At 31.4% G+C, this 141,975-nt stretch overlaps 18 protein-coding genes and 1 long non-coding RNA gene across 28 annotated transcripts; 11 read left to right on the top strand and 8 right to left on the bottom strand.

The window, feature by feature from the left end:
* The first annotated feature begins 13,563 nt into the window (after positions 1-13,563).
* Positions 13,564-19,808, top strand: PEPC4 (phosphoenolpyruvate carboxylase). Its single transcript, NM_001250465.2, has 10 exons — positions 13,564-14,026; positions 14,529-14,923; positions 15,131-15,215; positions 15,791-16,013; positions 16,208-16,311; positions 16,400-16,487; positions 16,589-16,743; positions 17,255-18,253; positions 18,626-19,012; positions 19,339-19,808. The coding sequence occupies exons 1-10, from the start codon at positions 13,859-13,861 to the stop codon at positions 19,633-19,635; spliced, it is 2,901 nt and encodes a 966-aa protein (NP_001237394.1). The 5' UTR covers positions 13,564-13,858; the 3' UTR covers positions 19,636-19,808.
* A 1,293-nt stretch (positions 19,809-21,101) lies between these two features.
* Positions 21,102-22,317, top strand: LOC100802418 (heavy metal-associated isoprenylated plant protein 28). The gene is made up of 3 exons (XM_003540353.5): positions 21,102-21,204; positions 21,391-21,466; positions 21,660-22,317. Exons 1-3 carry the CDS (start codon positions 21,199-21,201, stop codon positions 22,004-22,006), a joined length of 429 nt encoding a protein of 142 aa, XP_003540401.1. The 5' UTR covers positions 21,102-21,198; the 3' UTR covers positions 22,007-22,317.
* A 3,089-nt stretch (positions 22,318-25,406) lies between these two features.
* Positions 25,407-28,883, top strand: SGF14O (14-3-3 protein SGF14o). 2 transcript variants are annotated; one of them, XM_006591823.4, is made up of 7 exons: positions 25,407-25,690; positions 26,176-26,482; positions 26,590-26,677; positions 27,413-27,522; positions 27,610-27,758; positions 28,300-28,352; positions 28,446-28,772. In XM_006591823.4, exons 1-7 carry the CDS (start codon positions 25,618-25,620, stop codon positions 28,446-28,448), a joined length of 783 nt encoding a protein of 260 aa, XP_006591886.1. In that variant the 5' UTR covers positions 25,407-25,617; the 3' UTR covers positions 28,449-28,772. The 2 variants fall into 2 exon arrangements, with proteins under 2 accessions (XP_006591886.1, NP_001242151.2); NM_001255222.3 differs by having other exon boundaries at positions 25,473-25,690; positions 28,297-28,352; positions 28,446-28,883.
* Positions 28,884-30,926: 2,043 nt separating this feature from the next.
* Positions 30,927-36,125, top strand: LOC100801888 (bifunctional riboflavin kinase/FMN phosphatase). Of its 3 annotated transcripts, none has more exons than XM_006592804.4 (11): positions 30,927-31,123; positions 31,221-31,510; positions 31,616-31,805; positions 32,342-32,472; positions 33,088-33,157; positions 33,496-33,561; positions 34,289-34,440; positions 34,532-34,609; positions 35,019-35,152; positions 35,498-35,590; positions 35,823-36,125. In XM_006592804.4, exons 2-11 carry the CDS (start codon positions 31,420-31,422, stop codon positions 35,913-35,915), a joined length of 1,098 nt encoding a protein of 365 aa, XP_006592867.1. In that variant the 5' UTR covers positions 30,927-31,123; positions 31,221-31,419; the 3' UTR covers positions 35,916-36,125. The 3 variants fall into 3 exon arrangements, with proteins under 3 accessions (XP_006592867.1, XP_014620554.1, XP_006592868.1); XM_006592805.4 differs by having other exon boundaries at positions 30,930-31,062; XM_014765068.3 differs by having other exon boundaries at positions 30,927-31,510.
* Positions 36,126-37,207: 1,082 nt separating this feature from the next.
* Positions 37,208-37,618, top strand: LOC100784386 (uncharacterized). The gene has a single exon (XM_003539504.1). It carries the CDS (start codon positions 37,208-37,210, stop codon positions 37,616-37,618), a length of 411 nt encoding a protein of 136 aa, XP_003539552.1.
* Positions 37,619-39,707: 2,089 nt separating this feature from the next.
* Positions 39,708-43,286, bottom strand: LOC100783860 (inactive TPR repeat-containing thioredoxin TTL3). The gene is made up of 7 exons (XM_003539503.5): positions 42,496-43,286; positions 42,037-42,232; positions 41,284-41,468; positions 40,870-41,203; positions 40,564-40,765; positions 40,379-40,485; positions 39,708-40,295 (listed from the first exon to the last, which is right to left on the bottom strand). The coding sequence occupies exons 1-7, from the start codon at positions 43,074-43,076 to the stop codon at positions 40,140-40,142; spliced, it is 1,761 nt and encodes a 586-aa protein (XP_003539551.1). The 5' UTR covers positions 43,077-43,286; the 3' UTR covers positions 39,708-40,139.
* Positions 43,287-52,942: 9,656 nt separating this feature from the next.
* Positions 52,943-56,697, bottom strand: LOC100799921 (ketol-acid reductoisomerase, chloroplastic). Its single transcript, XM_003540348.5, has 10 exons — positions 56,344-56,697; positions 56,141-56,233; positions 55,912-55,977; positions 55,650-55,790; positions 54,685-54,912; positions 54,463-54,580; positions 54,248-54,387; positions 53,941-54,108; positions 53,708-53,863; positions 52,943-53,512 (listed from the first exon to the last, which is right to left on the bottom strand). Exons 1-10 carry the CDS (start codon positions 56,626-56,628, stop codon positions 53,147-53,149), a joined length of 1,761 nt encoding a protein of 586 aa, XP_003540396.1. The 5' UTR covers positions 56,629-56,697; the 3' UTR covers positions 52,943-53,146.
* Positions 56,698-66,411: 9,714 nt separating this feature from the next.
* LOC100783322 (transcription factor bHLH30) lies at positions 66,412-69,140 on the top strand. Its single transcript, XM_003539502.5, has 2 exons — positions 66,412-67,119; positions 68,212-69,140. Exons 1-2 carry the CDS (start codon positions 66,844-66,846, stop codon positions 68,683-68,685), a joined length of 750 nt encoding a protein of 249 aa, XP_003539550.2. The 5' UTR covers positions 66,412-66,843; the 3' UTR covers positions 68,686-69,140.
* Positions 69,141-70,330: 1,190 nt separating this feature from the next.
* Positions 70,331-74,121, top strand: LOC100799391 (adaptin ear-binding coat-associated protein 2). Its single transcript, XM_026124734.2, has 8 exons — positions 70,331-70,928; positions 71,199-71,230; positions 71,518-71,618; positions 71,704-71,776; positions 71,870-71,901; positions 72,934-73,024; positions 73,199-73,313; positions 73,402-74,121. Exons 1-8 carry the CDS (start codon positions 70,818-70,820, stop codon positions 73,711-73,713), a joined length of 867 nt encoding a protein of 288 aa, XP_025980519.1. The 5' UTR covers positions 70,331-70,817; the 3' UTR covers positions 73,714-74,121.
* Positions 74,122-74,950: 829 nt separating this feature from the next.
* On the top strand, positions 74,951-78,854 carry LOC100798869 (uncharacterized). 7 transcript variants are annotated; one of them, XM_041007608.1, is made up of 6 exons: positions 74,951-75,122; positions 75,758-75,948; positions 76,545-77,085; positions 77,203-77,271; positions 77,963-78,129; positions 78,216-78,854. In XM_041007608.1, the coding sequence occupies exons 2-6, from the start codon at positions 75,856-75,858 to the stop codon at positions 78,408-78,410; spliced, it is 1,065 nt and encodes a 354-aa protein (XP_040863542.1). In that variant the 5' UTR covers positions 74,951-75,122; positions 75,758-75,855; the 3' UTR covers positions 78,411-78,854. The 7 variants fall into 7 exon arrangements, with proteins under 7 accessions (XP_040863542.1, XP_003540394.1, XP_014620551.1 ...); XM_003540346.5 differs by having other exon boundaries at positions 74,953-75,122; positions 76,386-77,085; positions 77,954-78,129; XM_014765065.3 differs by having other exon boundaries at positions 74,953-75,122; positions 76,374-77,085.
* Positions 78,855-93,076: 14,222 nt separating this feature from the next.
* On the top strand, positions 93,077-98,001 carry LOC100797993 (protein trichome birefringence-like 39). The gene is made up of 5 exons (XM_003540344.5): positions 93,077-93,588; positions 93,694-93,865; positions 96,502-96,677; positions 96,778-96,936; positions 97,485-98,001. The coding sequence occupies exons 1-5, from the start codon at positions 93,257-93,259 to the stop codon at positions 97,771-97,773; spliced, it is 1,128 nt and encodes a 375-aa protein (XP_003540392.1). The 5' UTR covers positions 93,077-93,256; the 3' UTR covers positions 97,774-98,001.
* Positions 98,002-99,508: 1,507 nt separating this feature from the next.
* Positions 99,509-102,664, top strand: LOC100782788 (seed biotin-containing protein SBP65). Its single transcript, XM_006592800.4, has 2 exons — positions 99,509-100,835; positions 101,927-102,664. Exons 1-2 carry the CDS (start codon positions 99,714-99,716, stop codon positions 102,425-102,427), a joined length of 1,623 nt encoding a protein of 540 aa, XP_006592863.1. The 5' UTR covers positions 99,509-99,713; the 3' UTR covers positions 102,428-102,664.
* A 478-nt stretch (positions 102,665-103,142) lies between these two features.
* Positions 103,143-105,044, bottom strand: LOC100782255 (adenylate-forming reductase 03009). Its single transcript, XM_006592799.4, has one exon. It carries the CDS (start codon positions 104,903-104,905, stop codon positions 103,259-103,261), a length of 1,647 nt encoding a protein of 548 aa, XP_006592862.1. The 5' UTR covers positions 104,906-105,044; the 3' UTR covers positions 103,143-103,258.
* Positions 105,045-109,662: 4,618 nt separating this feature from the next.
* LOC100797451 (signaling peptide TAXIMIN 1) lies at positions 109,663-110,639 on the bottom strand. Its single transcript, XM_003540343.5, has 2 exons — positions 110,346-110,639; positions 109,663-110,145 (listed from the first exon to the last, which is right to left on the bottom strand). The coding sequence occupies exons 1-2, from the start codon at positions 110,453-110,455 to the stop codon at positions 110,022-110,024; spliced, it is 234 nt and encodes a 77-aa protein (XP_003540391.1). The 5' UTR covers positions 110,456-110,639; the 3' UTR covers positions 109,663-110,021.
* A 1,868-nt stretch (positions 110,640-112,507) lies between these two features.
* On the bottom strand, positions 112,508-116,154 carry LOC100796919 (uncharacterized protein HI_0077). The gene is made up of 7 exons (XM_003540342.5): positions 115,622-116,154; positions 114,722-114,963; positions 114,546-114,642; positions 113,748-113,931; positions 113,561-113,642; positions 113,340-113,412; positions 112,508-112,989 (listed from the first exon to the last, which is right to left on the bottom strand). The coding sequence occupies exons 1-7, from the start codon at positions 116,039-116,041 to the stop codon at positions 112,918-112,920; spliced, it is 1,170 nt and encodes a 389-aa protein (XP_003540390.1). The 5' UTR covers positions 116,042-116,154; the 3' UTR covers positions 112,508-112,917.
* Positions 116,155-117,027: 873 nt separating this feature from the next.
* LOC100781720 (transcription factor GTE4) lies at positions 117,028-121,670 on the bottom strand. The gene is made up of 5 exons (XM_006592798.4): positions 119,541-121,670; positions 119,406-119,451; positions 119,214-119,327; positions 119,019-119,091; positions 117,028-117,468 (listed from the first exon to the last, which is right to left on the bottom strand). Exons 1-4 carry the CDS (start codon positions 121,260-121,262, stop codon positions 119,033-119,035), a joined length of 1,941 nt encoding a protein of 646 aa, XP_006592861.1. The 5' UTR covers positions 121,263-121,670; the 3' UTR covers positions 117,028-117,468; positions 119,019-119,032.
* An 843-nt stretch (positions 121,671-122,513) lies between these two features.
* LOC112998579 (CLAVATA3/ESR (CLE)-related protein 13) lies at positions 122,514-123,289 on the bottom strand. Its single transcript, XM_026124733.2, has one exon. It carries the CDS (start codon positions 123,214-123,216, stop codon positions 122,926-122,928), a length of 291 nt encoding a protein of 96 aa, XP_025980518.1. The 5' UTR covers positions 123,217-123,289; the 3' UTR covers positions 122,514-122,925.
* A 10,313-nt stretch (positions 123,290-133,602) lies between these two features.
* Positions 133,603-134,447, bottom strand: NIC1 (CLAVATA3/ESR (CLE)-related protein NIC1). Its single transcript, NM_001353079.1, has one exon. It carries the CDS (start codon positions 134,433-134,435, stop codon positions 134,193-134,195), a length of 243 nt encoding a protein of 80 aa, NP_001340008.1. The 5' UTR covers positions 134,436-134,447; the 3' UTR covers positions 133,603-134,192.
* A 2,957-nt stretch (positions 134,448-137,404) lies between these two features.
* On the top strand, positions 137,405-139,947 carry LOC121173216 (uncharacterized). The gene is made up of 3 exons (XR_005887633.1): positions 137,405-138,062; positions 138,819-138,985; positions 139,674-139,947. It is a non-coding gene; the product is annotated as an uncharacterized lncRNA (long non-coding RNA).
* Positions 139,948-141,975: the final 2,028 nt, after the last annotated feature.

Genomic DNA, 141,975 nt, shown 5'->3' with positions numbered 1-141,975 from the left:
TTATAAGTCGTCTTCAATTTTCTTCATTACCTTCTTCCATTGGCACTATAATAGGTTCTGTTGGAGAATAATTTATTTAGGCTCCAAGCTCATAAGATGGTCTAATATACTCGTCCCCACAAATCCCTTCTCCCTTTTTGATGACGTTGAAGGCAGTAATAGTATCCCCCACATTCCACATAAGGACATAGACCCTTTGATATTTTTTATGTATCATAATTGGACCAAATTTTGGGCTTGTGATGCCATGTCACTGTTTATCTCTCTGATACGTAATAACGATGATGAGAACATTAATGCATATATATTGATATGGCCCTCCCTCTCCTTTTTCTTCTTTGCCCGCCACATTCCACTCAATCTTTATAGCTTTTGCACTAGGGACAACTAATGTGTGTATCATAGTTAATTTCTTTGGGAAAAAAAAATACCATGATGATGAGACTTCTTGTCTCTAAACATAACGTTAGGGTCCCAACTATGAAGTTGAATTATTGAATGGATTCATAAAGAATTAAAAGTCATCCAGTGCCATGCCGCATCCCAAAAGCGATTGTACTAATAAAGGTGTTGCCGTATTAATTACTCTTCCCTAAATGATTCCCCTTCTATCCCATAATAATAATAATTATGTAAGAAAAAAAAAATTGTCTCAAAAATATCTGTAATCTTCGTTTTTTTAATGTAATATTAATTATATTTTCTTACTTATAATTATATCATTTATAATATTAATAATATAAAAAATAAATTAATGATAATAAGATTAATTTTGTATAATTGATATTCTTTTTTATTTACTTATTAGATTTTATTGGTATGTGTGAAATAACTAACACGAGAATTATAATCGAATGAATATGTAATATATTTTCTGTCAGAATTTTTTTTTCACAACAATGTATTAAATTCAATTTATACATCAAGAGGTCTAGTTTAAGATAATTATTTAACAAAACACAATATTTAGTACACCCCAATTATATCATGGGTTTGACAATCCATATTATAACTTATATTACATATTGTTCAATCCATAATGCAATTAGGATACACCAAAGTAAATATAGTGATACATTAAGTAATTATTGTAGTTTAATTGGTTGAACAATATTTGTAAGTTGGTGTAAACCTGCTTGTAGTCAAGTTCGATTCTTTTGAATTAAAAAAAAATCAATGTGTACGTATAAAAAATATAATCATAATATTAGTTTCTAATCTAAAAAGGATTTATGTGTAATATATATATATATATATATATATATATATATATATATATATATATATATATATATATTCTCGTAGGTTTAGACCATAAGAGTATTTTTAATTAAATTTTTGGTTAAACAAATATAATTTTCTATTTAAATTTCTCTTTTTTTCTAAATAGGTCTTTAAAAAACATTTTCTTAATTAAATAATATTTGCAGTAAAAATATTAACTAATATTTATTAAATGGTCCTTTTGTAGATTTTATATATTTTAGGCTTTAATGTAATTTTGGTCTCTCATTTTATTTAATCAATAATTTCGATTCCTCTATTTGAAAATAAAAATATTTGGTCCACTTATTTTAGAAATTTCATAATTTTAGTCCTCCTATTTTAAAACAGAGACATTGGTCATTTGGTCCCCATATTTTAAAAAAAATTATAATTTTGATCCTTATATTTATAAAAATCACAATTTTGGTCCAGCCTTTAATTTTTTATGTTTTATTTTTTTCTATGTAATTAATTAAATCATTTTTATGTTACCTTAAATAAATATGTTAATTTTAGGGTTCAATTGAACCAAGATAAAAGAAATAAAATATAGATAAAGTTGAAAATTAAACTAAAATAGAAAATTTTCTAAAATAGGAGAACTAAATTTCTATTTAAATATAAGGACTATAATTATAATTTTTTAAAATAGAAAGACCAAATGTCTCTATTTTAAAATAAAGGGATTAAAATTATAGATTAAGCTAAATAAGGGGACCAAAATTACATTTAAGTCTATATTTTATTTTGGTCTCTCAAAATATTATGATTTTTTTTCTTTTGATGTCTCAATCACAAGTTTCATATTTAATCCTCCCAAATATCATAAATTTTCCATTTCGTCTCCCATGTAAAGAAACCTTTTGATATTTAAAGAAACCAAATGAAAGAACATAAAAACATAAATGAAAGGGATCATTTAATAGAAAAATGTATTTTATGAAGGCGAACTTTAAAAAAGTAAAAATGAGGAACTAAACAAAAAAATTATGAATTTTTAGGCAATCAAAAACATAATATGAGTTTTAATTTTAATTTTTCTAAAAGAAAATATGTGCCCTATTCAATAACAAAATTCTTATGAACTTTTAATGTATTAACTATTTTGTAACGGAAAAATCTTGCCCTAACTGAAAAGGAACAACTATAGTCTATAAGCCTCGAGACAAATTGATGGATGCATGACGGCAATGTATGATATCGATATACTACAGTAAGGTTACAATATTATAATGAAGAAATGGGATAAAATAATTTGTCAAAAAAAGTAGGATAAAATATTAAATGAGGAAAACGATAAAAAGCTTCAGAATTTTGTCAAATACATGCACAAAATTCCACTATTTATTGCAGTTGTCCCGATGTCAAGAAATGTTTTCCTTTCTCTTTCGTCTTCATTCTGATTTTGATGTCTCTTGGCAGAGGATAAAAACCCAAATTTATTGGATTAAATTAATAACAAATTTTAGTTTACTTATTGGAAAAGAAAAAAAAAAAAAAAAAATTATTAGTCTAGCTACTAGCTATTTGGTTTAATTAATTAGTAAATAGGCTAGGCTGTTTACACGTAAACTTTTTTTTCTTTCCTTGTCCGGTATGTGATTACTAATCTAATTTACGGCTTCGCACTCATCATGTCTTGAAAAACTTGTTCAATCTCTTAATTTAAGTTTACTTGTCACTTTAGTTGCAACTTATTGATTCTTTATACGTAATTTGCGGATTTAATTTCTCAAAAGACAAAGTAGGAAATATTAATCGTTCATAAGAAAATTAATAATTAATATTTTAATATATACATGATTTGTTATAAGTGTATTTGTAATTTGGGTAATTGATATCTAATTAACAATTATTATTATACAAAAACTGTTGTCGTTGGATTTACCGGTCAAATGCTATATATGAAGTTGTTATTGGACCACTCAAAAAGATGTTTAGTCTTACAAATGTTTAGTCTTATAAATTTGATGTTCAGGCCTTGATGTGAACGGTGCATTGAAAATCACACATTCACTATATGGATGATAATTATACCCAAATCTTATGATTATCCATAAAAATATTCACAAATAGGTAAGATTTTACCTGCTCATTGAGGATGGGCTTAGTCTGAATATTTACCTGTAAATTTTAATAGCTTGGGGCCTGGCACATGTACAGCAATAAGAAAGATGGATTCTTAACATAATATTATATTCATATTAATATCACTTATCTTAAAATATAAATTACAAAATATATCTTAGTTGTGTACTTCTTTAATTCTAATATTAATTATACATAATATTAAAATTTGTATATTTTGCGGATAAGTCAAGTTAACCCAATTATATCTTAAATATTATCAAGTCTTAATCCAATTGAATTGGAGTTGATAAATTGATCAGCTTTACAAGATTTTAGATTGAGTAGGAATATAAATAAATTCGTCTATTTTGATTATTGTTGTTAAGTGTGTCTTAATTTCTTAAATTAAAACCATCACAAATTAGAAATTAGCGGTATAAAATTACCAAAAAAAATATGATGATTTTAGTAATAAAGGTAAGACACACTTAATAATAAGGACAAAAATAAAATTAAAAATGAATGTATATGTACTAAAACATATAGTTTCTACGTATAGGAACAAACTACAAAAATAATTCAATCCAAAAGACTCCTTTATCTTGTATGCTAAGAAATTTTTTTGCATAGTCATAGACATGCTACAAGGACTCTTTCTAGATATTTTATTTTCTTGTTTCCTTTTTTTCTGCCACCCAATCATTTTGTTTTTGAGGAGGTAAAAATAATGGTAAATATACAGGCAAGTTGGGATGTGTAGGATTCGACCCATCTCACTAATTTTGGCTTGGTTTGAGGTTAATTTTAATATATTCAAATTTTAGAAACTTGTTTTAAGGACGAGTTTAAGTTATACTTTGAATTTATCATATATTTTTTAAAAGAAATATAATCTTTTTAAACAATTATGTATTAATAAAAAAATATTTAATGGATAATAACTTATATAATAAGATGTTATAATTATATTGATATTATTTATTTTGAATTACATATTATAAAATATACTTGAATCTAAATCTTGTACTTCTTTTTTTTTACAACTTAATTATATATAATACTAGTAAACATACATTATATTGATAATTAGGTATTATTCAAGTTTGATTTATGATGAAAATAATTATTAGGTTTTACTTATCTTTTTGTCAAAACTCTAAATTAGTTGTGATTTTTTTTTCTACTTAAGACAAAAAAAATATTATATTAATAAATCCAGTCGACCAATTTTATCTCATATTTTATCATGTCTTGATAGGTTTGAATTCAAATTCAAATAAATAATAGCTTCATCAAATCTTCGACTTAGATAGAAATAAAGATAAATCCATTTTAATTCATTCCACGCTCATCCTTAAACAGTTAGAGGCAGGGTTCTCAAGCTGGTGTTCTATTTTATATTTTTTTGTTGTTGAATTGTTAGGGCTAGTGTTCTAGTTTAACTATTGTTAAGAAAAAGAATAGTTGATCCATGGATTAACCCGAAATGCACAAATCAAATCCATTCACTTCTGAATGGGTGTAAGTGTAATTTTAAGGCTCAAGCTTACATAAAAGGCAGCCTTTAAGGGCTAGCCCGCGGGCCCGAACCCTAAGTGGATGCACAAAACAACTTTTAGATTACTTTTTTGTTGTTTGGTTAAGTTAAGGAGATGGAACAAGGAGCACAGGTGTGTCATATGAGAAATTCAATCATTCTTCATTCTTACAATGTAATGTCCCCAGTTTCAGATGCTCTTTTTTTCTGGGTGGGCTGCCTCTATCTATCAGCAAAAGCCCATCAAAGATCCTAATCGAAATTCAATTATGATATGTGCAAATTGGGTTGGGCCTATTGAAGTCTGTACCTTCTAAAACATATTCTTCAGAAGAAATTATGCAATAAAATTTTTGTAAATAAAAAAGGGGAAATAACCCTAACTGTGCAATAAAATGAACTAATGAAGTTCCCAAATTCCTCTTTGCTACATTAACGTATATGTTAACTGTGAAATATCCCACCCGAGGAATACTACACATGAACGAATCTAGTAATATATTAATTTAATCAGCAACACATTCCATAATAAACTGGTTCTCAGTTGTTAAGGGTTTTACTCAGTTGATTCAACAAGAGCGTGAGTTGGTATAAAGTTTCTAAAAATGTTTTCAATTTCTACCCATAAAAAAAATATTGATTCTCAGTTTAGATTTTGGAGTCATAGTAAAAATAAGGTTCCGGTTTTATAAGTAGCTAGGCACTTCATCCACGTAAATACTATTGATTTAATATTTTCCCCAAAGCAGCTAACATGTTCTTAGCGAGGTTTTTTTTTGTGTGAAGTCTTAGTGAGGTTATTGAGACAACAGTAGTGCTAATTAAAAAGTATTTTACGTATTATGCAATTTTTTAAATATAATAAAAAAATTTAAATATTTAAAATTAAAAGAACACCACACTTAATTAATATAAAATATTAAATATATTGAAGTTTAAAAAAAACGAAATTAATTTAAATTTAAAATAAAAATTAAAAATTATGTGTCATTTATTTATAAAGAGAGTGAGCCTTTTTAAAAACAACATGCATTAGTTTCATTTGTAAAAATAAATTTAAAAGATATCAATTTTAGAATGAATAACAATCGAGACTTGAAGAGAATAAGAAAACTTAACGTAAATATATAATTAGAATTAATTAATTTAAGACTATAAATAACTAGTGTTATAAGAGAAGTTAAAATAAAAACGGAATTAGTTAATTTAAAGTTAAATTATCATTAGAGTATTTTTAATAATAAAACCACGTATTAAAAAATAAGACATTACAAAAAATTATCTTACTCTAAAAAATTTATTTATTTTTTTAGATAAAAAAAAATTATTTGGTTCTTGTCACTGAAATTTTTTATTGTTACACACTAAAAAAAAATTTCAAGATTACCTTATTTTTTTTATTTAAAAAAATGTTAGGATGTGATAGTGATACGATAGACTTAGCTGGTAAGTGACAAATTCTTTGTCGTTTTTTTCCTTTCTTTTTTCTTCGTAGAGAAGATGCCACGATTGTTTCCAAAATGAAAGCCGTACAGCCATAATGGGGGGGGGGGGGGTAATTTTATTCTTGTTTTTACAGGAAATATAATTTTTAAAAAAATTTAGTCTTACAAAATAATTTCTTTGGTTTTAGTTTCTGATTATGTAGTTTGACTTCCCAAAATTAAATTGGAATGTTAAATACTCACGTCAGTCCAAATAAGTCCCCTCAATAATTAGATGATGATTTAGTTTAGTTAGTTGAGTAAAATTATGTGAGTTGTTATAAATCTTTAATATTATATTAATATATTTAAAAAAAATGATAATTTAACAATTGAACTAAAATTATACATTTAAAAATTATCAACTAATTAAAAATATAAAAATCAAAATCATTTAATGTTTAATATTAAGGGATAAAAAGCACAATTAAGTTTATAACTAATGTGTATTGATTTTAATAATTAATTACTTCATGATTCTTTTGTTAATGTAATAAAAATATGTATTAATTTTCATTTGAGAATGTTATTAAAAAAAGTTATTTACTTTTTATAAAAAAAAACTCCAATTTTCCTTTTGAAGAAAATTTCTTATGTGAATCTCATCCTCTAAAATTGTTTATTTTTATTTTTACATAAATAGTAAAATTTTAGTACTTTTATCTTATTTTGTTGGTTTTATTTATTTGTTTTCTCCTTCATTTTGACGTAGAAAGTTTTGTGTGGAATTATGGTGAAAAGGAGATGTGAATGAAAAAGAAAAGGAAGACAGAGAGGAGAATGTGATTGGTCCACCGCCACCATAGGTATCAATGTGTCATAATCAAATCAAGACCACTAGTTTTGAATTTTGATGTTACGCTTCAATGTGACCAAAGACCTATTTCAGATTTTTCTACCTACACTTCACTTCCTTTATTCCCTCCTTCTGTGGAAGACATAAGTGGAAACTATATATTGGGATAAAATGATATATTAACACTTTACTACCATTTAAGAAATAAAAATATATAAATTTCATGGTGAGTTTTATATATAAAATTTCTCTCTTACAGTAGGAGAAAACATGCATTGAATAAATAAAGTAGGCTATCCAAATTTGAGAATCGAGACAAATTTAAATTTTATAAAATCTAACATATTAGTAAAACATGTTTTTTTAATGTTGTAATTCATTAATTTCATTTAACATATTCAACGACTCAATCTACCACAGTACTCGTCTTTATAGTTTAGTAAGAAAATGATTTAATTTGGTAGAATTAATTTTAAATTACTGAATACAATTAAAATGTGTGTCTAAATTTATTTAAAATGTAAAAATAGTAATATTTTGACTTAAAATAAACTGAACTTATTAGTTCAATTGTTTTTTTTAAGTAATCATATTCAAAATTCGGTCGAATACTAAAAGTAGATATATCTCCTAATATAATATCTAACCTTATATTAATTCACTATACAGTGAAATATTAGTATTCTTTTTTACTAGATCCAATAGTCCAATATTATTCTGTAAAAAAGAATAGTCTACTACTACATATAGTAGTTGTGACTGATTCAAGTATTTAATTAGTTGTTAAGGGATCTAGTTTAGCTTAGTTATTTAAGAGGATGAGAGAGTTATCATAAATTTTAATACTGTCTTTAAATTTTATGAATAAAAAAAATAAGTAGTTATCGAAAAAGAAAAGTGCTTAAATTAAACATGCACATTACAATCTCATCAGTAGAGAATTCCTTGGTGGCACCATAAATAGATTTGATTCCTGAAATTCGAAGGAGTGGCATCTGACTCATACTCATACAGGCATATCGTGAGGGCATTTTCTAAATCCATTTAGGAGTCTATAAGTAGTCATATATACTATATTCACAGTGTAAATTATTTTGTACTTAAAAGCATATTTTTCAAGAATTGGTTAAAAGCATTCAAAACTTTATGTATACATCAAAATGCGTATCATATAGGTTAGTGGACAGAGCTTTTAAGTTATAAGAACTTTCCTTAATTCCTTACATCCCCTCTTACACGGAAAAGTGTTTCATTACATAGACCTGTGGCTTACGTTTGTTTAACTGAGAGATTTAATTATTCTTTGCAACATTTTTCTTATCAAGAACAACTTAAATTATGTTGAATGTCAATCACTATCTAGGAAAGACAGAATAAAAAGTTCGAAGGCTCCTCAAGTCAAATTTCCTGTTCATGAGAACCAGAAATTTGCAACCGAATTACAGCCTATAAATACGTACACAGCACAAGAAAACCTAGAAAAAAAAAAAAGAAACAAGAATAATACAACTTATAAATTAAGAAAAACGATTGTCATTATAAGAGTAATCCGAAAATCTTTTCTTAATGATGAAATTTTTTTACTATCTTCCTCTTCTCTATAAATGTTTGGCAAGTAGAAATCAGCTGATACAAACATGACTCCTTTTCTAGCAGCCATAATCCTTTTCTATATTTGTCAATAACAATAAATCAACCCAATTAATTTTTATTTTTGAAATTTTATTATACTCTTGACTCACAATACAATAAATCCGATTATTTTTGTACATAATTGAACTTCATCTTAATTTTTCTCCCAAAATGACTTTAAGTCAAATATTTTTTTTATGTATATAAAATCATATGTTGTTAGCTTTTCCACACAAAAAAGTATATTTTTTGCTTTTAATTACTTGGAAACGAAATAATAAATAAGTACATTAGTCTACCAAAAAACAAAGAAGGAAATATTAATTAATTAAAGTGCATAAATAAGATTATTCAGGCATCAAGCAATATCGCATATGAAGAAAATTGCAAAATTAAGCTTCTCATTTTATGAACCTAAATGAGTCAATGTTTCTTGTTTGTATTGATCACTTGACAACACCAAATGCTACGGCCATGTACCCTGTTCATATAATTTGCCTCTTCGAAAATTTAAAAGCTGGCTAATAATACATATAGTAAAAGGGAACAAACTCGTCAACACAACTTGACCTTTGAACTATTCTAAGGGCATTAATTCAGTGACACATATTTTTGGTCCCAGGAAAACGTTAATTTTCTTTGACAGAAAAATAAGAACACATACATATTTTTGTCTCCTTCTCAAGCTTCCCCTCTTCCCCTGGAGATGTACATACCATTCTAGAACAGAGAAGGAAAATTTTGATGTAGGTTCTAAGTGGCTGGATAGTTTTGATTGGGTATATGCATGTGGAAGATGAAGACCCAATTGCGTGAAAAGTGGGAAATTGTATATGATGTTTAAGTCCTGGGTAATGAGAGAAAATAAAATTGTTTTGGATTTGACAAAGTTACAAGTTCGTTGACATTTGACAACTATTTTGTGTTTTGTAGTCAACGTGGCCAAATCTAGTCAAGTTTATCGAGTTTAATGTGGCATAGAAATGTTCATTTTTTTTTCTCAAAATTAAAAAGAAAAAAAAGGAAGAATGGTGTAGAGGAAATATCTAAATCCTTTCGTTAAAATTGATTCTTGCATGTAGCCGACATAAAATGAAAAAATTGATTGGTGTAGCAAAGAGACACGTTTTTATGTGGCAGTGTTGGTGGCATGTGCGTTTTACTTGTAGACCACCCTTGGTTACTTTATATTTATATGTCATATTAATATTTGGTAATCTTGGAAGGTGATTGGGTTTTTTTGGGACATGTCCAGGAATTTCTGAATATAGGTTTGGATACCCTTTGTATCCTACACATATTAATAAAATTATCTTTGCTGTTAAAAAAATGGAAAAAAAAAATTGATACAGATGGGAGCAATTTTTATTTTTTTTCACAAGTATTTTCTTGTGAAACAATTCTAGTTGAGATATTATTGAATACTGAATATGGATACTAGCTAGCTTCTCCTAATAGATTTATTATGTTGTAAGAAATCAACCCTAATCAGTATTAATAAGAGTTAATCTAGCGTGCAGGATTTATATATTCCTCCTATATGCATAAAAAAAACTCCCATCATGCAAATAAACTCCTCCCAAGTTACCAACTTGTATTAATTTTTTAAAGTTAATTTTTAACTAATATAATTCTTTGCATAAGTACACATTCATTTATTTGCAACTAAATTAGAGCAGAACCAATACAAAAACGCTATTTGATCAAAATGCAGGCATTAGTTTTTAGAGGGATGCTATTTAGTACGACAAATTACTGTACGAATTGTACGAAATGAAACATCAACAGCTGAACTTTTGTTCAAAATAAATACTTAATTGAAAAATAATAAAATAAAAACTGAAAATTGACTGAATACACTTTTCGTTAGTTTTTAACGAAAACTGTTTTGTACCTTTAAGCATTTTCCTAGTTTTTATTCCTCATATTTTAAGGGAGGTTTAGTTTAACTGTTTTTTTGTTTTTTATTTTCATTTTCATTGAAAATAAAAATTAATGATGAAAATATATTTAATTGGATTTTTGAAAATATTTTTAGTGAAAATATTTTTTCAAACGAATCAAAAATTAAAATTCGTTAAAATTAGGAATTTCATTTTAAATAAAATAAAAATATAATGACAATGAGTTAAAAATATATTTCCTTTTGAAACAAAAGCAAAAAACAAAAACTCAAACCAAATATGTTTTTAGAATTCTAATCTTTTAAATGAAAACTATTTTCAAAAAATAAAAATATAAACTAAACATATCCTAAATTTTTCTTTCTTACCCCGCTTTCACGAATTTTGGTTTGTTAATTCTGCGTGTCCTATATTTTTTTTTTCTCTTAATAATTTTCACCAAAATTGGAGAAATTAAACTCTCATTTTCAGGCCTTTAGCCATCCCAAATTAATTTGGTTGCACGGAATTTCCGGTGATGCGTATATACATATTAATGCTCTATACATATGGTACATTTAAATTTATCATTATTGATGTTTAACTTGTTCTATACATAACAACATCTTAATTTGAATTGTTTTCGTAGAACAAGTAGCATTGATGGTGGTTTGACGGCAAAAGAAACAGAAACAATAAGTAATTATATAAGTATGCTTAACTTCTTTTCAAAATAATATAAGTGTCTATTTATTTGACTACTTTCACAAAATATTTCAGTTAATCTTTACTTTTTTTTATTAGTTAATAAATTTATTTCATCGTTCGCTAAACAAATTTTTTTAATAAATTCTTAATGTTTTTTAAAATATAATTATTATATAAATAGGTGTATTTTGAGACAAATTATGCACACGTGTCTATCTTTCCCAACATAAATTATATTATTGGGCTGTTTTGGGTAAAATTAAAAAGAAATAAAAGTAACTTATGTTGCTTTATGTTATTGAAGTGTAAAGTAAAGTGTACCAATAAAAACTGACATTACATATCCAAAAATTTTAGATTCAATTTCCTTTAGCAAATCAACTAAACAGTGGTAGATGATTCAGACAATCTAACTCAGTTCATTAAATAAAATATGTAAATATTCTAAATTTATTAATTACATGATATCTCATAAAAAAAAGTACATTTTAGTCCTGTTATTAGTTTTGAGATCTAATTCATTTTAAAAAAAATTCACCAATTTTTTTTATGAAATATCTCAACTTCGGAAAACTATTAAACAATTTAATACTTTTATTTTTTGTTCAAAATTACTATAAAAGAATTATCTTTCTATATTTTTGTTTATCAAAATGTTCAATTCAGTGACACTGATAGATGATCATAAGGCGCAATCAAGGGAAAGGAAATCCACAATTTGGGAAAAGTAGAGAAGAGCACCAAATATTATGAATCTTTGCCCAAAAATAAGAAGGTACTTTTATTCCTTCAAAAAAAAAATCCGATTTCTGAGTACCAATTTGGCAACATTGTTCCAATTTGGCTTCTGCTTGAGGTTTCAGGTCTCTAATTTTGTTTTTCTTCTTTTTATGGTTAATATTTTGTTTTTCCTTTGAGCTAGTGTTCGTTTTATTTATTTTGGTACAATTCCTCCTTGAACTATAGATGTGGACGTGAGGTAATCTGAGTTGCACAGAGATACTGACAATTTGACATCGACTGAATATGTATATACAAATATTTGAAATAAAAAAGTAGATACTAATAATATCGTAACCTATTTTTAAAAATGTTTTCATATAATTTCTAATAAAATTGTATTGTTTAACTTCTTAATCAATAAAGCATTAAAAAAGAAAATAAAACAACCTACATGCCACGTGCCAATGAACACAAATTAGAATAGATGCTTTTACATTGACATTGCTCTTTTTGACTCAGATCGCGATATTGTAAAAGCTTTAATTTGATTAATTTTATCAGCCAAAATAGATATATTAGATTGGAACTTTAATTTTGATTATTTTTATTTTTAACATATGTTAATTTTAAAGAAATACTAAATTTAAATAAAGAACCCCTTTCATATTGTTACATTATTAAGTTATGAATTTTAATACAATATATTGATGGTATAAAGATATTTCATATTATCTAAGATTTATTTTATATTATCGCATAATTCTTAGAGTTTAATATATTGTTAGCGTATATTTTACATTAACAACTAATTTGAAATTATTTTTTATAACTTTTAAAATAATTATTATCAAAATTAATAAATTTATTATACTTAATAATTTATAATTAAATAACGAGTTAACTTTATACTATTAATGCATATACTTTGTCATTGTGATATTTTTACCTGTCCTGGGGTTTTGCCTAAAAAATATAATTTAAAAACATTATAGAAACGATTTAATATAACAAAAATAAAATTAAATACTTCTGATATTTATAAGTATTTTATTTATATTTATAAATAAATTAATCTACCAGCATTAAAGTTTTTGTTGAATAATTCAAAATTTAACTTTTAAATTAAATAAATTTTAAATAAACTCCAACTTTTTAATAAATATATCGAAATCAATTCAAACTATGCGAGTCACATCATAAAATTGCAAACAGATCATTCACTATATTCTCATATCTCTTATCAAGATAGATTTATTTAGAACCCCAGATGATAATAAGTCCTATCAAATCATAACAACCTAAAAAGTCCAGTTAAATTTAACTTACACTTATTAGATTAAATATACCAAGTAATTTTTATCTTATCTTATATCAATTATCAAGTTATCAACCTCTTTTTTTTTTTTTTTGTACACACTGTGCCTTACTCTCTATAAATTGAACTCTGAGAAGTCCTTTTTGCTTCACATGACATTTCTCCGTGATCTCAGGCGCTAGCTTGTTATCAGTTATTGTTTGTGGTTGAAGGTTGTTGTTCACTTTCCCGTGCAGAGATCATAAGGACCCTATTACCTTCCTACCTTCAAAATCTTTCATCTCTGTTCTCACGGGATTTTCCTCTCACCCTCTTATTTGTTTCCAACATTTCTTGCTTCATAATTCAAGTGAGGTCATAACACAACACAAAGTGTTGCCAACTTCGTGGTTCATATTGGTTGGTTCAGTTAAGAGTGTGGAGAACAAAGAAGATACTTAGATTATGGCTGCTCGTAACATCGAGAAGATGGCCTCAATTGATGCTCAACTGAGGTTGCTGGCGCCACGCAAGGTGTCTGATGATGACAAACTCGTTGAGTATGATGCCTTGTTGTTGGATCGTTTCCTTGACATTCTTCAGGATTTGCATGGTGAAGATATCAGACAAACGGTACTGTCAAAAATCTCTTCCTACTTCTGTCTTCTGCTTGTGAAAAATATGAGTTTTTTAGCCAACATCAATGGATTTATGGAACCCCACTTCAATTTTTGTGAGAAGGAACTTTTTTTGTCTAGGAAACTGGAGTGCATATTGCAAATTTATTGTTTAACAAAATTACCTGATATTACCATAATTTTCATATGGGTGTCTATTCTCATGTTGATTCTCTGGTGTAGAAGTTCTATTTTTGGTGATATATAATATAACCTCATTCTTAAGTTGATTATATAATTATATCTATTCCAATTCCACTATCATATCGGCTTTCTCGTACACAGTTTACCAAATTACAATTCATCAAAGTTGAAGTTAATATAATTTTCATAATCCTTATTTTAGTACGTTATTTCACATGGGTAATGGGCCCTGAATGTCTGTTCTGTTCTCTTTTCATGATTCTCTGTGTGTGTGAACTTGTGGCTAAGAGTTTTAGTGGTTTGATGCTTGATAGGTCCAAGATTGTTACGAGCTGTCAGCTGAGTACGAAGGAGAGCATAAGCCTGAAAAGTTGGAGGAACTTGGGAATATGCTGACGGGTCTTGATGCTGGGGATTCAATTGTTATTGCCAAGTCATTTTCTCACATGCTCAATTTGGCCAACTTGGCAGAAGAAGTTCAAATTGCGTATCGAAGAAGGATCAAGTTACTGAAGAAGGGTGATTTTGCTGATGAGAACTCTGCCATTACTGAGTCAGACATTGAAGAGACCTTCAAGAAGCTTGTGGCTCAACTGAAGAAGACACCCCAGGAAATCTTTGATGCTTTGAAGAACCAAACTGTGGATTTGGTTCTAACTGCTCATCCTACTCAGTCTGTTCGCAGATCTTTGCTGCAAAAGCATGGAAGGTATATCTGTTACATTAACTGATACTTAGTTGTTTTAACTAAGGTGTTATGGTAGTTCATTCATTGTTGCATTTATATTTTGATACACTGGAAAATGGAAATCATTGATCTGTAATGACAGGACATGGTATATAGTATACTATTTCTAGCATTGTGGCAATTTCTGCATTGAGGCTAATTATTTCTGTTGGTGATCATTCTCTTCAGGATAAGGAATTGTTTGACACAATTATATGCTAAGGACATAACACCAGATGATAAGCAGGAACTTGATGAGGCTTTACAAAGAGAGGTGCATTCTTGATTCCATATACAATATATAATTCTGTCAGTCACAGATTTCACATCCTGATAATTCTGAGTTGATTGATACTTACCTATAGTTTCTAGTTATTAATTAATAAACATTGTGATTGAGAATGATATTTCCTGTAGACATTCACAATATCATGGAATTTAGACATGATGGCCAAATGATTTATTTGATAATAGATAACATTATTTCTTTTCCGGGGCTAAAATAATCTGAATCATATATGGTGTATGCCTATGCATATAGTTGGCATTGAATAATTTCTGTGTAATAGCATGCTCTTTTAACATAAATAGTATGGCAGGTAGAATTTATATTTTAACCTTAGAAGTTTTCTATGTCATCGTTGTTATCGGTTAGGTGTTAAACTCAAGTTGTATTAATTTGGATGCTCCATTTGATTTTCCTTTCTCTCTTATTTTCAGTTAAATAAAACTTTTGATGCCAACTTGCCATTATTCCTTAAGTTTTGAATGGATTTTATGGTTGCAAATATTCTTTTAGAATTATATATGACAAAGTTTCAGCACTAATGATTTTTGTCTTAAGTGCAGATTCAAGCTGCATTTCGCACAGATGAAATTCGAAGGACTCCTCCTACCCCACAAGATGAGATGAGGGCAGGAATGAGCTACTTTCATGAGACAATTTGGAAAGGTGTACCACAGTTTCTGCGTCGGGTAGATACAGCTCTGAAGAACATTGGAATTAATGAACGTGTCCCATATAATGCTCCTGTTATTCAGTTCTCTTCTTGGATGGGAGGAGACCGTGATGGTATCTTTCTTTTCCCTAAGAAATTAATGAAACAAGCATTTTTATTAACCTCTTTGTTACAATTCCTTACTTTTTGTCCCCAAATGTTCATATGTATATCTTTTTCAACTTCAGTTTGGGACACTGCCTCAGAGATGTGGCTTGTAATATACTTATTGGTTTCTATCTTACAAAATGTCTAATTTGCATTGTAGGTAATCCTAGAGTAACCCCTGAAGTTACAAGGGATGTGTGTTTGCTGGCTAGAATGATGGCTGCTAATATGTACTTCTCTCAGATAGAGGATCTCATGTTTGAGGTATCCAATATGCTGGTCATTGTCTTGATAATTTATTTCTACCTTTTGGACATGACTCTTGACTTATTGGTTTTTTTTGCTTTTGCAGTTGTCTATGTGGCGTTGCACTGACGAGCTACGTGTTCGTGCTCATGAACTCCATAGGTCCTCAAAGAGAGATGCAAAACATTATATTGGTATGTCACAGATACATTTGAAATCTTTATTGGTAATGAATTTGGTGAGTAAATTTCAATTGATCTTGAATGTCCGTGTAATGAATTCTTAATTGCTGCAGAGTTTTGGAAACAGATTCCTCCAAATGAGCCATATCGTGTTATTCTTGGTGATGTCAGAGACAAACTATATAACATTCGGGAACGTGCTCGCCATTTATTAGCCAATGGGACATCTGATATCCCTGAGGAGACAACCTTCACTAACGTTGAGCAGGTATTATCTTCACCACAGTTCTACAAACTGTTTAAAGATAAGGTTAATAGAAACTTAACTCTTAAAAGGAAATTGCCTTGTAGTGACATGATTAGTTACTTTCTTATTTATAGTATGTTCTAATTTTTTGGTTTAATCAATGACCGACCAATATCATATTCTTGAGGTTTATCCAATGGGAATGTAGAAGCACTAAAACTTGTGACAATTTACATTACTAGCAGTGCTGGATGTTCCCATCCCTAAAGACTGTTTTGGTTCTTGATTATGGGAAGGTTCAGTTGTTTGAATATGGTTATTAATGGATTTTTTTCAACAAAAATATGAGAAGAGCATGGTTATCAAACTGCTTAGACAGTTGCACATTGCTAATCATTATTATGAATATTGAATAGTTCAAGTTGCAACTTGCAAACAGTTCTTTCAACCAAATATGAGTATGTTCTCATGCAAATTTTAATCAGATACATAACACACTAAAACTTTACAACCTTCAATTTTTCTCTTGCAGTTTCTGGAGCCCCTTGAACTATGCTACAGGTCACTCTGTGCATGTGGTGACAGACCAATAGCAGATGGAAGCCTCCTTGATTTCCTGCGGCAAGTTTCCACATTTGGACTCTCACTAGTGAGACTTGACATCCGTCAAGAGTCAGATAGGCACACTGATGTTATGGATGCAATCACAAAACACTTAGACATTGGATCATACCGAGAGTGGCCCGAGGAAAAGAGGCAGGAGTGGCTCTTGTCTGAACTCAGTGGAAAGCGCCCTCTCTTTGGCCATGACCTTCCCAAAACAGAAGAAATCACCGATGTTTTGGAAACATTCCGTGTCATTTCAGAGCTTCCCTCAGACAACTTCGGTGCCTACATCATATCAATGGCAACATCCCCATCTGATGTGCTTGCTGTTGAGCTTTTACAACGTGAATGCCATGTGAAGCAGCCACTAAGGGTGGTGCCACTGTTTGAAAAGCTTGCTGATCTTGAGGCCGCTCCGGCTGCGGTGGCACGTCTTTTCTCTATAGATTGGTACAGAAACCGCATTGATGGGAAGCAAGAAGTTATGATAGGGTACTCAGACTCAGGAAAAGATGCAGGCCGTCTTTCTGCGGCTTGGGCGCTTTACAAGGCTCAAGAAGAACTTGTGAAGGTTGCTAAGGAGTATGGTGTTAAACTTACAATGTTTCATGGGAGAGGAGGGACTGTTGGAAGAGGAGGAGGTCCAACTCATCTTGCTATATTGTCTCAGCCACCAGACACCATTCATGGCTCACTTCGGGTAACGGTTCAGGGTGAAGTCATTGAGCAGTCTTTTGGAGAGGAACACTTGTGCTTTAGAACACTTCAGCGCTTCACTGCAGCTACACTTGAGCATGGCATGCATCCTCCTGTGTCACCGAAACCCGAATGGCGTGCCCTCATGGATGAAATGGCTGTCATTGCAACAAAGGAGTATCGCTCTGTTGTTTTCAAAGAACCTCGTTTTGTTGAATATTTCAGATGTGTAAGTGCTGCTTATACTCAGTCTTCAGTTGTTAACCTTTGCTTAGAAGATACCCTTCGAAAAATCTAGTAGCTTAAATGGTTGGTAATTTGAAACAAAAATGATAACTTGGTTAAGGTAGTCATAATTTGACTTTTAAAGCAGTTATTATAAAAATCAATAAACTTACTAAGTTACTATCCACGACAATGTCATTGAGTGACTGTGCGCATTCTAATTAAACTCTTGACAATTTTCATTTCAATACTCTATAAAATTCATGGTGTATGCTCTTTTTCCCTCCTTTGGAGTCATTTAACTAATGAAAATACTTATGACACTGTAATTTCTTTCCTTTGATTCTGTTTCATTTATGAATATTGTGCACTGCAGGCAACTCCTGAGTTGGAGTATGGAAGAATGAACATTGGCAGTCGTCCATCAAAGCGAAAGCCAAGTGGAGGAATTGAATCACTACGTGCTATTCCTTGGATTTTTGCATGGACACAAACGAGGTTTCATTTGCCAGTGTGGCTTGGTTTTGGGTCAGCATTTAAGCATGTAGTTGAGAAAGATCCGAAGAATCTCCAAATGCTTCAGGACATGTACAATCAATGGCCTTTCTTCAGGGTCACCCTGGACTTGGTTGAGATGGTGTTTGCTAAGGGAGACCCGGGGATTGCAGCCCTATTTGACAAACTCCTAGTATCAGAAGAGCTGCGTCCATTTGGAGAAAATTTAAGAGCTAAATACGAAGAAACCAAGAGCTTTCTCCTCCAGGTAATTTTAATTAGCATTTACTAATTGTCAATTTGTCATAATATCTTGATGACTACATGTGGAAACCCAAGTCTATGCTGAATAAAAATAGTGTCTGATTAGAGCTTATAGAGTTTAGTCTTTAGACACCCCTCAGGCAAGACAATTTTTAGGGATGAATTAGGTTAAAATCTAAGATGATATCAAAGTCTATCCGGAGCGAACATTTTAAATTGTGTCCATAAAGATGAGGGGCAAATTAGAAGCATGCTATATTGCTATGGCCTTTTGAATCATGTCATAATTCTCTGCCTAGTTCAGGCCTAATAAATCTTGTTTATTTATAGGTTGCTGGGCACAAGGATATTCTTGAAGGAGACCCCTACTTGAAGCAAAGACTTCGTCTTCGTGACTCATACATCACAACCCTCAATGTGTTGCAAGCTTACACATTGAAGCGAATTCGTGATCCTGACTACCATGTGAAGTTGAGGCCACACTTGTCAAAGGACTACATGGAATCAAGCAAGCCAGCAGCAGAGCTTGTTAAACTTAACCCCAAAAGCGAGTATGCTCCTGGTCTTGAGGACACCCTTATTTTGACAATGAAGGGTATTGCTGCTGGAATGCAAAATACCGGTTAAGTTGCCATAGAAGTGGTGTTTTTCTTGTTATATGATGTGTGTTGTGATTGTTTCATGGATATATAAGCATTATAACCTATTATGTCTACGACAGATTTCCACCAATATCAAATAATTGTTCCTCTGTTGTTATCAATATAGTATCATCATACAATAAAACAAGGTTTTGGTCAAAGTCTTTACGTGGACTCTCCTCTTGACCTCTTACCATTCTCGTATGATAGTGAGAAATGCTAGAATAGCACTCCTCTATTATATTACTTCTCCATTTTCTTTGACATGGTTTTGGAGTTTGGTTAGTACACAGAATTGTAAGTAGGGTTTATTTGAAACTGTCCCCTGCTTTTATGATTTTAGAACAATTTTATAACAGTTTAATTTTGATATAATTTTAATGTAAAGTTTTTCCAATTCTCTCTTAACCAAGCTCTGTGTTTTTTTAAGGAGATTAGTTTTGATACTTTTGAAAATATTTTTACACATTAACCAGAAATTCTCTTTTACACTATTAACTAATTAAAAATGATTTTAGATATAATTTTTAAAATAATTATTATAAAATTAATTACTTTATCACATATAACAATTTATTATTATAGAAGTTTTTGATAGTTATTTATTTAATCAGGGATGATGGAAGTATACTTTGGATAGAAATTATGGTGGAATACTGTCTTATTTTTTAAGTATCAATTAGTATTCTTTTTTTTATTATATATAAATATAAATGTTCTTTTGAGTATTTCTAAAAATATGCGCTTAGGTTGGTGATATTCACTATCTAACACTCAGTATCACTTAAAATTGACTGAGAATCACAAATTTTAGCAAGTTGTACATGTAAATCAAGAGAAAAACTTATAAAAAAAAAAAAACTCATTAAACAAAAACTATGGTTCTCATATTTAAAAATTGATGTTTGAATACTTACCATATCCAAGAAATTATTAAACTTGCTTGTCTGGAAAAAGAAAAACTGAAAAACTGCATCACTACGAAATTGTCTTCTTGTTAATAAGGGAAATGGAGATAGGCTATCTATACAAAGTACAAACACAAAGTCAAACACCCATATTGAATTGGACTTGGATCTATATACATGCATAATTAATTCCAGCGGCATTATAATGCATGTGATATTGAGGTTGCTGCTCCATCAATCAAGCAACATGCATTTGCCCTTAGCTACAACTTCTAATCTCAATTCTCCAAATTAACAATAACAAGTAAAGGTCGGTGCAACAAGGCTTGCACAAAAATTATATTTTATCTAATCTAATGCACCAAAAAAAAAAAATGAACCCATATCCCAGGACGAGTTTAGATGAGGCACCATGTCATCGAATTAGCACCTCTCTCTCTCTCTCTCTCTCTCTCTCTCTCTCTCTCTCTCTCTCTCTATATATATATATATATATATATATATATATATATATATATATATATATATATATTTGCTGGCTAGAGGCAATTCAAACTCAATAGTATTGGATTGCATTTCCTAAAAGCTCACAAAAAGATACATCAATATCATCCAAGAGATTCTACTTCATCAAGAGCAACATGACGGTAAGCAATATCACTTTCTTTATCCTTCCTTGGATGTACAAGGATTATATATACACAAGGATTCAAATCAATGTTTTTTTTTCTCGATTTCTTTTGAATAATATTGTTCATAGTTTCACACAATATTTTTTTGTCCGTCTCTTTTTTATCCCATATTTGATTATCTTTTTTCATTTCTATCTTCAGATCATAGAAATGAGAGTACACATGGATTGCCCTGGATGTGAAAACAAAGTGAAAAGTGCACTACAAAAACTTAAAGGTATACCATATATGTATAAAAATATCTTTTGCAATCACAAATTGTATGTTACAATCACAAATATGTAGCTAATGATGCAAAAAAGAAAAATGTCACAAGTCATGTAGACAAAATCTAGATCAATTGATTGATTACTCATTTCATGGATCTAATTTAGTAAATTTTCTACCCTTTTTTGTGTGGTTTTGTTAAGGCGTGGATGACATTGAAATAGACATGAGTTTGCAAAAGGTGACTGTGAATGGCTATGCTGACCAAAAGAAGGTTCTGAAAACGGTTCGAAAAACTGGCCGTAGGGCTGAACTCTGGCAACTTCCTTACACAACGGATTCTCAGAACCAATATGTTCAACAGCACCATTGCAATGGCCCTATCAACTATTATGCTTCTCAAACTTCCTCATCTTATAACTATTACAAACATGGTTATGATAGCAGTGATCCTCGCTATTATAACTACCCCTCACAATCTTCCATCTTTGGCTATCAAACTGGTGCCACTTTTAGTGATGACAATCCTCACGCTTGTGCCATCATGTGATTATATCATATGTGCTGATACCAATCAAAAAATTATATAGTTTTTTAAATATAAAATGTATGAGGCATTAATTAAAATATGTCTATGAATGCCGGTCTCTCTCCACAGTTTGACTATTAATTATCTTTTGAACGACTCAAGTATGCACCTTTTGTTTTGTTTTGCTTTCTTAGGTCATGTATGTACCTTTGCTTCTTTTGCAATTCAACGTGCGTGGAAGTGTATCCATTTATGGTGATGGAGTTCATCATAATGTAGAAGTCAACTAGTTTAAGCATAATTATAGAAATAATGATGCTTTTTAATATAAAAAAACGAGGGTTGATGATGTCATAAGATGTATTCATCAACTTTTGTCAAACTTTTTGTTGATTTTTTTTCCATTTACCTTTTCATGTTTGCTTTCTACCATTTTATTACTTTATTGATGTTATAATTATTTAAGTCTATTATATATATATTTCTTCGTTCTGATTTTTTAGTAGATTGGAAAATGGAATTCAGATGATAAAAAATAGTGAAGAATTGAACATGTGCTATGCTACTGATGAAGGCTATGTCAGCGCTTGGTTCTGAATGCAAAATTAAAACAACCCGAATATTTTGATAAGAAAGCCCAAATGCCCAATTCAGCCCATCGCCCCCAAAACAAGTTGAAACCAAAGTCACGAAATTTAATTTTTCATGCTACAAATGAGGGCATTATACGAGTATAAATAAGACAAAAGCTATTTACAATTAATTTTGGTAAAAGTAAAAATTATTTCGATTTATTTCAACTCTTCCATGATTTTTTTTCCCACCATAATCAATTCTACAAAGATAACCAAACATGTAAATTTTTAGTCAAAATCAAATTTGACCCACCTCATCATGTTGCTCCATAATTTTGAATGCAATTCAAACACACTGTGTCAAGAGGTTCTTCCATGCCCTTGTTACATGATTGGTTGGCTCATACGTATATTTCAATGATTTTAGTTCTTTCAAAGTTTCATTTTCCTTCCATCAATTATTCGCCCATGTATCCTACGCCACAATCTTGTCTATATCTGACTGTAATGGTATAACTTGGGTCATATTGTGGTAGCACAATGACTTAGTTATGATCGAACATATAAAAATATTCTTCATATTTATAATCATTTCTACACACACAGACTCAGTAATTGTTGACTTACTCGGGGATATATCATATTTCTAATCCTAACGCGTTTCTTCCTCTTCTTCAGATTTCAAACTTCCGGTTTCGAAATTTTCATCGTTCAATGAATGTACATCTCTTAATGTCAAATAATGAAGGAAATATTGTAATTCTTCCATGACCTTGCATTATGATGGAAACTGAGGGTTAGTAATTGGAACAAGTATGTTTGTCTCATTAAACATTTTGGATTTTATGTCTTTCTTTTAGCTAGCTCACATTTTACCTTAATTTTTTTATTAGATAACATTTTTTTTTGAGTTCTTTAGTTTATTGAATAGTTTTTTTTTAAGAACTTTTTAAATTCGAAAATTTAGTCTTTCCTGAATTGAAGTACCATTCCTTTTTCTTAAAATTACTGTTGCATAAAAAAGTGATTTAATTATTATTTATATTGCCTTCCAAAAAAGAATTTATTGTTCATATTAATTTTTAATTGGAGTCTTTAAATATAATGGCTCATGACAATATAATGGCTCATGCTCTTGGAAGGAAATCCATATCTTATGCTTCTCCTTTTGTTTTAATGATAACTTTGTTTCGATCGATTTATATATTTAATTCGTAGCTTTTATTTTTTACTTTTTGGTCGTATTTTAGTCGTAGCTGAAAAAATAAAATATTATAATTCGGCCTAATTATAATTACGGCATGTTCACCGCGCGCAAAATAATATTTAATTATCAGTATACTTCTAAATTTAAAATAAGGTCGTGAATAACTAATCAATTTTGTCACAGCCTTTCATTGAAATTGTTATTAACGAAATTCTTCATAATCATATATCAACAGGTAATTAAAGATTATTTCACCTAGTTAGCATGTTATGTAATTAGAAGATCCACTCAATATAATTATTATGTTGCTTGTCCTCATTGGCAGAACTAGACTTTAAGATTTTCATTTTAAAAAGAGCAAGCTTAATAGAAAAAAAAATAAAAATTGGAGAAACAAAAAAGAAGAGACATGTGGTAAAATTTGTATGCAATGCACAACAAAGCTAGCGTATATACGCGTGTGACTGTATATAAGATAACATATAAAGATTAATGCTAATTTGGTTATTAATAAATAACTAGTAGTATATGAATTGACATTGCACATTTATTATTAACTTCTTATTTACATCCTTTTATCAAGTTTGTTACTTATATAACTTATGATGACAAGAACTCTTAAATAAGAAATATATCTACAATTTTACTTAACAACACCCAAATAAGTTTAAGATGATAAAATGGTTATTTTAACGATGAACTTCATAATTAATTGGTTTGCAAATAACAAACATTTGTATTAATATTTAAAAGTAAACATGCAATTGTAATTGTTTAAGTTACCATTTGGCCTTTCTATCAAAAGAAAAGTTACCATTTGCTCCAAAAAAACTGAAACTCTCGAGTATTTAAGAATTCTAGCAAATTTAATTGCGATAGTTAAAAAACAATGTCAATTAGATAAGTAACAAATCTTATATATTTCTTATTATTAACTTCTTATTTACATTCTTTTAACTTATCACATCTTATTAACTTATCAAATTAAAGTGATAGAGGTTTCTCATCATATTCTGTTTTTATTATCACACTATCAATCAGATAAAATTTTAATTGTTTATTGAGATAAAATATTACAAAATGATCTCATCAAATCCTATTAACTTAACAAATACAAATAAATTAAGATTCAAAAAATGATGATTTATTTATGTTCTCGCAAGTGTCTACTCCGAAGTAACTGCTGGAAAAAGAAAGCATCATCTGCAATACCAAAGACAACAACGACACTACCCATCACTAACAAAGACAAATTACAAGTTTCAAGTCCACATCCTCTCACCGAAACACAAACAAAAACACACACAAATCAATTTTAAAGAACAAATATTAATTAATATCCTAAGAAAATAAATTAAGAAACTTAAAAGTAGATATATTTTTATTGAAAGATAACTCTTATATGATTTACACATAAATTTTTTTTTCTTTTAATTCTTTAATTCATATCCATTTAAAAAAAAAAACCAAAGAAACTACAACCAAATAAAACAACAAGTCAACGACATGATTGGTCGTTGAGTACGACGCGGCACGTTACGATTGGTCCGAGTATGTTACGGAAGGTTTAGTGGGACACGTGGAGCCCACTCACTGGTTGGAAATCAAAGTTCAGTCTCTACCTTCACGCACTTAATCATATCCCTGGAGTCAAGTTCGAGCATCGAAAGGACCAAAAAGGAAAAACAGAGAAAAAGGAAGGGACACATTTGACATTTCACGACCGCGTTCTTTTCTACGGAGCCTCGACCAAGAAGAATCGCAGAGAGAAGAGGGTCAGAGTGAGAAAGAGAGAGAGAGAGAGAGAAACTGAGAGAAATTCGCAAACCCTAATTTCGGAAAGATCGGCGATGGCTGCCTCCAAGGATCGCGAGAACTTCGTCTACATCGCCAAGCTCGCCGAACAGGCCGAGCGATACGAAGGTTTCAAATTCTTCCTTTGTTTTCTCTGACTTTGACGCGCACATGCGCGTCGATGTGCGTGATTTTGATGATTCCTTTTTATACGGTTGCTTGTTTCTACTAATTTGAGTTCTCTTATTTCATTCTATATCATTTTCAGTGAGAAAAAAAAATATTTTTTTTGGTCAATTTGGTGTGCTATTTACTGTTTACTGTCACTTTGGTTGCAAGTGGAGTAGAAAAAAAAAAAAAAGAAATCGGTTAGGGTTAGGAGTCATTTTTAAAGAATTTGATTTTCCATTTTTTTTTTGTTTTTTTAGTTGTAGTTTAACTTCCCTTTTCTGATTTTGTTTCCTTAAAAAAATGGAAAGTGCGTTCAGTTTGAGTGTGAGGCTACTTCAATTTTTCGTGTGCTGCATGTTCAAGTTGTGGTGCCGAACTTAAGAGATTTTATCAGATGTGAGGCTTTATTTGTGATGTTTTGATTTTGCGTTTGTTTGTGGCAGAGATGGTGGAATCAATGAAGAACGTTGCGAATCTCGACGTTGAACTGACTGTGGAGGAGCGGAATTTACTTTCTGTTGGGTACAAGAATGTGATTGGTGCTCGGAGAGCATCGTGGAGGATCCTGTCTTCCATTGAGCAAAAGGAAGAAACAAAAGGGAACGAGTTGAATGCGAAGCGGATTAAGGAGTACAGGCAGAAGGTTGAATTGGAGCTTTCAAACATCTGTAATGATGTTATGACAGTGATTGATGAGCACCTTATCCCTTCGGCTGCAGCTGGTGAATCCACTGTGTTTTACTATAAGATGTGAGGATTTGTGTCTCATTCTCTGCTGCAGCTTTTGTTTTGGTGTGATATTTTTTATTTTATTTTGTGCAAGTGGATTAAGGGATGTTGAAATGTTCCGCTTGCAGGAAAGGAGATTATTATCGTTATCTTGCCGAATTTAAGGCAGGCAATGAGAAGAAGGAAGCTGCTGATCAGTCTATGAAAGCATATGAGGTGCAATTTATATTGTTTTATTGTTTTTGCAGTTTATATGATGTTGTCTATCCTATAGATGGTTGTTTACTGAGTTTATTGCAAATATGCAGTGCCTATTAGCAATTAATCTAAGGAAGATTCTTTTGCTCTTCATTTTTGGTTTTGGTAGACATAATAGTCTCATGGTTTATTTTGGTTTTGTGTTAAGTTCATTTTTTTTTCAAACCTGTTGTAAAACTTCTATAGCATTGACAACAGACAAATAATGGTTCTGCTTGAGAAAAAAATATATATGTGTAAGTGATTTCTACGCTTTTACTAATTTTAGAATCCACCAGAAAGAGTGGGTTACTTCACCCTCTTCCTCACCTATCATTCTCCTAAGTTGCTATAATCTCTAGTTTTTTGGGCAGTATTGATTACTGGAACTGGATAAACTTTGTTTCGTTACCCTTGCCATTTTTCGTTATTGTGTGGATTGTTTTTTCACTATTATTTTTCTGTAACATGACTAACATCTGTTGATGATACTTCCAATTATTCTTTTGAAGTGAATTGTTCTGTTTCTTGAATCATTATTTTCATTTATATTTAGTCATTTCTGTTTTTATTATATGATTTATGATTATTTTGTTGTCACATATATTTGATATTGTACTTTTTGAAATAGCTTTTAATCAAAAGGAGTTTCCTCTTCAGAATACTCTATCCTTTCATCCCCTACTTAACACAAGCATGTTTTGTTTATTGCAGTCTGCTACCACTGCAGCAGAGGCTGATTTACCTCCAACACATCCCATCCGATTGGGTCTAGCTTTAAATTTCTCAGTTTTCTATTACGAGATCTTGAACTCTCCAGAAAGGTTTGTGGCTTTTATTCCTGTCCTGAATTATGATTGTTGATTGGTGTTTTGTGTTTAATCTGGGTGATTTTATTTTCCTATTTCCAGAGCCTGTCATCTTGCAAAACAAGCTTTTGATGAAGCTATTTCTGAGCTTGACACCTTGAATGAGGAGTCATACAAAGACAGCACCTTAATCATGCAACTTCTCAGGGACAACCTAACTTTGTGGACTTCTGACATCCCAGAAGATGGAGGTAATTATTACTAGAAGACTTGTATTAAGCTTTGGTTTACTATTTCTATGGGTCTATTAAGATGTATAATAATTAATAAAAATTAGGGTCAGGGATAGTTCTAGGCAATATGATAAAGCGCAACCTATTGTGTACAGCGAGGATAATAGTTACTAGGTTTCAAATGGGATTAATTCTTAGCTAGGCATTATTTGATGTGTAAGGTTGTGGGGTCCATGGTAGAAATGCAGCTATCTTAAAATATGCTTTTACACACATCAAATAATGATTTGGGTGCCTAAGTGATGACATGATATACTATGTCAAACTAAGAATTTCTCCTGAAAATGATGATATTAAAGGATGCTAAACTACATAGGAAGTCATCCAGATAGTGAGCTTTGATGCTCTAAACAAAATGATTTTTCATTTTTTCTGAAAATGTAACTACTATAATTTTAAGTCATTAATTTCTTTGGACATTAATTATGATATTGCTCACTTTGGTGTGCTTCTTTTCTAAAAATGTCTACTGCAATTTTCTCACTTGCTGTTACAGAAGATGCCCAGAAAGTGAATGGCACTGCCAAGCTTGGTGGAGGTGAGGAGGCAGAGGTTAGTAATCCTTTCTATACCTGTACCTATAATTTATTTCTGTTTGATCGCATTATTTTGCTCACCTCATTACTTTTTTTTTTTTTTTTGCAGTGAGTCCGATTGTTGATGGGATCTTCCTTAGGATTCGATGCATGCGTTTGGGAATGAAACATGAGGGCCGTTACTTATCCGTGTATTAGCTAGAGATAGGGTTCCATTGTTTTCTCTTTGTTTCTTGTTGATTGCCCCATACTTCCCGATAGGGGAAAGAGATACTCCATTTGTGCTATATTTATGGTATGTTTTTATTTGTGTGGTGTCTGGAAATGGCCTATTTCATTCCCAATCCTTTTCCTCCAGTCTCTGGGGGATTTGATTGATGAGAATTGCTTATGGTGTATTTCCTTTTCCAATGAAATGCTACAACCTTTACTGCAATGTTGGAGATTTATTCTTCGATTGTTTGATCTTGACTTCCATTCTTACCAATTCTATTGCCGCAAAAACGTGGAACAAGTTAATAAACGGCTGAGAAAGTTGTGTGGCTTCCGTGCCCTTTGCAATCAGGAAAATAAGCATTTGTTTCACAAGTCAGGAAAATAGACTTTGCTTTCCTCAAAATAAAAAAGGAAAATAGACTTTACTCCATCTTCAGTACTACAAAGTGAACCATATAGTTTGTTTTGTGATCAAAATACCATTGCGAAAGAACTTAAGTAGTGTTTGATTCAAGACTTTTTTAAAGCTATTCTTTTCTTTAAAGTAAGTTGGGTTAAGTACATTTTTTTTCTTTAAACCAAGTAGTATGCTATATTATATAAAAGAAGATTTGTTCATGTTGGTAGATATCATGTGTCATCATCATATTCATTCTCATTGAATTATAATTATATAATCATTAATTATTAGATTTTAATTAATAATATAATTATATATTAAAATTAGTTAATAACACTATTATATGTTTTTATTCTAATTAAGGTAATTATATCATAATTAATAAATAATTATATTTTCTAATTCAAATTAATTAATAAATATGTTTTTATTCTAATTTAAATTTAATTAACACCAATACATTTTTTTATAATTATGGTAACTTTTTTATTATCATGATTTTATTAAATTGTCATAAAAATTTATTACAATGATAATAATAATAAAAATAAATGTTATCTCAAATAATAATAAAACATACATTTTTTATTAATCAAAATATAATAGTTAAATGTATTGAAAAAGTTATAAATTGTAAAATTAATATCCCTGCAAGGCATGGGAATTTAACTAGTTTTATTAAAAGAAAGGGAAAAAAAGAAGTAATTTTATTTTAATAAAGGTAAATAAAAAAGTTCATAGAATATAAAAAAAAAAAAACATGTTCCTTCCCCCCTACTTGCTGTCTTTCTCTTTTGTTGCTCTTTGGGCTCCACTCTCTCTTTCACTATTCTCTCCTCTCGTTCTCTTCAGGATCTTTGCCTTTTCACTGTCTTTCTCTTTTCTCTTTAATCTTATTTTGTTATGTCATTTCTTTTAAGTTAATAGAAGTTAAAATTATAAAATAATTCATTTAAGTAAAGAAGAAAAAAGGTTACACATAGTCTAAGAGTGTGTTTTCAAGACTATTCTCTAATTTAATAAAAAAACATAGATGATATTTATGTCCTAGCTAGTTGAGAGAATTTCCTGATCATATTTGGGTCGTATGTAGCAACTGTTTTTACAACTAAATATGCAATAGATTCGGTTTGGTACGATGATGGGATGGTCTGGAAGTGATGGACGGAAAAAGGTTGAAACTTGAAAGTACCTTACTAGTTAACGGTTTGCAATTCCTTATTACTTACGTAAACGATTTTAATTCTGCTTATCGCAATTGTTGCTTTGCTATTTCTTATTACTTGCGTAAAAGGTTTGAGTTCTGCATGAATAAAGTATTCCATTTTGGGAGCATTATTTCGTGTTTAATTTTCACATGATCATGTCAAAATTGTGCATCTCTCCCTTCATAAAATTTAAATAAATGAGTTCATATTAAACTTTTTGTATCTTTAAAATGAGAAAGATAGACGCTTTTTTTTTTTTACACAATATGATCATGTAAAAAAATTAACATGAGAAAATCCATGTTCATTTCATTTCAGATTCCCAAACCCAAGTTTTGATTATTCCCTTCTCTCGTTTGTGATAGTTTTGCACAAGGTCATTTTCATTTGCCAGGATAAACACTCTTGTGCCATGTAAAGTGCGGGACTATAGTTTAACTAGAAAAAGTTTAATTTTGGTGCACATTTTAGATTTTTACATGCTTAACTAATTAAAAATAAGTTTAATAATATAAAAAAATTCCACACTTAGTGAATTCTAATAAATTCATTAAAAAAAACTATTATGGGCTTAATTTCTATGTACTTTTCATGTACAAGTTCATATTATCATTATTTTTACTTGTCTTAAGTTCAAGTTTTAGATTTTTATTTTTATTTTTATTTTTATGATTATTAAATTATTCAATTTATGGTCAAATAACATCGGTGTGTTAATTATTTATTCTAAATTTATTTCGTTAATTTTTTATAAACCTTTCTTTCCATTTTAACATCTCCAAATTCTACGAAGAAGAATGTTTCACGTTCTCATTTGAGAGTGTAAACGGAATATCCGCAGGATCTTGCTGGTGACGCCATCAACTAGCGCTGAGAATTTATGCTTGACGTGACGGAGAATAGTGAGAATATGATAACATCTCGCATCAAACTGTGGTTTTAAATCCATCTGCAATTTTAATGGTGTCTGAATTCTGAAACACAATTTTTATTATGCCATTCAGATTGCGTTAGCTAATGATTCTTTTGTTCTGTTTCATTGTTTGCTTGTTCCTTAAAGATCTCAAAGGGTCCACAATCGCACAATTTGTGAACTGCTCACGGGATAAAATGGAATGCCCTTCAAGTTGGATATCCACAAACACATAGATCTTGTATTCTTTGTAGTATATTTAATAGGACATTGAGTTATCCACTCACCCACCACAACACATTGTTTCTATCAATTTTATAGCTTCAAATTTTTGGTGCAAACTGACATGAGTTGCTGCTGTGAGTTCAACGGCTGTAATCAAGGAGCCAAGGTTTTGGCTGTCATTTTTGACTTGGATGGCACCCTTTTGGACACAGGTATTCTCCCTTGTTCCTGTTGTTCTCTTCAACTATGGTGTTGGTTAAATTTTGTTTCTTTTGGGTTCTTTCTGAACCATGTGTGTGTTGGTGATTGGTGTGCAGAAAGGGCAACAAGGGGTGTGTTGAATGAGTTTTTGGCAAGGTATGGGAAAGAACTTGATAGGGAGAAGGAAGAGAAGAAGAGGTTGGGGATGACACAAAAGGATTCAGCAGCTATAATTGTTAAGGACTATGAACTTCCATTGACACCTGATCAATTTATCAAAGAAATCACTCCTCTCTACAGGGAAAGGTATAAGGGCATGTTTGATTCCTTTCTCACTTTTTGTTTTAAAAACTATTTTCTAAAACAATTTTGCATTACTTAATAATCAATTTGTCAATTCTACAATTTGCTGTGTCTTGCACCACCCTCCACTAGGTGTCTGAGTAACCTTTTTTATTTGCATTTTGAAAATTAAAAACAGTTTATGAAAATCGAAATCAAGCACACCAGTCTATAACATGCTCATCCTACTTCCTGTGTTTTCCCCCTACCCATAATAAATGCAACCTAAAGCTACGATGCTAGACAGATATGAAGATCTCTAGTATGGAATGGAAGGCTGAATATGGTTCAAAACTACATTTTGAAACCCTAAACACTATTTAGGTTGTTAAATAATTTGTGAATAAGAATTATGATTTATTATATCTTCTGAACCTGTTTGCAATGCAATGCACTTTTTTTTTTTTTTCTATAACTTAGGTCAATCCTGTTGGAAACTGTCATATTTGAATTGCTTACACATTCACTGGCTCTTATTTTCAAATCATCATTTGTTTTAGGTGGGCAAAGGCCAAAGCATTACCTGGTGCTAATCGCCTTATCAAACATCTCCAGAAAAATGGAGTGCCAATGGCTCTTGCCTCAAATTCCTTGCAAGAAAACATAGAAGCAAAAATTTATCATCACAAAGGTTGTTTTCTGTGGACTACCTTCTTGTTGTTTATTACTGACTTTCAATTCCAAGGAGTATTATATATCAGCTTGCCATTCTAGCTATTAGTTCTGAATTATTACTGAGAAGTAATACATAGACACACAGTTACTAGTTTTATAAGTAGCTTCTTCCAAAGATAACCTTTTTTTCATCGTACGGTTCTGTAATCAATAAAATGACTAGCCTAATGTCTTTAAAATTAATCAGCCATAATCCATTTAAATATCGGAATTTGGAAGAATATTTGACATAGAATTAAGAAAACATGATCTCCAATTGATAAATATTTGATCCTTAGCCATGCATTTTAAATCAAAATAAATGTCCAAAATTTTACCAAATTTACTTGTAGGGAAAATTTAAAGGTCTTTTACTTGTCAGCATGGTTGATTAGTAGCTGAGAATGCCAATTGCTTGGAAGTAACTCCTGGCTAAAGTATCTGCTTTGGAAAGGCTTTCTAAAATTATCCACCTTTTTTTAATTTCTTCCATTATACTTTCCTTTGGGTTGTAAACGCTTTTGCTTTTCCTCATTGACATATAGTTTCCTGCTTAAAACTTTTTCTTTGATGCTTATCATGGTTTTTGTAGGTTGGAAAGAAAGCTTTTCTGTGATTCTAGGAAGTGACCAGGTTAAATCTGGGAAGCCTTCTCCATATTTGTAAGATTCTATTTGTACACTTTGACCTCTCATATATGAAACACATAAAACCTTGAATAGAAGTGGATCTATTGCCAATGAAACTGTTTAACATTTTTCCAGTAGCAAATAAGTATCCACCATCCCAAGTTTTAGCAGATGTTCTCACAGCTCAGTTAATAATCAACTACAATGATCTCATTGCCATGTAATTACATTATATAATCTTTCCTCCAGAATCCTGATCTCCCAATGTTTTCTCAGTTTTTCCATCTTTTGTTTAGTAGGAAAGTTCATTTTCTCAGTCAAATATACTCTTCCAATTTTATCACAGTAGTAACCAAGTCTAATTGTTGCAGATTTGAAGAAGCTGCCAAGAAAATGGGTGTAGATGCAGTTAATTGCCTGGTGATTGAGGATTCCTTGTAAGTCTCCCAGAGTTTCTGCAGACTGTGCATGATTCATTTGCTATTGTGCTTTTTATTTAGCTTTTGACTGCATGACAAACTAACAGTAAATTCTAATCTTGACCAAGGATGGTCTACTAATTTTGGGGTCAGATTGTTGTTTCCCATCTAAAGTTGGCAAGATAATTCAAACCAGAGAGTGATCACAGATGAAAAGGCCACTGTACCACCAGTGATGAAGCCTATAATCAAAGTATACCATGAACCAACCATTTGTTCATATCCAAATCTAGAAGCATACACAGATATATGTGGATGGCTGTTGAGTGCAAAAGGTGTGAAATGCTGAAGAGTGTATGTGACACTATGCAATTAGATAAACCTCTCTTGGCTGAAATGAGCATTATAAGTTGAACTTTGATTTTTTTTTCAATCCCTCTTATTAAGAGTTATCTTGTTAGTTTATTAAGATCACATCCATGGTCTTTAGAGGAGACGTTCGTTGCCTATTAATTCTAAACTGTGTTATTTAAAAAAATTCTCACAATGCATAACCTATCCCCTACTAGGTATTCATCTCTGGATATTGAGCATATCACTTTCACTGCTTTGATTCACCATCAGGATATGTGACAGCATCTGCTGCCAAGTTTGCTATGCACATTTTGTGCAGTCATGTGAATTTCTGTCATGTAATATTCATATTTGCTACATAGAATTTATCTTCTACAATGTACTTTAACAGGGTTGGTGTCAAGGCAGCCAATGCTGCAAAAATGAAGGTAGTGGCTGTCCCATCTCGAAGGGAAGCTGATTGTAACGGGCTAGCAAATGCTGTTCTTCATTCACTATTAGAGTTTCAACCTGAGCTATGGGGTCTTCCACCTTTTGATGACTGTAATGAACTTGTTAATTCCTCAGTATCTTGATTGGTTTCTCTAAATACTGTGCCCTCTGATTAATGTAATATTCAAACTAATGTTGGCAGGGATAGATGACACATTACCTATTGACCCATTACATCTGAGTGGTTTGTATGTCACTGGATGTCTACAGGAAGCCACAGGTTTGTGAAATTCCATCAATTTCATTTCATAAACAAGTAGTGCATGTTTGGATTACTGACACAAGTCTTTCAAAAGTACGTTCAAAATAAAAGATACAAAGGAGTTCTTCCTCCAAAAGTATGTTGAACACCCTCCAACTAACAGTAATCTAAACATAGTTGCAATTGGTAACATGAACAACAAATTATACAACTCTCTTGAGCTTGAGCTTCCATGTTCCCAAATCCAATTAGATGCTGTTATCACGTCGTATTAATTAGTTATCTTCCACGAACATACTCTTCAGACTACTAGGAATGTACTAATATTTGTATATTCGAAGCAGCTAACATACCCATTCTCATCAAATTTAGCTTCTTAGTTTAACATGGTATCATCAATCTGAGAAATTTTAATTACTTGATCCAGAGAATGCAACACTTGCCCTTCCTGATCAAGCTGTTGGGCTTTACTTCGGTTGGACCAAGGTTGATACAGATGAGAACCTTAAGATATTGGTCAGCATTAATATTGACTTCTCCTGTGTTGGCTACAAAAAAATAGTGAGTGGTCACTGGTTATTTATAAAATTGTACAATTTTTTTTCGGTACACGTCAGGAACTTCTGATGCACCTTTTAGTATTCTTGTGCTATTTTGTGTCTAAAAAGTTCTCAAGTGATTTAAAACGGAAGCACGTTACACATTTATCATGGATTTTCTTATAATCGAAGCTCATAGTTTGGAGTTTGGAGTATACATTGCTTTTCTGAAATGAGATGTATTTATGGGCCTAATAATTCAGTGTCTTGGTTTGATCCTTTCTTTGATTTTATGATGATGCATTATATCCTTCTGACCATGTTAATGGTCATCATTAATGGAGATTACTTGTGGCTCATTTTGCAGCATGTTTATCTTATTGATGCAAACAGTGAACTTAAACATAAGCAGATGATGCAAATCCATCTTGTTGGCTACATAAGAGCGTGGGATAACAAGGTAATGTAAATGATGTCCTTTTGATGGAATAATCTTGCTAGGTGGCTATATTGGCAACCAAGGGCTCATGACGAGGACCATAGATGCATAAAACAAACAAACTTATTCATATCTTATAATTAGGGAAGGTTTATGGTCATTTGAAAATTATATTTTTTGCATCAAAAGCCTTCTCTTTCTAATATCTTATTTGTGCGCCTATAATTTATGTCAAAAATTACGTGATGGACAGGAACTCACGTCAACTGAATTGGAGAAACTCGATGAATACAAGTCTATTGCCAGAGCTTCACTGGATTTGCCATCATTCACTTGTTGTTTATAGAAAAGCCTCGCATGGAGGGGACAGTCAAGTGACCTTTTATTTGGCGATGGGTGTAATAATTATGCAACTGGTTGCAGCTTTCACAAGAATAATAACAACAATGAAATTAATTCTGTAAAGATATGTATGAAATGATTCATTAGGAAATGCTTGTAATCATTGATAAATAATGTATTTTTTTCAAAAAATAAATAATAATATAGCTATCAATTGATGTTCTCTATCATCCATATGTAGTGTTATCAAATTCAACTCGGTTAACAGGTCGAATCAATCCAAGTGAACTGATAACTTGACTAGTTTTTGAATGAACCTTATGATTTTATTAGGGTAAAATGAAAACCTTTATAATTTTTTAGTCTATGAAATGTGTAGATTATTATTTCTTTTGAAATTTGTAGTATATATCAGTCCATGCAGCTTAATTAGTGATTTACTAGTTCAACTAATAATCCAATGTCCTGACAAAATCGACAACCTATTCAAATCTAACAACATTGCAGATCAATTTAAGCATTACCTTTTCTTTTGGAAAAAGTCAATTAAATGAAATTTCTTAAAGTACCCCAGATAAAACTATATTCATTTTTTGTTGGTTATTTTAGTTTGAAATTGCGAATGCTCGTGCACAAAATGGTATTGTGAATTTGTGATATGAAAACATTTACACACCCTACAGGGCTTAAGGAACTATATTATTATGGTAAATAAAACAAATGCTCAATTTCTTTTTTCTTGCATGTTCAGTTTAAGAAAAAAAAAATCACTTTTATTTTTTTTATCTGGTCTTTTAATTGCTCAAATTCAATCAATTAAAACTGGTTTATTGACAACTCACTCCTTAAGACTAAATAACTGATGTTTCATGTTACTATTCGATTTTCTGATTTTCAATCACATACACAAACAAAACACACATACTTTTTGATACCCCACAAAGTATTCCTTGGTTGTTCAGATTGGTTTTTATGTTATCTTGCACATGTCTGTCCCTCGGTCACTATTTCTAGAAAACCACACCCATATCCTATAAAATTTACGTTAATTTTCACTACAAGTCTACAACATAACAATACTCTACAAAACAAGTGCATGTTGATAAGCCGGTGAAGAAAAGCAAAACGGACGGTGCATACGAAGAAATTCACTTCGATCTCTACAAAGCACAAACGTTGTCTCATGTAAGCACAATCTATATATACACACACAAACCAAAAGCCTCTCCAACCAACCAAAGACTAATTCCAAAACCAACAAAAAACACATTCTCTACATTTCTTCAACACAACAACATGGCAGAAAAGGAAGGAGGAGTTGTGAAGAAGGGGCACGAGGAAGGCCTAAAACTCGCGGCTTCGCTGCTGCAAGAGTTCGAGCTCCCGGAGGGGCTTCTCCCTCTCGCTGATGTCGTCGAAGTAGGGTACGTGAAGGGCACAGGGTACATGTGGATAGTGCAGAAGAAGAAGGTGGAGCATGAGTTCAAGATGATAAGCAAGTTGGTGAGCTATGACACTGAGATAAAAGGGTATGTTTCTAAGAAGAAGATAAAGAAGCTGAAGGGTGTGAAGGCCAAAGAGCTCATGCTGTGGCCTCCTGTGAGTGAGATCACTGTGGATGACGCTCCAACTGGGAAGATTCACTTCAAGAGTTTTGCTGGTATCACCAAGACTTTCCCTGTTGAGGCATTTGCTGCTGGCCAGTAACATAGTTAACAAATGTTCATCATGAAGATGATACTATTATATATAGATGATTTGCATGGGGTGAAATAAGAAATAATAGCTTTGATTCTCTACTATGTAATGGGATTTAATTCAACGCTATGATATCCGGTGTTTTTTGTTTACTTATCTTTTCGAGCTTTATATATGGCAAATAATTGATATGGAAGTTGTGATAAACTTTTGAGTTAACCTATTATTGCTATACCACCACTTTTTTCTTTCACCTCATTTCTACCTATTTGTTTCTATATCTCTTTTCATCTCTGATCACATTTGTAAAATAAAATAAGAAGAATAGGAAAAATATATTTAGAAAAGAAAGGGTAGTTAATGATCAGGTTATGTTTTTCTTTCACCCGATTTAACCTTGTTTGTTTTTTTATCCATAGAAATAAAAAACATGTATTAGAAGTTTATAAGTTTATGACTATTTAGGCATCCTGCTCAATCTCTGATTTGGTTTAACATGATTACTGGAATTAACCTAGATTTTTATTTTGACAAATTGATCGAGTTGACAGTGTAAACTGGGAGATATGATCATCGTCATTCGCTAATCACTTCAGTGAAGTTTAAATAACAGTCAAATTGTCCAGATGATTTATTAATTTGCATTAATACACTTGAGCAGGCCTAAAGTTGTTACCCTAATGAGGCTTATTGCTTCCTGCACTTCCCAAGTTACTTCTTGCACTCTTTTTGGAATGTGCTTTTGACCTTTTGGATTGGTCATTTTGGAAGGAAAAATGGGAGTGCAGGAAGCAATAGCCCCCAGTGAGAGTGACATGGTAACTTGGGCCTTAGGTACTACCAAGTCTACAAGTAAATTGAATTGGAATATAGCTTATATCGGCCGTTTCCCCTGGTGCACTTTTTTTTAATTAAGTATTTAGAAAAAAGAAACTGGCAAAACAAAAAATAACTATTTTTTTAATTAAAGACCAAATGCTTACTTAGTGTTAGATCAAGGCCATAGTAGTATTTTTATTTTTATCTTGTGCAAGTTTTTTGATTTTTTTGTTTTAATAAAGAAGACAGTTCAATTTGAAGCACAGGCAAACATTAGCACGTGTTTGATTTCGATACGTGCGTATACAAGTTACAAAGAATAACTTTTATGTTGGACATGGAATTAATGCAGTATACGTGCGTTTATAATTATTTAATCGGTAACCAAACACACTTTGAATATAGTCGCGTCTCTAACTGAAAATTCAAAGTATTTCTAGTATACATACACTTTTTGACCTTCAATTGTTAATGTAAATAAATGCTCAGATACAGCCTGCATGAACCACCATTCAAAATTCATCAAATTTTGTTGAAACTGCACGTGTAAGCGTTATGCAATGTTAACATTGTGGCATATAAGGGTGTTCAATGCTTAGTTTTGTTCAAATTTAGGATAAAGTAAAATTCAAATAGATCAAATTTAATTGAGTTTTCTTAATTAATTTTCAAGGTAATCTATATCAAACCAATTTAATTAAGATTGAATTGATTTACTTCATGTCATCGTGTTAGGTTAGTAAATAAAATATTCTTTAAAATTTTTATTCTCTCATTATTTATTATATAAAAATAAAATATAATATTTACTTCTGGTTTTATTCTTCAATAATTTTACATAATTAAATCAATTCCAAGCATTAATATTATTTTCAATTAATATTTAACTTTTTACGATTATAATTCTGTATATCTCGTTAATCTCTTTATCTAGAGCATCACATTGTTGAATAGTAAACATAATTAGACATTTAATAATACTAGATAAGTCAATATCAATTAAGAATATAAAGAAATAAAGAAATACTACTATTAAAATCTAAAAGTTGCACCTTTACAAGTTTAAAAAAAGGTTAGCAGGATTTGTTTGATGTGAGGAAAAAAAACATTTGAGAACTAAATAATAATTAATTAGCTTGCTTCATGCTTGAAGTAAAATAAATCAATTAATCTATTCAATTTAATTCAATGAAAATATCAACCCAATGTAATTAACATCCTTAGAGGCAATTTTATATTTTCTTTTAATGAAGGATAAGAGAGAGAGAGAGATAACGAGTAAAGACCTGCCAAAATCGACATGGACAAACTTTTTTCCTATTTTATTTTGTTTGAGGTTATCTAAATCTAATACAATAATATGTTTGGTGTAGCATTTCTACCAAGCCTGGTGCAACAAAATGAAGGATATGGAGGGAAGAAGTACAACACTTTTTGAGCTTGATTATATAGAAGAAAATAAGAACATTAGATGCCGGGCAAAAGATATACACATATGATTTCAAAACGCCATCTAAAATCTATCTCTCAGGTTTTGCTGCCAAAAGCACGGCAAAAAATTGGTATCCATGTGAGTGTATCACAGGGGAAGTTAAAATTCCTAATTTGAACTAAACAGGGCTTGGTGCATCCTTGAAGCACATTCTTCAATATTGCTGTGGTTTTTAGTTGCATGCATGTGAATGCAAATGATGAGTATGAATTCTTGTATCTAGAGACTACTACTTTTTCTTACTGAGTCCTCTAATAATTGATGGGTTGGCCGGATAATGTCATTCACCTTCTCTCCATTTTTGTAAATTTTAAAGGTTGGAACACTTCTTATGCTTTCAGCTTTTGCTATTGCTAGACACTCCTCCACGTCCACCTTCAATTAAATTTTGAAGAAAATTAGACAGATATGACAATTATGTTAGAAAGTACAGGCAAACAAGTCACTTATTTGAGTACCTTGATAAATTTCACCGAGGGATATCTAACACACAATGTATTTATGAATGGAGATAATTCCTCACATAGTTCGTTTGATGCCTCTTTGAAATATACTACCGATACACCTGAAATTTAAAATTTCCGTTTAAAAAAGTATGAATGAAGCAAGAAAAAGGCTGAGTCACACATGTTTAGATAATTACCTGCAGAGGCTAATGCAGCTTTAAATTTATCTAATGCACAGATTTGTTCAACTTCAACTCCAAACTTAGTACCATATACCATTTGTCGAGATTTTTCTAATGCTAGTTGAGCCTGTCGAAGAGACTCGGCAACTTCATTGTCGTTAGGCAGTTCACGTTTTAAGGCCTTGTAATCTTTAACAACTTCTACCCATCTTTCAAGCTGCAACAAGATCATGCATCTTAAAAAACGACAATGAATCAACTCCAGAGAACAAAATAACAATCGACACACACACACAACATGCACAGTGAAAGTAGATTCACCTTTGTGTTTGACGCAGCCCTGCGGAAAAGGGCCTTGGTGTAATTTGGTTGAATGTTAAGAGCTTGGCTGCAGTCTTGAACCGATTGTTCCCATAGTCCAAGTTTAGACCAACAAATTGCCCTATTGCAGTATAGAACATAGTTGGAGTTGTCATACTTAAGGCCCTCCCCATAAGCAGAACAAGCTTCAGAAAACTTGTCAGAGCTGAAAAGTTCATTGCCCCTTGAACGAGCTCTTGCAACCATTTTCACAACATTTACAATCCTACCAACTTCAACATTACTGCAATCTAACATGCTAGCCTTTTCTGCAGCCGCAACAGCATTCTCAAACCTGCAACAATCCATTACTTGTTCCTCACTCAAAAGTTTTACTTAGCTTTGGATTTCAAGCCTAAGGTTTTTAGTGTTTACCTCCCCAAGGCCATCTCAACCTGTGCACACACAAAAGGAACATAGGCTTCACCAACCATACCAAAGAACTTGGTCTGAGAGCACTCTGGAGGACAACCTTCCAACTTCGGAACATTTGAGAGACTTGATTCAGCATCTTCAAGTTGATGCAGTTTTAAATAGGCTTCCACCTTGCAAGCAACAATCTGTAAGTAGCAATCCAACAAGTTAGCCCAATACAAATTGTCACAAACCAATTATCCTAAAAGCTTAAACTATCAAGTAAAAACCCGAGGATGATTTTATACTTGATTGTAGAGAATCTAGTCTACCACCATACCACGAACTAAGGACCTCATTAATTCTCCTCACTTTTTGATTTTAAAAACAGTTTCCCAAAATAATTTTACACTGCTTACCAATCAATTTACCATCCAAAATCTATTAAGTTCTAAAAATTGTTTCAAAAAAAAGTATTCTAAAAACCAAAAACCAAAAAAACAAACAAAAGAAATTATTAAAACCTGTTAAATTTCCCCATCAATTCCACACTTTTCTGTCCCTTGCACTACACTCTGCACCAGCCAACAGAGCAACCTTGTTTAGTTGTATTTTGGAAACTAAAAACAGTTATTTGAAAACAGAAACCAATCACACCCTAGCTATCCTAAAACTTTATGCTATTAACCAAAGACACGCTAATAATTTCATATGACATCTCTAACAAAAAAAATGTAGACAATGGTAACATCAGAAATTTCAATTCAAAACTACCTGAGGCGAAAAATCTGCTCCAACAGCAATGGCAGCCTCAGATTCCCTAAGCACCCTCTTCCAGTCACCAACTTTCCGCGCATCAGCGCACCGATTCAAATGCTTCTCCAACAACACCAGCTTCTGCTCCTCAGACTTATCCTCTTGAACCCCAGAGAGACACAGGTGCTGCCGCGAATTCTCAACCTGTCCAAACCTGCACAAAAGTGATATATCACGAGTCACGTTTCTTTGGATACAGAAGCAACTGAAAGTAGCATCAACATTCAACACAGACTCAAGTTTGCTCCACTAAATCACGTTAACAGGGAAGTACCAAACACGTTGGCCAAAGCCATAATCAAGTTTGACTAGCTCTAAACTCAAGTTTCTTGGTTCCAATTCCAATCTCAACAAAACTAAACTCAAACTCAGATTCAAATGCAAATCCAAATCCAAATTTTTCCATTAATACATTACCTTAGATAAAGAGAAGCAAGTCTCTTGTGCGCTCTGGCATAAGCAAGGTCCAGCTTCACCGCCTCGAGGCACTCCCTCGCGGCCTCGGCGAGCCTCCCGAGCGCCGTAAGCGCCGCCGCGCGGTTGCTTCGGCATGCGGCGTTTCCCGGCGAGATGGCGACGGCGCGATCGTACAATGCCAGCGCCTCCGCAAAGTTCCCGCCTCTATACAACTCATTCCCAGCCCTCTTCAACTCCTCGGGATCGGAGCCGCTGAGCGCGCGCTTCACCGTAGGCGGCAGTGCGCCCACGGGCACCGGAATATTGCCCGAGACGCCTCGCACTATGCTGCCCCGGCCGTAGTTCACGGTGCCGGAGCCCAACACATCAGTCCGGTTCGACCCGCGCGAGGGCAAGCCCGGTTTGAGGATCTTCCCGGACGGACAAATGTTCCCGCTTGGGAGTAAGGTGGCTCCGCCGGAGTAGATTAACGGAGCTCCGGCGGATACCGATCTCCGGTGTCCAGGCCGGCGAGCGTTGGAACCCGGATCGAGACGCTTCGATTCGGGACACTGTTGATGTTGCTGCAGAGTATTGGACATTGTTGATTGTAATGTGTTTGTGTTTTGTAAGGTTGTTTTTTTGTCTATGGTTATATAGGAGATTGGAAAACGATGAAGGGAATGCTGGATGCTACGTAAGAAGAATCGAATTTGATTGGAAGAGAGAAGAGAGGTTTTGTTTGATGGAGTGATGTGTGTTTTGTATTGTATTGTTAAGTGAGGAAGTGAATTGTGATACTGTAAATGGTAAGAAGAGAGGGGTTGGAGTTTTTCTCTTTTTATGATCAAAGTTTCCTTCTTTGTCATTATTACTATTATTTTTCTCTCTCTCTCTCTATCCCTTTTTCTTAGACATGATGATGCTGATGTAATGTGTGACATTACTTTACTTTACTTTACAAGTTGAGTAAACCTGCGTTTACCTCCTGAAAATTGTGGGCGTGCTTTTTTTTTTCCCCTTTACAATGGGATTTTATAAAAGTTTTGTTATGACTTTATAAATAGTTTTTTCTTTTATAAAATGACAATAAAAAGTAAAATGAAAGTATTGAAATAAATATTTTTTATAAATTAAAGAACTAAAGTAAAGGTTTTATAAAATCAAGAGTTGAAATGATGCCTTTAACTGAGAATTATATTATATTTTTTTACTTATTGCTGGTTGTTATACAGAAAAATATTGAGATAGTAAATTTATTTCTATATGATAAATAAAAAATATAAAAGTATTCTCTTTTTTTTAAATTAAAAAAAATAAAAAAGTATTTTTATATAAATGTTTTTTAATAAGTATATAAGATTTACTTCTTAAAATAAACAAAAAATTAATTTTTTAAGTTTAAATAAATCTTATTTTATTAAAAGAAACATGCATTTTAATAAATAAGTTTAAATAAACAATTCAATATCAAGATGAATATGAATACTAACTCTTCGTCTCCCACTTCATTAAATGAAAACAACATTTTATTATATTATGTTTTACACATGCATGGTACTTGTTAACTTGAAAAGTTTGAATACCTTTGAGGCACTCCTCGTTATCAAGTAGCTCCCAGTGTGACATGGATGACTTAACTACGAAATTAAAAGAAAAACTATATAATAAACCCAAGAGTTATGATAATTGCAAAAGGCCTAGCTATTAATAAGTTCATATATCTAAATCTAAATAAAATAAAAGTCATGTTATCATTTATGCTCTAAAGTGGTAAGGGGGATCACTCGTTCCCCAGGGCGCATTTTTGTTGATTTGGGAAGATGTTAGTGCACTTCAGACCAACAATTTTGACAATTCAATCAATATTGTAGTTTCGTTGATTCAGACACGACAGAGTTTGAAGTTATATACTGTACCCTGCTATGCTTAACCACCTAACTTAACAACTCACTTAAATTCGTATGATCATAATTTTACAAGTTATGTGAATAGGGAAACGAAAGTGCTTGCACCACGTTTGGCCCTTAAAGGCTTTTTTGTTTGTTTTTGTTTACCAATGATACATTGACCTAGCATGAATTATAGCGCAAATGTTAGAGGCGCAGTTAAATATACTTTTTCTCATGAGGCAAGGATATTGAATTGTTAATATTATAAAACAAAGTATATAGAGTATTATTAAATGCGATTATATTAATGATTATGAGCAACAAAAATGAAAACTACATGTTAGAAAATCAAACAAATTGAGCCAACTAATTTAAACAATAAGCAATTTTAATTCATTATATTTGTCGTTGATTCATTAACAAATGTATCAAGTCGTTTAATAATATTCGATAAATAAGAATTATGTTTCCACAAAGACTTGAACAATACTTTAACAAATATTACAAGTTTTTACTATTTAAACTAATAAATAAATAATAATGAATTGAACATAGAATTTAACAATAAAGATAAAACAAAATTACAAGTTATGATATCTTTTAGAATTGTTGATCAACACGTAATAGAACGATATAAAATTCAAATAAAAAAGACTTTCGAGGTTAGATTCCCCAAACCATACTCTTTTTATACTAAAACATAATACTTAACTTGTAATCCAATGTTAATATCAGTCATAGTTCAAAAATAATATTTTAATCCTTAATTCCTTAGGTGAAAAGATCTAAGTTTTTTCATTAAATGTCAATTCCTTGCACATTTAACAAAGATATTTGCTTTAAGTTCAATGAACCAAAGATAATCATTATCCATCATCTTATTGTTAGCTCCTAAGTTTAATGGGTATTTTACCACAATTAAAAATAAAGAAAGTATTTTTCAATAACAATCTCATCCAAAAATCAAGTTATGAGGGGTGAATCCATAACAAGCATGAAACATAGAAGTAAGAAACTAACATTGAAGAACAAGATGAATATATATAACACTATTTCAAAAGAAATACATGAGAGCATATGGTTCGAATACAATCTAACCTCAAGAACGGAAGATTTAGCCACTCATCTCCATGAATAGCATCCAAAAGCAAGAAGATGAAAGAACAATGGAAGAAGAGAGTTGGAGAAGAACTTTAGTTAAGGAGGTGTTTTTATAAAGTGAGGAACATCTATCAAAATAAGCAAGAAGTCTAAAAAATCTGCACTTAAATGAATATATGCTAAAGCCAAATATTTCGTGCTTAAATAGATATTACAACCATACAATTTTGTACTTAAGTTGAAAGTTATTTTTCTTCTGTAGCTTCTTTACATCTTCTTCAAAAGAAAGAAACTTCAATTTAGTCCCTCCAATTCTAACTTAAGTACATTTGAGCTAAAATTTTAACTTCAAGCTTTCACTAAACCACCTTGTTCCAGTGATCCAATCCATTTCAAATTTCTACAAAATAATCCATCAATAAACATATGTAATCTTTAATATTACAAGTTAAAAAGAACAACTATAAATTAAAAATTTACATAAAAAAGACATAAATAAAATAAAAGATGAGATAATTATCTAAATCCACATATTTTTGTAAGTATTTTTTTATAATTATCATTTGTATTTATTATAACAAACTTTTATATCAAGTAATTATGTTTTTTTTTTTAAAAAGTTTTTTTTCTCAAAGACGATTCTCCTTAATTTTATAGGACTAGTAAGTGCAAATTTATTCTATTAGTGTGTTTGTTTCCATCAATGTTTTGAGAAGAAATTGAAGTATTACTTATACTATAAGATACATCAAAATTTATATTGACATAATTTGAAAAAAATAAACATAGCTTAAATCATTATAAATGCTATTTTTTTAATATTTAACATAATTATATATTTAGAATCCATATTTAAAAATATTTATTTAGCTAGAATAATATGGTATCAATTTATTCATACTTTCGAGATTAATAATGTACTACTATTCACACATTATTTAACACTGGTAACAAATATTTGAGAGTTGGTGTTTTGTAAACAATAACACATGATTAGATAGTAACATTTACTTCATAGTGAAAAAGTGATGGTGAATACAATTAAAACTAATTCTGATCAATCAATAAGGGGAATAAAGAGATAGATTGGTAGAGAATGAAAGTGCATACATAAATGAAGTTAATTGAAGGAAGGGTGTGGTGGTGTGGGTGAAGGGAGACAGTGTGGCAGCTGGGCCCAATAAAGCAAAGGGATGTGGGCCCCACACAGCATTTTTTTATTATCCACTTCTTTGAGTTGAGTGTGGAGTCTCGTGCCAAGCATATTCCGGCTACATTTTCTGACATTCTGTTTAGACTTTAGAGATATTTAATATTAAAGCAAAGTTCAATACAATAGAATTAGTTTAATCAGTGAGCATCTAACTTATATTTAATTTATATAAATTTTATTTTCGTTCACGATATAAAAATCTTATTAATAGATTATTTATAAATATTTATGTAAAAATTTATTAAATCTTGAGATTTGTATTAACCTAAGCATCTAAGATTTAATTTATCTAAAAATTTTATTAAAAAAATCAATAAGAATGGAATGGGATATATACATTTATTTATATTAAATTAAATTTAGATGTTTTAATTTTTTTAATTTAACTTTTATAAATAATCATACACCCTTCACATTTTTAATAGATGACCATATAGATCAAGAAGAAAATTAATTGGATACAACTCACTGTTCCTCCTTTGATTTGAACAAAGATAATAATAGTCTAATAGAGATAGATCAAGTGGTCTTAAATTATTTTAATTTAATTAGAAGTCTCTAATTCAAATCTTAAATGTGTAATATGCATTAAATATTTGGATATATTAAAAAATTTATTGTATATAATAATTCTATTGATTTCAAATATAATTATTTATAATGAAAAATGTACGTGATTTTTAAAAAATAATATTAAACCCTAATCATGATCATTTTGTATCTTGTGAGATAGTACAATTAGTCTAAAACATCACAAAAAGCTAAACTTAACCCCACTACGAAACTGTCCACGTGAGTACATACCTGAACACCCACCACGCATATGTTGCCACCAAATTTTGAAATGAAAACCTACGACTACAAGTGAATAAATGAACCAAAGTTTATTGAGCACAATTGTATAAACACTAGTTTGATCAAGAGAGAAAATAACATTTCTCTTCAACAAAATTTGTTTAGTGGGCACTGTATCCAAAATTCACTTTATCAGACAATGACAACTACTTTTGAAGGAAGAAAAGAATTCCAAAACTTCATAAATCTCCAACAATTTGACTGTGTACGTAGTAAAGCTTTGCAAAGCAAGAATTATAACCTAACTTACATAAAGTTGATGTTTGAATTGAAGTTAAAAATATTATGTATGCATTTAAAGTGGATGAGCAAGACTTCAAGCTTTTTTCCTTATAACTTTTCGTATATATATTCATATATATTTAAGATATAATTAGTGTAAAATTAATTTTGTATCTTATTATTATATATAATAAAGGTTAATGTTAATTAATATAAAATTATGTAAAATTAACTGTGTTTGTTATTATTATGATAACAATTAAAATTATTATCAATTAATATAAAAATTAGTTTCAATTTTACGTGTAAAAATAGTAAATTTTTTTAAAAATGATTAGACATTTAAACAATTATGAAGAAAGAAAAAAAAATTCAACTCTCCCCTTTATAAGGATTCTGCATCTGTTCATGTGCATGTTTCAATACAAACCCGACGAATAAAAATAAAACAAAAACAAATAATAATTCTTATTCTTTGATAAAATTACTTTTTCCTCAAAAAATTTAATATTTAGATTATGCGTTCATAAATTCAGTAAATAGTAATTATAGCTTTTTAGCAAACAAAAAAAGCACTTCCTCTAACTCACGTGTCACTTCTAAGAATCTCTGCCAAAATCCAAGATCAGCAACCTTTGCATCCTAATTATTTTCTAAAATGCAAAACATTTTATTGATTTTTTTTATTAATTTTCTCATTTCTAATTTCTAATCCCAACATATCATTCTAATTAAAATGAATCATTTTTCAATCGGTATGTAGTTATTCATACTAGATTTAAATCATCCAATACGAACCTCATTACACTCTCAATAATACATTATAATTCTTTCTGCCAAATAGATGAATGTTTAGCTACTTTATAACACCACACCTATTAGGTCATTTAGCATCTAAAGTTCAACTTTGAGTCTCCTCCAAAACCATTTCCACAACAGGTTAAAATTATTAAACTGTTGCAACTTTTCTACTCCCAAAATTCAACAATTTCTGGCCTTCACGTGACAACCCCGACTCTAGCTATTTTATTTGTTTCATGACTTACGATGCGCCCCCACAAGAAAGAGTGTTGCAGGCTTATAATTAAGAATCTTCACAACCTTATTTGAAGCCTTAAAAAAATATATATAGAAGAAACCGAAGAATTAACTAAAGTATATAGTACAATTCTTCCTAGCTATAAGAGAAGCATGTTTAATTTCTGTTAAGAGAGTTTGCATATGACCTTTTCAATGATTGGCATCCGGTCTCTACCTTCCCCAGATTAACCTTAATAAGGTGCAGACTCAGGTACTTAAAATTAAGGAACACTGCCAACTTTACTTAACGACAGATGCATATGAATATAAGGATATATCACGTTAGCAATTATTTTAAGCTAGTAGCATATGTGACATAGCTATATGTATGTCACGTTATTACTTAGTGATGATAAATACCATGTTAAAAAAAACGTTACAATTTTAAAAAAATGAGAATTCAAATTTAAATAAAACTATATTTATAAGAATGAAAAATGTATTTTACCTAAAAATTATCTAATCAAACAATAATCAGTATGAATGGTTGTTCTAATTCCTACCGTGAAGGACACGATATGCAAATAGTCATCATCTTGCGATATTATATAGATTTTTTTTTTTTTTTGGATTGCTAAGACTGTGTAGAGGAAACTTCACAATCTTGGGAGTTAGAGGAACATGGATAAATTTTCTCCTCAAGAGAATGTTTTTCGTAGGAATCGAGACAAAGACCTCCTTAGTATACTCTCAAATCTTGCGAAGCTAGCACGCTTTTATTAGGTCAAATCCCTTTGGGTTGACATTATATAGATTAGTAAAAGGTAAATGTAATCACTCACTAAAAAACGGTGATTTTTAAAAAAATAATTTTATTAGCTGTATTTATATCTAATTAAAATTGAATAATTATTTTTTTAATTATTACTAACTATATTTCACTATGTATTTAGTATATTGTAGGTGTTATTAGCAAAATTGATATTTAATATTTATATATAGAATTGTGAGGTTTTGAATCATTTAAGTTTCTGATGAATTAGCTAAATTTAACGAAAAATATATCTTAGGAATTTTCGGTCGAAAAAAGACAGGTAGCTAGGTCAAGTTAAGAAAGTCCTAACTGCAATACAAAAACGATTAAGAAAAAAAAAAGGACCCACCTAAATTTCGTAAAGTAGAATAACCTAAATGTAGACCTTAATTACTTATAACCTAAATGTAGGTCTTAATTATAATTTATAGTAATTGTACAATATATAAGTCCAGTGTAAGAATCTAACTTTGTGGCAGTAATATGTTTGGTTAACCGAGGGAACATCAGCGGCAAGAGCGAGCTTTTATATTAATTAATCATGGTATTTACCGATTCAAACATTGAATATTTGACACAAAAAGGTATAATTCACTAATTTTATGCTTGCAACTTGAACAAGTTTGTCTATTCCATTCTCGAGCCTTTGATTTTGGAATGCGATGGTCGTGCATGCATGTCGTTTTCATTTCCATTGCCGAATTCTCGAACTAATTAAAGCTTTAAAAAGTAAATAACTTATGCAGTCCAAACTAACTACTAGCTGGCTCATTAATAATTTTCATTTTTATTGTCAATTCGCAGACAAAGCAAATACAGCTGGATTTATTAATTCAATATATGAGAGATTTTTAGTTTCTGCGTTGAAATTTGAATAAATCAACATCTTGATATGAGCCATATATATAGTGACTTTAAATAATACAATATATAAAAGAAAACTTTGGCAAATACATAAAAGAAAAGCTGAGAATTAATTTGTGATCTCTATGGCGTTGACCTATATAAATGAGTTTGAAAAGAAATTAATTCCTATATGAACGCAGGCCAACAGTGGTATATATTTGTTTGTTCAATCTAAAGTTGAAAGTCAAGATCTGCATTCGGCGCTAGGTGCAACTTTTTCAGGCTGAGTTATCGTGTATGTCCAGAAATATTTTTTACAGCAATACATAAATTTTAATGATTATACACTGAGATTGTATACAACTTTATATAGTTATCGTTATTTAATTGTAAATGATTATTTATATGATTTTTAAGATTATATATACATGATAAAATTTTGTGATCGAATGATTTTACATATTGTTAATCAGCATAGCACTTTCTTCTCTTAAAAAAAGTGTTTTTAATTATTTAATTTTGCAATTTTTTGTTACTGAAACAAAATAGTTATCATAAAATCATGTTTGAAATAGCATTTTTAATATACAGTAATTTTTTTAACATAAGCTTCGTTAACCTCTATTATACTAGAATTTAAAGTAAGCATAAATTTTTCGGATAAATTTCCCTATTAGTAATTATAAGAGAGAGAAATTAACAAGGTAATTAAAATGAAATAAATTTTTCTCATAAGTATTTTTTTTTACATTTTAGGGATAATTCTTTTTTTAAAAAAATCAGATGAATATATAAATTGTATTTTAAAACAAATAAAGAAGTTGTGTTTTAAAATATGGTTTTTTATTTTTTTTAAAATAAAAATATTATTTTTAAGAAGTTAGAACATGACTTTATTTTATAAAAAAATATTTTTTTATTCATAAAAATCAAAGATAATATAAATATCAAAAGAATTTATAAATTATTCAAACACCCTACTTAATTAATTAGGATCTTATGAAAAAAAATCTTCTTTAAAAGCACCGGTTGCGTTTTGAAATTTGATCATATATATCTTATTTTGAGATCATTTATAATGTATAATTATAGTTGCCCTTTAAAATATGACTTACTCATATTTTGTATTTTTTTTGAAAAAAAATCTACTTATTTTCGCAATTTTTTTAAAAATACTATCCTTGAAATGTAAAAAAAATATTAAAATCAATTTATACGCTTTAACATTTATAGAAGTTCTCGCATATAATTTCTATAAAAGTCGAAGTACATAAACCAATTTTAATGTACGATAAAATTAATTCATTTTATCTATTTTTCCTATTGTAAATTTATATTATGACCTGTTATACACTCTTTATTGACTAAAATTTATCAAAACTCATCCAATTTTATAAATCCCATATGCACTACTAATGATTCTCGATTTCATAATTTTTAATAGATTTTAAGCAGTAAAAAAAATATATGATGACAATTGTGTTAAAATAAATAATATATCGCCACCACTCCTTCCCTTTCCTACCAAACAACGTAAAAATCATTCTACTTGGTACTGTTTTTTCTTTCTTGTAATTTTCAATCAAGCTTAATTCCATCACTTAATTTCCTATAATTTTCAATCATTTGCAACACGATCTTTAAACATTTGAACCTTTACCGTAAATAGCGCATACATACCAATGTTGTCAAAAACGCCAGTAAACTCGTTGAGTCGTACGAGTTACAAGTTTCTGAGCCTTTGTCGAGCTTAATCGGACCAAAGAATGGAGAAAGTTGGAGAATGGTAATGAAATGTGAGTTTACTCTCCAGAACGAAAGAACATTAACCGTTTTTGGCAACTGCTATTTACACTTCTCTTTAATGCTAATGCACTCCCCTCCTCACCTTTTTGTCCCCAATCTACCCCACGTTTAACGCTAATGAAAAAGAAGGATAGTGTATTGGAGTATTAGAATAAAGGGGGAGTGTATGTATCATCTACCTTACTTTTTATGTATGCATATGTCTTGAAATACAATTTCTGTTATATGTATATAACTCTTACGAGTCATTATGATCACGTTCTTTTATATGTATGTCACGCCCTTTTATACTACACAAAAAAAGAACATATTATGATCACAATATGTGAACTGAGGCTATAATAAAATGTAATTATATTGTAAAAAGTGTGATTAGATTATGCAAACAAGTAAAAGCAGGTTAATACACAGGGTCAAGGATTCCAAATAAAAATTTCACCTTCCTCATATGTATGGATTCAAACTCCTCTAAAACAATCCAAGATCTTATAAAGTAAAAAAAATTCAAAGAAAATTATAGGAATACTCAACGCATTAACATTTTCTTCACTATATGCATGTTCAATTCGACCGTCTATGACCAGATCGAGTTACCGTGATCACTAAGATGGTTCCGGGGCTAAAACTGACGGAAGGCTTGCAAGGAACTGTTAGAAACGTGAAATTAAGATCGTAAAATCCTTAATCCTTCTCAGCCTCTAATGGTAAGTACTAGCGTGACTCATTTAAATAGGACACCAAGTAACGTTCCTCAGTGGCAGAACACAGGCGGGTACAAACTGTAAAATGACAATACAACTTACACACTAGCATCCAATCATGAAAACCCAAACTAACAAGATAACTGCAGTTCTGAGAAATCTGAAAAAGATTCGAAGTGAAAGCCATAATTGCTTTTAAGTTCTAATTGCTAGAACGCAACTCCGGACGAACAAAGTCTGCATCTGGTGGCACAGAAATGTCTACTGTGGGTCTCAGTTCAGCGCAAACTTTAATGGCTCCGTGCACTGGGTCTGACAGGAAGTTGCTGATTAAGTCCCTGTTAACAGGAGTTCCATTGTCCACAGCCACCATGGCCTGCTGGGTTAGGATGTAGTCAAATCGTGGAGCCCATTTCCTCGAACCCAACCTAGCTGTGGTTGAACAGTTATCAACCATGAAAGAAACACCACGAGCATGCATGAAAGGATTCAAAGAGTCAACTGCCTCGATGACACTCTCATTAATGATTTCCGAGTAGGAATGCCCTTTCTTCCTCAGGATCTCAATCTGCAAATTTAGTAATCACAGTTAAAATTACCAAGTTATTTATGCTTTACGTATCTACAGCAGGAAAAAAATATATCCTTTGTCAATGATAGTTAACTAGTCAGTCACAAATTCAAAAGCAAACAAAGACAGATGACCAGGAAGGTAATTATGTGCATCCATTCTCAAAATGCTAGCAAGAGAAACTTCCAATACCTGGGCCATCATCAATGCCACAAAGACACCAGCAGTGAAAGGATATAATGGGCCTTGATCACCGGCTGCTCTTGTAGATCGGACACGCTCACCAACCTTCCACATGCGGGTTTGATCAATGTTACCCATGGGAAAAGCAGGTAGACCCTCTTTCTCCTGTAAAATATATGTATAATTTAAGGTCTGTAGCGCAAAGGCTGACTACTTTAAAAGGAAAATGAATATGCCCTTACATAAAAGCGACGCCCAGCCAGAACAACACTGCGAATCTCACTACCACTGGCTACATCCTCATAGCACTCATACAGAATTTCCATGCAAGGATAATAAGAAGCACTATAAGCCTTCTCAAATTCCCTTTTCTCATCTTCAGATAAAGCATTGTATACAGCTAGCATGCCCTATCCAAACCAATAAGTGCAAAAGGCTAGTCACAACTCACAAAATTCCCTGTACCAGCACACTATCCAGGGTTTTGGGGAAGGGATGGGGGAGTCCAACAGACAAAAATTTAATGCTAGACGAGTATGAAAATACAACCTTAGTTGAGATGGTTTTAGATATAATCCCTGTTATAGACTCAACAGTATTCTTATAGGCCAGATCTTCGTTCATTCCATTATCAGTGTATCTCCTAAACAAGGATTCCACAACTCCATGAACAGCACCAAGTAAAATTCCTATAAACCACCAAAGCTGTAGTTATGACCTAAGTCTTTAAGGAAATCAAACAAAACATTGCAGAAAGTTTTCACCTCTCTCCCCAAAGATATCACTCCTGTACTCCTGCTCTAATGTAGTGGCAAAAGTGAATGGAGAACCAAGGGCAACGGACCATCCCAAAGCAACATCAGTAGCCCTGCCATCTACATCCTGCATGCAAAAATAGTTACTCAAATAAAATAAATTAACCAATCAGCACAGGAGCAGAAGACCCACAGAAAGTGAAGAGAGACTGAGGCATAGCAAATAATTACCTGGTGGACTGCAAAACTTGCATTAATTCCAGCACCATTTATCTCTTTGCCTTGGACATAGAGCCTCCTTACAGATGGACCCATTCCCTTTGGGCACACAGCAATTACACTAATGTTCTTAGGAAAGTCAAGTCCCAATGACTGTAAATGCCCAAGAAGAAAACCATGGGAAAGCCCAAGTATGCTGTTTGGCTTCATGTGAGACAATATCTTCTCATAGTTATCAGCCTGCAAGATGAATAAAAATATTAAAACATTCTGGATTGGAAGCAAATATGCAAAAAAAACAGAAATAAAGTGTTATTGCAAAAGCTAAAAAGGCACCACAATGCCAACAAATATTTACAAGGTTTCAGAAAACGATTAATATTACTTTCATAGAAAACTAATGAGATTTGGGACACTTCTTAGCTTGCACTTGTTACAAGTATATCAGAATAAATATTTCTCAGAGAAAATGTTGTATAAGTTGATGGTGTTTGTTAATTAAAGACACTAACAAAATCAAACTGAAATTAAATAAATTTTTTATTTTAAAAATATAACTGGAGCAAATAAAGAATTATCTGATGGTGATGGCAAGCTGTAAGTTGATGGTGATCAGGTAAGTAGAAGAATAGCTAATGCCAACTGGGTTTAGAAATCATGGTGGATTGAGGTGTTGGCAGCTGCTTTGCCAGCACAGTTGTGACTAAGTTGATGAAAACATCTAAACACTTTCAGTTCCATAAGAAGACGAGTCTGATTTCTGATTATTAACATTGCTGAAATTAACCCAACAACTTTCTAACTAAGAATTGTTACTAATAATGATAATGATAGTGACAAGACCTTATTGTTATCATCACACAGTTTGAGACAACATTGTAAATTAATTATCAGAGTATCAGACAGTTTCAGAAACATAAAAACCACAAGAGATGAATCAGAATACAAATATTACAGCATTGAGTAATTGAACTAACCTGCGCGGAATCAGAAATTAACAGCATCACAAGATCACTGCCCGAGACAGTTTCCCATATGTCACCTAGAGTCCCATTCTCCTCAGAAAACCCAGCTGCCCGAGCTTCGGCAAAGGAACGAGAACCTTTCCTGAGTCCAATCTGTGTTTTTTAAGACAAACAACACATTTAAACCACAATCGTTAATCAACAGTTAAAGCAAGCACTAGGCTACTAAAATAGAAACTGAACCAACTAAAAAAACTGAAAACCAGATTCACACCTTGACCACAATATCAGACTTTGCTTCAGCAAGAGAGTCCCGTAGATTCTGAGCCTGAGCAGGTCCCTGGTAAACAAAGTCCCATGTTAACATTAACCATATCAATGCTAGGAAAGTAAATACATAATACTCTTTACTAAAATACTAATTTTAGAATAAACACATAGCAAATAAAAACATGTTGAGCATTCAGAGAAATGATCCAATATGAAATAGAATAATTAATCACCTGAGATCCCCAACCGATAACACCAATCTGCTTGATACCCTTGAAAGCATCGGGCAACAAGTGAAACAAATCCCTGCCTCCTTTTACGATGTACTGCAACGAATTAACACAAACAACAAATAAAAAAAAATTAACATTCACGAATCTGGAAATGGAAGAAAGCTTCGATAGAGAATAGAGAGCATATCGAAGCGTTTAAAAACCTCATCGTGTCCAGCGAGGTTAATCTTCTCCTTCTTGAAAACCTTCGTGTCGAAATCGAGCAGTGCGGGGGCCTTGACCGCCGGCGCCGACACCATCCGCGCGCCGAGGGCGGAGCCGGCGGCGGCGGCGCATCGGTGAAGCTTTAGGGATTTGAAACCGAGCTTGGAAGACGACGATTGAAGGGCGAGGTTGGTGGCGGAGAATGTTCTGGTGGAAGCAGGTTTGGCTAGGGTATCGGACGAGGCGGCGATTGCGGAAGAATACGACGTCGTAGCAGCCGCCATTTTGGGAGTAGAGTGTGAAGTGAAGCTGTTTGCGGTGCAAAAGAGAGTTCAGTGGAATCAGTGTGGTTTTATGTTGCAGGCTTTTATAGTGTGGGAATTCAGTGAGCTGTGCTAACGTGCGCCGCTACGGTGTCGGTAAGTACTATCATCCACTTGGGTTGTGGATAACCCGTTACCCCGGTGGATATATTAATATTTGACAAAAAATTGAATTAAAAAACGGAAATTAAATTATTATTTCTAAACCCTCGTGTCTGCAAGCGCAACTGCAAGCGTGCAAATGGTAGGAGAGTGAGTAACGCCTGATAACGATTTTTTTTTTCTCTTCTCGATAAAGTTGAGTAAAAGTTTAGTTATTACATATGAAATTCTATTGTATTTTTTTAGGGTTTATATTGTATTTATTGAATATTAATTCACAGCCCGGTAACCTACAAGTACAAGGCGCATTCAATAAAGTTGTTGCTACTTTTGTCTTATTTTACGTCTTTCTCTCCAATTTATCTTTATTAGTATTGTTATATTGTTGCTTTGAGTACTATAATCAATATACTAATGAACACCATTACATAAAGAAAAAACATTATTTAAGAGATTAAATATTTGTAATACTATGCTTGGGTGATATTATAAAGCTTGCATTAAGAATAAATAAAATTACTTTAAAAGTTGTTTTATAGATTTGGTGTTGTCAAGTGGAGAACGTAACTTTTCCAAGAATTCATTTTTTTATGGATTTTGTATCATTTTCTGCATAAAAATTTGTAGAGATTTTGATAGGTCTAGATTAATCTGATAATTCAAATCATACCAATTAAATTTATTTGAATTTTTTTTATTCATATCAGATTCGAATTAATTTAATTGAAAATCGATGTTGATTGATTTTAATTATTATATATAGATAGAATTTTTATGATTTAATCCATTAATCATGTGTTATTTTTTATAATTTGTTATTATTTAGTTGGTTCTAAGTCAATAATAACATTCATATATATTGCTTACATTATAATGTAAGTTATGGCATTATTATTTGTCAAAATTGGAATAAAATTATGTTATTTTTAATTCTTTTCAAAACTTTCTTTTAAAAAAAAGTTTGATCAGATATCCAATCTCAAACTGAATCAACTTATTAATTATTGGATTAATTTGGTTTGGGTTAGACAAAAAATTTTAAAATCTAAATATCAATTGATTTTGATTTTGATTTTATTTTTCCTTAAATCCGAAGCAAATCTATCCATGAAGACCCCTAAATTTTGGTGTATACACTTTTACATTTTACACTTTGTATATGCAATTCAAAATTGAATTGCAGGGGTGCAGTTGTGATAAGAAGGCACATATATTTTTAGGAAAAAAAATGCTTTTATTTAATGTAAAATGAAATATTTTAAATGGTCAAGATTCGTGTAATTGAAAAGTTATTTGAATATTATCCAGATCTTATACTCCCCCACTTCATCGGAGCAAAACTATACTCACTATCAGATGACATAAAGCTCAAAAGGAGGATGAAAGGGAGTAAAGGGGAATAACTAGTATCAATCTATGGGTTTGTTTGTTTTTTTTTTTCTTTTCTTTTTTTATAAAACAAAAGATCTTTGTAAATTATTTGTAAAAAAAACGTGTTGTCAGTTTAGGATAATTTTTGCCATAGAACCCCTTAATTGTTATTTTTTTTTTGTTATTATTTGTTGTCATGTATGTTGTGCTTCTACAAGACACTCAACACATCAATAATTTCTTTAAAAAATTGTTGGTCTAATTGAAAATGGTGATTGGTGACAGATTCACCATGTATATATGGCACAATAAAGGAGTTGTGCCATTTGTAAAGATGCAACACAAAATATTTAAAAAAAAGGTTATTGAGCAAATTATAAAGAGAGGTGAGTAAGTTTTGAGAAGGATTTCTATGCCCTCATATCTCACACAGGACAAAAGCAAACAAAGATGACTAATTAAGTTGTCGTGTGTTCAATCCTATGATGATGATTTATATTGTAGCGAATCAAATTTGGTATATCCAGATGGAAAAAATAGTCTGGAAGGTTTGGTGAGAATCTGCACCAAATTCTAAGAACATTACAACAATCTCTGATTGCACGTGGGGAATATGGCATTTTGAGCAATGATTCTTTGGCCTTTGGGCTAATAAAATAAACTCTTGTAGGCAGCTCATGTTGGAGAATCTTCTATATAAAGACTCTTTTGCGATGATGGAGATCACTTTTCCACAACCTTATGGTGGAGCAATGACTCTATATATACTACAACAAAATTTGCATGTACTAATTTTCCCACTTCAAGTGTATTTCGTTAGCCATTCTATTAGTAGTTTATAAGTTATTTTGAGTAGCTTATAAGTTAGTTTGATCAAAATTATTTTCTACAAAGTAGTTAAAATTGTGAAATTTCAACTGTCCCAAACATGTCCATTGATTATTAGAATTAGGTGAAGAGAAAGATAAAATCTTCATAAAAATGATAGTATCTTATTATTTTGTGCTAAGTGTACGAAGTGATATTTGCGAAGGAATTATTAGAGATTCATCGATCACTATCCTCCTTTTAAGATTGATATTCAATAGGAAGAATAATGGCACTCAAAATCATATTTCGTTACTCACCTACGTCTATGCTGCTTAATGCATAGCTAGATAATTAGCTACTAATCCTTATCCCAAGCTTTTCTTATTGGGCTACTTGTGGAACATGAAGTCCAAAGGTAAAATGAATGGAAGAGACCAAGCTCAGTAGATGGCTGCTAAACTTAGACGGTAGGGTCCATGGATTCTGTGTCTCAACAGTAATGGAACTGATATTCGCACTCCCTCGTTTGGAAAATTTTAAATGGAAGTTCAGAATTTAAGAGGTATTTTGGTCTTTTAGGAAACAAAAAATAAATAGGGAGTGGGAAGAGGAAAAAGGGAAGGGGTACAATTTCCGCTTCAAAATTATTTCATGTTACCCCAGCAATGGGCACTGGGTATTGGCCTATTACCCACATCTAAGTTTGGGACATGCTAGGTGCACCAGCAACATTGTTGGTGCACCCAACAATTAGGTGAATGGGTAAAATTGTTCTTGCATTAAAAAAAATAATTTCTTCTTCCGGAAAAAGGTTATTTACCGAAAGAATCTTCTTTCGGAAAAATAATTTGTGTTCTAACAGAAGAACCTTCTTTCGGAAAGGAAAGCTTCCGAAAGAAGGTTCTTCCAGTAGAACAAATTGTTCAACGGAAGAACCTTCTTTCGAAAGAAGAAATTATTTTTTTAATATAAGAACAATTTTATCCATTTACCTAATTATTGGATGCATCAACAATGTTGCTGGGTGCACCTAACATGTCCCTCTAAGTTTTAGGCTTAGCTGCTTGTGGACCAAATATCATTACAGAAAAAAATAAACCCAAATATCCAGACACAACTGACACAATAAAATGGAAAGGAAAAAATGGAACTCAATTTTTTTCTTTTTTCTTTTATATATATTTTTGTTCAAAATATTTCTAAATTTCTATGAAAGTTAGCAACACAGCTGGCAAACGGAACGGAATAACTTCAGGTTCATTTTTTTTTTTTTTTTTACTTTATAGGTTCATTATTTCAACTATTAAGTACATGTTGATTTATAGTTAAAATTATTGTGACACGTATTTCAATATAAATCTAACAAATAAAAAAAAGTAAAGATCTTGATCCTTTACCAAAAGTATTTTTGCCTCAAATAGTTTTTCACCAAATTTCCAAACATGCTCTAAGTATTACTAAAAGGATTGTTTTGAATATTAGGTATTGGAAGGTAGCTGTTTTTTTTTTTTTTTGAGATGAACACAGCTGATTTGGATCACTTTACTAAACAGGGTACTCAAACTAGAAAAATGTTGTCAATGAATTTATTTTTTCCTTCCCTTACACTCTTCCTTGTTCAAATCCATGGAATAGAATCTCATCAAATCAGTGTAACTCACATGAATTTCCTTTAATAAAAAATAATTACTAAAAAAGAGTCTAACAGAATATGTAATTAACACTCTCTCGAGATTCTTATAATTTCTTATATTTTATTACAAAGAAACATATTTTTATAAAAGTTAAAATTATATAGTTTTTAATTCTAATAACTATTCATCAATATTCAACACTTCCACTATAGTTGCAGGTGGGGGATTATATAGTGACTTAAGATCAGTTCTTAGACCTTGTGTCTTTTTAGACAAACTTGAGTCGACATTTACGATCAACATCTCCTTTTGGCTTCTTGCAGATGATTCCTATCCCAAAGACATTTATTCTTCAAGTGGTTGTTGTTGCTGGAACTTGCTCTCCAATTAAAGTTTCTAGGGAATATATCTTGCAACCTACTTTGTTTTTTTTCACATGTATCGTTATGATAAATCTGAAAATCTTCAGAGTGTTGTATTTGTTGAGCCTTTAATATTGATCTTTGAAACATCATCTATTGTGCTTTTCATAATGTTTTGTTACATGTCATGTAACAAAACAAGGACAATGTGACAACATATGAACTAGATGATGCGATAAGGTATTGAATTTGAATCGAATCAAATCAAGCCTCCCTATAGAAGTATCCTGTTTACATCAAAAGGGCTTCCACTTAGGATGTTATTAACATTATAAAGAAATAGCACTGAACTGATCGAGACTAAGTACAACTTACTGCAAAATGTCTTAAACATTTATACTTAACAATTCGCTATTAATAATTTTGACTAGATATTACTTGCTTAAGTGAAATTATTCTTAACTTGTCTGCAAGCTTGCATAACCTTAATTTTTTTGGTGACAAACTGACAACACTGGCTTATTATATGATTAGTAAAATAGTTGATTTGAATGTCAGGTTTGTGAGTTATATGTGAAAGATGTATTATTGATTTAATTATTCATTTAGTTCTTATAGTTTCTAAATTTATTCCTTTTAGTCCCCATAAATAATAATTAGAATTTTTAGTCCTTAAAATTTACATTTTAATTCCTAAAAAGTCTATGTCATTAAAATTTTTTAACTCATTAGTTAAAAAATTTAACAAAAAATATATTTTGAGAATTAAAATGTAAACTCTAGGAACTAAAAAATTCATTTATTAATCATTGGGACTAAAAGGAATAAGTTTAAAAATTGTAGAAACTAAATGGATAACTAAACCTATATTATTTATGCTTTTAAAGTATAGTTGTGGTGAGCCAAAAAATCTTTACATTGCATATAATTACGGGAAAATGTGATTAACATAGTCATGATGTGTTGTGCAGAGTAAAAAAAATGGTTAAACGTCAGATCTAAAACTTCTTATCACCGTTGGGACCTAACGTTTCTGATTTATGTTGGTGCTGGGTCATGGTATGGCTATGAGATGGTGCGATGGTGTTGTTTGGTGGATGGGTGTTGCACATTTGATTTGTTTGTTGATGATGATTGTAGTGCTGAAGGGATTGTAAATCTGAATAGATGATGATTGCATTGTTTATGTTGTAAGGTTAGAAAAATAGGTGATTAAATGCATTTTAAAAAGATAGTGATGGTTTTAGCCACCACTATTTTAAATTAATTATTTTAAAATTTAAAGTTAACGACACACTTATAGGAATTAGAAGAAATAATCAAAATGAAACATGTGAAAACATAAATAATTAAAATGAAACTTTTAAAAACATAAATGACAAAAATGAAACTTTTAAAATTTAACGTACCGAAATGAGACTTGAAAATATTAAGAATCAAAATAAAACTTTCGAAAACACAAATAATCAAAATAAAACTTTTAAAACTTACTTATTTATGATAAAAAAATAATTTTAATAATTGAATTTTTCACTCTTGATTTTAATCAACTACAAACAACTTATTTTATTTAGTGAGACATAATTGTAATTATGAGTTCTTTTTTCTTAAACTAATAGTTGATATGACTTTCAACTAAAGAAAATATGACATTAATTGAACAAACATAAATTCTTAACAAAATCATGTATTATTGTATTACTATCGAAAATGCTCATTTTGATGATTATAATTTGTTATAGAGATGATTTTCAATAATTATTAGGTAAATATGTTGTAGATTGAAAATACACTTGCTTGAAGATAATCAAAATAATTTTCTAATAAGTTTATAGTTTTTTTATAATAAAGATATTTTTAAACGAATAGAAATGTGCAAATTGATTGATGAATAAAGTTATAAGATAAAGAAAACAACAAATTTGTAATGTAAAAGACTTTTGAAAGAAAATTAAATTGAAATGTAAACAATAATTAAAATGTCAGAAATGTAAAGTGCTGGAGAGGTAAATTGAAATTAAACTAGGAAATAATATGAAAATTGTAAGAAATCAAAGAACAAAAAGTAAGTAAATTTAAGTTTAGAGAAGAAATAAAAATTAGAAAGTGTATAGAGTTTGGAGAAGAAATGTAGAAAAAGAAAATTGCATCAAATGTAAATTGTCAAAGTAAAACAATTATAGAAATTGTGAATTGCATAAATGAATGAGTTCAAATATACACATTGTCCTTGTAATCAAAAGTCATTTTTCTTGTGCGGCATGTTGGTGGTTTCTTGTAATTTTTAGTAACCAAGAAAAAATGACTATTATTATGCTTATTTATAGTTTAATTCGATAAATTTGTACAAATTGATAACTTATTCAAATTAACTATTTATGATGTTGACACCTGAATCTTCACCCTCTCTATTGAAAATGTATTGTTATTTGTCTTTATATATTAGATCGAAGCAACATATCTTTGATGATCTTTTCCTTACTCTTTTGAAAGAATAAATTCAATAACTTATTTTCATTGCACCAAATCAATTTATATCATTTTCGATGACTAATCAAACATGACCTCAATATCAAGTTCTATCATTTCATTCCATTCCAATACTTACAAAATTTTACTTTTAGCCTCAAAATTTTACACCCCAAGAGTACTAAAATGAAATAATAGTAAAATATAATAAATTAAAAATACATTTAGCTTTTTTTTTTTTAACATTTTGATCGCAATTACAAATAAAACTATAACATGAATCATTTCCTTGATTTGGTAGCACTGTTTTGAAGTTTTGCAGTGTACTTATACTAGGCATTGATTAAAGTAGAGATGAGTGATCACCACTACAAACAAGTTTTCTTTGGCTATTCCACAAACTTATATTTGAGATCAGATCTTCTGCACATTACTACTTGATCAGTTTGCTGGAGTAGAAACCTGAAACATTTCATATATGTTTCAGTGACTTTTATTCGTATCAATCATATACTACTGTAAAAAATGGATAAAATTAAGTGGCGTGTATAAAGAAATGAGCCACTTTGACATATTCTTCTTTTATCCTTATACAATAACGTGCCTACCATCTTTTTCAGTGATTGGAAGGAATGCTTATAATTTAATCTGTGGATCATTAATCGAATTTCACTATATCAGTCTGGGGCTTAAATAATTTAATTAGATCATAAATTTAAATTTGGTCAATATCATTATTGAAAAATAAGGAAAAAAATGATTTGTTTCAAGAACCACACAATCAAAATCATTATTCATGGTGTGATTATTCGGTGCATGGCAAAGTTAAATGTACTAAACGAAATAGAGAGATGTCTTTTGGAAATTCAAGCCTCATAAAAAACGTGGACAATGAACCAAGTAACCAACCTTGAAAAATTATTCATGTTTGCAAAGTGGAAAGTTGAGGACCACCACATAAAGGATTAAAATAAGTGTGAGAAAGGAAAATCTCCATCCCATTAAGATAAAGTGTGTGAATCTAAGTGGTCATGTTCAAATAAAGCTGTGTTTGTGTCACCATCGATGACGTGGATAATGGATTACAATGCTATTGTCAAAGGAAAGTGATTGGCAAAGGGATAATTAGCTTATTAAAAAAATTGATTAGCTGGCTCTTTAACCTAAAGGGTGCCATCCAAAAATTGGCTTTTGCCTAACTTAAAAGCTTGCAATTACTCATTAAACAAAAGAAACAAAAGCCCCCAACACATTCTCCCAGAAATCGCTGTACATGATTCCAAAAGAAAATTCAAGCCTAGTGTGCGTTTCAGACGCAAACGTAAATTGCGGCAATTAATAAAATCAATTTAGAGATCACAAGGAATCCCAATTACTGCTAATGCAGTTTCTATATTGTGTATGAACCAATAGCCATTCAGTTAATGACAAACAATTAATAATATATGTTAAAGCATAAATGAGAATAAAATCTGTAAATTTGAAATGATGATTCTACTTTCATATCAGATCTTTTTCTCATTTATAAATTATTTAATTCTTTTATTTTTATTCAACGTGAAATTTCATTTTGTGCGTTAATAATATTATTTTAATCTTCTAACTCATTAGGAGAATTTTTTTTGACTAAATTAAAATTCAATTAAAAAATAAATAAAGTTTAACCTATAATTATTTTTATCAAATATCAAACTAGTTTTACTTTCAACATATTAATCATTTATGTTGAATAAGATGCTTATTAATAATATATTATATGCCTCAACGATCTCAAACTCTTGACTCAATCTAATGTACCTAAGATTCTTTTCAAAATGTGCTAAAATATGCATTTGTCATTATTACACACTCATGTATTTTTTTCTTTTCCTGAATCACCACTCGTGATGGTACATAACTGTGCGTGTGGACAAATATTGTTCAATTCCATAAAGGCTGATTTGGGTTAGATTAACTACGACAAACTTTCCAATAGTGAATTTTCAACACTCAGCACTCGAGAAGAAGTTTGAATCTGAAGATTTTTTTTACACTCTTATGGACTTGAATTTGTTTTGGATATATTTACCATTTACTAATTACAGTGGAGGGTAAAGTTTTGTAGTATGAGATGTCGATAATCATTATTTATGTGACACGCGCAAGTCTTGGATATATATAGCAGGTGATATTCTCAGTGTAAATTGAGGAATCAGAAATGACAAGATATCTCAAATGCAATAATCCAATATTCTCAAAGAAGAAAAGAAGGGAGCGGCTTTAGGAAAACTAAGGTTGAGTAAAACATGATTTTCTTAGATAAAGGTATGTATAATAGGATAAAAGAAAATAATGTTAAAGCTGTAAAAAAGGAAGAATGTTAAACGATAATACTTGTATAAAAATGTTAAACGATAAAGTAAAAAAACGATTCCTAGATACTACAGTCTACATGTATATATAAAGTCAGATAAAAGACAATAATGATAAACAACAGAGTAAAAGACTTTTTATCTTTCTAGGCAATAATATTTAATGCAACTATGTCTATACATTAAAAAATAGGTAAAATCACTGTAGATTATGAAATTTTCTCTCGAATTTGATATCTTGATTAAGTTGGATTATTTTTATGTGAATTAATTCATGCACTTAATTATAGAATAGAATAAAAGACTGTTATCTATCAAAGATTAATGCTATATTTATATATTTTTTTCCAAAATATAATTATGAAACTTGAATATGAATAAGAAAAGTTATATTAAAAAAAGATCATAAATTCATTTTTATTTTTTTAAAAACAAGAACTTGAGTTATAATACAACCTGTTTTAGAATTATATTATTCATACAATATTTTTTCAAAGTATCCTTTATAATACTATTTTTTTTCTTTTATCACTTTTCATTATTTAAATTTTTTTAGTTCTTTTTCTTTTATACAGAATGTTGTACAGAAATTTACACATGTGGCATTTCTATTTTAAAAGAAAAGGGACAAGAAGTTGTGGTCTTAAAAAGTGTGGTGTTGTAGGACTTGTCCCCCACCAGAACAGGTAATCCGTAACAGCAGCAGTACTATCTTCTGGAATGGATCTCAGCAAAGCCACCACAACCATCATCATCACCATACAACACTACACTGATACTACACACATCTGACACAACACAACACATCACAACACAACACTTTTCACTGCATCTTTCATTCCAAATACACTCCAACCCCAACATGACAAACAACATACCTTTGCCACTTCATCATTGAGTTTTGTCTCAAACACCAACCAACAACTATCTTTTCCCTTATGGAAATTACACAACAAAGCGCAGCCAAAACCAAAGTTTCACCTTCTTCACCTTCACTTTCCAAGGTGGTTGTTTTCTTCTTGTGTTCAAAACTAAACTACTACTCTTCTTCTTACCTGTTTCTATTCACTCTTTGTCATGGAAATGGAAGCCTTTGCCCCACATAGGATTAGTGATGGTTTTCAAGTGAGTTGTGGTGTAATTGGAAATGGGTATGGTTCATCTTCGTCTCTAGTGTTGGATAAGGAGAAGGGAGAGCTTGTGGAGGCCCCTGTCAAATTGGAACGCAAGGGTGTTTCTCCTGAGAGAAGCATTGAAGCCTTGAAGAACCATAGTGAGGCAGAGAGGAGAAGGAGAGCAAGAATTAATGCACATCTTGATACACTTCGCTCTGTCATTCCAGGTGCTAAGAAGGTTAGTTCAATATAATGCTTTCTCCGTTATCATTTCTTTATTTTTATGTTTTAGTTTATTTTTGTCCTATTCAAGTGATCGTTGTTTGGCCTGTCAGGCCACCCGTTATTAGATTACTCACGGCTCTAATCCTGCAACTTCATGCTTGAGATGTCTAATTCTTGGCATGAAGAAGTGTATTAGAGATCACACATTGACTAACATGATCAAAATAAAAATAGTGTGTATAAATGGAAACAACTCTCATCCCTTGAAGTTGCTTTTAGGGTCGAGTTATGGCTAAAATCAAAATTCTAAAAATTTGCAACCTGTGTCAATGTTGGTTTTGATCATGCTGAGAACAGGTTATGTGTCATCTGTGGCAGTTTCTTCATTAACCTGAAAAAAAAAAACAGGTTTTTGATTGGCTCTTGTTTGAGTTCGTTCAATTATTGTTGCACGTGAAAGAATATTTAAAGGGAAATCTGGGTGCCAGCTTATTATTGAATGTTTTCCTTTACATATTTTATCTTCCCTGTCAAATACATATATAAATAATTTGATTAACTTGGGATTATTGTTGAGCTTATTAAGTCATTTGGTTGAAGGGTCATGAAAAAAAAAATGGTAGCTCAAAGGCTAAATAATTTATTTAATTTACCTCTCTTGTGTTGATGATTGCAATGAAAAAAAAGCTTTGACTATGCATGCATCTGCATTGAAGCTTTCAACTGCAACTGATACTTAAGCAATTAAGTTCAACGATAAATTCTTAACCAATGCATCTCAAAAGGTATTATAAGACTTCTTGGATGCTCAAACTATTAACTTGCAGATCAGGTAGTAAATGACCTTATTTTAGGATCCATATATGCGAGTAAAGCCATTTTGCTAGGTTTTGAAGTCTTGTTTTGATTGTTTTATTTATTTGCAAGAACACAATTTCAGTTTCTTTTCTAGAAAAAAAGGATGAGAAGAACTTAACATTAACTGTCCAACTTTGTTTTGCTCGTGCTTTCAATAATGAAACTCATGTCACTACAAACTCACATGTTAAATTATTTATTCGTAACTTATAAATCTGAGTATTCTTTGTATACTTTTTGAACTCAGTTGGACAAAGCAACCTTGCTGGGTGAGGTTATTAGACATTTGAAAGATCTGAAAACAAATGCAGCACAAGCTAGTGAAGGCCTAATGATACCAAAGGACAGTGATGAAATAAGAATTGAAGAACAGGAGGGAGGATTGAATGGCTTCCCTTACTCAATCAGGGCATCACTATGCTGTGAATACAAACCCGGGTTATTAACTGATATAAGACAAGCACTTGATGCACTTCATCTTATGATAATAAGGGCTGAGATTGCAACCTTGGGAGGAAGGATGAAGAATGTGTTTGTGATAATTAACTGCAAAGAACAAAATGTTGAAGATGCTGAGTACCGCCAGTTTCTGGCAGGGTCTGTTCATCAAGCTCTAAGATCTGTGTTGGATAGATTTTCTGTTTCACAGGACATGTTAGAAAGCAGGAAGAGAAGGAGGATTTCTATATTCAGTTCTTCATCTATAGGAGATTTCTTATGAGAACTTTTCTTTATAAACATGTAATTTAAATATCCATATGCATGGCATATTGGCATATATCTGAATATGATGAGGGAGTGACTGACATTAATTAGCAAATAGCATTTTCACTTGTTAGGGAAAGTTTGTACTTTCTGAAGAATGAAGATGAAGATGAATCATGTGAATCAGAATCTGGGTTTGTACATGTGTTGGTAGCATTCATAGTCACAGATAGCAACTTTACTCTTTTGACCATAGACAGAATTAGTGGACTCTTTCTACTATATTGTACCTTGTTTAGTCAAAAGTTTCTTCAGTCATGAATTCTCTTCGTGAGTAATAACAACTTGGGGTTCTGGGATAAGAAGTATATGACATATGAAGAAAGCAAAGCCTTTGTAAGATGCTGTTTTGGAAGTTGTTAATAAATAAATTGATCTATGTTATGCATTATGCAACGCTTTGCAATTAAAGTCTCATGTCTTCATCTCATTTTGAAGATACATTGGGACTATCATCATAGATATCAGTGTGTATTGGTGCACAGTTGGTACAGGTACATTGTTAAAGATAATGTTATTCATTCATTAAACTTATATAATAATTTCTACAGATTTCAGTATTTTTCATCTCTTTCCACTAATTTATTTTATCACACACTTCTCCTTTTCTATCTCTCTGCTTGTGTATATTTTGTTGTAAAACTATGATAAATAAATGACATTAGTCTATAGTTAATAATTTCTTGTGATTATATTATCAGACCCTTTTGTGGAAGTTAGCATGCAGTATGAAGGTTTCTAAAGAGAATTCAACGAGACAAGGATGTTAACTAAGCAGTGATTTAGGGGGCTAGTTCTTGAAAGTTCTAATTGGTCAAATATTAGAGTTTAGACAATCCATTTGAGTTGAGCCATATAAGGAAAATCTACAAATTCAACTTTTGTAATATATTTAATTCTTTTATCTTTCTCTCCCATTTTCCTCATACTGCCTCTTGTGGACTTTCTCAAGATTCACCTACCGTGGATTATAAGCTGAAGTTAATGTTATCTATTTTTAAAAAAATAATATTATAATCAAAGGAGTGAGTTAGGAACAAGAATCCAAATATATATAAAATTAGACAAACAAAATATAAACATTCAATATATTTATATGTGATTTTTTATATATTACTCTGCCGCTGGCAACATTGGGAAAAAGAAGAAAGAATATGTGGAGGAGGAAGAAGAAAAGTAGAAGAATTAGCTCATTAATAGTGTGGAAAATTTAAAAGAGAAAAGAATTAATATAATTTTTTTACATCTACCATTAAATCACAAATTAATATATATATATATATATATATACACACACACACATTAAATTGATTGATTTTTACAGTAATTATTTTTAAAAATATATTTATCATGATTTTAGTTGGTTAATCATGTTAAAATTTTCACATTAACATGTATAAAAATAAAATTTAAATTAAAAATGTGAGATAATTTACGAAATTTATTTAGTAATTATTACATTATTAAAAATACTTATTAGATTATATAATATAAAAATGATTTGTTATAGTAAGACTCGAAAAAGAATACTAAAATTTTAACAACTTTAGCAAATGTGACAGTTAAAATTGCACTTATACACAAATTGAAAAACCGGTTATAAGGCATGCTCAAATTCAATTTATAGCGTATAAACTCCCATTTTTCTAGAGCATATTCCTCCTTGTTCTCTCATATTCTCACTCAGCATTTTGAGATTAATAAGTGTTAATATTTATTGGATTTAATTTTGTGTTGACTTTGAAAACAAAGCAAACACTGTCCCAGTCCATACCCATCTAACCGTTCGATCCCAAAGCTTTACGAATCAGACGGTGGCCATTGTTCCGATGCAGAACCGTTTCGGTGCAGCGTCATCTCCTTCCTGAGAACGAACCAGGCAGAGACAAACCTTCCTATCACTCACTTTCTCTATCTTCAACCAGCCAAAAAAAAAAAAAAACCCAAAACCAAACCCTAATTCTCCGAAATTTGATTTCTTTCAGGAAAGTTCTTCCTAAATCCACGCCTCCTGCAGACCCATATCGCTTTTCTTCTTCTTTCTAATTCTCCGCCACCAAATTTGCGATCTTTCTGTGCCTCCGAATCATGGAGAAGGAAGAGAACGAACCCCACGTTCAGAAAAGTGGCGGCGAAAGCGAAGACGCTGAACCCATAGAGCTCGTTCTCTTTCAAGTGCCCGAGTGTTACGTCTACATAGTAAGTCTAGCAACTTTCTGTTCACGGGTTTTTATCAAAATTTGGTTTTGTGCAATGGGTTTTGAGAGGAACGTGAGAATTCAATTTACAACTGAATGAGGGTACTAATGATCAAGTTTCATGTTAGTTCGCAGAATCATAGTTTAAGGTTCCGAAGAAATTACTGTTGCTCTGAATGTTTTTGTTTTTATTTTTTATTTATTTAAAGTTGAATTCGCTGTTAGCTGTTCGATGGGTCAAACTGATGAAGGGTTTCTACTATTTATGCAGATACCTCCAAGAAAGAGTGCAGCTTCTTACAGGTTTGTGATCAACTTCAAAATTATATAGCTCTTGATCTGTTGTCCCTGTGATCTGTTTAGTGTATCTTTGGTATAGTTGAAGTTGTGCTATCCAGTGTCTATGGAAGGGTGTTAGATCTGCTTAGTACATTTGCTATGCTTATAATTATTTTGTGTCTTTCATTACTTTTGTGGAACTGTGTTGTTTGTGAAGGAATTGGTTTCTGCTTTTGCGAGTTTAGTGACTCTTTTTTGCTGCGGTCGAGTGTGTGATTGCTGAATATTTATACAAGTTAGATTCATTTCAGGGCTGATGAATGGGATGTCAACAAATGGGCATGGGAAGGGATATTAAAAGTCACTAGCAAGGGAGAAGAATGCATCATAAAACTTGAAGATAAGAGCACAGGTAAGACCATATTAAATCTGCTTCAAATAGATTGTACTATTTTTTCTTTATTTTTTTAATTCTATGATGAAATATATATAACTAGGTGAATTATATGCTCGGGCATTTTTAAGAAATGGAGAACCGCATCCTGTGGAACCTGTTATTGACAGCAGCAGGTGGTTTTCCTTGACTGTTGATAGTTTAAGTTGTTTGTTATCATACTTTTTTGTAGTTCAGGATGCTTAACTAATTATACTTATATTCTGTAGATACTTTGTTCTTCGCATAGAAGAGAACATAGGTGAGTCATTATATCTACTGATCTACATATTTCTTTACTTCTTTTCTTCTCTTAATCATCTTATCATCCATGTGCTGGGCAGCAGGGTAGGATTCGTAAAGGAAGTACATAGTTTAATACAACATAAGAACCAGTTTGATTTGCAGTAATTTGAAACGATGTCGTGTTTTTTTTTATTAGTTTCTACTTCTCTCAGAAAATAGATTGAAAAATTCATCTTGCTCTCAAAGTATGTGTCAGCAACTTTTTTCATCAGGATCAATTTATTGTCTTTGCCAAGAATTTGTTTGTTTGTCAAGCTTTTGAAAACTTGCAAGCATTTTTTTTTCGGATTGATATAGGAAACTATACTTTTTTCTGTTTAAATTTTGGGCTCCGTGTGGATAGACTTCTCCATAAAAAGTGATTACGAGAGAAGAAAATAAGAAGGTCAAACAAATTGAGTTTCTCCTATAAGTTAAAATCAACTCATGCATTTCAACTTTCATGGAAGTTCTCTTGACTTAGCTTATCCAAAAAGCTGATTTTAACTTATGCAATGCATAAACTAATTTTAACTTATGGGAGAAGTTTAATTCATTTTACCATTTTATTTTCTTCTCTTGTAAGTGCTTATGGGAAAGTTTATCCAACTAGGGCCTTAGTTCTTCTGAATAGTGAACATAATGTTTTGCTACCATAAATATTCCTAAATTTATGGAAAATTAATTCTCTGATCCTTTAGTGCCAAATGGCTTTTAATATCTTCTACAATTCCCCATTCCTCTGCTCAACAGTCACAATTTCTAATTTTCTGTCCACCTAATTCCATCCCCACTTCCTTTCTTGTGGTATTAGCCTTACTTCTTTTTAGTATGACTAAATTTACTTTTAAATACTGTATACCTTTTTCTTGTTTGGACATTTCAAGTTGGAAAGACTGCTGACTTTTGATCCCTTATTATGAAATGAAAATTTGTTTTGGTAATTCTGCTGCACTCTATTTCTTATTACGGATGAAGTTTGGTTTTTTATTGCTTGAGAATCATGCAGGTGGTCGCCTTCGACATGCTTTTATTGGCATAGGATTCCGAGAAAGAACAGAGGCATATGACTTCCAAGCTGCCTTACATGATCATATGAAGTATCCTCAATCAAATATGTTTTATTAGATGTATCATTTTTATTATGTATCTCATCATCTGCAAAACTTGGTAGCCTTTACACATTTTTTCATTCGTGCTGGCATAGAGGATGAAGGTCCTCATACTGTTTTTTAATAAATGGAAAGCGTGTCTTTTCCTAATTTTTTTTAAAGATATCTAAACAAAAAGAAAACTGCTGAAGAGATGGAACAACATTACCAACAAACTTCCTCAGTTGATTACAGTCTGAAAGAAGGAGAGACTCTTGTACTTCAAATTAAGACCAATGTATGGAAATCTGCATTTTCCTCGTGAATGAGGCTGGTTTCTTTTTTTAAGTACATTATCTTTATTAATTCCTATCTTTTGCATGCAGAAAAGTGGCAGCAGTGTGAAGTCCAAGTTTTTTGAGCTGGGTCTGAACAAATCCCCCGAGGAAAAGAATGGAGGGAAAGAATCTATACCTAGTATTAAGTTACCACCACCTCCTCCAGCACCACTCTCACCTGTTTTCGCCGCGCAGAAGTCTCCAACAAACTCACCTACAAAACTCAGCCTTGAGAAAACTTCTAAAGTTGAGACTCCTAAAACAGTTAAAGAAGACACAGAGCATGAGAATTCTCCTGAAAATCGAAGCACAGAGGATGTACCAGATGATGATTTTGGTGATTTCCAAGCAGCAGGTTAAGCTATCCATCGTCGTGTGTTTTGAATTTGTGATGGTTAGAAAACATACAAAATTGTGACTCCTTGAACATCTGGTATATACCAAAGACTTCTGATTCAGTTTGGAGAATCAATTATGTCCTTCCAGATTGGAGAAAGTAAATCCTACATAGCCACCAACAAAATATCATTAAAAGAATCAACCTATATGCTTTATCATTGGTGATTGTTTTTGTTACATTGCGGGCTACTACTACGAGAGTTTTTCCTTGATCTTGAGTCAATTTATTTCAGTTTTATGCTTTGTTTATATTTCTCAGAGTTGGGATGCCTGAGTAATCATTTAGTCGTACATCATAAACCGGGTTCATTACTTTGTTAGATAGCATAATTGCTGTTTTGATGAATGAACAAGATTGAGCGTCTTGAACTTGTTGAGTTGTTCCTTATATATGTATGCATTATAGTTTATACCCTAAGAGGATTTGCTAAAGGCCTTTTCAGCCTCATAATATTGTTTTCCTCATGAAAGAATGAAAACTGAGGAATTTGATTGGTTAAATAAAAAAATTAACTTGTTTACTGATTCAAGTGATACATAGTTACATACATAGTCGCAAGGAGAATAAGTTTTATTATGGGGGTATTCTATGATCAGAATGAAATTATTTCTTTTGTGAAAGTATTTTGATCTTTGAAAAACTAATAAATTTAAACATTAAACATTTGAAGAGCAAAGGCATTAAACTCATTTTTTATCCTTAAAAGTTGAGTTATTTAACAAATTTCTTTGTGAATTTTGCATCAAGTCAACTACGAAACTAATTATATTCCATTCAATGAATGAATAACTACTTTGTTTTTTTTTTTTTTATAAAAAAAAACAAATTATGCCAATGGCAATTTTGAAACATTACATTCGATCTCCAACTAACATATCCTTCGACCTTAGGAAATTTCGCTTGCAAAAAGTTTGAATATTTTGATAACGGATAATCTGATTTTTTTTTATAATTTGAAACTTGGCACATTTTGTTGACAATCTAACTCTAAACTCTACAGTCATTTGTAAAATTTTAAAAAATTACTTTTTGATAAAACAAATAAAACGACGTAACAACTCAATAAAACAAAATAGTAGTACAAAAAGGCAACAGTCATGGCATGGCAGGTGAAAAAAAAATGGAAGGTGGGGCCCACAAACCGATAAAGTGAACAACAATGATCAAAAGCTAACTTAGGAATCGGAATCCACATGTCAAACGTAAGGCTCAGTTGAGCTGACCCTATATACGGTCTCTCTCTATCTATCTTCACACTACTCTTCTTTTTTGTTACAATTTCTCTTCAATTTTACTTCTTTAGCCTTACAATGACTTCTTCAGTCAGACGCGGACTCCACTCTTCTTTCTGTGTGTATTGCAACAACAAGTAAATTCTCTTCTGTGCTGCACTTTCTTGTTTTTATCACCACCCTTTCATTTATTTGACTAATATTTTAAGTGGATTTTGCTTTCTGGTTTCAAGTTTGGCTTTTGTTTACATATTTGGCTATATTTTATTATTGTTGGATACTGGATAGTCTCCTTTTTTTGTGTTTTTATTTTGGAGGTGGGGTTGTTAATTTTAGCCGTTTCTTTGGCATATTTATATTCTTTCCTTGTTTATGGTAATTTTGATCAGTTTAAGTTGGAGTTTTCTTGCTGTTTTGTTATGAGAAAATAGTTAAAAGCAAAGGATTGTCAATAGTATGCTGTGAATTACTGAAAGGGTGTAGTATGATTTTATAGAATTATGGACTAGTCATCATTTTTATAGGTGGCTAGTAATTAAAACTGTGAAAGGTTGGGGTTGAGTTTGGCAATATTAGGTAAGGACCAGTTTGATTGATTATTCAATATAAATGTGTTCTGGGATGGGATTTATCTGCAATCCTTTTTATGCTTTTGTAATATCACCCTCTGATCAATGTACATTTTTTAGTTTTAGGCCTATAGAAATGATCACCATCGATTGTGGCTCTTTGTTGATTTTTGTTGATTTTTTTCCCTGTGATTTGTTGCCAGATAATCAGGTAGAACCACCTTCAAGTTCTGATTTTTATCCTTTCTCATATTGGACATACAAGGACGGCTCTAATTACTGTTCCAGCTAGTGTTTTGTGATGGCCATGGATGCAAAAGGCATAACTTGGGTTGGAAACATATTCCAGAAGTTTGAGGACATTTATGTGGACGTGGAAGACACAATGTTGGAGGTATACCTTTGTCATCATTTATCCTTAACCTAACATATGTTTGTTTAATATGAGAAAAGATACCTCAAATTATCCCCAATTGGACATGCCAATACCTGCTATAAATGTCATTCAAAACCTAAGATCTTTGACTGCTAGTAGTGGAGGTATAGCTCTTCATCTTTGACTTGTATGTTCAAAGTGTTTTACCTATAGTTGTTGTAAGTTTAGTTAGCACTATATTATTTCACTTAGAGTTGAATCATGAGAGCAGCTATTATTAAATTTGTCTTGGTCTTTATGGTAATCTGTGATAACCTTTCTTAAATTCCTTTTATATATATGATGTCAATTGTGTAGTGTAACACTAGCCTGGTTGAACTATTGGTTTTGGGACTAACAGTGAACTTAATCCCATACTTTCTGTTTCCCTTTTTTGGGGATATGAAACCGTTAAGTACATAGGGAATCAGATGCAGACTGTTGGGGAAAGTGTTAAAAAGATCTATTCAGATGTCATGCAAGATTTACTTCCTCCGCCTTTATATGATTTGGATGAAACATCAGCCTCTGAGTTGCCAATAGATCAATATATTGACGCTGGATTCTCTAATAAGTCATTTCAAGGTTCCAAGAAAATAACTGTAAAGGATGATACCAACCAAACAACTGAGGATTCAAGGATCAAACATGATGTTGATAATGATGTAATCCATGCTAAATCCGGTGATTCTGATGCTTTGTTCACATCAGCTTCTTGCAACTCTGTCAAAGGGAATAGTTTTATTTCACATGCAAGACAATACGTTGGTAGCACAGATATTAGATCAAACCTCGGTGGTGATGAAAATCGACAAAATAAAAGCATACCTGCTTCCAAGACAGTCAGTGAAATCACTTTGTCAAAAGCAGATACATGCAGTACATCACAATCATGTGAACTCTCCCGGGTAAATCAAAATCATGCAGCCACTGTTTCAAAGGCAGCTTTTGCTGAAGTAACTACCATTACCTCTGTAGATGACTGTTGCAATGAAATTGAAAATGCAAGTACTGAAGAAATCCCCAATGTGCTGGTATTGGCAGCTGAATCAGCCGAAGAGAAAGAGATGCATGTTAGTTCATATTCCTCCAGTGACCTATTTGGAGATCCATATGGTAAGTATTTGAGTGTCTCTTGCATATATTTTCATTTTTTCCTCGTTGTTTCTGTTGGTAACTTTTTGTTTCTGACTTCTGCGGGGAACTGTAACAATTAAATTATTTTTCTGGTAGGGGTCACTATGGTCGGAACATTTGAGCCTGACAATTATTCTTACCCCACAACCATTGCATCTCATCCAGGTATTAATTCAGATCATTCTAATGTACTTACTGAATTCAGGTGTCAATTCAAATCAATATGAAGTAGGTTTACTGCATACCATTTAGAAGTACTTTCATAGTTTAGTATATAATGTTTGGTTGAATTTTAAGAGTGTATCTTGGTGCTGGTTGGTTTGGTCTCATTTTGCAAAAAAGTTTATGAAAATAAATTGTTGAGGAATCCCCATATGGTTGTATTTGTGAGGTCAGAATGATGATTTTGAGAAATCAGGGATGTCATGAAGTTTTCCCCTCATTTTGTCTGTTATAGCCTATTGATCAAGAGGGGAGAGAAAATGTTTTCTGTACTAAGTGGCATCTGTTGTTTTGCTAAACAATTCAACTATTTTATAGAATATATAGAGAAATTACCCAAGAAATTCTTGCACATAACTATTTCATTTTAACTCAGATTGGAAGATTTTGTTCTCTGCAAAGTCTTCATTGGTATATCTAGATTCAGCAACTCTAAAGTCTGTTTGCAGTAGATTTTGTTTTCAAGTATTAGAATATAAAACAAAAGGTCTTTGGGTAATCCCTGTGTCAACATGCTCAGGGCTCAGGCACATATGAGATCATAGTGTGTACTGTGTAGTCATTCAATTTCATGCTATTTTTTAGCCCATGGTAACTGAGTAACTGACACTTTTTATTATTTAAGAAATCACAGAAACATGGGATTTGGATGTACCAAAGATTGGTACTATTATTGTAGAGCAAGGCCATAAAACCATACAGCAAGATGATGAACTGAAGCTTGAGGAAACTTGTGTTATGGTGACTAGAGATGAACTTGAATCAGTTGCCATTGCACTGGGTAATCTAATAACTAGCAAGGTACACACACTCCTTCATTCACCTCCCTCCTTTTTTCTGTTCATATTAAGCTCTAACTTGTTCTTTCTTTTTTCTCATGTTTGAAGAACAAGAAGAGGCAACCCTTTTCTTTGTCCAAGAAGGCTGCAAGGAGGCAAGAGTATGAGAAGCTTGCAATATTGCATGGGAACAATGAAATAGAAAAGGGTGATTTTGCAGAGAATTTATGTCCAACTTTACAGGATGATCATAAGAAACTACTGCTTCCTGATATTTCTGAACCTGAGTGGGAGCTTCTCTAAGTACCAGGATGATTAAGTTGTGTAGATACACAACCAACCCTACAGATTCTACATCCACTTCTTAGTCCTTATGAAGGAGATTGACATGTCCTATTGCAACAAAGATTCAATGCCCCACAATACCTATTATGTTACCACAATTACTTTCCTATGATATCTGATGTCCCATTCCCAAAATGCCCTCCCCCACCCCCTCTTTTGTTTTCAGCTTGAAAAAAAAATAACGAAAAAAGGAGCCTCAGTTGATCATTTAAATGAGAACCTCCAAATACAGTAGTTAAAGTAGCTTGAGACCAATTATATATGGAGCACTAAATGCGGCATATTTTATTTTCTCTGTTGACATTGCCCTTTTGTTTGATTCCTAAGTTCAGATACAGCATTTCTGTATCTACTTTTAGAGGACTTCAAATGCTTTATCATTAATGATAAATATCTTAGATATATCTTTTTTTTTTTTCCATTTTTCAAGATGTGGTTAAGTATTATGTCTATAACGTAGTATAGTATGATGGAAAGATAATCAAGTTTTAAATGTGGTTAGATGTTTGGTCTTTAAGTTTGTGTATGGAATAACATTTAGGGAGAGATTAGTCTCTTAAATGAATTTGAATATTTGAAGAATACTATGACTCTTGATCACGGGATTCCTTGGGTTCATAAAAGAAAAAAGTATTAATAATAGAAAAATTATTACATGCTTTGGGATTATTATGGTTCCGAACAATCTACACATGACACATAATCCAACTTTGAATAATTTTTTTCTTGTGAATTGAAAATATTAGTTATATGTCATGTGAAGATGTAGGACAATGGACAGGTGATTGTCTTAAATCATCTAATAATTTTTCATTCATTATATCTATATAGGTGAGAAGCAATAAATTTGAGACTTGCTATGTTTTTCATCAATGGTTATCTACATACTGATTCCCTTGCTCCTTGCCAAAGAAGTTTATGTGGACAATTACTTCGCCGGAGTTTATCAAGTTCTAATACAACATATGTTCTTAACTGGAAAACTATTGATATGGAAGCTAGTTGCCCAAGTGAAGATTAATGTTATGTGAAGATTAATTAGGACAACGGACACGTAGTTGTCTTAAATAGCCACATCAAATTCTTCATTTAGTATAGGCTAGGAAAAAAATTGATGGCCAAACACTCAAATGTATATCAGAGCCAACAATTACTTATGGCATATTTGTATTTGACATGGGTTGTTTACTAACAGCAAAATTGAATGTTATTTAATACTTTTTTATTATATATTAATTATTATATAAAGGAGATGAAAATAAAAGAGTAGTAATAAAATAATATCAAATTTTAAAGAAAATAAAATGTCTTAGAGAATGAAGCTTCTGTCATTAAGGGTTGACACATCTGAACAAAGTTTTTCGCTTATACTAATTGTGACTTGGTTCGATTCTAAGATTTCTTCTATCGGTAGGCAAATATGTAAGAGTGGTGGTTTTTCTTAACCTGAGAAGGAAGCGTGTTTTTTATTTTTTCTTTTCCTTTCTAATTTGGACGCGTTATCATTTATGTACCTAAAAAAAGAGAATCCATTTCCTTGCACCTCATTATAAGGTGAACACTAAACTGAGTGAATTAAATATTCATTATTGAAAGTTACTATGAAATTTTCTATCCACACTCCATTGTTTTTTAAGAGTAAATTACCTTTATGTCCCTTGTGTTTTTTTCAAATTACATCTGATATTATTTCTTTTTTTTTACCCTACAAAAAATTCCTTAATTATTTAGTTCACCCCCTCCCTCTTTTAAGAGTAGGCACATACTGGTCACATGACTTTTAATGAAAATTTATTTCTAAAATACTCTCATATTCTTCCTCTCAACTCCATAAAAGACATACATCATTTTTAACTTGAAAATATTTTAACACTATTTATTTTTTTCTTTTTTCTCTAATTAGATGTGAATCCAATTTTTTGTTGGACGTGAACCCACCTTATTGGTACGCATGTGTTAACACTCTTCTTTCTTCTTCTTCCTCTTCTTCTTCTTCTTCTTTTAGTTCAAATTTTTTGGTGTGTTGAGTCGTTTGGTTCCTACGTTTTTGTTGGACGTGTTCCTAGCAATGCCTATTGATTGAATATGGTATTTTGCTTCAAATTTTAGTGTTTTGCTCATACATTTGTGTTTTTAACTCCTTTCTTTGAAATATTTATTTTTTATGGCTAGGTGTTTGATATAATGTTTCAATCAAGATCTTCATTTTCTTCAAGTGTTAGCAACAATGAAGTAAGGGTCAAATAATAAAGGAAAAACTGTTATTGCCTTAAGGAATGTCTATTCACAAGATTAATTGTTAATTTGTTATTGAGTATTTAACAAAGATGTTAGGACAATTTCGTCTACTCATATATTTCAATTGACATTAATTAACGACGTTAACAGAAGGAGGGTAAAAGTAATGTAAAAAAAGGGAGGAATATCGGGTACAATTTAAAAAAATACAAGGGGTACGAGTATAACAAAGATGTTATGACAATTTCGTCTGCTCACATATTTCAATTGACGTTAGTTAACTACCTTAACAAAAGAGGAGTAAAAGTAATATAAAAAAGGAAGAAATATCAGATGTACTTTGAGAAAAAATACAAGAAGTACAAGTATAATTTACTCTTTTTTAAAGGCCCAAACTCTATTTATTAGCATCCACTAGCTTAAAAAGGAAAAAATAATGTGTGAAAATTTTTAGAAAAAAATGCTTATTAGGTCCCCCAAACTTCATTTTTTTTATATATTTTTCGTATCACATAAAGTTTAAACATCATCTTTTCATCAAAATCTTGTATTTCCTCTTTAATATTGTTTTGTACTTTTTACCCTCAACTTTTTAAGTTTTTTAATAAATTTTATCTTCAACTTTTTATTGACATATTTTACTTCCGACTTATTAAAAAGCGACAAATTTTACCTTATGCCATGTCTCCGTTGATTGACTGATAGAGAGTTGATATGGCGAGCTAACTAAAACGATGTCGTTTTGTGATTTGACTTGTTCATAAAAATATTTTGAAATTGTTTCGGTAGGTAAAAAAACAAGAATTGAAACTATGTCATTTTCCTCTCAATCAGGAATGTTTTGTTTAAGAATTACATTTAACAAAGGTGAAAAGGAAAATTCAATTGGGATGATTGATTTCTTCTCTCTTGTATATTCTTCATTTTCACTCGCCAATGTCGATTTCAACTGTGGGGGAATTCTAGGCGCCGTTTGGAGAAGAGCAACGAAACTTTTAAACGCTGTTGAGGGTGAAAGTGTCAAAGACACCAGACCATGAATTACTCGGGGGACTCGAGATAGGGGTAAAATGCGTGAAATGTATTGTTGTTGAGGGTGCAAGCGTAAAATTCGTCACTTTTTAAAAAGTTGGATAAAATGACCTAAATTAAATAGTTAGGTAAAATTGTGTTTGAATAGAGTAATTCAATTTTTTTTAGTAAATTTAAAATGATTCTTGGTAAAATAACTTATTTAGATGAAATATTTAAAAGGGAATTAAAATTTTGATATTTTTATGAATAATTTTGATTAACTAAAATAATGAGATTTTAAATTTTCTTAAAAAATAAAGAATTTCAAATTCTTTTTCTGAGACCTCACTCTCATTCAGTTCTCGCTCCCCACCCACTCTCTTGCTCAACGTTCGCAACTAAGGGTGCCCAAGGTTTTTACAACCAACATCGACATGATTTGTTTTTCACCGACATCAACCAAGATTTTTTCAGTTAGGATTTTTTTGCATGACATCAGCCAAGGCTGTTCTTTTGGCCAACATCGACTAGATTTTTTTTATTGACGTCGATTATAATTTTTTTTGCCAACGTCAACCAGGATTTTTTTGGTCGACGTTGATTAGGATTTTTTTGACTGACATCAACTAGGTTTTCTTGGACGACATCCACCATGACTATTTTTTAACTGATTTTGGCTTGGGTTTTTTGGCTGACGTCGGCTAAAAAATAGGTTTGGTCGACATCAGTCGAAAAACCCTAGTCAACGTTGGCTAAAAAATGACCTTGGCCGATGTCGACATAAAAAACTAGCCTATGTTAACCTAGAAATTCCTAGCTGACATTGGATAAAAAAATAGTTTTGACTTATGCTAGCCAAATAAACCCTAATAGACGTTGGCCAAAAAAACATTTGTCGATGTCGACAAAAAACTAGCTTAAGACAATGTCTGTCGAAGAATTCCTAGTCAACATTGACTTAAAAATAGTTCTGACCGATGTCGACCTAAAAATCTAGCCGACGTCGACTAAAAAATAGCTCTCACTAATGTTGGTAGGAAAAATCCTATTCGATGTTGGCCGAAAAATAACTGTAGTTGATGTCAGTCTAAAAATATCACTAGTTGTGGTCAATCAAAAAAACCCTTATCAAAATTATCAATATTTGTATTTTTAAATTATAAAATATTTTGAAAATTTTAATTAAATATTTCAAAATAAGATAGTGTTTAGTTTTTTTTTTTATAAAGTTTAATACTGGAATTTCATCTATTTAAAATATAAAAAAGAAAATTTTGCATATGAAAGAAATTGAATTGCTCTATCCAAACAAAGAATTTTAAATTTAAGAAATTTGAATTGATTTATCCAAACAAAATATTTGGAAAATGAAGAAAATTAAAATCAAAGCAATTCAAATTTCAGACGTTTCAAATTCCTCATCCAAACATAAGGTTAAGTTAAGTATACCTGCACTAGAGTAGATAGATCATTTTCTTTTTTTCTTTTGTCTTCTTAAATGGATTTTTCCTTCGCAATATAGTACTTGGTAATCTGGATGGTGGAGTACCTACAAAAGATACTTCAACACCCAAGTAAGGTCTCGATTGAGAGCAACAAATGAGGATAATAAATAAGAATCAACTATGGTCTTACCTCGATATTTGCATAGTTATTTATACATATCTTGATGAACCTTAGACCTATGGACCATTTCTCTATTTTATCTTTTTAGGTAATGTATTTCTAACTATCATTAGGGAGTTTGAATTTTACCATAATGGTTATCTATTAGTTAATTTAGATAGTCTTACTTTTGAATAAGTAGTCATGGGTGGGGTAAGGGTATTCGACATTCGACCACGTCGAATATTTGAACATTGTGTTGTAGGTTTCATGTGTAATAAATATGATACTTGGGTATTAGACATGGGTGAGTACCTAATAGTGATATGAATAGTAAGCAAGTTTTAAAGGATAAGATAATAGTACTCGGATATTTGCTACGGTTGAATACCTAGTACTAGTATAAGAGGAAAATAAGTATTACAGGATAAGATAACAATACTCGGGTTACTCGAGTATTTAACATGATCAAATACCTGATACTAGTATAAGAGGAAAGTAAGTATTAAAAGATAAGATAACAATACTTGGATATTCGACATGATCGAATACCTAGTACTAGTATAAAAGGATAATAAGCATTAAAGAATAAGAAGACAATGTTCAGGTACTTTGCAGTATCGAATACCTTATACCGGCATGATCAACCTTGGAAGGACAAGGGAACAATGGCATTCAAAGGCCGAATACCTGACACTTCCAGAGAATATACTTCAATGTTCTAACGATTTTACCAGAGATATATGTCTGGGTACCTAGCCTAGCCGAATACCGTATAGTATATTAAGCCTTTAAATTATTGTTCAAAGTATTTCTTTTGAATTTATTTTTTCAAAGAACAAATTACTTTACCAATTTTTAATTTAGAAACTTCGGGATGCTGATACCCACAACACAATTAATGAAGCACAGCAAATTTACTTTATATTAAACTGTAAAATTAAAGCCAAATACAATGAAAATATAACTTTGAATTTTATATGAAGTAATTCTTATGACTTTCCAAGTATCATAAGGTTCACAGAATTAAATATTAACTATTAAATAACTCTTCCTTTTTTGGGCCTTACCTCGTGCTATCGTCAATATGTTCTAACTTTTAATTGTTTTTGTCTAAAAGAATCAAAGTTTAGCTTCAAGTGATGAGAATATCTTTGGGTGGTAGTTAGCTCAAGAAAGGACTTTTATAATCAGCCAAGATATGCCTCTTTGGATAAAAATCGAACTTTAGCGTCTGGATTACTTGACCACCTAATCCCACATTAGTTCTTAAGTTAGTTGCAGCCATATAAAGCACATAGAACTTTTCTTAAGTACAAAGTTAGGTTCATCAATGCACATTTTATTTCCTACAGGATAATGCCTGCCATTATTGACCCATGAAATTGAAAGGGGAGAACAAAGAGAAGCAAAACAAGTTGAGAAAAAGGCTAGTATCTATAAACTTACTCATTTAACAAGCAACTTGTATTAGAATTTCATCAAGATGGGCCAGGAACTTTTGCTGGACATGGCCCGCATAGCCCAACTAAATTTCATTTTCTTGAACAAAAGAGATTCCACACACTCAAGTCAACTTTAAGCCAATAGGTTTCTTCTTCTTCTTCTTCTTCTTTTTTTTTTTTAAAAAACCTTAAGCCGAATAGCCAATAGGTTCTCAAGAGAACGAACAAATGCAATCGATTAGTTATTTGTTTGGATTATTATCTGCAAATTAACAACTCTTGAAAATTGCTTTGGATGGTATATAGGCTACTTTGCTCGAAAGAAAAGGACAACCGTTAAAGGAAAAAGACCTACAATAAGGTGGTGGATGCATGTAGTGGCGGCCTAAAGCTAGAAATTGTGACAAGGATGTTCATCATATCACATGCCTTGAAAAGTTTAAGTTTTCTTCGAAAGATTGCAAGGGGATAAAAGAATATCAACTTTTACAAATTCTATTGGCAATATCTGTGGATAAAGTTTTTTTTTTAAAAAATAATAATTAATATTTGAATTCAAGAGTCCACTAATTAAGTTATAACAACCTCATTTCAAATGATTCATGTGGTCAATGATTTATCCTAAATTAATTTCTTATATATAGTCCAACGTAAAATCTGCAAAACACACATTTTAATTATATTGAATGGTTTAAAATTAATTTTATCTAACTTTAAAACAAACAGTGGTTAAAATTTTAATTTTACGTTGCTGTTTTAATTTTTTAGATTAACTTTATTATTTTTACATTCATAGTATAAAGATTTTTTTTTATATTGCTATATAATCTTAAATTGTCATATAGTTAGAAATTATAATTATTTTTTTTATAATTATTTTAAAGTCATATCTAAAGTGATTCATAATTATGTTTGGGACAAATTAATTTTGAAGATTTCAACTGTTTTTTTTAGTAAAACAGTTGTTTGCAAAATAGAGAGATTTTCATTGGTCACCTTTAATTGACACTATTTTGTCAAATTTGCATCTATATATTACATGCTCCTTAGTTTTTTTTGTTTTTTGTTTTTTGTTTTTTTTTTAAGTTTTACCGCTGTATGAATTTATAAATGTGATATGGATATGAATATAAAAGGCTGAAGAGTGAACGGACCTTGTGACACATGTATGGAGCCTAAAAGACTCCAACAGGCCCTGTTTCTCTGTTCTCAGTTAATTCTCGTGTTGATGACAGTTTCTGTGATAGCGATTATACGTTAAAGTTGAAACAGCAAGTCAGAAGAAACTCTTTTATATATATATATATATATATATATATATATATATATATATATCACTCAATCAAGTGATGTTTTTACATGCCAAAACAAAAGGCCCCTCTACTTGACAGTCCTCTCTTCTTGCCTCTGTCTCTCTCACACATTATTTAGCTTGATGGGAATGACTTTAGCAATTGAATCTACAAGAAAAAAGTCATGTGGTTTATGATCAATTAACTTATGACAAAGTTGTTATTGAATCTACAGGATAAATGCACGTAGCGTGGATTGAATTTGCTATTTGCACATCAATATTTTTTTTTCGTTCTTTTATTTATTGAGAAAAAAATAGAGTTATAATATGCATTTTATGGTTTTATTAATTATCTTAAAAAACACATACTGTATTGTTATTGATTGAGCCTAGGTTGACCCACAACCTCAAATCATGTTACTCATTATTGAAGAAAATTCAATCATAATGACTAAGAACATCTTCAATCCAATACTTCTATATGAATTCTTAAATATGTCTCACATGTACCCATCACTCACTTTTTATTATATATTCCTAATACAATTAGACCCACTCTCAAACCTTGAGGAGCAATTGTCATTTGAGAACAAGTTGCAAATTGAAATACTCCTCTAACAGTGAGATACTGCGTTAATTGAGATGTTGCGCATCGAATACCACAACAACACCTCCGATAAAGTTGGTCTAATAGCACAATTCTTATAAATGTTGTCCAAGTCATACCTTGATAGGGGCACTCTCTTTATTCTCTTTCTTTTGGACTCGAACTGACTTAGACATCAAGATCCTTATTTCTAACCTGGTCTCTACTCATGAATCTTTCTTGGTGTGGTTATCCTTTGAAAGTTTGTAAAAACATATATGATAAAAATTATGTTATAAATAACATTATTATTGGTTTGGCTTTGAGACACGACATGATCTATATATGTGCCAAAATTCGCAAAAGCAAGGCATGTGTAATGTGTTAAGAAAACTTTGTAAGTAAGGAAGTTATAGTCGATTCGAATTTAAAACAACTAATTTGTTAAAACTTTGTTTTTACTATGCAATACATGATTCTAGCTATTTCTTCATTTCCGATAATTTTCTTCTCCCTCTCTCTCTTTCCAATTTTATACATCCTGTAAAATTAAGACACATAAATTCAAGAAATCTGCACCACAAACGAAGTAAAAGAGAAAAGGGGTGTTGTTGCATTAGTTGAGAAATCTGTCACTTGCACTTGAACACGTATACAGCACTACTACTAACTACTAAGCTCCCATGTGTTCCACGCAAAGTTTGGAAACGTAACCCTTCTCTTACTTTAATTTCAACTTTGCAATTTACTGGTTTATGTTTATGTTTGTGTGTGTTTGGTTTCTGCCAAGAACCAGGGAAGATCACGTGGACTCCGGATCTGGTCCCTACTTCTGGTCGGCCTATATATATATATAGTTTTAATTGCATTGCATGGGTGTAATTTAAGTAACTCTTAATTAATCCCTAAATGATCTGTAAGAAAATATTTTCTACTCATAAGGAACCATTGTTTATATAAGTAATCATAATTTAATTTTAAGCAACTTAATAGGATATGTAGATTATCTTTAATAATAAAATCAAATTAAGTAACGGTGTCTAAATATAAACAATTCGATAAGCAATGATGAAGATGCTCTAAGGACAATTGTTTAATTTGTAAGATATTTCTTTTTATATATACTTTTATTATTAATTGATTTTGATTTTTTTTTAAATCCTCACATAAAATTTATTCATCCATAAAAGTTTGTAAAATATAATATATCAAATAATGTGTCTTTAGTATTGTTGAATGTATAATTTTAGTTGAAGCAGACATCAATACTATATTTTGTTTAGCCGATTAAAATTATAATTTGTATAATAAAAACGTAACAAATATTTGTTTGATAAAAATCACATTATTTCTTTAAAAAAAAAATCATGTTTGAGTTAAATATAAAACTCTTCCTCCAAACGTATTCTTCACTGAGGGGAATATTTACCAACCCATAAATATTATATGAGCATAAAATTCAAAGAGAAGATTATATTACTTCACCGAGACTTGACCTTGATTTCAGGGGGCAACGGATAAAACCATTTGATATACCAAAAGCCTTACAAATTACAACGAGATTTTTATAATTGTAAACAAAAAGTAAACTTCAAATCATGGACCTGACCTTTGACATGCCTTACGTTGTATTGTAGATTCGTGTGGCTAGCTAGCTCTTTAACAAATAAGTAAAAATAGACCCACAAACCAAGTCCAATTTAAAATGAATATTTTCAATGATGAATTTAAACATTTATAATAAAATTTTACGGATTGGCCAAAGCAATAACCTCCACCAAGTGGCTCTTTGCTTTTTCTTTCTTTCTTTTTTTGTTTTGTTGGAATCACACTCATTTCTTAGTCAATAAGATAATCAGAGAGAAGAGTTTATACCAAGTACCCCATCATTGCATCATTGCAAACTGGACAGTTCCTCTCTCACTCTCCTGCACCCATATATTATCCTCTGTATCTGAAGATGTGTAAGTACTGTAACTTGTGTTTTATTTATTTATAAACATAACAAATAATACATTCTTTTCATGACCCATCAGTCATCAAAACAAATATTGATAGTAGTCATAACAATCAAAATAATACATTACTAATTGGCATGCAGGAATTGCGATATTAAATTATAATATCATATCAGCAGTTCCGATAAAAAAAAAAAAAAAAAAACTCTTTTGGACCCACATTAGCCTAGAACTCTCATGTACAAATTATAAACATCATATTTTCCTTGAATTACTCATTTTATAATAAAAAATGTGTTAAATTAGTCTTAATTACATTTTTAATCCCTAAACTTTAGGATAGATATGTTTTTGTTTTCTCAAATTAAAAAAAAACATTTAAGTCCTGCAAATTTCTAAAAATACATAATATCAACATTTGATATGTATCTATTCTCGAGAGAGTCGCATTACTACTCCAGTTAACGTTGTTAGCTTCAGAGAAAAAAATACATTTTTTAAAATTTGAGAGATTATAGTATTCTTTATTAAATTTGGAGACAAAAATAAATTTCAGGACGAAAAACATAATTAAAAAATCAAATCTACTATTCTATTATATATATATATATATATATATATATATATATATATATATATATATATATATATATATATATAAGAAGATTTTATTTCATGATGTCATGTGACATTATGCGTTCATTCCTTCTAAATAATTCAATTAATGCAAATTTTATATTTATTTTATTTTATTCTTTTTAATTAAAAATTAAATTAATTATAATTCATAAGAATTATATAAATTGACATATTTAGATTTTATATTTTATATAAATTGATATGATATATTTGTTGTTAATCAAAAGTAAAAATATGAAAAATATCTAATTATAAGTATATTTTGTAGGACTATGGTATATAAGATACACCACTAAATTTGGGTTTTATCTTTTATTTTATAAGTTTCTAGAAAAAATCTTCTATTTTATCGTATTATGAATTGAGAATTAATAATTTTATATTTTGTGAATTCAATTTTGTTAATCAAGTTGTGTTTTTAATAAATAAACCTAGATGTGCATTCTTATTGATCCCTTATTTATTTCATTTACGTTAATAAGTTTATTTTAAAAATTTTAAGTTTCAAAAAAAATTATTTGTATAATAATATAATAAACAATTATTTTAACGTATGTAATTAGAATGAAAGATTAATACCAAATATAAATATACAATTAACTACTAATTTTCATGCTAATTATAGTTTATTGAAATTGATATATTAAATATTTGATTGTTTTAATTAGACATATTTAACTGCGTTAATAATGTTTGATTGATAGTTAATTGATTTATCAAGTATATTTAGTTTCAAAATTTATAAGGATAATACTGTTTAGTATAAGCTGGTTTAGTAAAAACATTGCATGTTTTCTGTTATAAAACCCACTTGATATATATGTTTTTAACTTTTAATGTTTTATTATTTTAAAAGAAGGATAACAGTTCACGTATCAATTCGTATCTTTCATGCAAAACAAAATCATAAAAATAACATTACTCTTTATTTAATGGAAAAACATATTACCATTTTTTAGGTTAATTAAATCAAACAATTTTCTTTATTATTCTACTTGTGATTTTTTTTCTCCTTTTTTTATTTTTTAGTTTTAATTATTTTCCAACAAAAAATTATCTATAAAAAATTTGACAGAATTATTTAAACGATTAAGAAAATTATCATGAATATATATTTGGTTAAATTAAATTTTTAAATCTTATATGAATTTTTATTTTATATAATACCTTAACTGATTCACTAGTTTTTCTGAAATAATTTTTATAATTACAACAATCAATTATCATGCGATTAAAATAATAAATAATATATTTTATTTATTAATTATGATATATTTGAAACATTGAAAAACAAATGTAAAATATAAAAACATGCAAAATTTTATTATAATCAAACAATTTTACTCAATTTTTATTATCTTATATAAAAAGTAAAATACAAAAATGAACAAAATTAACTTTTTTTTTTAAAGAAATTTGAAATGAAAGACAAAAGATATAAGTAAAATAAGAAGATCTTACCTAATATATTACGGACATAGTAACAATTTTCTAGAACATCATATATATATATATATATATATATATATATATATAAACATTTATTGACACATCTACTAATATATATTTATTAAAATTTAAATGAAATAGTTAATAATATATTAAAAATTTAAATAATATAAAAGCACTGTTATAAATTATAAAATGTGAATTTAATATTAAGTAATATATGACAAACAGCACTCTATAAATTACATTTATGCAACGTACTATGTTATGCAGCGCATATGTTTCTGTTTTCTATTGACTAATGGAGTGCACTACGAAACTTCTGTCAATTACTCGATTTTAATCAAAACCGCCGTCTCTCGTCAATTACTAAAATATTTGAATACCAAATCTAGGTGCATTATTATGTATTTTTTATAATTATAATTTTAATAGTTTATTTTAATAATTTACGTAATAAAAGTTTATTATTATTTTCCTTTTTCTTTTCTGAGCATGCCTAGCTATGTGTGTGACCTTTTTGTTTCACTACAAAAAATTAACTGAAATGACTTGCATTAATTGAGACAAATTAAAAAAGTTTGTATAATTTACATAAACTCAAGTTTCAAATTCGATAACACAATTCTGATAAAGAAAAATGAGGCAAATTAAGAAGTTTATACTTTATACCGTATTAATTTTTAGTTCAAATATTAGCTAGCTAGGTACAGTTACCAATCAAGGGACGACAAATACTCTTTTACTGTCAACACATCAGCAGGGAACTACACAGTCATAATATTAGAGTAGCTTGCACGTAAGATATATATATATATATATATATATATATATATATATATATATATATATATATATATATATATATATATATATATATATTATTTACAGACACAAGCCAATCCCACCCAAAAAGAAATAATCACAATCTAAACGATATATAATTGACAATCATAATTCAATATTGCGCAACTTCCTTCGTGATATTAATTATTGTTGTAGCAGAAGCAACCACCACCATGTTGTGCCGATTCCTTTCTTTCTTTATATTTTCTTTTGTTGATATATGTTTATTCATTGTGCCTATGCTTACAAGAAAATGTTATATAGGAAACTATAAAAGAGAGGAGATCAAGAAACATAAACTAGCCATAGTTACATTATCACATAGCATACGCCGCAATTTATCAACTTAATAAATATAAATAATAATGATAAAGAACATTGCATAGTGTTAGCTCACACAGCCACGTACATTTGTGATTCAAGATATGTTTAATTACGTAACTCTGTTAAGCCTCTGGTCAACATCTAACACCTTTGGTAGGAGACCTATCTTTGCATGAGATGCTTGCTTTGTATGATAGATATAAGAAATTATTTTGTATATAAAATTGTATAAAAGCTTTTACAATTATGAGAGAAATATGACAATAGAGAGAAGACGTATAAGATAAGGTGAATAAGGTAATAAAAAAATAACAACAAAAAATAATATTATAAAATGTGTTGCATTTTTTTTATCAGTAGTATAAGATGCGTTGTATAAATATATTGTATGAATAATACATATAATTTGATTTTTATGCACTGTGAATACTCAATACAGAATGTTCTACAGAGTTGACTAATAATTTGGTAAATACGAATTTTAAAGTAACTATTATGAAATTTATAAAAATTAATTTGTAATTAGTTAACAGTGTTAAGTCAATATACAAATTATTTTCTCTAATATATCTCCAAATTCCCTGTAACAAATTTATGATAAAAAAAAACAGAGAAAACATGCAGGCACATGAAAGAGAAAAAAAAATCGCCTTTCTGGTCAACCCTGATATGCTCTGTCTCTATAATCCGAACCCCAAATCAAATTTGATAACGTGATACAGTGAGATAATTAAATAGTAACAGAGTTACTTGAAGGAGCATAATTGAGGCTGGTGTTGCACATAAAGGAATACCGTGTGACCAGAACACACTACTGTCAATACTTAATACTAGCATTGCAAATTTTGCAATTGTAATCTCAATGTTGTTAGTGCCTCATTAATTACAATATTGTAGTAATTAGTCATAAACTATAATCAAAGACCTCAATTTAAAGCCCAAAAGTCAAAGAAACAGAAATATCCTACAAAACTAGTTTTACTAGGCAATTTCAATTCCAATTCTGTCTTTCTCAGTGAAAATGTGACCATAATTTTCTGACTCACAAACAATCATAAATTTTTTAAAGAAAGGATCAGGATTTAGATCCAACCCCACCACATGACACTGTTTAAAGAATCCATCAAAAATTGCAGTGTTTCCGCCAGCAGAAATTAATAAACAAATAATGAAAAAACACGTATACATCAATACAAATTAAAAAAAAAAAGAGAAAAAGGTGCCATGGTTTCACATTCCTCAACCCCCCCTATTCACTCTCTCTCTCTCTCAAAAACGAACACATACACATTATATAAGCCTTTGTATTAGCCAACTTTTTCTGCACTCCTCGTCCTTTTCTTCCCTTCAACAAAACACAGGGGAAGGGAAAGTATTACTAGTAGTAAGGAACGAAACCCCAAAACATGGGTGGTGGTTTCTTGTTACCATTGCCAACCCTCTTGTTGTGTCTCTTTGTTGTGTTAATTTATTATTCCCTCCAAACAAAAGCTGAGGAATTTGATGAGTCCTTGTTGTTCAATGGAAAAAACGTTTCCAGTTTCAGCAGTGGCAGAAAGCTTGGTGCAGGAAGATGCAACTTGTTCCGTGGGAAATGGGTTTATGACCCTTCATACCCTCTCTATGACCCTTCTACATGTCCCTTCATAGATCCACAATTCAACTGCCAAAAGTACGGTAGACCTGACAAACAGTATCAGAAATATAGATGGCAACCCTTCTCTTGTCCTTTACCTAGGTAACCTTCTCTTTCACACTTCACTTCTTCTTCTTCTTCTTCTTCTTCAACCCTTTCCAATTTTCATGTCTTGTGTTATGGCTAAACGTGTGTACCTACCAACAGGTTCAACGCATTTGATTTCCTGGCCAAGTATAGGGGCAAGAAGATTATGTTTGTCGGTGACTCCTTGAGCTTGAACCAGTTCAACTCTCTGGCTTGTATGATTCACTCTTGGGTGCCCAACACTAGAACCAGTTTCATAAAGCAAGATGCTCTCTCCAAAATCACATTTGAGGTTGGTTTCCTAATTCTTCCTATTATTTTTTTTTGTTAAATTATTCAATTTGTCAATTTTTTTTATTCATGAGCCAAAGATCATAGACTTTATAATAACTCAGGCACATGTTGAGTTAAACTTTCTTAATTCAATTAGTGATATAATTATACTTATTTTAAATTTTAGTTATTGACCAGAAAATTATATAAGTTTTAATCCTGCACACGTATAACAAATTATGTTTTAGTCCACCTTGTCAATGTAATTTGTGACGTGGATGAAAGACTGCTGTTAATATCGCTACAAAAACTTGTTGGTAATGTCAAAGTGACTGCTACAAGATTTTCTGATAGATTCAAAACTGTCAGAAAAATGACCACATGAAATTCCTTTTAACAGTTTATCACCGTTTTGTAGCAGTGTTAACAACAACACCATCAGCCACATCAATATATAGTAGAGAGCAAATTAATGTTTTTTCTAGAACTAAAATTAAAAAATAAAAATAATTATAAACATCAAGTGAGTAAACTCAACTATTTTTTTTTCAGTCATGTGTTGTTATTTTTCTTTCCAACTTTTTGCGTTGAATTGTTGCGGTGGGAATGATCATTGCTTGTTTGGTGTGGTGTTGTGTCCATGCAAGTGGTGTCGTTTTCTCACTCCCAAAGTTGAAAAATGTTAAGTATTTTGCCTTATTTGAAGTTTTGAACTTTAATTAATTCAGCTATTCATGAGTCCGATAGATTTGGTGTGAGCCGGCGGGGAGATATATAAAACTTGGTTTTTGTGTGTATATTTTTGTGTTGCTGTGAAGCACCGAAATTAAGTTTTGGACGTGATTGGTGGGTGAATTCTCCTTTTGCAGGGGACACCTTTGGTTGTTAATTTGAAGGATATGAAATGTTTCCCTTAATTGCTATAATTATACTTTACTTGCACCGTTGCTCTTTTTACCAATTGTGAACGTGCACATGATTTCCTTAGCTAGATCGAAACATAGAGTAAAAAATAAAACAAAATGTTTTTTTTTTTCATTTATGTGGCAGTTAAAAAAATCATTGTTTCTGAAAAGTGGGAAGTATGGTTATTATTTATTACCTCACAAGTGATGTTTCGGTTGCAATATCAAGTATGCTAAAACTACAGTAATCTCTATTATTACTGTTCTTTTTAAAAGAAAAATGCTAATTAATAATAGTATCTTCAAGATATTGTAATTAAAAGTAAAAAGTCGATTAAAAAAATGGTGTAACATTTGGTGTCACTAATTCACGGTTTTTTAATAAATTCTTTTGTATCCGTTTTGTTTATTGTTTATTTGCATATAAATCCCTTAACTTTTGAGTTTGTGCTCCAAATTGTCAACACGTTCTTGCTTTATATAGAAACTGTTAAACAAATGTCTTAATTAGCAATGATGAAAGTTGGACATCTAGTTTTCCCTCCAAATCTTTGTTATGTGTATAGTAACATCAAGTCATCAATCTCGGCGTAGTATTCCGTAGCACCCCAACATCCATCATTATTTATAACTAAATTATGAACAGAACCTTACTCAGCTAATCCATTTTTTCTTTGCAAGATCCATTCCCGCAGCTGCAATGATTGAAAATTTGATGTTTGCCTTATCTTTACCTTTTCTCATTCAAGATAATCCTATTGATTACCTGCTTTACTGTGTTTACCAACCACATATAGGCTTCAATCATGCTATTTACGCAACATTACGGGTATAATCATTCATAATTGCATATGGGTAAATGGGTTCATTGTCCTCAATGGAAAAGGAAAAAAATTTGAAGCGGCCCATATATATATTACAAATACATTATACGTGTGACAATTTTACAAAATTGTACTGCAACTAAGCAAGGTGTTCAAATAAAATCAAACTATAGTGAAAATAAAAAATCAATCAAAAAATTTACTAACTGCTCAAAACTTTGAAATTCATGGATTTATGTTTGTGTTAGGTTCGGTTTGCGGTTTGAAATTTGAAGGCCGAACCAAATCAAATGAAACTGCTTAAGTCCTTTAAGTGTATTTATTCTTTCATGCACAATAAGTATTTTATACAAAAGGATAGTACTTACGTGTGTTTTATCTGAGAAACTTTCTAATTACTACTATCTAACTCTATTCTAATTTTTATTCAATTGTTGAAACTTCTGTTATCCGTCTATTTTTAAGCCAACATCACATCAAATTGCATCACAAAACACCCTTAGTTCAAGGTTTGTGGATATAATTTGTAATTATGTCCTTAATTACTTCCAAATTAGACCACTTGACACTAGTGGCTTCATTCATACGCTGTCATCTGCTTGCATGACTTTTTCCTTTATAAATTCGGTAAGCTACAAAAGTGTCACATAAATGGGCCACTTTGTGATAAGGAGATATTTTCTTTTTCTTCTTGTTATTTATATTCCATGGTCCTTTTAGAGCTTTTTTTTTAATATTTTGAAACTAGAGGGAAGAAAAGACACCACTGGATAATTTGATAGGGAATTTTCTTAGGAAGTAAACATTGGTAGAGGGTACCAAAATAGACAAATAAAAAAATGCACTAAAGAGGGATGGTTACGGAAAAATTATTCACAAATATCTGTATAAATTCTTTTAGTTATAATTATTTAATTTTTTATCAGGACTATGGCCTTCAGTTATTTCTATACCGCACAGCATACTTGGTAGACCTTGACCGTGAGAACGTTGGAAGGGTTCTGAAGATTGATTCAATAAAGAGTGGTGATGCTTGGAGAGGCATGGACGTCCTAGTTTTTAACACGTGGCACTGGTGGACCCACACCGGGAGTTCACAGCCGTAGGATCAATCTTTCACATCATTATTATGTTATGATCAATTTCGTTAATTTAGGGGTGATCAATATTCACTATTGGTGTTCATTAAAATTAAATTTCAGGTGGGACTACATTCAAGAGCGTAACAAGTTGTACAAAGACATGAACCGTTTCATTTTATTCTACAAAGGTTTGACAACTTGGGCTAGATGGGTTAACATCAACGTGAATCCAGCCCAGACCAAAGTCTTCTTTCTAGGAATTTCCCCTGTGCATTATGAGTAAGTTATTCCAATCTAGTTTATTAGTCTAACTGCCAAGCTGTGTTCATATTATAAACAAGTTATTAGATACTCTGATATCAGAGCGTGTTAATGAAGCACGGACACTTCACTCTTTTGTCGTGTTCGGTGTCCGACATGCGTCCGTGTCAGTGTCCGACACCGACACGATACCCTTATTACGTTTTATATTTTGGACATTACAGGTGTCTACGTGTCGTGTCCGTGTCGGTGTCGATGCTTCATAAAAATTAATAACTTTTAAGTATTTAAGTTTTTTAACTTATGAAATAAAAATTAATAACTTTTAATTGATCAATCATATTTATGATAACTAGTAATGAATCCACATTACAGCCAGCGGGTGAATTCACACCCTCTTATTTTATATATTTGAACTCCTTGATCCCTCTCACTTAGGGTCCTAGATCCGTGCTACTTATGATAACCCTAGACAATCTAATAGTTTCTGATTATATTGTATGAGAATATAAGTAGAATTGGTTTTTATTAATTGTGGATGGTGGTGTATGTGATGTGGTAATTAGGGGGAAAGATTGGAATCAACCAGCAAAATCTTGCATGAGTGAGACAGAACCATTCTTTGGATTGAAGTACCCTGCAGGGACACCAATGGCATGGGTGATAGTGAACAAGGTTTTGAGTAGGATAAAGAAGCCAGTGCAATTCCTAGATGTGACTACACTCTCACAGTACAGAAAAGATGCACATCCTGAAGGCTACAGTGGGGTTATGCCAACTGATTGCAGCCATTGGTGTCTTCCAGGACTGCCTGATACATGGAATGTGCTTCTCCATGCTGCTTTATTTGACTGAAGGAGAGGAACCAGCTAGCTAGTGACTTGCCAACTTTGTTTCTTTAGAGGAAAACCAATTGTTTTCTAATGTAGGAAATATTTAATTTGGCATTTGGCTTCTTGGGATTGGACAATAAAAGGGTTTGATTCTCCAAATTGTAAATTTTCATATTATTTTGGCATAATCATATGCCTTGATTGTACCAAATACCCCCCCTTCGGAATATTGAAAAGCATTTGCACTGAAGTTTCCTTCGGAATAACTTGCTGCTGGATCGTTGTGAATCAGGTACTTGATGATATTCCTCTTTTCTGAAGCTTAAGAATAAAAAAGGGAAGTGAGAATCTGATCCTACTTTGCTAACTAAAGCAATGTTAAGCATAATAAGGCTCCCAAGTTTAGATGAAATTAACTGTCTTATCTCTCACGAAAACTTTCGAGTATTATTTTTTTCAAACTTTCTAGTTCAAACTATTTAAAGTAAGTTTTACTTTCTTCTAGACAAGAAGAGGAACTGTTTTGGTTTTTTTGTTCGTAAATACACTTTTTTTCTTTTTAAAATTTTTTTTTTCGATCTACACTATTTTTATACACTAGGGATTTTCTTTTTCCTTTTTGTTTTTTTAATTTAAAATATTATAAAATATAAATATTATATTATATAATTTTTAATTGGTTTTAAAATTACTTATTTATTAAATTAAATTTTATAATTTTGTTTTTTTAATTTTTTAAAGAAAAAATATAGAAAAATAAAAAAATTATATAAAATTATATTTAGTAATATAATTATATTAGAAAATTCAGATTTTAAATAAAAATATTCACCTAAAAAAATATGTTAAGTAAATTAAATAATAAAATAAAAATAATTATATTTAATAATATCATTTTCTTTTAAAAAATAAAAAACAAAATTATAAAATTTAATTTAATAAATAAGTAGTTTTAAAATCAATTAAAAAAATTATATAATATAATATTTATATTTTATAATATTTTAAATTAAAAAAAATAAAAAGGAAAGTGAAAATCCTAAGTAATATATATTGGAAATTAAATTAGAAAAAAGTAAGAAAAAAAAAGTGTATTTACGGAAAAAAAATCAAGTGTTTTAGTTTTAGTTTGTTTTCACGTTTTTATTATCAACACTGAAACCAAAATAAATCAAATGATGTTTTTTTCAATAGAAAAAGAAAATGGCGACTTCAATGGAAGCAAAAAAGGTCTTTTAATAAAAAAAATGAATAAAATAAAAATAAATAATATATACCATGGTCGCGCAAATATTTTTTTATACTATTATTTAGTTACTAACTTTTACATTTAAAAAAATTATTCACTTTTATAATAATTATTTCAAAAGTGATATTCAAGATTTTTTTTATTGATTGAGAATATAAACTTCTACGGAAAATAATATATACATGTTAAACTCACAAAATAAACTTGTGGATGTGGTGCATGGTTTGCAGTATTATGTGTGTAAAATAATATATTATTTGTTTTATACTCGTTAGACATAATATTAGTATAAAATATTAAATTATGTTTATTTTTTTATTTTTACAAGATTCAGATATAAAATCTTATTTAAAATGATTGAATCTAATATTACTCAGGTCAAGGTCAATGATTGTTGGTGTATAAATAATTTATGAGGTGACAATATAATGTAAATTATTATCTATTGTAAAATTTGCTGAATATATAATACAATAATTTCTGTTTACATGTGAAAGTCTATAGAAATTAACTAAACATCTAAATAAAAAAGGGCCTGCATGCAATTCTATATGATCGTTATCTATATGATTGGGTTTCTTTGGTGGAATGGGGTTAATTTCAAAGATATATGCCACCATTCCAAAGAATGACGCGTGAGTAACCCTACCTCTGTTGATGCCGGGTGAGTAACTGAGAGAGAGATTCACGTTGAGAAACACAGGGTTCCCAAGATGGCCACCCAGTTCGAGCACCTTGGGAAGGACACTCCTCAGGGTAGCATAGAAGCGTTGCAAGTTGGAGAGAGGGTCAGAGAGACTCACGAGTTGGGTGCACACTTTGAATCCCTCGCTGACAAAGCACCGAATGTAGTTGGAAACAAAGACAATGAAATAGAAGCTCGTGGCGGTGTTCGTGATGTTGGAAAGTTCGAAATGAAGGGAAACAAGGATAGACAAGAACTCGAAAAACGAACAAGAGAGGTAATAGGAAGAGAAGAGAAAAAAAAAGGAAGAGAAAGTGGAGGACAAGTAGTGGCAGAGAAAGGAAGGGGAAGGGTTGGACCTGAAAATGAAGGTGCAAGAACAACCGCGGTTATAACTTGCACGTTGGAAAAAGGTGGTGCTACTCAGAAACCATTAAGAGAAGAAGAGAGTGAAAGTACTGAAAGATCAACGTGGGAACAGATTTCCAACTACAGTGATCAAGCCACGCAAGGTGTGAAGGAGAGGTACGATAGAGCAAAGCAAGCAGCGAGCGAGACACTGAACACCACAGCAGAAACCGCACAAGAGAAAAGCGCACAGGCTAAGGACCTTGCAACACAAGCAAAGGACGCAACGTTGGAGAAGGGTCAACAAGGCTATGTTGCGACGAAGGACACCATTTCAAGTGCTGCAAAAACCGCTTCTGAAAAAACTGCGCCGGTGGCAGAGAAGGCCAAAGAGTACACACTTCAGGCTGCGGAGAAGACCAAGAGTGTCGGTGGCACGACGGCGAGTTACGTCGGAGAGAAAGCGGTGCAGGCCAAGGATGTTACCGTGGAGAGTGGGAAGAATGCCGCGGGGTATGCTGCCAAGGTGGCTGTGGATTTGAAGGACAAGGCCGCGTCGGTGGGGTGGGCCGCGGCACATTTTTCCGCGGAGAAGACGGTGGAGGGGACCAAGGCCGCCGCACATGTTGTCGAGGGAGCGGCCGGGTATGCCGGACATAAGGCCGCCGAGCTTGCTTCGATGTCGACCGGTGCTGTTAAAGGCTTGGCTGCTTCAGCTGGTGAGACTGCTAAGGAATACACTACAAGGAAGAAAGAGGAGGCACAGCGGGAATTGGAGGCCAAAAAAGCATTTCAACCTCAGGTTCCATATAATAATATCGTCACTCTATGCTTGTCATTTTGTTGTCTTGTTCTTAAATACCATTAACATTGTATATAATCAATCTATGCTTGTTAGAGTAATCAGCTCCGATATCATGAGAATTTGGGTGTAGACTTAATTCAAGTCTAAAAGTTAGCTTATGGGTTCAGGATGTTCCTTCAATTATTCATACTAATAGCCATTAAGTGTTTTAGTTATCAACAAAATATATTATTTTTGAATTATCATGATATTAATATAAAGTATTTATCGGTCTTGTTAGTGACTATTCTATATTTATCAGTCTTGTTAGTGACTAATTTTCGTCAGAGAACTTGATTAATTACTTTTGGTGAGCCTCTTTTCTTAATCACAAGATTCAAATCCACGACACGACTTCATGACATTGGTATAAAGTATTTATCGATCTTGTTAATGATTAATTCCCACAAGAAAACTTGGTTGATCACTTGAGTATATTCTATCAACAAGTTTGAACCCAAGACTTTATTTAAGGAAAACTTTATTTAAGGAAACCTAGTTCAGAATTACTCGAATGAATGACTTATTGGTTGAACAAAATATTAATATTTTTTAATTAGAATTAGAATTTTATGCATAATTCAAGTACATAACAAATATTTGTATTAAAAGTCAATGTAAATTATCAACCTAATTTTGATTAGGTAACTACACCAATTTGGACTATATTACTAGTCATCAGAACTAGAGTTTCATCCATACACAATTCACGTACATAAGAAAGGTTTGTATTAAAATTCAACATAGACTATCAAATTAAGTAATTTTGATTAAGTAACAACACAAATTTTAACTATATTACTGGTCATTGTGGTATCTCTAAGAGATGCATTAAATAACAAACTAACTACTTTTTCTCAACTCATGAATGTCAATGTAGAACCATGCTTAATTTAATAGATAGGTGCACTAGTACAAGTTAATTGTAATTCATTTTGCCAATTTGAGGGGTTTTGTTTTGTCTAATCTTGGAAATAGAACTGTTAAGAAAAATGTGGTTCAATGCTGTTGAAGACTATTATATACTAAAAATTGAAGCTTTGATTTAGGAAGCCGAGGAGAGACCATCCCAAGGAATTGGCGAAACAGTGAGCAGTGTCGGTGAGAAGGTAAAGAAACCATTTGAAAACATTTTGGGAGGAGAAGGGAAAAAAGATGAAAGTGGTGGCAATGACCAAAGTAGTGGAGGAGGTCAAGAACAGGGAAAGAGTATCATTGGTCAAACACTGACAAGCATTGGTGAGAAGTTGGGTGATGCAAAACAGAGAGAGGAGCTGATAGACAACGTCACTGAGGGAGGGAGCGAGGTGTTAGGAGCAGTAGGTGAAACCGTGGGTGAGATTGGACAGAACACGATGAAGCCAGCGGAGATAGTTCAAGAACGTGCTCACGTGCGACAAGAGGGTGGGGTGTTGGATGCCATTGGCGAAACCATTGCTGAGATTGCTGAAACAACTAGAGTCATGGTTGCTGGAGAGGACAAGAGAGTGATGCCGGAGACTCGTGTAACTGATCGTGCCAAGCATGAAGAAAGGTCGGAGAGTGCTTGAGTCTCTTTTTTTTTTTTTTTTTTATTTTATCCGTGCAAATTGAGACTAGTATTTTAAACCTTGAGTCTAAGTGATAGATGTGTTTGTTTTCTAAGGTTTAGTTTTTCTATCCTTCTATGTCATGTTTAGTCTGTGTCAAGTTTGATGTTTCGGGTTTGTTCTATATATGGAATTGTAACAAATAAGAATCTCCTTTTTTGACATTATGATAGTAAATAATGTGTGCTTTCATACACATGCAAGCAAATTTTTAATTTTTTATGCACTGTATATGATCGCTACAATATTATCTAATGAGTTATGTTATAACTTAAATTCTCCAAATTTAATCATTTAGTTTAAAGTTTAAACAAATTTTACGAGGTGCTATCAATTAAACTTAATTCCATTTGATCTAACTTTATCCTTCTTTGTTGTTTGTTGTTGATGTGCACGAACAATAGCCTTCAACGGGACAATAAAACTTACACCTATTTTTAATATTAAAATATGGTTGGATAGAAGTTAAGGTGAGTATCTGTCAATCAGCAGAGTCAATCATGTCTAAAAAATTTTAAATCACACGGTCATGGTGTAGCATTAAATTGATGTGCAACTAATACTTTATAGTATAATGAATTTTCATGGTTACCATTAATGGAAGTTTATCTAATTTTAAAGAGAGGCCGTTTGTATGAACTGAAAAAGCAGGGAGAAGAAAAAAGAACACAAGGAATTTTCATTTTACAAGCTAATAGTGTCAATGAACAAGAATCATTATTAGTTGATACCCTGTTCAACCCAAACAGAGAAATAATGAATACACGCTTTTCAATACATATTTTGAGCCTTTCAAGAGTCCCAAATGGGGCCAAAGGCAGGGATTTTAGCCCTCTTGCATGCTCTAAGCACATCTCTACTTCCTTCAGGGTTGCTAGTGACAATAACCACTTCAACATTCCACATAATAGCAGCATTCACACTCATCTCAGCTACATTGGGACGACCAGAAATTGCTGTGTCATGCACTATCACCTTCTCTTTTGAATATTTGTTCACCAACTCTATTATCTCCCTTCCAAAGTTCAATTCAATGTCCTTAGCCACCCAAATTAAGTACACATTAGCTTTACTAGGCTGCAAAAGAAATGACAAGAACACACAAATCCCTGACCCTGTGGCAACCAATAACACCCTTTTATACAAGTTCACTAGGTAGGGCAAGCCTGCAAAATGAATGCTGCGGACCCAAAGATGCTTTGGTGGGGTACTAATCAAGGACTTGGTGAAATCACCAACTGCACCAGCTAGCATCATGTGCTCTTTCTTCCCATCAGATATGATCCCAAAGGCATGCCATTCTGACAAGGGTGAAGGACTTATTCTACCTAGTAAACCTGCTTCAACACCACCTTCAAACTTGATGATCGAGGTATGGCTCGATGGAGATGATACACTAACTTGTACCTTTCTAACACTCAACCAAGGAATGATAATGAGAACTGTGATGGCTAAAGTGAACCAACACTCTTGCTTCTTGACCACCTTAGATATGGTCAAGTGATAGGTGTGTGAGTTTGGTTCATAGCTTACGGAGAGAAGAATGAATAGCCAGAGAAGGATGAGAGCCATCCATCCGGAAAAACGGTGGATTCTCTCGAAAACATTGTGATGAAGATGGCGGACGAGGGGGAAGGCTGCAAGGGAAGAGAGTAGAATGAGTGAGAGGATGATGAATGCAACCCCAATTATCTCTGGGGAAGTTTTGTCTTTGTTTTTCAATGTAAGAACTAGGGAATAAACTAGCCAGGCTATGGAAGAGACACCACAACTACTATGGATTCCCCCAACACTTTGAAGGAATGAAGTGGTAGCAGTTTTGATTCTAAGAGAGACACAAGGTCTCCCAATAATCTTCACAGCCAACCAGAAAATAACTCTCAAAACTGCTTCACTTCTACATAGTGTTAGAGCTAGAATGTTCCCAATAGAGAACAATGCAGCTCTTGTCTTAGCATAAGGGAAATACCCTGCAGCGGAAAGAGCCAATGCCACCACATTCAAGGCCATGCAAACCAGAAAAAGCCCTTTGTAGAATGTGAACCCTTGATCAAGCAAAATTATGGACAGCCTTGACCTCCTTGGTGGATCAGTTTTGGGAAGTAGCTTTTGCACCTTAACTCCATTAGCTTTATCTGGTTTTTCTATATCTTGAACTTCAGCTATGAACTCTACCTCAACATCACTTGCATCAATGTCAATGTCACAGAAGTGGCTGCTGACCCGGCTCCGAGTTGGACTAATGTTATGAGGCTGAGGAAGAACTTTGAATGAACTGTTTCGAGTCCATGGAAGCCAAAGCCAAGTTCCAATCCCTTCCTGCTTTGTTGGTGATCCAATTGCAAAGGGGTTGCTTCTATTAGGATCGATTTCAAATGCTACCCCGCGACAACTTGAAAACCTGGCTATCTTTATCTCTGTGCTTTCCCTTTCTTCCATGGTGAATTGATAAAACTATTGGGTTGAATATAAAAATGGTAGATAGATAATCTCATAATACAGTGCAGCTATAGATGGTGGAATTCCTTAAGGTTGCATATTAGCTCCTTAGACAAGGAAGGCCTGTAATGTATATATTGGCAAGGAGGGTATATATCAATCATTCATGCTAATGTACTAAGTGAAATCATTTATTAGGGTTATATCATATATGTCAATTATTCATACTTAATAAAGAGTGTAATGTAGAGTTAAAAGACTTTTGTAAATGGAAAATGTTGTCATGAACCAACCGTAATCTCGAAAGTCCACCTTATCATAATTATTCATACCATATCATTTAACTATTATATCCTAAGGTCAATGGCTAACGAATTCGATATGATGATAGTAATTCTTATTATAGCAAGGAGTGTGTGATTAAGACTCTTATTAGTCATTTATAGTATAGCTAGCAATCTTTTCGAAATAAGCGTGCACCTGTTTTTAGTTGATTTGGTATCAAGACAAGCAATAAAAAAAAAAGCAAATACTAATTAGTCTTCTAATAGCATTGGTTAAAAAACTTAGAACAAAAATATTTTTATTGAAAAATAAAAAATTGTGCTGTTCTTAACATTTTTTTTTTACGTTTTTTTTTATAATTTACACAAAAAATATTTTTTTATTTTAATTCCTTAATGGATGACCTAAGAACATTGGTTAGTAAGATAGATTAAAAAATTAGACTAAACGGACCATGCTCCTCTAATTAGTAGCAGTTTGATTAATTTTAACATTTCTTATGTAGATTAATTTCGTTATGTTAATGATATTATCACTCCTTGTTCAAAAATGATAAACTCTTCCCTTGTACCTGCCAAGATATAAATTTTAATTATTTTGACGGAATAAACAACAAAGGCACAAGGACTGCACGTTCGAATGTGGCAGAGCAAAAATCACAATCCTATTATATACCCACCAAATCTTTGTGATGTTGCTGGTGAAGTCTTATTATGAACGTAGCATTATTGTTGGCCATCACCATAAGAGAAACGTTGGTAGTTTACATTCTATATACTGACTCATACTGAGTCTATCATTTTTCTACCGACAAATGAAACAAACAAGTGGAATCTAATATAGAAACAATGATATCAGCCACAAACATCAATTTGAAAAAAATGTCTATTTTTTCCCCTATTTTCTTTTCTCCTCTTGTACGTAGTATTCTTAATTTGCAATCATAATTTCTAGTGTGTTGAATATTAGTTTCAGCACAACTTGGTGAAACGTGGGGGATGCCACTTTGACTTATACTTTGGAAAACACGAAAAAGAAAATCATCATAGCAAACGTGAAAGAAGCAATAGGTCGTAGTTACAAAGATCGAGGTGGGACAAAAATTTTGGTAAAATACCACAAGTTCAAGTTATAATATGGGTGGACATCCTAAGAAATAAAGTTATTATATAGGGACATAAAACCTGCTTTAGAATGGTTTGGTTGCCAGGAAGAAAAGATTATTTGAAGAGAAATTTTTACTATTTAACGTGGGTCTAACATTTTTTCCTTTTTACTTTAGTTTAAATATTAATTCTCATTATTTCATTTTCTTTTATTCAATCAAACTTATCCTTAATGTGAAACAGATAAAATCATCTTAAAAAATACTTATTTATTAATAATATTTTAAGGAAATTAAAAGAGTTGTTATTTATTTAACAAATTATACTATTAACTTATTTATAATTAAATCTTAATAAAAGATTTTTTTTTCTTTCGATTAATAGTATTAATTATTGATTTTCATGTCTTCATCTGTCACATAACTACATCATTCCCTTTGTTTTTCAGGTAAGAAACTTGTATATATCTTGCTATTTCGAATTGAAAAAAGTAGTGAGTTGCAAGAATCAAAATTGCCCTTGACAATGATATACAAGGTAAGTTCATTTAAACTTAAAAAAGACAGTTATAAAATAAGTGTTTTTTAAATAAGTATTTTTTAAAGAAACAGATAAGATTTATTTCTTAAAATAATAATTTTTTAAAAACAGAAATAGACAAACACACTAGAAAATAGAAAGGTGAATATTTTATTACAATATAAATGTATATTTCAACAAATAAATTTAAATGGATTGTCTCGATCATATTAAGAAAATTAATATGAAAAATTCGTCAGTTTATTTAAATTATAAGCTTGTGTTTAATTAACCTAACTAGCTGTGGCCTGTGCATTGTACGATTTAAAGAAGAAAAGAGAAAGTTAAAGAAAAAAGAAATGAAAAAACCAGTGCAAGACTTTTTATTCATACTTGATTATCAATAATCTTCCTGTTCAAGTGTAAAATCCTACAAGTCGCTTTTGCTCATTCTGATTTTAAAGTGAGAATTCTTACTCTCACTTAATGCTCCTAATTATTTTGGATAATTTTCTATTAGAATGGTGGAACACATGAATTTCAAGGGGCTTATGCAATGCAATGATAGCGACATGATGACTGTGGGAGAAATTAGGAAAATGTCATGGGTTTATTGAACTTTCATTATCATAATCCAGATAGCTAGAGAGCAATTCAGCGACGGGATTGAGAATCTCAAAGACATTAAACTTTGCAATCTCCCTCTGATATTGTTGTTGATTAAATTATATATACACCTAACCAAGTCTGAACATTTCATTAAGTATTGATTAATGAAATGTATATATTCTTTTCAGCACACCATATGTATAAATGTGTATTATAAGTTTTTTTTTTTTTTTCAAGTGACGTGAAATGTTAGAGCATTTTAGGTCCTCCCCAAAAAAAGCAACACATTCCTAATCATTGTAGCATCTCTGTCTGCCCAAATAATAATTACTAAACTAAAGAAAAATAAATTGAGCAAGCAAAGATGAAATTTGGTTCCAATAGTAACGGGGCGAAAGGGCTTTTGGTACAGGTTAGGAGGCCCTGTTTATTGCCCTGGCTTTGGGCCAAGTTTTCCGTGTAGGCCCCTTTCCCTTTCACCCTAGCCATCAATGATCTTGATCAATAATTCTTAATTTCTTATCAATGAAAATTAGTCCACTCTATTGTAAGAATTTGACTGCTTTAAAGTGAAGAGATGTATTTCAGAGGATAAAGAATACTCTTGATTGTTTTTCTATAGAACAAAAGTGTTTTCTACATAGATAATCATACATAAAATCATATAGGACTATTATATACGAAAAAAATATTTGTTTGAATATTTAACATAATTATATACTATTTCAAATTTAATATTATTGGTTAATTTAGAGTAATCTTGTGCTAGCTGTATCAGTACTCAATACAACATAAATTGTTGACTAGAAAACCAATGATTAAAAGTTGTGATAAATCAAATACAAATATAACAAAATTTAAAGTTAATTGTAGTCCTAATAGTTGGTTTTTTAAATTAATAGTTAGTATTACACTTTATTCTTTATTTTAGAGGAGTTAAATTCCATTTTAATCCTCCACTTTTTTTTATAAAAAAAATAGAAGTTGCAAATATTGGAGAATAATCATTTTCAACATACTGTCAAACACAGAGTCATGAGTAAATCCTAACTAAAATTCTTAAAGAACTCACTATCTATTAATCTTGTTAGACTTTGATGCTTAGCACATACAATGTCTAATTTCATAACTACAATCGTTTGTAATTTTTCAACACGTTATTTTCCGGGTATTGTATTGGATACGCAATTTTTATTTTTATTTTTTGTATATAGGGAAAAAAGAAAATATTATATCTACCAATTTATGTTACATTGAGTACCGATACAACAATTTTACTCGTTTACGTTAAATGCAATCGATTAGTAAAAAGCTTCCCAAACCATGTTAATTCCTCCGTAACTAATGTATTGTGTGTTTGGTTTAACGTCCTTATGAAATTGACGCGCAAAATTGAAGCTAAAATATATATAGCTTTTGCGTTTTTTATGTATGACATGAAATAGCAACCAAACTGGGACGGAAGCATCATCTACTTTTAAATTTTAAATTATCAAAAGCATAACCACAGTCTGTAAAGGTAGAGTTTATCTGTTTAGTTTGTAGGTTAAATAATTTTTTTTCTTAATTTTTTTTTCAATTTGACCTTTCATTCAATTAAATCCTCTATTTTTTAATTTAATTACTTCCTCTAATTTTTAAAATAATTTCAATTAGGTTTTATTGTCAATTCTGTTTTAACTATGGAGTGGGCGTAGCCGTTGACATGCCATTTTCTTATTTTGACATATAGACATAAACTTAATGTTGGTAGTAAGAAAATTCATTAAGAATCTAATTGAACTTATTTTAAAAATTAAAAGACTTAATTCAACTCGAAAAAAAAAAACTAGAATACCAAATCCAAAAAAAAAATAAAAATTAGCTAACCTACTTTGTAACATTTGGGTTATTAAAAAATGAGTTTCAGATGAGGCAGACCTTTTCAAATAATCTGAGTAAAATTCTTGAAGGATGGATATGATTTAGAATTTATTAAATAATACTTTGAATTTGAGTATGAATTACTACTACATAAAAGATAAAATAATGAGTGTGATACTTATATTAAAAAAAATCCTCAGTCCAAAAGGACCAAAACAGAGTTCTTCTGTTTTGGCGTCACAAGCACATTATAGTTGATAATGAAGACTTTGACGACGGATAAAAAAGAAAGAAAAGAAAACAACAAGCCAATCTTTCAAATCATTGATTAATCCTTCATTGTGCGTCTGTCTATATTCTACATTTTATTTAATCTTCCATTGACAAATATGTTGCTTTCAGTGCGAACAAAAATAATACATCAGTGATCAAAATGAGCCAAAACAACAATTTCTCCAAGTTCATTATTGTACCTAGCGGAAGAAAGACACTCCCTACCTGCACTTATATACTAAAATGTTAAAAAGAAATCATAGTACGCAAGAATATTACCTTTATTATTGGTACAGAGTTATAACTATATGCACAAGAGAAAAATAATAATATGAACTATTAACCTTGCAAGAAAACAGAGGCAATAACAAGTTGAAATTCTCAGTCTCACCAAGGGGAAATAAAATGAAAAGTAATCAAAAGCAGAACTTAGTGATGGAATTGGTAAAAACAGAAGGTAGCTAACAAGGGATCTGAGAGGTGCACCACTCCATAACATGCAGTGGAGCCTTCACCAACTCCAACGCACACTCCACTATTACAGTTATGCACAAGCAGCAGGGGCATATGCATGTCAACAACAACCTGCGAAAATTACCAACCAAAGACAAAGTTTTAACCTTTTCGATATTTTCACTCAATCGGACCAGAACCCATGTTCCAGAATTGCAAATCACAACAACCCCAACACACAAAATTGAAATCAAATTACATGGTACTAATTAATTTTATATTTTGAAGAAGAAAATTGATGACAGTGAAAAGGGTGTGTTTTTTGTTCTTACCCAACGATCCACACGACGAGGCCAACGACCGAGACGAGGAGGGCGAGAAAAGCGAAGGGGAGACCCAAGAGAAAGCCCAAGGGTCTGCAATCACCATCTGAGTTGCACATATTTTGTGTGTTTTTCTTTCTTTTTTGTCTGAGAAAGAAGAAGTAGGTGTAAACCCTTGTTGTGTTTCTGTGTTATTAAGAAGGGAAGAGGACACTCGTTTGGTGGCTTAAAGCAAAAGCGAAGTAGGATGCTAGGTTTAGTTTAGACAACTGGTTTACCAGGAAAATGAAGAGACACTTTCCCGGAATCTGTTATTTATATGGGATTTGTATCAAAAATATCATTACAAATTTAATTTATTTAGATAATAAAGTAAAACTATTTTTCATATATAACAGATGTTTTTTGTATCTAAATAAATTTAACTAAAAAAAATATTTAGATTGCACTGCCAAAATCTATTCCAAAAAATATATCATTAACTAATCGTCTAAACTAGTCAAGTATATCATTAAGGCTTTATTTACCCGAATTTAGATTAGTTAAAGTGTCTTCTTTTTGCGTTAAAATAAATAAAGTATATTATTATCTAATTGTATCAAAAAATATTTTGCTTTACAAAATAATAATCATTAACTAAAAAAAACTACTATGTGTAATGTTCAATTTTATCATAATTCTTAATCATGAACTCTCAAATTAACAATTATGATTGTACTGCCAAATCTATTTCAAGACTGTAGTAATTAATTTTATGAGATAAAAGTTTTTAAAAATTTTATTTCTTTAGTAGAAAATTATATTTAAACATTCAATGCAAAAGAACTATTATCGTAATATAAGAAATGTTTGATTTGGTTATTTTCTATTTTCATTTTCACTGAAAATAGAAAATGGTGATGAAAATGCGTTGGGTTGAATTTTTAAAAATATTTTCAGTGATGAACAAAAAACTGAAAATAATAAAATTTCATTTTCAGTGTTTTCAATTGAAATCAGGAATCTAAAAAATATATTTTCTTTTGGAAATACATTGTTTTTATTTCTTGAAAGCAGGACACAAGACGTCAAACCAAATATATTCTCAAAATTCTAATCATACAATTCTAAATTCTAAAGTTCCTGCAAACTTGAAATTTGCAATAAGCCTAAAAGTCGTGTCTGTGGAAGTCAAATTAAATAGGACAAAAGGTTATTATTAAAATTATTATTTTCAATTAAATAATTTTGATAATATAATTATATTTTTAATATAATAATTATAAACGCATATTAAATAAATTTGAATTATCTTTTAAATCATGTGAATCTTTACTGCATTTCTTTTTCATTTTGTAATACATATTATGAGTTTTTGTATCAAACCAAACCAAACTATTATGTTAATTTTTCTTATTAATTATTTATCCAATTAAAGAATATCTTTGGTTCTTAAAATTATTTTTATTCAATGCTCAATTTTTTAATCAATATCAGGTACAATATTACTATCATCAAGATAATATTCAGTCATTATTTTTTTAAAAATCTCTATAAATAAAATAATTACATGTTCAAGTTTATTTTTCGTTATCTATGAAATAGTAACATTTTGTCTAATATTTTCAAATTTACTTTTTTTCAGTTTCACATAATCATATTATTAATGCAATTCACATAATTACATAACACGAATTGCCAACAATAAAGAAAAGATATATTATAGCTTAAAAAATACATTAGATTTTTTAAAAATAATTTTCTTTAATAATAAATCTAACCATCACATTATCTTGGTTAAAGAGTCACCTATGCTGCCATGCTCCATGTTGTTTCTAAAATTTTGCTTTTTAGCTTTTAAAGATTCCCTTCTAGTATGCTTTAGCAATTAGCATCAGTTAACAACCTGAACTTGTTCTATTCCTTATCAATTATACGAGTACGGTTTTATTCTTCTGATGTGATATGCTAGTTTTAAAACTTAAGTTCATGATTGCGTGTCTCTGTTGCCTTTTTATTTTAATTTTTTAACTTTCTGGTGTGTCATCCTCTCGTCATAAATGTAAAATAAAAAATGATAAAGATTTAATGTCCTAATATATGTGAGTTGTTATAAATCTGACAGAAAAAAAATAAAAATACAAGGATTCAATGCCCTGGATATCGCACACTTACACACTTACACGGCACACTATCCAAGAAGCTAAGCAACTATCATTGACTTCGTTCAACTTCAGTGTCACGCTAAGCCTCTAATGATAATACACGATCATGAATTATTAAACATTGTGCTATTTACATCACTGTCTATGTACGCAAAATAAAAGAATAATTTGTCTCCTGTTTCTGCTTACGCTCCTCATCAATGGTGGACGCGTGGATTGAATTTCAGAATTTGCATTAGCACATGCAGTCAAGCAAGGTTGCTAATGGAAAGGAATTGCACCACCAAACCTTTGAAATGAAACCTTATCACTTCCAAGTATATGATAATGATACTGTTGTGCTTGTTGGCTGCTGAGGAGATGAGTTTCAAACTTGCAATATCAGTTAATACCTTTCCCAGTTGAAATTAGCAATCGTTCATTATATTTTGTCAAGATCATTCAGGTGGCTTGGTCAAACTTGAATTCTCTTTTTCCATAGCAATGATGGAAGCCAGCCTCTTGTAAACCTGTAACAAACACATCCACACGCATCAAAAGCAGAAGAACAGCTACATAGATAGAACGAGTAATAGTCTATGTACCGAAACTTTAAGAAAATTGTACACCGTCATCCAAGCACAAAATGATCATATATAATAAGTTTGTTAGCATCTAAAATAAGTATAAGAAAATTGTATGCCATCATCCAATCACAAATTGATCGTATATAATAAGTTTGTTAACATCTAAAATAATTATCTTGAAAATCATATCTATTATAATTTCTTATTAGTTGAATACTTGAGTTTTACATGGCCAGTACATAGAAATTAAGCTCATAAAAGTTACAGGAATGAGCAGGATGATTGTCACTTACTGCAGAGAGCTGTTCTTGATTGCCATCTTTGTCTTTCTTGTCCTTAATGCTTGTGGATGATGCATCATCATACCTAGACATGAGAATATGATATGAGGCAACCAAAATGGTAAGATTCATATGGAAGTGGTAGGACGGATTTTTCAGCTATCTTGTCAGTCACACAATCTTGAAATATCGTAGGTACAGCCAACAAAACCAATTATGATGTAGTTTCTTACCAATCACGGGGAATGCCAGCTTCATCTCTAGCTGAATAATTGAAGGGACCCTTTAGTTCCACGTTGTATTCCTTTAGTAAGTCTGCATGGTATCAGAAAATTATGTTGAAGATTGCATGCCTTCAATATGTTTGTATCAGTTCAGTGTATGTGAGCAGATAAGCAGATATTAACCAGACTTCAAAACCTTTAAAAGTGGAGTCTGGAGCACAATTCAGTTTTTCACAGACAGAAGCAAACCAGTAGACACCAACTGCTACATGTGCAACTTCCTCATCAGCAATTCTAGCCACAATCTTAGATGTCCTATTATCTCCAAAGCCAACTAATTTTTTTACCAGGCGTGGCCCTGCATCAAGTCCTCTAGCCTCCTACAAGTGAAATAAATAATATAACATTTAGAACATCTCACATGATTCAAAACTTATGTATCTCTATAGCATGCGATTAATGAGGGGAAGCATTTCCAGGCGTTTACCAAAATACTTGCCCCCCAACTGAATAAACAATAGATAGTGAAAAATTATTGATGTAAAATGGTTGTGGTTTGATGCCAATCATAACTTAACAAAAACGTTAATGAATGAGCCCTAACTAATTAGGTTGTGTAGAAAGGAATCCTCCAGAAATTTTCATGAAAGTACTCCAGAATCCAGACAAATTTCTCAGAAGCTCATAACTCTGTAGCACTATTACTGTTACATCAATTTCTACCCACATATAAAAATGAGAAAGATTATTGGAATAGACAATGATGTCTAACCAAACCAGCAGCTCCAAGGTATAAAATCATTTTTGTTACTACATCAGTAGTAGTCATTCTACTTATCACATATCATATAAAGCTATAACTGATACAGGTAAGCTTGAAAAAGAAATACAGTCTCATGAAAACAGCCACATTATCAGATTTATTGAGCAGTTTTTCACCAAATGGTAACAACCATTTGAAAGGAAGACAGAGGGAGAAGGCCCGAGGGGGTACCTGGACTAGTGGGATCACAGCCAAACGTGCAGCAACATTGTCTGATGATTTCTCACATTCCCTCCATAGCAAATTGTGGGCTGGCATATCACCATATCTGGTTGGAAAGAAGATTCAGAAAATCAGTATATTAACTAGAATTAGCAACAAATTGAAGTAGTAACAGCTACCCTTACTTAAAACCCAGTTCAGCAAGCCTCTGTGCACACCAAGAGAAGTGGCGGCTCTCATCATCAGCAACATGAGCAAAGTCAGCAAAGAACCCTTCCCCTAGAATTTCACTATAGGGAGAAAATCGGACGACAGTATCCCAGGCCAAATCAATTGCATTGAGCTCCACGTGTGCTAGATTATGAAGCATATAAGCATTCAGAGGCAAACCTGAGTCCTTGGGAGCAGGAATTTCCTTAGGGGAAACCTTAAGTCAAAGAAAATAACTTAATTATTCACATGTGAATGATGTGATTAAGACAGCAAAAACCATTAAGAAAATTAAACCTTCAGGAATCAACATGTCATTCTTGCAAACATTTTTTTTTAAAAAAAGTATGAAACCTAGATACATAATACAACATGGATATGGGGAATTTCTGAAAAATTAAAGATACCAATACAGTGCAAACACATTAACAAGAATTGAAAGAAAGAAAAATACATAAATGCACCATATTTGTAAATAGACACTATCATTTCATTTCTCATTAATACATATCAGTGAATGGTGATCGCAATTTACCAAACAACCTAAAAACCTACTTGTGGTCAAAACAAAAAACAAATTACATGTCTTTCATTTTATTTTTTATTATTTTTATTTAAAGAAATTACATATCTTTCTTCGCCCATATCAGAATGCAGAATAAAACTTCCCCCCATGAACACATGACAAAAATACATATTTTTCCAATTCACGTCAGAATGTCACAAAAAAAAAAAAAAGAAACATTAGATTTAAAGGATAGAAGAGAAGGATAGAGTGAAATCAGAGGCTTGAAAAATATAAATCAATTGAGGTAATTAGATTTGAATAACAGAATTTGCAATAAGAAAGGAGAAGCGAAATTGAGGGAACGAACCAATTGGGGTATTGGGGGTCTGGCGGGGCGAGAGGGGGGTTTGGAAATGCCAAGGGGGAGGTTGTGGCGGCGCCACATGGAGTAAGCCATGTGAGAAAGCTGGGACTTCCAGTGAGGGTCGCTAGTGGAAAGAACAATAGAACCAATCTCAGCCAAGGTAGAAGCTTGCCCAAATGGAGAGTCACGGTGGTGGTGGTGGCGGTGGGGTTCTGAAGCAGGACCAGGGCCATGCTCTCCCCACTTGCGATTCTCGTTCAGAGGACTCTCCCTCCATTCATTAAGACCCCGCCACGGCGAAACCTTCAGACAAGAACATGAAGAAGAAGAGAAGCGTCTGGACTTGAAATGCAAGGCAGAACCGTGAGAGTAGCGTGAGGCTGATAGTGATACCACCATCACTTCCACTTTCAGACGCTGCATCACTTCCGTTTCTTTCCCCTTGCAGTTGCAGCACTTCGGATTGGGAACTCAAAAATAATTTTTTTCCCATGAAGTTAATCTCTTTTTATTTTAGTTCATATAAATCGACATTTTTTATCCCTATAAATTGATTTTTGTTCATATAAATATAATATAATATAAACTTACCGTGATTAAAAATAAATAAAATAACTTACAATGATCAAAATTGAAAAAAATTAAAGTGAGATTGAAGTTAAAAAAATAAACTTATAGGATCTAAAAAAAACACGAAGTTTTACTAAGTTCTTAATTACATTTATTTAAAAAATAATAATTCTTTTATAATCTTTGGGGGAAAAAAAGCAAATAAAATTTTCAGAAATAAACTGTTCCGAAACACAATAAAGAAAAGGTATGGTACCAGGGAATGCCTCAAATTATCAGACGAAGACTTGAAAACTACCTTCAACTTTTAATCCATAATTGTTGTTGAGCTTTGATCATCCAGCAAATTTTCAAACCGTTGAAAACTACGCTTGACACAAAACACGTATAAAATTTAATTTTGTTAAAATATCTTAAGCATTTTTTTTTGGAGTAATTACAATTGAACACCATTTTGAGTTTACATATTCACATCGATCGACGAGGAATATACACTACAGTGCAAGGTAAACGAAAGCCTTACGAGTTCTGTTCACACTTGCTGTTTCCTGTCCAATAAGAGTTGAAGGGATATCCTACTAGTATGAATAAGGGAATAAGCGTGTCATGGTTGGGTCAATTAAAAACACAAAAAGGACATTCATTTTATATGCATAACCAAAATCTAAGGCTCAACATATCCTTGACTGTACAACTGTAGCATCCTCCACTGCTTGATTTGATAGCAGGAAAGGATAATACTGAATAACGTAACCCACAGCTGAATTGCTCAGGATCAGATATCTCAACCAGAGGATGAAAATATACTTCCTTAATGCTCCTATATCATTACAAACAAATTGATGCCAAACTCATGCTGCCATTACCATATGGAACGAGATTTCATGTGAACCAATAGTGACATCAGGAACTTGAATTGCAGATTATCTTTGTATAACAGCAAGAATCTAGAATCTACCAGCACAAAATCAAACCAAGTCATCAATGGAAACCTAATGAGAGTAGCAGTAGTTAGCAATGTACACTGCTACGGAGAACTATCTACCTATCATCACATTCTACCAAATATTTTACATGGGTTTGTGTTATCACATATAATGCCTTAAAGCAGTAGTGCAACAGTTCCAACAGACGCGAGAAAAGGACCCCATACTGCATCCATAGGGATCATAGGTGGTCTTGAGAATGCTTCCTTTACAAACCAACAGCTAAATCTGGATGCGGGAAAAAAACCAACTAGCCAAGCATTGCATCACTATCTAATCTTAAATATCTGAGATCTGCCACACCCACATGAAATGAAACAACAAAGTATAAAAAGTTAGAAGTACTTCACAATTTCGATGAACAATATATTCAGACAGTCAGTCTGATCAATTGCAACTACACATGATTTTGATTAGTTCAATTCACAAGGTATTATACTTTATAAAAATAATTACGTTATGTTGTGAAAAACAGGAGACAATATATGCAAATTGTACTTGTAGCATTATAGAGTTTTGAAAAACAGAAGACAAATATTGCATTAGTTATTATTATATACAAATTGTAGCATTATCCGACAATGGCATGCAAATGTTCACAAGGAAAGTTCCTAAGATTTGTTATTTCTCCTGGGAAATCAAGAAGCAAGTACAAGATAAAGATGTCATCCCACAATAATGCATATCAGTTCCTCTAGCTTATAATGGATCACAGCAAGAATGTAGATTAGAGATGTAATATAATAAGAAAAGCAAAGCAAATTATCAATTCACCATTAAGAAGTAGTCAACTAGTAGGTAAAAGAATTCATTACAACCAAAATATCAAGATATGAGGCTAATGCTAATAAAGGTACTTCTATTTCTATACAACAAAAATAAAATGAAAAAAAAAATCAATTTACAAAGCAAGGTAGTACTGCTCATGAAACCTTCAATACCATATACCATATTCACAACAGTTCCATTATAAGGTAAGAAAGCAAATGTGACTTTTCACACTACTAATAAGTAATAATTACTTTCCAATTGATCATGCTTCAAATATTTTCAGGGAGATATTAATTGTTTAAACTCTAGAGGTATATTAATACTGCAATCTTCCATTAATCTCTTAATAATCTACACACTAAATACATTTACATCAGACAACAGTGTTGCACCCCCGTCAGCATGGCACAATGAAAATTCTTAAATTCACAACGCACTCACACAGATACCAGTTTTAAAAAATTAGCTACAAGGGATTAGAGAGAAAGTAGAAGGCTTTTAAGCGGAAATCACAATTCCTAGGAAAATTACCCATAACCAGGAACTAAACATCAGCATACCTTGAATGGAAGGAAATAGGTTATGCCAATAAAAATTCTCTCAACAAATGGAGTAAACATAATACAACACGTGCAAACAGGTGCACTAAAGAGTATGCAGTCCCGTAAAAAGCTGGCATTTCACTTTTGAGACCTTAAAATGAGATCAAAGGGGCTATGACACCACCATTTTAACAACAAAGAACTAACAAAAGATGAAGAGCACATGAATAGATGTCAAATTTTATAGAAAACACCGATTTATGCAGCTTGAATGGAGAAGTAAACAGTAAACACCAATAACAAGCATGGAGCACCAGGAATGCACTTAACCAAACATCTATGGTAAACCAGTATCAATCATTTATGAATTATGAGCAGCACAATCACAATAGTTAAGAGAAAAATCATCTTGAGAGATACCTATGCCACTGTACATAATGAAAAGATGGGAGTACAAAAATGTATGACAGAGGATACTACACATAAAGCACAACATATAGCAAGATAAAGTTTCGGAAGTCGTGATTCTACCTGACAGAAAGAATTCAGGTTTTTGGTGACCCTGCATCAGACCCAGAGGCTGAGGAACTATCACTATCAGAATCTGCAAAAATAAAATAAATAAAATCAGACAGAACACTTGACTAAAATGATAAGCAGCAGTAAACATGCATTAGCATGAATAATAGGTCAGATATCTCTTGACTAAATAATTAATCAAAGTACCACTTGACGAAGAGCCTGAATCACTGCTGGAGCTGCTTGAACTACTGGTCTTACTCCCATTATCCACTGGAATTTGTCCTTGCTCGGGCAAGGATGGGGGAACATTTCTTTCATCTGCTCATAAACAGACAAACAAGATACATCAATTAATTCAATAGTGAGGTCCACAATAATGCCACCATTAAAAATTACCTGCTTGTGTTTCTTTCGGAATCTCTACTGCAACTGGTGCCTGACTCTACAGGAAGCATGAAATAAAATGCATTTAGCCATGATTGTTTGCCAAAGAATACACTGGCTGTTGGAAGTTAGAATTGAAAGCTATACCTTCTGCTGGGCATTCTGCTCAGCTCGTTCTCTAGCTAGAATAGCAAGCTCAGCCTTCCTCTTGTTTTTGCTCAAACTTTTCTTATAGTTGGTCACAAATCTATCAAGCTCCCAGAGAGTCTCAGTATCCACACTATCAATGTCCACTTCAATTTCATCATCGTGTTGTGAAAGTGCTGAGTTTCTCTTCTTAATGATCTGTACAATTGCATCTAGCTTCTCAGAAGGTAGACTCTGAAGATGTGTGCTGAGTTTCTGCTTTTCCTCATATGTCATGTCTCTCTTATGAGGATCTTTGGCCTTGGGCTTTTTGGGAGCAGGGGTTCGAGACGAAGGAGTGATGCCCATGATTTTTGGAGGTTGTGTCATTGATTCTGACCTATCCAAAATCCGCCTCATATCAATTGGTGGTGGCCGAAAGGGAGGAGCCTTTCTAGACACAGGTGAAGGTGCTCCATAATCCAGGCCATATCTAATCTCACGGTAGTAATTTGATTCTATTATAGCCCATCTTTCTTCAAATATGTTAAGTAGCTGCTCTGCCATTATATGAACGTCTTGCCCTTTGGGATTATAAGTCATGGCATTATGAAATGTAAGTCTCACATCCTCAGCAAACTCCTTGGGTGATTTGTACCAATTCTTGTTCAGCCTTGACTTCACAGTTCCCAAGTCCATTGGATGTGTGATGATACTAAAGTAATCATGCAAACCAAGACCCTCCACGTCAACCGGAGCATTAAACACCCAACCATGTTTGTGCTTCATCAACTTCTCAAGCAACGCACTACAACTCTTTAAAAGCTTGGAACCCATTCCATGTCCCATCTCACCCTCGACATGCTTCTTCCCATTCAATTTAGACTTCTTGTTACTCTCTGCGGGTGGAAACTTATCTTTCCCCAGCAAGAACTCCGAATTGCGATAAAACTGGTTTGCCGTTGGCGTCCTCTTCTCCTTCTCAACAATTTCAGTAACCCCTTGACTATTCTCCAACACTGACACACTCAACTGATGCAAAGGCCGGGTAGGCTCTCGCTCTCGAGGTGTAACAACAGCAGATGCCACCTCCGAGTGAGCCCTCTTAGCTCCAACCCCATTACCAATCCCACGATCCACCATCATATCAGAATTACCATACCCACCAAGCACCCCCAACTTCTCCTCAATCCTATTCACCAAACTCCTAACCCTATTAAGCTCACCCTGAAGCCTCCTCCTCAGCTCCCGCTTCTCCTGCTTAGACCGCGAAGCCAAACTGATCCTGACACAATTCTCCGGTCCCGGCGACCGCTCTCCCACGCCTGGAACACTAAAAGGTTCATCTTGAGGACGGTTCAAGCTGGAGGAGTCATCTGAAACCGTATCCAACATCGAATTAACTTGCGGACGGGCTGAATTCCCATCCTCCGGCACCGGCTGAACAGAGGCGTTATTGCTATTATCCTTAGCCCTAACATCACCGTTATCGACAGTACTGTTATCCTTATTGTTGTAATCAACGGCAATAACAGTAGCAGAACCGTCGTCGCCGCCGTTGGTAGTAGCTACGGCGGCAGGAGGAGGAGGAGGAGGAGGAGGAGGAGGAACAGCGTTCACGGTGATGACGGCGTTACCTTTGTTCTTCGGACCTTTAAACGCTTTCCTAGTGTAAACCTTACTCTCGGTGTACCTCTGCTTCTCTTTGGCTCCATCATCTCCAACTATTGGCCCCGAAGCCATACATCCAAAAACCCTAATTCGTTTTCCCTCAACCTAAAACCTTCACCAAACCCTAGAATCCGAAACCTAAGGTTTTACGGAAAACAACGACTCGCGCACGGAGAAAGAACAATAATAACCTAGAACTTCCACCGAGTTAAATCCAGAAAATAGAAACGAATCGACGAAGAAGAAGAAAGTGAGGTTCGCGAGGGAGCATAGAGTAGGTTTGGAGCTAGCGTTACCTCGGTTCCGATCAGATCTCGGACTTTCTCTCTCTGGAGACGGAGTTTCTCACTCTAGAACTCTCTCTGTGCGTTTCTCTTCTCTCTGTGTGAGATATCGTATCCTCTTATCGCGTTACAGGTGTACGGCAACGGTGGGTGCGTGTGAGGAACCGTGGACCGGGTGAGTGGGTGGTGACGCGTCTGGGGGTGCACCACAGGAACATTTTAGCACCAAATTTTTGGGGACGCGGAAACGCAAACTGGTTTGGCACGTGGGAATCACGCACCAATCAGAGGAAAGAGAAAGAGGGTCGTGTAGGTCACGCGGGAGGGGAATGGAGACGGGAGTTTGTGGCGCGAGGTTTCGTTTGCGAAAATTTGAAAAGTTTGCATAGGCGGGGGTGTGGCGCGTGTTGAGTACTCGCCATTTCGGACGGGCACTGGGATTGGCCAGTCCCCGGAAGGGATATGCACGCGCCGGCGAGGCAGGTGGAATGCGTTGCTGTTTTTCTTTTGGGCCTTTGGATGGTCTTCTTTGGGCTTATGTTGTGGATCGCAGCCCACTCTATGTTTGTGTAAATCGTATCGCCCATTTCTATGCTTCTGATGAAAACTTTTAATTGATTGTTCATTAAAATGATGATGGGGTAAAAATTATCTATGAGGAATTTAGGGAGAGGAATTAACTGGTTTCGTTCAGTTGTGACAAATTGTATATGGGTTTTCAACATCTACATCCTTCATTGGTTAAAACGAGGATGGATTTCAATTCTGTTACCATTCCTAATCACAAATATACAATGTCAGAAAACTACGAAAAGTGAAGAGTTATTATTTTCTTTTACACCAGTTATTAATTTAGTGAACCTTAATTTACGCATGCTTCATCAGCTGCCTCCTTTGAGCATTATATAATGTTGATAATATAATCTGAGCAAGTACGCTTTGAACTTGAATTTTGCTGTGAACTAATTAAAACATCATTATTAAAAAAAATAAATATGATGGCATATATGAGTAAGAAAAGCGACATATATTATTACCATATATGTGGCTAGAACTACATGACAAATTTTGACACTTAGCCTCTTCACTGACCTTCTAGTTTCTCTAACATTAGAAAGGGAAAAATTAATACAGCACAAAAAGGAGGAAAAAAGAACGTAGAAAAGAGAGAAACAGAGATACCACACCACTACTGCTGACAAATAACACAAACAAAAATAATGCATACACTCCACCTACATATATATGCTCTAGAGCACTGGCATGGGTTTCCAAAGCAACAAGTAGGTTTATTTGAAAATACCATGAAGTTTAAATAAGGGAAGAAAAAGATACTAAAACTCAACCGTGCAGCTAAGCTCACACAACTTTTGCAAGTTCTATTTGAAGATAAACATATAGATATGTATGAGGCATGCACAACTGAAACCTAGCTCCAAACAAAGCTAGCTTCAGTTTCTTGGTGGTGTTGCAAAATTATGATGAGGATCTGGTCCTTCTGGTGTGAGTCTATGTGTATTTCCATCCTTGTGAGGGGCATCATCAGCATCTTGATGATCAACATGTATATGCTTTAATAGGTCTAAATAATTGTGAAGAAAGCGATGGTTGTTATCTGCAACATTATTTTCGCGAATGGAGGGATGTCCATGGAGATTACGAGCCTGCAAAGTCATGAAGAAGGTGGAGAGGATGATTAGTGCAAGTATAAATACTCGAGTAACCATTGTTGTGTTTGCCATGAGATGAAATATATGTAAACTCTGAATGAATATTGAACAAAGTGCTACAAAAGTGGGAACTACTAAACTTGAGCTTGGATAGAAGTCTGATGAAAAAGTAGTGTGGAAGCATATTATGAGCATTATTTATATATGTGCAAAATAAGAAAAATGGCCTTAGATAAATAGAAGTGGAGTCTATTAAATAATCAATTAACTCTCTCTAGAGGCTAAATGGTTAGTTGAATGCTCATAAATGGTTTATCTACATATATAGGCCATATGACCATATCAGGTGAGAAAGAAGCTAATATTTATATAGAGAGATTAAGAATAAAAATCATTATATAGAGAGATTAAGAATAAAAATTTTAAAATTACTCTCAGAATATCTTTACCGCTCCTCCCTATATAAGAATCCTTTAGGTTTGGAGTATAAACGAAACATATGATGATGTACTTAATTAATTATTTGTGTTTCTATTAAAAGAAATTCTTTGAGGGATAAGAAACAAACTCATAACTAATTAATCATAAAACTCTGTCATATATAATATCAATCACTAACTCTTTGAAAAATTATAAAAGTCTTGCTGGATTCCAGCCTCTACTCGGCAACAATTAACCATTTTAAGATAAGGTTAGTTATTAATTACTTGAGAGACATATATTTAACTATCGATGTTATATAAATACATCTAATTTCAATAACCTTAATTATAACACTATCAATTACGTGTAATTAGACATATTTTATCTTTAGTTACAAATAGAAATTAATAATTATATACATATACTAGTATTTATTTACTCTTAATTACTTATGAATCAAAGTTAACATTAGATGTTCTTATCAAGTTTGGGTATGCCCAAGCTCCTTATTCCTGCTTTCGGTGCCTATTCCAATGTCTTCTCCTTTGGTTGGTCTCGTGGTCCAAGCAAGGTTTGGGATACTGCAAAGGGATTCTGGTATGGCGTAGCGGTTATCAACCTAATAAGTGTCGAGGTCTCTCCCACTATGATCGTGTGAGAGTAATAAATAGACTACTCGGTTGATCAGTTCAGGTAGTTAATAGATCTCATACAGCACATTAGATATTTTAATAGTCTTATGACACTATTAATTACTTATTAAACATATTTAACCATTAATATCATAAGTACAAACAATAACTATACATAATTATATTTATTTATTTATTTATTTATTTTTAATTACTTAATTTTAAAATAAATAAAAATCATATTTATTCATATAATTATGCTTGTATAATGAGCAAATACTATGTGAAAAATCCCCACTTTATGTTAATCACTACTCTTTTTCTTGAGTTATGGATGGGAAAGTCTCACCTAGCTAACTGATACTACACTCGTTTCAAAGGAATAACAGCATGTTTTGAAATTCGATATAAAATAACTTTTAAGGTAAAAGTAATTCGGTCAAAGAATTCAAATTTTTGTTTTTGTTTTTATTTTATTTTTATTCATTAGATATATATTGAAACATAGATCACAACAATTTCAATTATAAATCAAATATACACTAAATTGCATGAACTATTTGGCATGATTTTTCTTATTTCAGCCATGCATTAATCTTTGTATTAATCTATATAGCTAGCTACAATTAATGTAACGTTACATAAGCAGGATTTTACTATTAGAAAATTAAAATTAGTGAAGGAAGAATTTATATGTAATTACTTAGAAATTTGTCACTAAAATTTAATGACTTTAAAATTAGGGAAGAAAAAAATATATTTTGTTACTAAATTTGAAGACTAATTCATTGATTTTTAATACATGCATGAAGTTGTTATAAACAAAACCATGACGATAATCTAATATCCAAATCATGGTCCGTAACAGTTTTACAACTTGTTTAATTTAGTACTCGTAAGATTTAATCTATCTTTTTCTCACCATATTTTTGTTGTGAAGTATTTAATAATATTAACTAGTTTTTATCGATAATTAATTTTTGTTAAAAAACATATTTAATTTTTTTTAGTGAAATGGTCTTCTCCCATCATTCACGTTTTTATTTCTATTTACAAAACTCAAATATCTTATTTTAGTGATAAGATTGAAAGTAATAAGATATAGTTTATGCATTTTTTTCATATTTTAAAGTGAAAATGTCTAAAAAAGCTGTCTCAGTTTCTTGATATATATGTGGAAGTAAACTTATTTTTACATTATAATTTTCACATATATATACTTTGCACCTTTCTCTACCTCTTTCTTTTATTCTCATCACACGTATTATCATTTATTACATCTTCTCTTTTTTCTTGATATGCATCTCTCTTCTCTCTTAACATATGGGCTTGTCCAAACCTAATCTATGTATATTAGAAAGCGATGTGGATTGTCCTTCAAATGTTCGTGAATATCATATGAGGAACAATATTAATTTGCATACAAACCAATGAATTTGGAAATGATATATAATTAACTCTTTGTCGCCCTGTAGAAGCTTGACTATCCCTTACAAAGGCTAAAGGGTCACAATCGCTTATCAGGAATTCAGGATGTGAGATCGATGAAGAATTATTTAATATGAAAATATTTTATAATGCAGGTGGCGGCCTCCATTTGTAAGAATTTGGATGGAATCATGGATGCAACTTTTGGAGTTTAATCTAATATTTAATATATCAAAATGATATAAAAGGATGTGGCTCCACGTAATCTTGTAACCTCTCTATTTCCGAATTTGCTCAGTGAGCTTCACGAGAAATATAATTTCATGCTTTATTAGAAAATTAAGAATTTCAGAAGGCAGAATTTCTCTAAATAACGGGAGAACTAATGTGCTGGTATGTTACCTTAAAAGTGAAACCTTACTCTTGTAAACTTGATCGAAACATATGATCAATAAGATGCTCGTGTATTCTAACACTTATTCTTGATTGGGTTTTGGTTAAGGAAAAAGGAATTAATTAAAGAGGGTTGTGGTTAACTTGATTGGTTATTATTTAGTCAATATGTATTCATATTAAACAGTTAGATTTAACTAGGTTACTGTTTATTATAAAGACTGGGACTTTTTTTTACTAGATGTCTTTAAAAGTAGGAAGGTCTTTTTCGTTTTTTCAACAGTGATTTAATCTTTTATAGTGCATGAAATGCTATTGCAGACAATGACAGATGTATATATCTTTATATTACTTTTTGTCATAATAAGAATTTTCTTTTGTCGTTGTTTATCATATTTAGAATTAATTTAGATTTTTTTGGGTGAAGAGAATTAATTTAGATTAAGCCTAGCTGGTTAATGTAACAAAATTAACAAGAAATTTACTTTCGAATTTATGGCTTACAAAAATAAAAAGATTGATGTGTTTTGGCAATGTAATTACTCCACCGGCAACCTCTAAAGATTGGATATCTATAATATCTTTATTCCAAGTAAAGGATTTAGCATTGAAACTGCGATGAGATCATGTTACTCCCCTGCGTTCAAGAAAGGGTCTCGTGTTTACCATGCTCAAGTTGAACCCCATATCATTGAAAGAGATTATCTAGAATAGCAAATTAAGAACATGGTTTTGGAATGACAACCTTTCAAAACATGAACAGAAGCTAATAAAATAAAAAGACAAAATATTGTTGATTCATTTTTTAAGGGCTCAATGCGTGCATAGGGGTTCCCTCTAACGTTCATATGAGCCACATAAAATATCTCTTTCATATTTTCAGTAATTTTATTCTATATTCACTATCCTAGGTTAGTAACTATGGTAAGGAATAGGAGAAAAAAGATGTGATTAGAGTTTAGGCAATCAGCTTAAAGCAGCATGCATGCTAGCATGATATCCTAGTCCATAAGGAAAAAGGAGTTAGCTGGCTTTAATTTCAGGAGGAGGAAGGATATATATATATATATATATATATATATATATATATATATAGAGAGAGAGAGAGAGAGAGAGAGAGAGAGAGTAATAGCAACCGACCCATTCACAGTTGGAGGTTGTACGTCCATTTCATGGGAGAATATGCTATTTTTCTTTCTTTTTTCTTTTTTTTTTTTTTTGCTGACAGGGAGAATATGCTATTAGTACTGGCATAAGTGGTTCTTCTATATATTACACTTACTTTCCATCAGCTTATACTTGTAGATAAGCAAAATTATTATATAAATAAGTGTGAATATCTAAATTAATTAGTCCCGAAAAATGACTGAGAATATATATATATATATATATATATATATATATATATATATATATTGATTTCAAAAAATATAATTTATTGATTTCAAAAAATAGTTTTATATTTTCCCTTTGACACATTTGCAAGTGTTAATCATGCGCTATGAATACATTTCTGTTTTTTAAAAGTTTATCCTCGAAAGCACTTGAATAGAGAGCACTTGTAGAATATGAAGGAACAGAATGGGAAAACACCTGCCACTTATTTATATATTTTAGATAAGAAATTGATTGTTGAGTAGTATAAATTTGTTTTATAGAAAATAATTTTTAAAATAAAAGATTTACTATACTTTCAGTCTCGTCAATAAAAAATAATTATCATTTTAGTTCCTCAAAATTTTAGGAACTATGATTTTAGTCTATTTTAGTCTGACTTTTTTTTTTAGGGATTTAGTACCTTAATTTTTTTCGTTATTAATGTTAGTTTTTCAACTTTTTTTTTCTTACTTTTACTCCTTAAACTTTTTTTCTATCTTTAAGAGATTAGAAGTAAAGATAGAAAAAAAATTAAAAGATCAAAACTAGTCAAAAAAGTTTCTTGAACTAAATATATAATTCTAAAAAATTTAGAAACTAAAAAGATAATAAATCCTAAAAAAAAGTGAAAAGGGAATTAAACAAACCCTTAATATCTCAGATATCAAGATTTTAAATGCATGTGACTTAAATCATTTTGTATTTAATGAATAGAATTATTAAAATGTCTCATATTTATAACTTTAAAAGACTATTTGATGAATATTTTTCGCTCACAAACATGTTGAGTAAAGTAAATTTTTAGAGGCTAACTTGGGTTTTATTCTACAAATAATAATATATTCCTTTATTCAAAAGATAAAAAGATCATTATTTAGGGCTCATTCTATTAATACCTTTTTTATAAGAAAAGTTTTTTTTATTATTTAAAAATGTGTTCAAACAATTTTTTAAAATATAATTTATTTGGAAAATAAAAATGTCTAAAATATTAGATCATAAAAATGTTTTTAAAAACTTATTTAAAATGATGCATTCAAGATGAAATTGCTTACCTTAACCGAACTCTAAGTTATGTGAATTGAAGTGGACTTCACAAATATACTAATGTCTTAATTGTCTCCTTATGGTAGTGTCGCTTTCAATAGGACTTAGACACCTCAAATAAAAGTGAATGTGTAAAAGACATTTAATTTTGATGCTCAAATTAATAACTTATTTTCCTACTGTAGTGATACTAGTTATATTTATAGGACTCAAAAGATTGAATGAGTTACCTACACAGACCAAAGGCTTTACGAGGAAACATTACTTCTTTTTTCATTTTTAGCGACATGATGATAACATTATTCTGAGTTAATATATGATTCACCATTTGATCAATACTTATAATTAGGGTTAATAGAACACTTTGAGTCGAGATAATCCATTTCACAATTGAACATCACCATCATATCATTGTTACTAACTACCACTCCATTGGCTTTCATCACTGCCACCATTCCAATGGTTATCATCACTGTTATCACTAATCATCATATACTTCTACTTCTATTATTTTCACCTTCATTACTCTTACCTATTACTCCTACCATTATTGTGGCCAATTAACTATCGTCACGATCGACCAAACGAATTCAAATAAAAATAGTGATGAGTGATATATAAATTTAAATTTAAAATTTAGGAACTCAAAACAATTGTAACAAAATACTCGAAATAATCAATATAACTTATTCTTTGATATCTTCCACCTGCGTTACTTTTTATCTATAACGGATCGCCACGTAAAAACTTCACTTTCCAGCATAATCTAATGGATCTGAGTCAATTCTATGTTGCCTTTTGTTGGAGAAATTTAAAATATACAGACAAAGAATCCTACCTTTCTTTTGTGATTTATTTATTTTGTTTCAATTTTCTTTTATTATTTAAACATGAAGCTGCCTCTCAAAGTATATTGAGTCAAGATTCAAGTCCAATCAATAAAAATATTGGCACCAAGATATGGTGGAAATTAATCAAAACCAAATCAGCAAGAGACACGATAAACTGTCGACCACAACATCATATAAAAATGTCCCGGAAGAGGGTCATTAAATATTGTTAATTAATAACTTTAAGACTAGAGCTGCAGCTTCATCTTGCCCATCGAAAAACTAACTCTAAAGGCTAAAGCAGATTATGTGAATGTTCTGTTGCAATTATTTTTTTAAGGCAAATAAGGGTTGGGGAGTGCGTAATTCCTTTCTCAGAAGCAAGAGTTCAGCTAACAGACTGACAGTTTAATGCATATACGCTCCTATTGTAGAATATTTTACATTGATATTCAAATATAAATTAATGTTTAAATTATTTTAAGATAATTACTTTAAAAATAATAAATTTATTATATGTGATAAACTGTGATTAGATGATTATATAAATTCTTTTACAAGTGTATAATTCTTTTTCTCATAAATTAATAGTTTTATATATTAATTGAATATCAAAATATAAAAAATCAAATTGAATTTCACTAATATAATTTACATATATTTTAAAGGCTTAAAAATGTATTTTATACATGTAACATATTCATTTTTAAGTTTCCTACTTAAAAACATTTTTTTATTACTTGACATCTTCAAAATTTTGTTTTTATTATCTGTCATTAGTCTTGATTCATTAAGTGAGAATTTGAATGATAAATTAATAAAGTATCACACCATCAATTAAGTAATTGATGATGTAACAAGCTAATAAAATATCATATTATCATGATTGCCTTAAGATAGGTAGGATGCTACTCTAACTAAGAGCAGCTTCTCCTCCACCAGAAGTAGGTTCCAATGCTTGCTAGGACCAGGAGATGAGAGATTTTCATACCTCGAAAAGCAGATAAAACTAGCTCGTTCGAACCTACAAATAAGATAGTGATGCCTCTTAACTAACCTAAAGAGGGGGCACCCTACTTCAAATAAAAAGCCCTCCATATATCGATTCTTGAGATGCGACTGAACTAAGACCTATACGTGTACGGTGTTTAGAGTGAAGACATACGCTTTCTGAAGCAGAGAATCTCCACCCTAGCATGCATTTAACGCCCTTAGCCCGCATTGATCAATATCAATAAGAGTAGCAGTCGTATAAGTATAGGTTAGCACTTCCTTGCATGGACTTAGACTAAAGACACGTATTAAAAGTAAAAATTTAAAAATGTAAGATAGTAAAATAAATAAAAAATACTTTTTAGATATTAAACTAAAAAAAGTATATTACAAATATGAAAACATATTTAAACCTGTTATAAACTATCATTTGATTATAATTGTCATATAATAAAAATTATTAGTTTTTATAATAATTATTTTAAAAATCATATTTAAGATAATTTATAATAATTAAAAATATAAAAATATTTCTATTGACATTATATAAAAATTAAAATCAATAATATATTAATATTATATGTAATATTATATTTTTATATTATCATCTAATAAAAGAATAAATATATAATAAATTTATTGAATTTTAAAAATGAGATTTTTTATCACTTTAACGTGAAAACTTTAATTTTATGTCACAATCATTTATATAGATGGTCAAAATTAAAATTTATTTAATGATCAAGATAATTACTTTAAAAGTTATGTGTATTTTTTTTTAAAAAAAATTGACCAATCAAATAAAATCTAATAATCTATACTGAGTAAATATAGTTTTGATCTTTTACCTTATTGTGAAAATCTGTTTTGGTAATTTATTTAAAAAAAAATTATTTTGATTTTTTTTTTACTTTTAGTTAGTATCATTCTTTCAAATCACTTATTGTTTTCAATTTTGGGCAATACTTTAAACTCATTTTTTACTAATTGATGATGTGAAACTTGTCTTATTAAATTTATTTACTTTTTTATGAAATTTAACCAATGTTTAAATAAAAATAATCATAAACAAGATGAAAATTGTGTGAAAAGTGAGTTCCAAAGCAACCAGTTCATGTAATTTTCCCTTTGTTCATATAATCAATTGTTCATTAATCATTTTTCACACATTTTTACCTTATTTATGACTTTTTTGTTTGTTTGAACATTTGTTTCATAAGGATACGTTTTATCTCTTCAACCAGTAAAATAAGAGTTTGAAATTGTGTCCTAAAATTAAAAATGATTATTGTTTTTAAATGTGCGCGTGTTTAATTGTTATATATATATATATATATATAATATATATATATATATATATATATATATATATATATATATGTACTTGTATTTTTCCTTATAAATGGCGTTTGGTGAATTTTTTTTAGTTTGTTAATCATAATTTATGATATGTACACAATTTTAATTTAACACATTAATTTATTTTTAATCTTGTTTTAATTATTAAATTTTCTAATTTGTGTACATTTGTTTTATTTTAATCATAATTCTGGAAAGGCTTTTGCCAGAGTAAAAAAAAAAGTTAGTGTCTTGCGAATTCACATATCCGAAAATGGGTCACTCGTTTTACACCTCACGCCTAATCTTTTTCTCCATCTGTGCCTTCTTTCCTGTACCAGAGTTGTCGATGGTGGCGTTGGATGGTGGTGTTGAGTGGTGGTGTTTGCATGTGGAGGTGGTGTTTGGTGGAGTTTGGGATTTTGGATGTGCAGGAAGCAATTGTCACATATGAGGTATTTTTCCAAGTGACCCTACTTCCAAAGCCCAATAAGCCCAATTTAGGATCTCAACCTTTCTTCTTTTGGGCTTCTCAACTTCAAGTGACTAAGCGAAAACGTTTTTCTTATTCCTATTTATAAATCATGGTCAGGAGATGCTAGCAAAGACAAGAATGTTGTGGAGAGAGAAGCATATGGCATTGCGATTTCACGTACTTTCATTTTGTGCAGCGGTCTAATCTAACCTTAACCTTTGTAAAGCTAGCTACCATTTCACTAGTAAGACAACAGCAACATAATTCATAAGTTATCTCTACCCATAGTATACAACGACTGCTTGGCTTGCCATCTTGACTTTCAATTATTTTTGCAAGTCTAAATATGTAACTTATTCTTTATACTATGTTGAATCTAATGTCTTGGTAATTTCAGTCTAACCTACCTGCTCTAGTGGTGTCTAGCTATGTATTTGTGTAGGCCAGTAAAAGTGCAAAGTGTTTCTTTGTAATTTTATTTCTATATTAGCCAAAGTGAATATCATTAAGATAATGTAACCAAAGTCAACACAAGGTGTATCAAACTATGGTCACAGAAGAAAGTACATAGAGATTGTATTTGATATCTCAGAAAAAAGATATATATATATATATATATGTCTGTTGTGTCTGAGATATCAAATACAATCTTTATGTACTTTCTTATGTGACCATAGTTTGATACACTTTGTATTGACTTTGGTTACATTATCTTAATGATATCTATATATACCAGAGAAAGACCCCTGCAGCTATTGGTTTCTGTACATCGCTGATCACTTAGGAAGACCCCAACAACACTTGCAAGAAATACCCAAAAACTGACTCACTGACCCAAGGAGATCGAGCATTGTTATATATGTCCAACTCTAAATGTAAATGCCCCATATATGCAGAAAATGTGACATAGTAATTTAGGGACTTAAAGAATACCAACAGCTAATCCAGATTTATCTCGAATCAAGAAATAACACCATCAACTTCCATGAGGTAAATGTTGACTATGCACTTAGCTATAAGCACTTAGAGACACGGCTTAAGATTAAGGACCTTGTTGATCAATCTGAAAACATGACATCAGTATTGTCTCTTCCTCACCAAGGATCAACAATAGTCACTGTCAATATTAATATATATTAATATTTTGCAAGGCCAATCTTGCTGGACATATTGTTTTATAAGATCAGTGTACGGGTTATCCCAAAAATGATCATACCATACAGTTATGGTTCAAAATAAGGATTGTATAAGGTGAACTAATCCTGGAGAAGTGGTCCCTAAAGATTTCAAAAATGTTATAGATACTTAGATCATTTATCCCATTTAATACTTTTTTTTGACAGAATTTAATACTTCTTAGATAATACTACTTTTAAAAAAAATAAAAAAATTATTAGTAGGTTAAAATAGGATATCGTTAGTTAGACTATAAAAGTGCGATAAGCGAAAAAGGGTGAGAGGGAAATTAAGAAAAAAACATATACAGTGATTTCTTTTAATACAGTAGTAGTTTAACAATTGAAATTTGTAACCGCATACAAACAACTCAATACAATATTCGTACTGCCCAAACCATGCTACAACACACATAAACAGCAAGTACGTCATAACTCTTGAACATCTTTACCACGCTATTTTATTTAGACCCTTTCACAAAATTTACGAGAAACACGTTCTACAAAAAATGTACATATATGCTATATATTTTGTGCACGTTTCTTTATTATTGATCGATGTGTAAATAATTAATGATCAACGTGTAAATGCATAATGTGAATAATTAATGATCACATGTCTGCATAGATAGTACACGCTAATTACAAGTTATTAACACATCGACCGGTTTAAAAATATGCACAAAATAACATTTTCTGTACTATTTATCGAGTGATCTCTTTAACGCGTTTACACTATATATTCCCACACTATTTTACACACACACTGATAATTAATATGTAATTAACTGATAATCAGCATACGTGGTAATTGCCTGATTGGTGATATTGTGCGTATGGTATCTACTGATTCTTAGTTATTTACATTTCAATGACCAGAGCATACAAATAGTGTGTAAATAATAATGTAACGTTAAAAGAAAACTAGAAAAGTGAATTAGTGATGTTTTTGATCAGGTCCTCCAGGGCTTAGTCTTTTGGACACTCTAGGATTTGTAAAACGTGTTGTTGCTTTTGCAAAACTTGCCTTCAGGAGCTGTGATTTTTCAATCAATTCTCGTGAACAACCTTTGGCTAGGGTCTTCTTTCCCTCTATGAATGCCTCAAGAGAACGACTTTCAAGCTTGGAAAATAAAAGCACCAACAAAATTAGGCATAGTACTTGCTTTGCGTTGGCCATTTCCCCCAAGGCTTCAAGCTTAGTGATTCCAAATGAATATACCCTGAGGTGCTTATATAGTATGCACACTCCTTGCCTCTTTTTAATATATTTAAAACAAAGCTCAATTTAAATATAATATTTATGTTCTTGCTTTGGTTATTTCATTTAAAATGTGTTTATCATCAAGAAATCATGTTAATTATCTAGGTGTTCGTTTAATTCAACATTTCATGACCACTTTATCTCTGGCAGAAACCAATCCCTAGAAGAATAAGACGGACATGATTCAAAACGGCAGCATATTTGACTTGTGTAAAATAAATGAAATATTTTTCCACCATTTTTAAGAGAAACAAAATGTATATATAATTTTTAATTTAATTTCTAGCTTGTTCTATTTTATTTCTTAAATATATTTAATACATAAGAAATTATTTATTATGTTTTATTTTATTTTAATATACCATCTTAAGTAAAATTTGGCATGCGAGTAAAAATATTGAAACAAATAATTTTTCTGCTTGTCTTTTTAATTACAATTTTTTATAGAATAAAAATATTTTACTTTTTTCTTAAATGTACTTATGTAATGCTTTGATTGTTCTATCTTTAAAATGTACTGAACCATAGTTTAATAATTTCTTTTAAAACATAAAATTAGTATTATTTCATGTTTAAGACCTAGCTAACATGTGAGGTCCAAACACGAAAAAAAGCATGGGAATAAGATGACGTCGTGATCCAATGTGCATTCAAATTTGTCATCTAGTACTTCCGGCATTGGTATGCATTTTTTTAATCAACTTCTTTTTAAAAAATGCATAATAATATCTCACTTGAATATAAATGTAGATTTGAGCTGTCCACTTTCAATGAGAACTAGGACTAGAAGACCTTTCAAAGTCTAAAAGGTTATATATTCCGATCAAAGCTTTTCCTTATAGGTGTTCCAAAGGCCATTCAACAACTATTTTTTTTGGTGTTCTTCTAATTAAATTCCTAGTTCTCAACACACGTGAAAAATTATAAAGAAGTTATAAGACTAATTTAGTAGTTGGAAATGAGAGTTGAAAGATTAAAGGGAGAAGGAGGAAAAAAATCGTTTGGCGTTTGAATTTCTCACTAACATTTTAACAAAAACTAATAATTAATATTGGTGATAAAAAAAATTGGAAAGTTGTGAAAACATAATTGTTCTAACTTACAAAACTATTGAAATAATGATTGAAAAATCGACTAATTCTCATAACTCATTTATATTTTTAGATTTTACTCTTTTAAAGTAAGAGATCCATGTAGTTCAAAATAAAAGTGTAAATTATGATTCATAGAAATTTCATAATTTATTATAAGCACCCATATGTGCGCACGCCCATGTATTCTAAAATATTAATTGTTAGTTTTTTTAACAAATTATTCTTCTTCTTATTATTATTACTTTAAAGGAGTAAGATTATTATTGAAGGTTTATTATTAATTACTATTGCGGATAGTGGCGTTTGTAAGTGCACTAATTATTATTGCGGATAGTGGCGCTTTCCGAATATGAGAGGACGAAAACAGCACGACGTAAGGCTCATCGAAACAAATGTGGCGAACCGAAAAAGAGTCTGACTTCAGATGGAAATTTTCAATATAAACAACTTCGAGATTCATTAAGCCAAAAGTAATCTATGAGAAAATATATTCTGCAAATAATAATGTAAGTGATTGGTAAGCCAAAAAGAGGAAATAATAAATGAAACCGGAATGGTGTTCCACAACCAAAAAAAATGTCATGTCCTAACATTTTTTTATATAAAAAATGTTGATTGTTAAAACTTGCTCTTGTTAATAGTTACAATGCATGTCTTACAAAAAAAAAATAGAGAGACAATTACTAAAGACATTTTTACACTCTAGTTAGTAACAATTTAACTAGAATGGTAATATAGTCCATTAATGTGTGCGGTAAAAAAAAGTTCATTAATTCATATATGATCTTATAATATCGAAAAAAAATTCAATTCATCCATAACTCATTGAATTAAAAGTTAAAACGACCATTCTTATTTTATTTTGGTGGGCAATTCAAATCATTCAACTCATCCACTAATCTTGTTTTGAATATCCAATCAAACCATTTATAAGTGTGGTATACTTTAAAAATATTTTTGGATCAATTTGTAGCATTATTATCACAGTGTGATCGATGGATAAACAACAACTAGAAAAAAAAACTGGATTTTTTATAGCAATAGGAAGAGGAATCACTAAAACCATTTTTAATAATTTAATAGTCCAATAGGTTAAGAAAAAGAAGAATAATCATCCATTCATTAATCACAATCCAACCCACTTAATTCATTTACGTATCTTTGTTTTTTTATTTTTAAGAAAAAAAATAAATGGATTGGATTGAACTAATTTTACGAGGACCGTGCTTTGTACCTGATGAAATTAACGAAGAAAACAAATTTAATAAGAGAAAAACGTTTTGCATGAAGGAAGACGCATTAGTATAGATGATGATTTATACATATACATGGAAGTCACATCATTGTGAAATGAAATCTGTATTACAGTCAATGAATGGCTGTAGTGATGTCATATTTAGCTTAATCGATAATATTATCATTGACGTACGAAATCATGACTTTGCTGAGTTTTGCTATGATAGTGCAAACTAATATTGTATACCTAATATCTATGTCATCATCGTAATAGTTTATAGGAAGGAAAAACCTTGATGAAGAAAGATGACAGAAACTATATGTTTGCATCACTATGTAACACATATACATCTATATCACTATATGTACGTTAAGTTGCCCCCATTATTGTAATATTAAAGCATGGCTGACTTAATAATTAACCCCCACTTGTCCATGCAAACATTTGATATCGGATAATGAATATCCCGCATCGGCTTTAGCTGACTCATAAAGTTTTTTTTCTCTTTATATTCTTTGTATATATATCCATGAATGAATAACCACCCATCATGGACTAAGATAAATAAAAGGAAATAAATGTGGTTACTTAACCTTTAGTTGATGCTGCCAGCGATGTAACAGAAATGGTGATCATATCCTCTAAACCTTGGCTCCTATAGTCACACTGTTTTCTGGTGGTGATTGGTACGTTCACAGTTTTTATTTTTCAGCTGGTTGTATTCTGCGTTTAATGCCAGGGCAACTTTGATTGAAATTAAGCAATTATTCTTCAGTGGCATAAGCATTAATAATGTTGAATGCAATCTGATGATGTTTTAATCATGTTCTTAATTTGCCACTTACTTGGTGCAAATTAAAGTGGTAGATGCACCTATCAATTTGAATCTTTTGCACATTTATGGAATCTTTGTATCTGTCACACTTATACAGCTGATATATTACGAAAGTTGGGAAAGTCAACGCAATGCATCATTGATCGAAGCCAGGTATATATTCACTTGATTATCTTACAGTGGAAAATTCAAAGTGTCCACATTTTGCACCTAGCTAGCTAAGTGATTTGACGTCGTCATTTCATTTGGTTCATGAATAGAGCAGCATTATGATTTTAAAATCATTGAAAGCCAATCAGTGTGTCTTTTTGTCAGCGCTTGAGACAGCTTCCGGGTCAAACAAATATATATATTTGGTTTTGCGGCAAAGGAATGTGGTAAATATTGTTTTATTCATGGTTTTAAATTATGATTGTGGTTGTGTTACCATAAGTCAAAAAAATCTTTACATTATGAAAAAATATGACTGATGTGATTGTAATTATAATCGTGATGCGATTGCGAAATGTTAAAATACCTTGACCATATGATCACAAACCACAATCAGGATTTTATTAATTAATTATCAACCTTAATATGCTTAGGACAGTAGCATTTCCCTATTCAAATTATATGGTAGATATGGAATCTATGATAGGAGTAGGAGAATTTGAGCTAGCAATTTGAGATTATGTGAGTTATCCTAGTTTTAAATTCATTGGTATATATTTGGCAAAACTTCTGCTTTAGTTATTTGGAGTATAATCATACCTCTTAAGCATGAGGTCTACTTGTATATAGAAGAATATTTATTGAAAAAAATCAATTCCTCAAAAAGATTTTAATATTTTAAGAGATTAATCTATTGATTTTGATCGTGGATAGTCTAAGTTCACAAAAAATATTTAGCTATTAATTAAAACAGTAAAAAAATGTAACTCATGTTAACAAGATATATAATGTTAACATTGATGGATATTAAACTTATCATTTTCAATCACGATTTACATAGATTGTGAGGTGTGAGATTAGAGTTTATTAATTAAGTCGCATGTGAGCTTTTGGAGAATTGCAGCAAGTAGTCTTGTGATATTTGCAGTTTGACTCCTTGGTCTCAACTCTCAATGTTATTTCTGTGTTGCATCTATGTGAAGCTATATATTTTTAAAGCTGAATGCTGCATGCATGGATGGTGGGGAGCTTGGGTGTACATGTGGTTATACTGGTAGCAAGTATGTGTAACCATGACAAAAAGTATGTGTAACCATGACAGCAAATTGGAATGCAGACATGTTGTTGTATACTTGACTTGGTGGTGCAGGTATTAATTAAAATTAAACAAAACTAGATGAAGCTTCACACACACACATTAAAATTCTGGCCAAATTAATCGTAATTGAGTGAATTACTTCAGCCCTTGTTGATAAGCTCATGCTATATGGTTTCCAGTGTAGGAGCACTGCAAGAGGCTGGCCTGGGTGCCTAATATATCTAATCCAAAATCATAAATCCTTTATTAGGATAGTTTTATGTTTCTAACAAATAGCATTCATTGTTTTGTAAAATTAAGTTTGAAAGATTCAAAATTTTGACACACCTCGTGCTCAAAATTTTGCTAATAAAATATTTTTTGTCTTTAAAAAAAACTATGAAAGATTCAAACAAAAGTTGTAAAGAAGACTACTATAGAGTTTAGCCAATTAGTTATTTCAGATTATTTACGGCATTCTTTTCATGGGTAATTTTGATTAAAGTATTTTTTTTTAAAGGAAAGATAGTTATATTAAATCAAACTGGATGAAAGAGTCCATACATGAAAGACTATGATAAAAAAAATTATGGACAAACAAAGGGTCTAGATGCCCTAGTAATTTGATTGGCTTGCCTGTTCACAAACTCAACAACACAGTTTTGAAAAGTGACAATTTTGGCAACGTCTCTTTAGTATGTCTCCAACTTCATTATTATGAAACCTTCTAGCTTTGATGCTGTCAATGTTCTGCTTGCAGTCTGACATCAAGATTATATTACTGAGCTCACCGGACGATAACCAATTTAGAGTAAGTTCCAACGATCTCACTTCTGACTCTGATGGAGAAGGGATACCATTAAAGCACGAAGTCACGGCGGAAATAAAATTACCATTTGAATCCCTGCAGGCTGCCACTCCAAGATTGAAGCAAGCATGTTGATGTACCAGATATTTTAATTAATTTGGTAAAACCAATTTATAACAATGAGATTGTTTCTCAAGACTGAGTGTCAATTTTCTTGTGTGTTTGGACAAGGAAAAAATTTTAAATTCTAAGAATTTTAAATATTGAAATTCTTTAATTTTTAAAATTTTGTATTTGGATAAAAAAAATTAAAATTGTGATAAAAAAAAATGAGTATAAAAACAAGAAAAGATATGATTGGTGTGCTAGTTATACGTATTCCTCTACACTCACATTCGATCAATGTTCTACGAGCTCAAACGGTATTTATTCAAGAAAAGTATGATCAGTGTGTGAGGGACGAGTTCGAAAATGAAATTTCGAAAACTTTTGGATTGAAAAGAGGATAAAAGTTATTAAAAAAAATATGCATACATTTTAGAAGACTCTTTTATAAGAAGAGAATTTTAATTTCTCACCTTTTAAAAAGAAATTGAAATTTCATATTTTTAGTTATTTAAAATTCTATTTTAAAATTTCAAAAATTTAAATTCTTCAGAAAGAAACATCCAAATAATAAATTTTAGATTACAAAAATTTAATTTAAATTATGTATAAATTACTTTTCTCAGTTAAAATTCTCTATCAAAAATTTATTTGGATTGTTTTCCAAAACGGATAGTTTTTTCATTGGTTTGGTTATTATATTCATGATAGCAGCGGGTAACATTTATTTTGCAGCGGTGGATCAAAATTTTGTATCTTAATTCTTTTTGGGGTGGAATCAATATGGTCATCCTGTTGTCCATTCTCTCTGTTTCCAATTTTTCGAACATCTTGTGCTCAATTGGGATTTAATTTATTAATAAAAAAAACCCCTTAGAATCAGATAGGCCAAGATGCTAAAATCGCAAATATATCTAGTGAATGGTCTTGTGCTCAATTGGGATTTAATCTATTAACAAAAAAAAAAAAAAAACACCCGCCAAATCGATCATGTTAAAATCACAAATATTAAATGTATGTTTGGTTTTCAATTCTATTGGCCAAAAGTAATTTTTCTTTTATTGTTGAATTTATATAGGAACGGACATTACAACAATTTCAATTGTAAATCAAACATAACATAAGAGGAATATCTGAAGTCTTTGTTCAATTGGGATTTAATTTATTAATATAAAAAAAGAACACCAATTACAATAAGAACTGGGCAACGTGTTAAGATCACAATTGCTAAGAGGGGTATTTAGTAAAGCCAGCATAATGACGCAACATTGTAACATAATTTTACTCATGGTCTTTCCAATCTGTTTAAGAGCAAAATTGCAATGGTCTTTACTTTAATCAATGAAATTACAGAACAACAGGTCTTTAATCTCAATGTGTAGCTTCTAAACATTGCATTTCATTCCAACTATATTCTATATTCCAGTGTTGCTGCTGCCATAAACTATGTAACTAGTGGGGAAAAACAATGAAACTATCTGAATCCCAACCTCAATGACTTAAAACCACGAAGCAGCACCACTGGTGTCGTCCTCCTTCAGCAGAAGAAAGAGCAGAAACCCCAACCCCACTTTGTTGATTTTGTTCGTGGGCAGAGTTATTGACGAGATTGGTGATATCAGCAAGAGGGACCCTCTTCATCTTCCTCTTGAAAGATGGCGCCATGTGAGGAATTGGGTTCTTCTTCTTTTCCAGCATGGTGCAACCTTGAGGGATGTTCTCTTTGTTACTTCCATTGCTTGTGCTATTGCTAGCTACCACGATGAAATTCTGGGAAGAAGGAAAGGTGGTGAAAGGATAGTGGTGGAATGAGGTATTTAAACATTGTTGTGTGTTTGAAATTGGAGGGAGAATGAAAGAGAAGGAGGGCATGAAAAAAACATAAATTTGAGAAATTTTGGAGCGTGGAGTATGTTTTATTGTTGTTCTTGTTTTGAATTTGGTCACAAGTGTTGGAAAATTTTAGATTTGGCAGTGGCGTTAAACGTGAAAGCAAAACAAGGTGTCGAAGGACAGGTACCAATATGTTTGATTTACAGAATACAAATAGAAAAAAATAAAAATATAAGATAAGATAAATTTTTAGATTAAAGTAAAGTATAAATGTTATAATTTTGACTAAAAAAAGTATTCAAAAGTTTTTCAACAT

The sequence above is a fragment of the Glycine max genome, chromosome 12 (genome assembly GCF_000004515.6).
Source record: "Glycine max cultivar Williams 82 chromosome 12, Glycine_max_v4.0, whole genome shotgun sequence".
NCBI lineage: Eukaryota > Viridiplantae > Streptophyta > Magnoliopsida > Fabales > Fabaceae > Glycine > Glycine max.
This window is presented reverse-complemented; position numbering and strand designations above follow the sequence as displayed.

Excerpts from the sequence above, each read along its gene's own strand:
- LOC100797993 (XM_003540344.5), top strand. The coding sequence starts at position 93,257 with ATGGGTGGTGGTTTCTTGTTACCATTGCCAACCCTCTTGTTGTGTCTC. Across the intron at positions 93,866-96,501 it reads TCTCCAAAATCACATTTGAG|GACTATGGCCTTCAGTTATT; the intron begins GTTGGTTTCCTA and ends ATTTTTTATCAG. Across the intron at positions 96,937-97,484 it reads ATTTCCCCTGTGCATTATGA|GGGGAAAGATTGGAATCAAC; the intron begins GTAAGTTATTCC and ends TGTGGTAATTAG.
- PEPC4 (NM_001250465.2), top strand. The coding sequence starts at position 13,859 with ATGGCTGCTCGTAACATCGAGAAGATGGCCTCAATTGATGCTCAACTG. Across the intron at positions 14,924-15,130 it reads TTGCTGCAAAAGCATGGAAG|GATAAGGAATTGTTTGACAC; the intron begins GTATATCTGTTA and ends CATTCTCTTCAG. Across the intron at positions 16,744-17,254 it reads CCTTCACTAACGTTGAGCAG|TTTCTGGAGCCCCTTGAACT; the intron begins GTATTATCTTCA and ends TTTCTCTTGCAG.
- LOC100797451 (XM_003540343.5), bottom strand. The coding sequence starts at position 110,455 with ATGTGCAACTCAGATGGTGATTGCAGACCCTTGGGCTTTCTCTTGGGT. Across the intron at positions 110,146-110,345 it reads CTCGTCGTGTGGATCGTTGG|GTTGTTGTTGACATGCATAT; the intron begins GTAAGAACAAAA and ends TAATTTTCGCAG.
- LOC112998579 (XM_026124733.2), bottom strand. The coding sequence starts at position 123,216 with ATGGCAAACACAACAATGGTTACTCGAGTATTTATACTTGCACTAATC.
- NIC1 (NM_001353079.1), bottom strand. The coding sequence starts at position 134,435 with ATGGCCAACGCAAAGCAAGTACTATGCCTAATTTTGTTGGTGCTTTTA.
- LOC100783860 (XM_003539503.5), bottom strand. The coding sequence starts at position 43,076 with ATGTCCAATACTCTGCAGCAACATCAACAGTGTCCCGAATCGAAGCGT. Across the intron at positions 41,469-42,036 it reads GAGCAGATTTTTCGCCTCAG|ATTGTTGCTTGCAAGGTGGA; the intron begins GTAGTTTTGAAT and ends TGCTACTTACAG. Across the intron at positions 40,486-40,563 it reads AGCTGCATTAGCCTCTGCAG|GTGTATCGGTAGTATATTTC; the intron begins GTAATTATCTAA and ends TTTAAATTTCAG.
- LOC100801888 (XM_006592804.4), top strand. The coding sequence starts at position 31,420 with ATGAGTTGCTGCTGTGAGTTCAACGGCTGTAATCAAGGAGCCAAGGTT. Across the intron at positions 33,562-34,288 it reads CTGGTGATTGAGGATTCCTT|GGTTGGTGTCAAGGCAGCCA; the intron begins GTAAGTCTCCCA and ends GTACTTTAACAG. Across the intron at positions 34,610-35,018 it reads ATGTCTACAGGAAGCCACAG|AGAATGCAACACTTGCCCTT; the intron begins GTTTGTGAAATT and ends TACTTGATCCAG.
- LOC100796919 (XM_003540342.5), bottom strand. The coding sequence starts at position 116,041 with ATGCAGCGTCTGAAAGTGGAAGTGATGGTGGTATCACTATCAGCCTCA. Across the intron at positions 114,643-114,721 it reads CTTGCTGAACTGGGTTTTAA|ATATGGTGATATGCCAGCCC; the intron begins GTAAGGGTAGCT and ends CTTTCCAACCAG. Across the intron at positions 113,932-114,545 it reads CTGTGATCCCACTAGTCCAG|GAGGCTAGAGGACTTGATGC; the intron begins GTACCCCCTCGG and ends TTTCACTTGTAG.
- LOC100799391 (XM_026124734.2), top strand. The coding sequence starts at position 70,818 with ATGGAGAAGGAAGAGAACGAACCCCACGTTCAGAAAAGTGGCGGCGAA. Across the intron at positions 71,902-72,933 it reads TCGCATAGAAGAGAACATAG|GTGGTCGCCTTCGACATGCT; the intron begins GTGAGTCATTAT and ends AGAATCATGCAG. Across the intron at positions 73,025-73,198 it reads GCCTTACATGATCATATGAA|ATATCTAAACAAAAAGAAAA; the intron begins GTATCCTCAATC and ends TTTTTTTTAAAG.
- LOC100782255 (XM_006592799.4), bottom strand. The coding sequence starts at position 104,905 with ATGGAAGAAAGGGAAAGCACAGAGATAAAGATAGCCAGGTTTTCAAGT.
- LOC100781720 (XM_006592798.4), bottom strand. The coding sequence starts at position 121,262 with ATGGCTTCGGGGCCAATAGTTGGAGATGATGGAGCCAAAGAGAAGCAG. Across the intron at positions 119,452-119,540 it reads AGCAGAATGCCCAGCAGAAG|AGTCAGGCACCAGTTGCAGT; the intron begins GTATAGCTTTCA and ends TGCTTCCTGTAG. Across the intron at positions 119,092-119,213 it reads TTCAGGCTCTTCGTCAAGTG|ATTCTGATAGTGATAGTTCC; the intron begins GTACTTTGATTA and ends TTATTTTTGCAG.
- LOC100799921 (XM_003540348.5), bottom strand. The coding sequence starts at position 56,628 with ATGGCGGCTGCTACGACGTCGTATTCTTCCGCAATCGCCGCCTCGTCC. Across the intron at positions 55,791-55,911 it reads AGTCTGATATTGTGGTCAAG|ATTGGACTCAGGAAAGGTTC; the intron begins GTGTGAATCTGG and ends TAAAAAACACAG. Across the intron at positions 54,109-54,247 it reads CTAAAACCATCTCAACTAAG|GGCATGCTAGCTGTATACAA; the intron begins GTTGTATTTTCA and ends TGGTTTGGATAG.
- LOC100784386 (XM_003539504.1), top strand. The coding sequence starts at position 37,208 with ATGGCAGAAAAGGAAGGAGGAGTTGTGAAGAAGGGGCACGAGGAAGGC.
- LOC100783322 (XM_003539502.5), top strand. The coding sequence starts at position 66,844 with ATGGAAATGGAAGCCTTTGCCCCACATAGGATTAGTGATGGTTTTCAA. Across the intron at positions 67,120-68,211 it reads TCATTCCAGGTGCTAAGAAG|TTGGACAAAGCAACCTTGCT; the intron begins GTTAGTTCAATA and ends TTTTGAACTCAG.
- SGF14O (NM_001255222.3), top strand. The coding sequence starts at position 25,618 with ATGGCTGCCTCCAAGGATCGCGAGAACTTCGTCTACATCGCCAAGCTC. Across the intron at positions 25,691-26,175 it reads ACAGGCCGAGCGATACGAAG|AGATGGTGGAATCAATGAAG; the intron begins GTTTCAAATTCT and ends TGTTTGTGGCAG. Across the intron at positions 27,523-27,609 it reads ATCTTGAACTCTCCAGAAAG|AGCCTGTCATCTTGCAAAAC; the intron begins GTTTGTGGCTTT and ends TCCTATTTCCAG.
- LOC100798869 (XM_014765063.3), top strand. The coding sequence starts at position 75,856 with ATGGCCATGGATGCAAAAGGCATAACTTGGGTTGGAAACATATTCCAG. Across the intron at positions 77,272-77,953 it reads AACCATTGCATCTCATCCAG|AAATCACAGAAACATGGGAT; the intron begins GTATTAATTCAG and ends TTATTATTTAAG. Across the intron at positions 78,130-78,215 it reads GTAATCTAATAACTAGCAAG|AACAAGAAGAGGCAACCCTT; the intron begins GTACACACACTC and ends TCATGTTTGAAG.
- LOC100802418 (XM_003540353.5), top strand. Across the intron at positions 21,467-21,659 it reads TGCACTACAAAAACTTAAAG|GCGTGGATGACATTGAAATA; the intron begins GTATACCATATA and ends GGTTTTGTTAAG.
- LOC100782788 (XM_006592800.4), top strand. The coding sequence starts at position 99,714 with ATGGCCACCCAGTTCGAGCACCTTGGGAAGGACACTCCTCAGGGTAGC. Across the intron at positions 100,836-101,926 it reads AAAAAGCATTTCAACCTCAG|GAAGCCGAGGAGAGACCATC; the intron begins GTTCCATATAAT and ends GCTTTGATTTAG.